Source organism: Sinohyriopsis cumingii, chromosome 16 (assembly GCF_028554795.1).
Source record: "Sinohyriopsis cumingii isolate HCF-2022 chromosome 16, ASM2855479v2, whole genome shotgun sequence".
NCBI classification, from domain to species: Eukaryota; Metazoa; Mollusca; class Bivalvia; order Unionida; family Unionidae; genus Sinohyriopsis; species Sinohyriopsis cumingii.
The window spans coordinates 89,111,197-89,255,375 of NC_142976.1; the positions used below are offsets into that span (position 1 = coordinate 89,111,197).

At 36.9% G+C, this 144,179-nt stretch overlaps 1 protein-coding gene across 3 annotated transcripts; it reads right to left on the bottom strand.

Moving 5' to 3' along the window:
* Positions 1–24,398: 24,398 nt before the first annotated feature.
* LOC149780967 (serine/threonine-protein kinase OSR1-like) lies at positions 24,399–104,106 on the bottom strand. 3 transcript variants are annotated; one of them, XM_089938078.1, is made up of 19 exons: positions 103,980–104,106; positions 98,316–98,428; positions 90,604–90,712; positions 85,184–85,325; positions 82,486–82,541; positions 79,487–79,596; positions 78,516–78,617; positions 69,850–69,983; positions 68,731–68,779; positions 59,610–59,630; positions 55,147–55,206; positions 53,788–53,904; positions 48,822–48,845; positions 46,833–47,000; positions 46,511–46,575; positions 44,855–44,907; positions 40,849–40,917; positions 39,590–39,651; positions 24,399–34,446 (listed from the first exon to the last, which is right to left on the bottom strand). In XM_089938078.1, the coding sequence occupies exons 1-19, from the start codon at positions 104,053–104,055 to the stop codon at positions 34,369–34,371; spliced, it is 1,608 nt and encodes a 535-aa protein (XP_089794204.1). In that variant the 5' UTR covers positions 104,056–104,106; the 3' UTR covers positions 24,399–34,368. The 3 variants fall into 3 exon arrangements, with proteins under 3 accessions (XP_089794204.1, XP_089794203.1, XP_089794205.1); XM_089938077.1 differs by having other exon boundaries at positions 53,782–53,904; XM_089938079.1 differs by lacking the exon at positions 59,610–59,630 and having other exon boundaries at positions 53,782–53,904.
* Positions 104,107–144,179: the final 40,073 nt, after the last annotated feature.

The window sequence follows — 144,179 nt, forward strand, 5'->3', positions numbered from 1 at the left end:
TGGTACCTATCGATTGGCATCACCAGAAGACGTAGCCTGAAGAAAAATGTGTGGCACGCAGAAAGTATTGTAACCTTTTCATGGGAAACATTATCGGAGCCCATTATCAGAATTCGTATTGAGCAGCAGGGAGGGTGATCAGACCACTTAAGGGAGTGGTCACCCTTATGTTTGGACCCCAAAAAATAGTGACCCCTCATAGAGGTCAATACCACATCTACGATTATTGTTTGTCCCAAACAGAATTGTAGACGCCCCCCCCCCCCCCCCCCCGCTGCTCAATAATCCTGGGAATCTTCATCTGAATCCTGGGAATCTTCATCTGAATCCTGGGAATTTGTTCTATGTTTCAAGTAATATTCAAGTTCTGATGGTGGTTTTTCTATTTTTGGATTTATGTTCTTTCTTTTTCTGTAATATATCATTAAACTTCTGTATCGATCTCCACCGCAATTTTTGCAAATCTGATATAATCCTCTAACGCCGTTGTTACAACCAACACAACTACGTGGACCAGCATGAGGGTTTTTCTTTATAAGATAATTATGTTTTTTACAATATTCTCCACGACATTTTTTATCACATTTGTTAGTGGTTCCTTGACGCAACCACGCACAGTTGTTCATTATATTAATGATATCTATTTAATTCAATTTAATTTTATCATCACCCCTCTCTACTGCTCATCAGAAACGTTAAAAGATTTTATCAAGATCCGCACGATATCTTGTTCTTGGATCATGTAAATTTATTGTTATAAACCCATGCGGAGTAGCTTGCGCTCGTGAGAAGAAATTTCTGAATTTAATTATATCCATGTCACCACCACACCAAGTTTGCTGAATATTTCGCAGCGTGTGTGTGTCTACACCATTAAACACAACTAAAATATTACAGTTGTCCCTGATTACTTTTGGTATTTGTGTATATCGTTGAGTAACATAGATCACATCTGTATTTTTATGTCTACCGCGAGAAAATATTCTGGCTGGATTTGATTGTTTATCTAGCATCACATCATCATACACAACTAAATTATTAATAAATCCGTCCAAAACATCAACTGACGGTGCTTCATCAATATCGGTTATAAACTCTATAACATCATTACCTTCATCCAGTAATCGCGCGTTTTCACTGAAATCTTTAAGTACATCATAACATCGTTGATCATCAGCGGATGGTGCTACTAAATATAATTTATCCCATTTCAACCATCGCATTATCAAATTAAGTAATAATTGCGTCTTACCCGATCCAGATGGTCCCATGATAATCATTCTGATGGAGTTGAGTAGCGCAGGATGATGCTTAACAGGTTCTCGTTTTCTTGTCGCTGAGAAATCAATTATATCCATATATATTATATCATGAGTTTATATTGTTTACGTTGTAGATTTAAAACTCCAACTGTTGATTTAGCTACGGTTACAACAAAAAATAAAAATATAGCGTATGGTGGAAAATGTTCTGTGTGCGGTAGGAAGAAATTTTCGTTTTTACCTAATAAGCGCGGTGGTGATATTGCTAATTTGATGTCAAAGTTTCCAGGTACTCCATGGGCTAAATACAGCGGAGAAAAACATCTACCAGGATATAATTATTGCGGTCCTGGTACCAGACTTGATATCAGGCTCGATAATCAAGATCAACCAAAACCAGGCGAGGAACCAGTAAACGCTATTGATCGAGCTTGTCATGTTCATGATGTTGCGTATAAGAGTAAAAATCTACAAGACAGGCATATTGCAGATGTGAAATTAATTCATGCATTAAATTCTATAAAAAATAAAAATATGAGAGAATCATTAGCTAATTGGTTAGTAAGATCCGCGATGAAAAGTAAATTAGCGTTTGGGTCTGGTAGTATATAATGGAATCAATTTATTATTCACCAAGAGGATATTGGAGAGGCAAAGCAGCAATTGGTAAACTTGCTGATGCAGCAGCGGTTAAACATTCTACTGCTAAAGCGTGGTTATCCAAACAGGCAATATGGCAAATTTATCTACCACCACCGAAACAAATTCAGTACGCGTATTTCGATGTTAGTGTTCCTAATGAAGTTCATCAAGCTGATATTCTGTTTTTACCACATGATACTGTGCGTGGAAAAACGTACAAGTACGCGTTAACCGTAGTTGATGTTGCAAGTAGATATAAAGAAGCAGAACCGTCATCGACGAAAACATAATCTGAAGTAGCCGATGCGTTTGAACGAATTTATCAACGAGGTGGTGGACCACGAGGTGGTCTGCGATGGCCACAGCTGCTACAGGTTGATCCTGGTAAGGAATTTCTTGGTCCAGTATCATCGTTGATGAAACGACATAATACCAAAATACGACGAGGGCATACTGCAATTCATCGTGATCAGGCAATTGTTGAGCGATTTAATCGAACACTTGCTGAGCGGTTATTTGGATATCAATACGCGAGGGAATTTATTCAGGATAAAAGATCTCGCGAATGGGTTGCAAGATTACCAAGCGTGATAGCTGCATTAAATAATGAGATTACACGAACAACCAACATGAAACCCATTAATGCAGTCACAAAAAAAAATATACCAACACAACGAAAAGATGTTGAAAAACAGAAAATATTGGGTGATGTCACAGTCAGATATTTATACGAGCCTGGTGAACTTGAAGGTGTAAAAAAAAAGAGCGACCGATCCTATTTGGAGTGTTACCACACACAAAATATCCACCGTGACAAGATCCTCAGGTAGACCTGCAATCTACAGGTTGGATTCAACTGCTCCTCAACGTGGATTCACGAGTGAACAATTACAAGTAATTCCCGAGGATACACAATTACCACCCCGATCACTTAACTAGCGCCGCGACGTCGATTACACTCAAGACAGGTCAACATCGTATTTTCGCGTGTATGACCGCGACTGTTATCTTTTCTATCTACGGTAAATTGTCTTGAATTTTTATTCGAATACTACCATAGCATTATACAATTGCAACTTGTGCAATGATTATTCTGCTGCTGTTTTAACTCAATAATAAATTCAACATCAAGATCAAAGTCGCGTTTATTTTTTTAAATCAGATTGTTTATATCCGATTAATTTGTTTCTTATTATATCATCATCGATGATGTTAAATTTATCAACGATTTCAGGAATTATAATTCTACGTAATTGAGATATCTTTCTCACCCTCGATACCGCTAAATAGACTAAATTTGACCACTCGATGTGATCGTCTACAATCCAGACTCGTGTGTCAGAAATAGTTAATCCCTGAGACGAGTGGATCGTCATAGCGTATCCCAACACCCATGGAGATTTGTCAGCGCGTAATGCATCTTCGACCACACTGATATCAACGGCGACAATATCATTTAATACGAGATTCTGTTTCTCAGTCTGCCCTGGAATATCAACATTAATATTCTGTTTTCGTGTATCTGATGGTCTATAACACAACGGTACGGGTAATTCTGAATATTTTTCTTTATGTAGTTGAAATAACTGCTGTTGTAAATCGTCTCTGATTATTTTTCTGCTTGCTACGATCAAATCGTTGGGTCTCCATAAATTCAAAAAATCACCCACTGAGGTCTCTGAGATTACTCGGCGTAATATTTCACACTGAATTTTGTTTGATTGTAATCTGATTAATTTTTTAAACTCCTTCAAATTTGCATCGAGAGCTCTATGATCATCATCTATTTCTTCGTAATAATCAACGAAATTTTTTAACCAATCATGTGGAGATGGTCCAACAAAAGGCGGCGGTTGACCATGATCGCCACATATTATTATAGCGGTATTTTTCGTCAACAACCAATCAAGAAACGTTTTTAATGTATCCAATGACACCGTACATATCTCATCCCAAATAATTATTTTAGGTATATATTTTTCTCCCATTCGTTCAGGAGTCCATGTATCCCCGCGCCACCGAAAGAAACTATGATACGTGTACGATTGTACTTACCGTTGTTTCATCTCGCGTGCAAGTCTATGTGTGGGTGTCAGCACGATCATATCTGAATTTCTAAAAACATTAATCGCTCGAGTCGTTTTGCCGCATCCACCAGGTCCATTGAGATATACTGTCTTATATCTGGTTATTGGATCACTCACCGGCGGCGCTTTCGACATTTCTGATATTTTATTACCCTCACGATAAAAATCTCTCATTGGAACATCTGCTGATTCTGTGTAATTGTGTAATATTTCTTTTTTTATTCTCCACGAACCCCATCGTTCATCATTACTTGTAAATTTCATAACAGATTCTAAATATTTACTCGAAATATAAAACGAATATGTTGCGACTCTGACTGCGGTCTTGGGAAATCTATTAATCATCGATAATAAATTTATAGAAACATAAGCCAACATGGAAGATCTTAGATGAGTATACTGTGGGGAGACGTCATTTATGTAACTAACGATCGTGCCCAATTTTGTTCAGTCGGATAAATAAACATTTTCTCGATTTACAAATATATTTCTCGCTGTTGTATCAGCGATTATAAAATCGTACTCGGCATCATCTAATTTTAATCGTGTGTGATGTCTTTTATGATCATATGCACCACCTTGAGTAAATTTACCTATAATTCTTCTACCGAGATCTTTTGCCGTTTTAAGTTTAATCTCGAGAATTTTAGGATCTTCTTTGATAATATCATCTTCGGAAACATCAGGACATTTTTCCTTAAACTCTCTAATAACTTCATCGAGATTGATATAATCTGGCATGGGCAACCAAACTTCGGTCTGCGCGTGATATGATATAATTGCCTCACTGACAACCAACGATGTCAGTATCGCACAATCTAGCATATATCGTAACAAAACTATAGGTGCCCAACGTTTTTCACAAAAATGTCTGCCAAACTAAACATAACAAATCTTGTGAAAATTTTCGTTAAACTCGAATGATTCAATACAAGCAAATCCAGTCAGATCAAAATCAGGTAATGGCCCATTAATTGCCACTCGCGTCATCTCGTTTGTAGGGTGACCGAATCTTTTAAAGTATACAGAACAATCTCCGTATCCTAGAAAACTTCCTGGATAACATGCAACCATATCAACCGAAATAACATCATCGTAATTATATTTGGTATTCCACAATCCGCCGTGTCCGTATTCGACGCAACTTGCGCGTACGTCCTCGAGTAAATCAAATCGTGTTGGTTTCCATGAATTTCGTTCTCTGGCGAAATGCGCCGCAACAGATGGAACGGTAAAACAATTAGTTAGTAATTTGTCAGTATTTTCCGCGAAAAACCTATCCGCAAGATTTTTCATCTCGTCATGGAGAGATTCTGTTCGATATATTTCACCATTTGGTCTAACAAACTGATCAAATTCACCTTCCTCATTACTTTTAAATAACCATACCGATACAGGATCGTTTTTATTTATTTCGTTGATAAAATCAAACATGCTATCTGGGGGGTACAATCTAACAGTTCGATCACGTGGAAATATTGTTACTGCGCTGGTCCATGCATGCGCGTTGTGATCAATAATATTTATTGAAGCTCCTTTCGATTTATATTTCGATTCGTACAGTACCTCCCCCGTTATTGTCGCTACAGTTATTGGAAATTTTAATATTTTTCCTAGTTCAGCAACATCTTTTATTGTAGCACCGGTATCCTTAACTGAATCAGCCCACGAGTTTATTTTTTTACGTCTTAAATCAGTTAATCCATTTCCACGCATCGCGTTTGTGAAGTGTTCTATTACTCGTTCGGCTACACAATTTAACCTTGAAAATTTCATTGGTGCCAGTTTATCAACGTTGGGTTTTTTATTTATCTCATAGATTCCATAAATAACCGCTGTTACAGGATACGCTCGCTCATAATACGGTTTATCAATACCCGTCAGTAGACCCGGTCTGGAATTTTTACTTAATATGACAGTTTTATTATTACCAAGGACAGGATCATATTTGTCACGGATAATCCAACTACCTGTTTCTGTTAATACAATAAATTTTACTTTGAGGAAATATTTTTGATTGCCCTCGTATTCAGTGATGTAGTTAATGATAGTAGCCGCTCGCTTGTCATTCATTGTGGCGTCCTTGACAGTATTGCGAATAATCTTGAACGTTGACCATGTGTGAGATGCACCATCTGTGTAAAATTCCTTCTTGGCGTCGTGAATTTTCGAGATCAGACTTTTATTTTTCGGATCAACCAGATCTCATACTGGTAAGTCAGAAGATAATCTGTCGAGGTTGAATTTATACTTAACAGGCCTAGCTTGGGATAATTTCTCAAACTCGTTCATATAATTAAAACAAATATTTAAATAAAAAATATTATATATACAATGTCTCAATGCAGATGGTTGATGATAGGTTCAGTAAATCGATGCAATAAATCCTGTAGAGGCGAATTTTGTTGGATGCACTTACAAAGTATACGACGAGGAAGTCTAGGACCAATACCGTGTCTGCGGTGTGGTGTTGGAGTACGAGGCAAAACAAAATTATGTGGAAAGTGCGGGGGAAAACGGTTCAGAGAGCTTAAAAGATATTATGACAAAAAAAATAATAATAGTGAAAACGCTATAAAATCCGTGGAGGATTATATATCAAGATTTCAGACAAACAATGATTTAAACAAATAATATTATTATAATGGAGCAAAATATATTTGTCCCACATCCTGTCGTAACAAATTACGAATCAGATCGTAATGGTGTCATCAGAAATTGCAGGTTGAAGAGACCAGTTGGTCATATTAATAATCATGGTTATCTCATGTTCACATACGATGGAGGAAAGAAACATTATCTATATCATAGATTTACGTACGAGTGTTTCTTCGGAGTGATCAATGACGGTCTTGTGATCGATCACATTGACGGGAACACTCAAAACAATAATTTATCCAATTTACAAGCTATCTCACAGAGCGAGAATAATACACGTGGTAATACTGGAAGATGTAAGACAGTTTCTAGAAGGGTGGTAAATTCCACAAACACAGAAACTGGCAAAGTAATTATATTTCGTTCGATGTGTGCTGCTGCGAAATATTATGATATTCACTCACATTCAGTACAAAAAGTAGCAGAAAATATATATAAAACCGCTTTCTCAAAGAAATATAAGCAGAAAATCATCTTTCAGTATCAATAATTATCATCACCACATTATTAACTATCATCACCACATTGAATTAATTTTTTTAATTTATGTCACAGTATGTCCTCCATACGCTACTGAATTTTTGATTATATAAGGGGGAGATTACTTTGTAATATATAGTTTTCTTCGTAGATTTTTGATTTTTTATGATCGTAATTAGTCAGTTTAACTAATTACGTCGTAATTAATTACTCGTAGAAGCATATTTATGGTTTTTAAATATTTCCCATCATACAACATTACGAGAAATCAGGGCAATTTTACAACCGCTGTTATTGATCCGCAGGTAGCTGTATACAATCAGCTTAGAAACCGTTGTTATGGTGTATAGGTGTATTTCACAATCCGTTATTGATTTCGCAGGTATTTGCAGTCTGCATAATACAGATATATTCAGAAACCGCTGTTATAATTCAGAAACCGTTATTTGAATGCAGGAGTAGTTATTTAAATGTAGAAATTATTATTATTCAGAAACCGCTATTTTAGTGTAAATATATTTGAAATTATTTCCTTAGTAATATATTAACTTTCGAAACATATGTTTCTAACAAGATTTGATAGCTCAATCAGTATCGTATTGGACTGTGACGCTCGCGGTCCAGGATCGAATCCCATGACTGACAATTGGTCGGGTGGTTACGCATATTAGCGATTTTTATAATTAATTGGGGCACCGCCAGCCCCTCTCCGCTGTCAGAACACCATCCTATCATGTCAAACGTGGTAGATACATGTTTTTGTATTTCCCACGGGTGATTATTTGGTGGGTGGGTGTTCTGTTCAGCGGAGAAAATGGCATCATTTCATTCATTGCATCTCATTTCATTCATTCGTTACATCTCATTACATCTCATTATATATATTTCATTTCATTACATCTCATTACATACTTAATGAACCTGCTAAAAGACTCGAATAGAGGTTCCATTTCATAATATATGTTTGTGTCGTCATTCATTGCATACTTAAACCTGCTAAAAGACTCGAATAGAGGTTCCATTTCATAATATATGTGCCGTCCATGCATAATCTGAGCTCGCTAAAGACTCGATAGGGGCTCTTCATTCATTAAATGTTCTGTGTGCCTGGTGAACTTGGTAGAATGCGATGGCAATCTGCGAGTTCTTGGCTGTACTGTCCATGCATAATTTGAGCTCGCTAAAGACTCGATAGGGGCTCTTCATTCATTAAATGTTCTGTGTGCCTGGTGAACTTGGTAGAATGCGATGGCAATCTGCGAGTTCTTGGCTGTACTGTCCTTGAAACATCCCGACGAACTCGCTAAAGACTCGATAGGGGTTCTGTAGGGAAAATTTTTTTTTATTTTAAAGATTTATATATTATATAATGAACCATGAAAATATCGAAGACATTATTTCTGCTATCAAAAAACTAGAAGAAAACAAAATTAATATATCTGATGAACTAAATCCTGAAAAAAATAATATCTGATTTTGAAACGTTAGAAGAGCTTAAGAACGAAAATAAGTACGTTCTATCATCTCAATATAAGTTCATAAAACGGATTCAGGCAGCTATGTTTCAGTCACTGGCTATGATGAGCGATGATCAAGTAAATAAATTTGTTCCTCTTTCTATCGCAGTAGAAAAGGTCAGATCGGGATTATCCAGCGAGTATCAAACGAAAAAGACAATCAGTACCCGCATAAGATACTTAACAAAAATTATGTCAGCGGGTAACGACCAAAGCACCCCTGTCTGAATTATTATTTATTTATTCTGAAATATTTTATTTATTTCTGAAATATTTTATTTATTTCTGAATTATTATTTATTTATTCTGAATTATTATTTATTTATTCTGAGATTATATTTATTCTGAGATTATATTTATTCTGAAATATTATATTTATTCTGAGATTATATTCTGAAATATTATCTTTATTCTGAAATATTTTATTTTTTTTCTGAAATTGATGGGTTAGTTGGTATTCAGATTTATGTAAAATGATCAAATTTGCAATTTTGATGGGTTAGTTGGTACTCAGATTTATGTAAAATGATCAAATTTGCAATTTTGATGGGTTAGTTGGTACTCACATTTATTATATTTATTCTGAGATTATATTTATTCTGAAATATTATATATTTATTCTGAGATTGATGGGTTAGTTGGTACTCAGATTTATGTAAAATGATCAATTTCGTAATTTTGATGGGTTAGTTGGTACTCAGATTTATGTAAAATGATCAATTTCGTAATTTTGATGAGTTAGTTGGTACTCAGATTTATTATTTATTTTATTTTCTGAATTATCCATCAGATCGTAGGGGTAAGTTGCTTGATTCTCTAATTGATTTCAATTGAATAAAATACCAAAACCAACAAAAATTAGAAAAAATCAGTAAAATTAGCTCAAATATCAGTAAAATTATCTAAAAAAATATGTAATTTTTTACTGATTTACTGGCTTTTACTGGTTTTGATATTTTATTCAATTGAAATCAATTAGAGAATCAAGCAACTTACCCCAACGATCTAATGGATAAAATCACCCAAAATGGGTAAAATACCCATCAAAAACACGCAATTTGTTGATTTTTCACTGAAATTCAGAAGAAAAATATTTCTGATAAAATAAAATATTTCTGATAAAATAAAATAAAGTAAAATATTTCTTAATCCGCTCCTTATTTTATTCATTCTGGAATATTATTTTTTTAAGTTGATCGGCTTTAATACAGGAGTGTGCATAATTTAGAATCTGATCTCTGCTACAAATGATCTCGATAATACGTTTTGGACGGAGCTCATCTAACTGTTCTTGTGTTAATAAGAAATCCTCACTTCCGTATTCATCAATAACTAAATTAACGTTAAATTGTTCCATGTTTTGTGAAAACGCTGTTCTGATGGCGTTTTCAAGTACTTCTTTGTCGTTTATAAAAACCCTCACGTGCTGGTACATTATATAATATTTACTTGATTAATTAAGATTTCACATACAGATTTATCACAAGTTCTTCTCCACGTATGTCAATTAAGCGATTGAGGTGGTCTGTGAGCTTAAAATTTATTCGTGTTAACATATTATTGTGACACCGCAGATAAACAGGATTAGTTGGTTCTTGCACGATTAAACTTCCAGGGGAAACTTGTGGTGTAAATGTATATAAAATATATCCTTGTTGAGCCTGATTTGATTTTCCGAGATCTATTTGATAACTACCATCGACTACGTCACAAAACAGATTGACCACGATCGTGCTGGTTATATTAACGATTCCCGGAGATATATGTCTGCCGCCGCCATGTGGATCATTATTATATCTGAGAACAGTTGGAGGTGGTATTAGTTTTTTCCACGCATCGAGTATTTTAGGAAAGTTTTCGTCGATAAGATCGTTTAATAATTTTACTAGTTCTCCAGCATCAATCCCCGGTATTACAAATGTTGGTAATTGTTGTTCAGTTATTTTGTAATGATTGAGAAACCATGGTTTAGCTTTATAATTATCAATATTTTCATCACCGTATTTAACCATGTTCACAATGATAGTTTTATTAGCGTATCTAATATCTGATATGACCTGATTTAGATGTTTTATCGTCTCAATGATTTTTTGTTTTACGTCATCGCTGTAGCTATCAGAAAAGAAATTTCGTAGTTTGTTGATTGATTGTTTAAATTCAAAATTAACAGGATCAGAATATGATTTAATAAATTCTTCATCAACGAGTGGAGACACCCTAGCACCTGAATAAATATTACGTACATTTTCTATTCTTTTAGGAAGGTTTTCACCATCAGGAGCCCTTATGAAAAAGGAAATACCACCGGCCCTCCGGCTCCACGGATATTTACCTCTATATTCAGGAGTTGTTATAAATTTTGCTTCGTCCGTGAGAAAATCAGCCCGTGTTGGTTCAGGTGGTATCGATGTTATCGGTGGTGATATTTCAGGCCAACCTAGTACGGATCTTATCGTGGATTGATAAATATCAACGACGTATTCGGGAGAATGTATCTCAACCGTCGAAGATAGCGTCGGTTCATGAACGTTAATTGATATTTTTGCTTCTTTTCCGGTTATTGATTTTATTCTACGCTGAAATTCCTCATTGATATCTTCAATCTCATAACTACCAGTGGGTATTCCAACATCTATCCAGTCAGGAGTACCATCTGGTTTGTTCTTGTTAGCAAATACGAGCGAATTATTTGCTGGTGTACCATGAAATGATTTTGATCTGATATTTGGCCAGCTGTAATATACCCGTAATTGAGCTAACGCTATTTCTTTTACTGGAATTGCAGTAGGAAAATTAATACTAAATTCAGGATTAGATGAACTTACCGAGATCATCGTTATCTTTGGCGGAGTTGTGTTAGTCACGATCTGCTGCAGTAATTCTGTCATTATTAATATTTGTATCTTTAATACCGATACCTTCGTCGTATATTTTAGTCACCATTGAAAACTCGAAATCGGATATAATTCCATCACTGAGACTCGCTGATAACAACGAGGATAATTTCGAGTATGCTACCGTCGCTGTGTGTAATTTTATTATGTAATCGGATAATCTTTCGTTCGTGCAAGTACATATTTTTTTGCGATGATATTGAGCACACCTGCAATCGTTGTTGCCGCTGAAATACAAATAGTTACAGCTACTGGTGCCATCATTGTCACCGCTGATAATATGACACCGGTTCCAGCAACAACAGCGGAAACTGAATAAACAATCACATCAACGATAACTAATCGTCGTCGATATGTTTTTACTTTTACTGTATATTGTTCGACTTGATCTTTTAGCGCCGCCTGCCATTCACGCGCTTGATTGTACCTGTATTGTGCACCATCCATATATTTTTATGCAGTAACCAATTGAGGTGTTTCAGCTACAAATTCCAAACACCACCAGTAAGATGTTGCGGTTAATTTCTTATCAGCTGCTTCCAGAATAAATATTTCTTCGGTTCCGCTATTTAATATAACAGATACAACCCCGGAAAACCTGTCGGTGGAATGACGCCATGGAAACGTTGTAAATATCTCAAATCGCGCAGCACTGAACACGAACAACCTGTACACGCCAGTGACTGTTGCAGTATAGCTAATAGTTTTATTTTGCTGCGACCATGTTGCAAATCCCGATGATACCGTGCACACGATGTTTGTGATATGTCCGTGAGTTATTCCGGTTGGAATTTTAATCAGACCGGTTTTGTTAACGATCTCAGGAATCGCCGCTACAATGTTTTGCTGTGTTTGTTTGATCGTGTCTAGGTTAGTTTTGATATCAACGAGTTTCATGTCAATGGCGTGCGGAGTGCCGAAGAATTTATCTATAGATTCGTCGGTTTTTTGAAAATTTCTTCGAAATCTTCCAAAAGCGCCTACGTGAACATCATACTCGGCCCGCAGCGTGGATAATTTATTATCTACGGTACCATAGCTAATGTCAACATACTTTTTTGTTGCTGCGTCTTCGCCGGATGTTGGATCTCTTAAAACCACTATTTTATTTCCGTTCATACTGAGTTCACCCGTCATTGTGTCGCCGGTGTTTCTCACACGATTAGCAACGCTTCTTGTCATTTCATCTCTGATGGTTGCAAACGATATACTTGAATCCCTGATTCTGCCGCCGTCAGTAAACACAGGAATATTATCTGTAACTTCACCGAGTATTCGTCGAACTATATCATTCCATCTGATATTGCTCGTTTTTAGTTTACCATATCGATCTTGAAAAATAACAACCTCATCTGGGTCAACTCCAGCCAGGTTCATAATATCAGCGAGGTCATCCTTAGTCGCGTACTTCGACAGATCAACATCGCCGGATGTTCTCTTAACACGTGAAGAAGATCTTCCGTAAATATCAACCATTATAATAAGACCTGTTGTTTAAAACGCTTTACGCGAAACGAATCGGTTACTTGTATAATCATGCACGACTTTATGTGGTGGTTTGGATGATTTTGATATAGCGTCGAGTACATTAATTACTTCACGGCCACATATTGGCGGATCTGTCATTGTTTGTGTGGGTAGCGTTGAATACCAAACTTTGGAACCTCTGGTTCTTGCGTGGAGTGGTGCGACATACTTGATAAATTCAACGGGTGGAGCTAACCCGTACGAATCAAAATAAACGATTCCACGTGGATCAACCGCGTATGATACCCAATGAGTACGGGGTCCAGAACGTTCGTCTAGATTAATAATACCCGTTTCAAGTTTATTCGGTTGTTTTGGTAATTGATCTCGCATAAAAACACCTCTAAAGGCTTTTATTTTTTAATTTTTTAGCAGCATCAAGTAAATCAAAATTTGATGCTGAAGTATCTAACGTGGAAGCCTCAGACCTCTTCCCCAGCGAGATCCGGGTAATCTTAGACCGCGTCCCTTTTTTTGTATCCACTTCCAGTTGCTTTCTTTAGAGCCATTCCAGCAGCTGTTCCAACAGCACCTAGCGCGGCTGCTTTTGCTACGGCTGGAGCAGCAGCAGCTATTAATGCTGGTATAGCCGCAAGAAGTGGAAATATACCACCCGTTTTAACCATGTCTTTGATGGCGCTCGGGGAAAGATGAAATTGAACTCCAGTTTTTGATTCCAGGGCTTTATTGAAATGTTTAATCTGATTATTTGTCAACGATAATTTGTTTGGACCACCACTAATCTGATCTCGTTTTAGTGATATTTTAGTTCCGCATTTGTTGGCGGTTTTTGATTGAAGCTTTTTTGCCTGACCAGGAGTCAGAGTAACATTAACATGACCATACGACATTTTTATATAAAATATATTTTTCTAAATAACATGATTAAATATTTTCCACTGGTGCATCAACGACTCTCATTCGACCACTACCGCCTTCAAGTAACATGGCTTTATCGCTAAGTATGACCGCGATTGCTCTGTAGAAGGCACCAGCACCTGGTGGGTTAGTAACACGAGCTCGAAAGTGTATATCAACGACAGATTGTTTGGATAAATCAAGATGTTCTAGTGAAAAATAATAAATCGGATATAGACCTGTAAAATCTAATTGTAATATTTGCAAACCAGTATCTATATTTTGATCACGTCCCATGAATGACATTAAACGATGATATGCACGCGCTACATGATTTTGATCAAAATTTAACAATATATCTTCATCTGGTTCTTGATGTCCATTTATCCGTAAGAAAACTTCATTAACTCCAAGATTGTCAAATATCATATGTGAATGTTCTTCATTATTCGTCCGATCATTATTTTGCAGCGCAATAAAAATATGTCGTGATGAAGAAACACCCTGTTGTGATGCTATATGCCATGTAAATAAACCATTAACATTGCTTTGAATAGCATCTGTGGTTACTGTTAACCATGATAACAATGATTTACCGCCTTGATCCATAAAAGAGAGTAATTTTTGTTCCTCAGTAATTGATGGTGTCATTACTGGCATCCACAATGAAAGTTTTGATATATTTACTTTACCATCAGCAACACCAGCACCTCGCCAGATTACATCATTATCATCACCTTTTCTTACGAGCACAATTGTGTGTTTAGCTCCAAAGATGACCTTTCTAACATTTCTGCAAAATCCAAAGATGTGAGATAATGGAATTGCACATGAAAAATTTCTACTATCTCCCGACAGCGCTGCTCGGCGCGTTGCAAATCCTAGGTTGTAAGTCGCATTAACATTTTTTATAATATCAAAAGCAGCACCTGGTCTGTCTGCGTGTTCAAAATCAGCTGGTTGTGGATCAGATGCAGTATCTCGAGGTGTCAGTAATTTAGTATACTGAACATGATCAGCGTTGTTGGTAATATCCTTAGCAAACATCATTGTTGGACTGGCCGATCTTGTGAAGTCGTCAGAATATCTCGCTAGACTAATTATTGTTGTGGCAACATCAACATCTTTCTGAATTGATTCAATATTTTTTCCATCAATCGTGTATGTGGCGCTATCAAACAACGCCATAATCCCGTTGTTGACAAAACCAACACGCAAGTTGATACCATATGGCGTATTAGCTACAACATTCGTTACAAGTCTACCTTCTACCTCAATAAACGCCTCAGCGGGCAAGAAATATCTACTTGTATCATGAACCTGTAATTCGATTCTCCCCCGCTGATTTGGTTGTCTTGCGTCATAAGAATAAAACTGATAATCACGTATAGATTCGTACTTAAGGACAGGTGCCTCCATATCAAATGCTGGGTCTGATTCGTGCTTGAACATTTTTATTATAATTACCATTTTTCAAATGATGATCATCGTCGACGAAGACCGCTTCCTGCTATTAAATTTGCTGTTATATTTTTTTTCTGCTTCTTCAGATATCGCCGCTAGTTTTTGATTTGCAGCCTGATTTATTATTTTACTTACGTCTGCGGACATCACCTCAGTACTTGCCAGTTTCACCGGTGGTTGTTGTTTTCGTCGCAATAATCGTGCTAGTCTTTCTTTGATTGCCGAGAATGCCTTACCAGCAACATTGACAATTGCTCCAGGAGCTTTATCACGAACAATATCAATAGCTTTCATCGATAATTGTTTTGCAACAGGTATTGCTTTTGGAGCTATCCTTGTAAATAATCCCTGAATAACATCACCAAGTCCATCTCCGTAAGTAGCTCTGTAGATTGGTAATCGTGAGTTTACCGCTCTGACCTGCATGGGTTTACGATGATTATCATGTATGATCATCTTATTTTTATTTACCATTTATTTAACAACTAGTCATCAGCAAGTTCATCGATATGTTCTCGGTAAACGCCGATTTCCATGATACCACCTTGAAATAATCGCCGACAAATATCAGATGCTTCATTAATTATTTCTGGTGAATTATTTCCGGCACGTTTTCCTCCTATGAGAACCTCTAACCGTGACACATCATTAATGATATTATCAGGACAAATAAAATTATTTCCCAGACCACTGCCAGTAGCTCCTTCGTCTGATTTTTTAGGTGATGTCGCTCCAAACATTTCTTTAATTTTCGACATCATCGGCGAATAAGAAGATTGTTTTTGTTCTATTTGTCGCATAGGTGGAGAAAGTTGATACTGGGAGAGTTCTCCTTGTTCCTCTCTCTCTCTATAAAGTCTTTTTACTTCTTTATAAAGAGCTTTATATTTCAAATCATCCCCTCTAGCTTGTCCTTTATTTGCATGCATGGGATATATCCATTTAATAAAATTATCATCTTTTGTTTTTTCATAAGGGGGGTTTAAAACAGCAGATTTGTCAGATATATAATCTAATATTTTTTCGGGTAATTTTTCTCTTTTAGTATTTATAACATCTTCGACAAACCCTTCCTTAAAATTTGTAATTAATTTTATATTTTCCTTTATTGGCCAGGGTTCAGGTGTATGTTCTTCCTTCGCGCCGGTGACTTCAGTATAAAGTTTTCCGATACTTTCAAGTACTTCTTCGCCGACAGGTGGAGGTTGAGCCGCAGCTATTTCCCTGGCTATGCCAGGTGGAAGATCTCGTAAAATCTTCTTTGTTTGTTTAGTTCTTCTTGCTATTTTTTCGGTTTGTTCTGCTGTTTGTTTTCATACCGGAAGAAGATCCTCCTTGATGACTGTTGCAACTTTCTCAGTAGCTGCAGTGACGGGCTTAAACAGTTTTTTAGTGTCTTCTTCGTACTCAACTTGTGCTTCTTGTTGCGCTTGTAGATTTTTTCTAAATGAATCTCGCACGGGAAGAAATTTTTAATTGCTTCTAATCGTTCTCGTGCTATTCTTGCAGTATGAGATTCTGGATGTACCATTATTTTTAATATAACAATATTTTAATTAATATAGCAGCAGAGAGGGATGACGATAAAATTAAATTGAATTAAATAGATATCATTAATATAATGAACAACTGTGCGTGGTTGCGTCAAGGAACCACTAACAAATGTGATAAAAAATGTCGTGGAGAATATTGTAAAAAACATAATTATCTTATAAAGAAAAACCCTCATGCTGGTCCACGAAGTTGTGTTGGTTGTAACAACGGCGTTAGAGGATTATATCAGATTTGCAAAAATTGCGGTGGAGATCGATACAGAAGTTTAATGATATATTACAGAAAAAGAAAGAACATAAATCCAAAAATAGAAAAACCACCATCAGAACTTGAATATTACTTGAAACATAGAACAAATTCCCAGGATTCAGATGAAGATTCCCAGGATTCAGATGAAGATTCCCAGGATTATTGAGCAGCGGGGGGGGGGGGGGCGTCTACAATTCTGTTTGGGACAAACAATAATCGTAGATGTGGTATTGACCTCTATGAGGGGTCACTATTTTTTTGGGTCCAAACATAAGGGTGACCACTCCCTTAAGTGGTCTGATCACCCTCCCTGCTGCTTATTGAGATCAACATGGACGAGAAAGTGTAGGCTTCAGTTATAGTCCTGATGGCTACATAGTAGACAACAGTAACATGCTGCTTCCGGAATTTAAATGTCCCTTTTGTCAGGGATGTCAGCATGCTTCCTGATTACTATTTGTCGCAAGTATTATCTGGCTTAGCGGTATCAGTGATTGCATCATTCACAATTTCTCACAAGCGCTCGCTAGGCCAACTTGGGTTTTATTCCGAGTACGAGAAATTATTTCATAACAGATACTACGGTCAATATGAGAAAGATACGATCGTGATAAGTATCAAATCTTCCTTTGGTGACTGTTATGATTGTATTGACATTAGGGACTCGTTTAAAGCTGAGTTATCATTATGTCTGAAGAAATATCTGCAGGGAGAATACGGCTATGTTATCACAAGCGTCCAAGATCACCAGATTGTATTGCCACTGTGATCGATGACATCACTAAGTACCATCCTAAATGAAAGCTAGTTGTTGTATTGCCTTGAACGATATTTATGATCAAATACAATTACATTTCTCGAGTGTCAGGCTATGACAAAAATAGTCAAGAGCGCCATATCAAAATTGCGACGGATTCTGCTTGAATTAGAGACAAGAAAGGCACGGCAACATAATGTATGACTTTGGCTTAATCATAATAATGGCAGCATACGAGCACGAGTGCAATGCCAAAGTAATGTTTCCCATGACCTGGAATGAAGAAGACATCGGCAGGATGATACAAGAAATCAGCTCGTCAAAAATCGCGTACAAAATTGTCAAGGAAGCTATCAAAATAATTCAAAGGAACATCTGGACCACTTGATTTTTACGCAGAAATCGCTAACATACTGGAGAAATCCAGATGCAAGGAGAGTAGTACAATTTACTCGGAGGCAAAAAGTCGTTATATTATTTTGTCAGGACCAGTATCGACCAGGCCAAATTTTAATTCGGAGTCAACATGTACTTTCTCATGATATCATTTTATTTGTATTTCTCACTGAAGTCGACTTTATTATAGTAGCCACTATCAACGGTGCAGATGTCTTCAGTATACACTTTCTCATATTTTCCAGTGCACATGGGACTTAGTTTGACCACGATTGTGTCTACTATTCTAAATTCTTTAACTAAGCCTGCCATGTTAGAAAACAGAGCCACGAAAATAGGTCCGTCCTGATCTATGATTTTTGTATACGTGATGTAGGCGTACTTGTACGTACCCTTCTTACTTTAAGGATAAGGCTTCACCTTTCTAAATGCGGTCTGTGCTACGATTCCAAGGTCAGAAATGATCAGAAGAAATGGGTTTAAGAAAACCTCTGTACTTGCAATACACTCAGCTCCTAATGCCAATGGGATGCTGGCAACAAACATGGCAGGTGCTTGTAATATCGGTAAGATTTCTTGAAGCAGCCTGCTCGTTTGTGATAGCTCAGTAATATGTAATGAATTCTTCGCTTTGTTCTTTCTCCTTATGATATCCTTTATATGATGCAAATAAGTTTTACGAAATAGGTTCTAGTGCGGAAAGCAGCGAGTTACTCCTAAGAAAAGTCTGAATAAGCTGCGGACAAATTCTTTCTCTTCTAATGCTAGCCTGAGCTGTTAGTCTGTTTGCGTTGGATCCTTGAAGAAAACTTTTGATGGCAACTTGGTGAAGTCTTGGTTTAATAAATGATATGTTGCATACTTGATAGCTTCAGTAAATTAATTATTGTCAACACCATACCGCATCAAATATCTTGACACCAGATGATGGATATCACCTAGTTTTTATTTTTCATTCACTCAGTACCTTTGCCGTTTATCCGAAGAAACTTTGTCTGAAATGAATTCTCAAATTAGCATCATATGAGATTATTGGATGTTCGTAAGCATATTGTCTAATAATTTTGTGGCCTATGGTATGCAAGCTTCTTTTCTTTTAGCACTAGCTTCGGGCTAAGTTATGAAGCTACCGTTAGGTGCAACTTAGACCGTGTGAATGAGGAAAACTTTTAATGTTATTTGGCAGTGAGTTAGGAAAGTCGATGCTGAAAAAAAGAATATTTGCGTCGTACTCATGTCTTCTGAGATAATTTAATACGCGATGGTGTGCTGCAGCAGTTTTTTGTAGTTTCTGCTGGCGCCTCATCTTTATGTGGAAGGACGTACGTTCGCTGCTCGGGTTGAGGGGTTTCTGCTTCAGGCCTAGTCTTGGAGAGATTTTCTTTATCCAGTGTTTCCTGTAGTTTTGTATACGAAACTTGCATCTCGTCTGTAATCCTCCGTCAGTGTTAATAGACCGACCAATTTGTGCTGGAGGCCATTTTAAAATTATACAGAGATCCAGATGTGAAAATTCACTTGGATCTCACTTTCAGAATGTCAGCGATGCAACCTGCAATCACGTGGCCAAGTCTACATTTGCTATGACAACAATTTGCTGATGCGTCACAGCGTGGCCTATATCAAGAACAATAGTTTGTTAGTGGCTCTATGAATGGTCAATTGGAGAAACAATCTACCTATTATATATAATGATCACAAACGTGAGCTTCCTTCTGAGAGGGCATGCCTTTAACGGCTACGACAAAATGTTTATCATAAAACCGCTCAAGTTGCTGCCATATGAAATTTTTATCACAACCGTAGATTCTAATATAAGAAATATTTTGTTAGATGAGCCTTTTAGCATATTAGGCGCATATTTGCGATCCTAAATCTTCTACAAGAAAATGTCGGAATATATCCTATGTAGGTACTTATACAAAGTCGTCTGTGTAACAATAAGCTAAGCACGCCTATAAACTTATACCGCGGATCAAGTTGTGGCGAACATTTCATACTCAGCCTCCTAGGAGAAGTTGATTGCATTAATCGTATTCCACCTGAAAAAAAAAAAATAATTTTGTGATGCAGACGATAAAGATATGACCTCTACTCTTAGCTGGATTTGTGAGCAGCCGGTTTTGGTGAAAACCCAATTTCGATATGACCATGCATTCGGGAAGTGAAATGATGACAAGATTCTCGTGTCGGCCATATTAGATGTGAGATTGGCACAATTTGTATTAAGGGACAGACAATTTTATTTTCTGGACATGTTGGTGGTAGTGGTTATTCGTAGAAGGGGGGGGGGGCGATTTCATTGAAATCAAATGTTCGGCTCCCAGATTTATCTCTCTCATCCATAGATAAAGAAAGTATTACGGCTACCATATTTAGCTGAAACAAATAACTATCTTGAATTAAAAGAAAGGCATAATCAAGTTAAGAAATAAAAAACCACCCCACCCGACTAACCCATGAGAATTAAATAGTATGTCACTTAAGAGCAACTGGATATAATAGTAAGTCTTTTCTTGAAAACCTCATGTCTATATGGCGATAGCATCGCTAAGCAAGATTTTCAAGATGGCCGCCATAATTGCCATATTGGAGGTCAGATCGACATTAGTTTCATTTACGAGCAACATTACATCCTTATAAATCTTTCCTTGACCCCCCCCCCCATCTATATGACCATCCATACAGGAGGAGCACCGATAACATTTTCAAGCTGAAAACCACACCGGACGTATTGAATGTCAAATGGGCAACATTTTCATTTAGGACAAAAATTGGCGTCATAAGAAGTCTTCTGGTGAATGTTTCATGCTGATCTGACTTTGCAGTTAGGAGGAATGGCGGTGAAAATTTTCAAACTGGTGGCCATATATATATATATATATATATATATATATATATATATATATATATATATATATATATATATTATTTTTGTTTATGACCAATGTACACCATGACCGCTCCTGTGGCCTTACTGGTTAGAGCGTCCACCTCAGATGCGGGAGGTCGCCAGTTCCAATCCCGGCCAAGTCATCCCAAAGACTTTTAAAAATGGTACTGCCTCGCGTGACGGTCGAGGTTAAGAGGTTAGTTTTGGGACTAGTCGGCCTGCCATCCGAATAATATGATTCGGTGGGACATGATACTACATGTCAGTGGCATGATTGCCCCTGTACTAGACATCACTATAAAATGCCCTACAGCAGACATCGTAGCGATATGACTGGAAAATGGCTAAAACTAAGTTAATAATACAAATCACACACACACACACACACACATACACACCCACCCCATGTGATGTATTATAGTGAAAACACCATGTCGAAATGACAATCCATTCAGGAGGACGAGTAATAATAAAATTCCCACCGTGGGGTCAATACTGGATCTAAGATCATCACAACTATACATCATAAGAAATCGTTTAGTAAAAACTCGACCATCCATTCAGGAGTTGCTATAAAAAGATTTGGTGACCATATTGGATATCCAAACAGACACCGTTTTCTTGTTTGAACAGTATTTATTCAAGAAAACATTTTCATGTATCATATTTAATACATGAGGAGTTGCGATAAAAGACCATATTGGAGATCCAAAACAGACACCGTTTTCTTGTTTGAACAGTATTTATTCAAGAAAACATTTTCATGTAGGCCTATCTTATTTAACAGCATAAACTACACAGGGATACGGGGATTCAGTAAAAAGCTGGAAGTTTCTTGAAAATTGTCTCGCCTATTACAGAGTAAATTGACAAATCAATAATTGTCTACCGATTTCAAATAGATAAATCATATATAAATATTAAAGTAAGCTTGAACATTCTAGTACGTGTAATTGTTTCAAAGATCATTTAATGGTTTTAAAAAAAAGATGCAATACACTTGTGTGGTTGTGAGCTGTGTGTTAAATTAAAATCGTTTTGATAATTTTATGAAGGCTTGCACTGCCATAAATATTTGCTTATTAATTTCATCGGTATACATCGAATTTCCGGATAATAATGTCTTAATTGTAAGTCAGGTCGGTAATGTGAGGAGAACATGATGTCTCAGAGTTGTATATTTTTTTTCTCACTCTAACAGAAAGTGTTCAAATGTTTCTATTTGTGCGCATGTGCAGTACCTATTACTAGAAGAAGAAAAAAAGATTTAGGAATAAATCATTATTTAAGCTACTGCATTTGTTCCCAATCGCGGATACTGAACTTGATACATCCGAATTTTATGTTTGTCCTGATTCTGGTAAGTTTCGAAATTTTGAATGGATGGGTTACTAATTATTTCAATCGGCGACGTGTTCCACAATTGAACTGTGGAAGGCAGAAATAATGCTTGATAAAATGTCATTCCGCACAAGTGAGTTCGATGATCTAGTGGTGTACGTGTCGTTATTAACTTCAAGATGCCTAATTATATCTTGCAAGTAATTTGAAGCCAACCAAGATACATTTTGAACAAATGAATTAATTTATACTTATAGCGTCGATGCTTCTAGCTATTCCACCCGGTTTCATCATATAATAATGTCCGAACCACACACTTGCGGTCTTGGTAGCACCTGTTACTATTTTCAGAGTCTCCAAATTTATTTTTTCCAGTGATTCTTTTTCTTGCATAATAGAATTATACCAGATACAATCAGCATAGTCAAACATTGGAAGCATAAAAGATGTTTCAAGGGCAAGCGATCCGATCTATATTTCAGATTTTTAAAAACTGCTTCCCTATCTCCCATGCCTATTATGACAATAATGCTGGACATGAGCTTGAGTAGACCTGGGGTGTGTGTGTGTGAAAGATGTGTGTGTTTGAAAGATTTCTTGCCATCGTAAATTTGAATTTATTTTTATTAAGTCCTTCAAAAGTCATTATACTTAGCAGAAACGAAATTCAGAATGCTAGGGCTAATTTCCAAGTAAAATGTTCAAGGCAAATGTTGCAAAGAACAGGTCTTGGTTTGGATATTATGCTACAGATCCAATTTGGTTGTGGGCCCTTAAAAAGACTGTGTACGTAGTTTTAAGTGTTTTTTTTATATAGAAAAACTGAAAAAAGTTTTATTCAAATCGAATCAGAAATAGACTCCACAGCAGTAAGAAGCAATTGTTGACAGACGGACACACAAAACAATGATTCATAACAGACGACACAAGATGGAGGGCCATACCAAAATGTGTGTGATTTCGGTATGTTATTTAGATTTTTAACGTAGCTTTAACACATTTTCAGTCATATCGTTACGATGTCTACAGTGTGGCATTTTATTGTGAAGTCCACCACTGGGGCATGATGCCGCAGACATGTCGTATCATGTCCCACCCAGTCACATTATCCTGACACCAGGCAGACCAGTCATAACACTAACCTCTTAATGCTGAGCGCAAAACGAGGCAGCTGTCAGTACCATTTTTATAAGTCTTTGGTATGACTCGGCCGGGATTCGAATCCGCGAAGCGGACGCTGTAACCATTTAGGTCACCGGAGCGGTCTGGACCATACCAAAAGCTTAAATAAAACATATTTAGTCTTAGGGTCATGTGAGCTGAATTTAGGGTTTTCACGACGGACCAAACTGACATCACCGCTTTCCTGCACTGGTGGCAAAAGATATGTGAAAACTTACGAGCAATGATAAATAAAGCTCAAAATTTTAAAATGTCGCAAAATTTCACACTTTTTTAAAAAATCAAACTGCCAAATAAGGATATTCTGATCTTGTTTCAACCCATTAAATAATTAGGAAATATTAATTCTGCTACATTTTAACAAATATCTCCCGTCCATACTAAGGCTCTGTATTTCTGCCCCCACCCCCATCGTGACCAGTTCGTTACCATTTTATATTTATTGGAATATGGCCAATTTACCCCTCAAGGGCTCGTTACAAATAAAATTCAAGAGTATCAGTCAATGGATAGTTCCAAGTCCTTAACATCACACATGGACGATGAATGACCGACCAGAATCATAGGAACTTTGGCTAGCATGCACAATCGGGGATAAATAAGATTTAATCCAAAAAAAGACACAAAACAAGAAAAAGATGTTTCTTACTTTATTTGAAATGAACATGTCGTCTTCAGTTTGTTAGAACAGTTTTATTCAATAACTTTAATTTCCTGAATCTTCTTCCAAGACGCTAATACAAATAAACTGCAAAAATGAGTAAAGGAAAAAAACTATGAAGAAGTAAAATAAATTAAATATATGCCTTCCTTTGCTAATTTTTCTGACACTGCAACCAACTACGTAAAAATCAAAGTAATATGTGGCAACTTATTTACAGTTTTCGACAATTTTCCTCAAAGTGGTATATTTTTATGTTTATCTTCGATTTACAAGCAATCAAATCATACACTGGAAGATTTCAATGTACACTTTAATCATACATACAATTACTTATTTTCAAAATGAGGTATTCTTTCTACTCAGTCTTGAATGAATTCTCTGCCACACATTTAACTTGTATAACAAAATGTGTATATCTCAAACAGTTATCCAAAGCTCACATCTCTAGAAAAATGCTCTTTAAAGACTTCTGATGTAATTATAAATTCACAATGAAAAGTAAGGAAGGAAGGGAATGACTCAGTACAACATGCCCTATTAAGCTAACATACAGCAGTTCTCATTATAAGGCGGGTATGCTCATGGATTCTATTTCATTATTCAATAGTAGACTTATTATGCATATATACTTCATTATCAGGCAGTCTCATTATAAGGTGTTAAACACTACTGCTCCAATGGACAGTGTTATAATGATAGAGTACTGTACATAAAATTCATTACAAGACACCCATTATAAGGTGGTATAATCCATGGCTTAAATGGACAGTGTTATAATGATAGAGTACTGTACATAAAATTCATTACAAGACACCCATTATAAGGTGGTATAATCCATGGCTTAAATGGACAGTGTTATTATAGAGTACTGTACATAAAATTCATTATAAGACAGTCTCATTATCAGGTGGTATACTCCACGGCTCCAATGAACAGTGTTATTATAATGATAGATTACTGTACATAAAATTCATTATAAGATAGTCTCATCAGGTGGTACACTCCATGGCTCCAATGAACAGTGTTATGAGAGAGTACATCTGGCTGAGTACCTGTACATATTTCCTTTTTCTTTTTCTCTTCTTTTTTTTGAAACTGGAATAAAGCATCATAAATAAAAGGGATGGACTTACAAATAATTGTCTTGATATTTCTATAGTTCTCTTCTACACCTGAGTATTACTGACATGAATGACCTTGCATATTTGATTAACTTAGTTTGTGATAAAAACATACCACTATAAAAAATACTCTCTTAATTTCTCTAAACCAGCTACACTATGAACCTAACTTTGTATAAAACATGAAAGTCAACACTCCGAAACATCCCCAACTCAAAAACGTTATTTGCTATCCAAGCTTAATTACCTCATAATCTTGGATTAATATTCATGAAAATGTTTAAAACTGTCTAATGACAATAATGATTATACAAAGTTGGTAAATGCACTGAGGGTACATGTCCTTAAAGGTTTCTGGCACTTAAACTACCTCATAGTGCGCTTTTGTAAATCATGGAAATATGAAAATAAATGCAGTCAATATTTTTTATCTCAATCAATAGGTCATCATTTTAAAGGCTGATATGAATCAATCATCCTTACTGAAGACCAAGTTGAATTAATTCAGGTACTGAGATGGTCGAAAATGAATGAACTAAAGCCTAGTTTAACATAATATTTTGTGTAACAAAATAGGCAAGACCAAATACAGCTTCAATAATTATTTATCTTCTTACGACTAAATTTTAAAATGTACTAAAAAATTAAAAAGTACAGAGAAAAACAAAGGTAAACTATAAAACTGTATTATTAGCTCTAAGCTTAAAAAACATTTTTTTCACAAATATAAATGTTACTGTCAAATAATGCTTATGTTTTAGTCATATCTGCAATGTACTTAATAAAAGTGCAATGTTTACAAGAGCCTTACACATTTACATTGAGCTCAATAACTGAAATTAATAAATTTAATTGACACCAACCCGATTTCCCTCTCTGTACCTTAAAAATGTAATTGACACCAACCCGATTTCCCTCTCTGTACCTTAAAAATGTAATTGAGACCAACCCGATTTCACTCTCTGTACCTTAAAAATGTAATTGAGACCAACCCCATTTCACTCTCTGTACCTTAAAAATGTAACTGAGACCAACCCGATTTCCCTGTCTGTACCTTAAAAATGTAATTGAGACCAACCCGATTTCACTCTCTGTACCTTCAATTCTCTCAGTTAACAGCTAAATGTAGGTCAATGGCAGTGTGCAAAATTCAGTTGGGAAGACATATTCATCTTTAAAAAGCCTAAATGTAGGTCAATGGCAACGTGCTAAATTCAGATGGTAAGAGACATTTGTCTTTAAACTGCTGAGACATAGGTCATCAATAATGCAGTTCAGTTGGCAAGACTCAGTTAACAGCTAAATGCATGTCAATGGAAGACACATCTGGCTTAAATAAACCTAAATGTAGGTCAATGGCAATGTGCAAAATTCAGATGGTAAGACACATTTGTCTTTAAACTGCCTAAATGTGGGTCATCATCAATATGAAGTTTAGGTGGCAAGACTCAGTTAACAGCTAAATGTAGATCAATGGCAATGAAGAGTTCAATTGGCAGTACAAATTTGATTAATACAGGACAAACAACTTTAGCTTCATCAAAATATTGTCCCACATTGCTACCAGTTTCTATGAATCGCATCTGCTGATACATCACTGCTACCGTATCTATCAACAGTATGTGATCATACAACATCACACTGCTGCTGTCTGTTTCAATAGTATCTGATGACGCAACATCACACTGGTACCCTATGTTTCAATAGTATCTGAAGATACACTCTGCAAGTTTCAAATAGTATCTGATGATACATCGCACAGTTATTGTTCGTATGAACTGTATCTGATAATACAACAACACATTGCTGGTGTATGTTTCAATGGTATTTGATGATACAACATGACATGGGTACTCCGTCTGAATAGTGTCTGATGATACAACATCACATTGCTGCTGTCTGTTTCAATAGTATCTGATGATACATCACATTGCTACTGTATGTCTGAATAGTATCCAATGATACAACATCACATTGCTACTGTATGTCTGAATAGTATCTGATGATACAACATCACATTGCTGTTGTATCTTTCAATAGTATCTGATGATACAACATCACATTGCTACTGTATGTCTAAATAGTATCTGATGATACAACATCACATTGCTACTGGATGTCTGAATAGTATATGATGATACATCACACTGGTACTGTGTCTTAATAGTATCTGATATACAACCTCACAGTGCTGTTGTATCTTTCAAAAGCATCAATGATACATCACATTGCTACTATATGTCTGACTAGTATCTGATGATAGAACATCACACTGCTATTGTATGTCTGAATAGTGTCTGATGATACAAGATCACATTGCTGCTGTATCATTCAACAGTATCTGACAATACGTCACATTGCTGTTGTATCTTTCAATAGTATCTGATGATACAAAAGTTCTTATGTCATGGCTGCAACTTAGGTTTACACAGTTACCAATGTCAATTTTCAAGCTGATGCGCATGTAGCAAACAAGATCAGGAACATATCAAAAGTTCCATTCTGTTCACATTCATATTTGTAATTTTTGCACCAATTTATCTCCATTAAGGACAAAGATGTTACTCAATAGACATCATTTCAATGTCACCTTTGTACTTTCTTATACAAAACGTCAAAACCTCTCTCCATGTTTATGAAAATAAGTCTCTTTCGTTCTAGATTTTGGCTTCAAGTGTAATTGAAAATATCAAGTTCAAAATTGGTTGGTAACCAGAAGGCACCAAAAGTTCCATGCAAATTAAGACTGACTGAGGAAGTATATTTGAATTAATTAATTACCCAACCATATCACAACAACTTGTAAATGAAAAAACACAGCTTTATCTCATCATGGACTGAAAATTAGGCTAATTAGCCTTCCTCTACAACCAATTAACAGTAATAGGTGGTCATTAAGGTGTTAAGTTTCACCTGTCAGTCTCTATGTTAAGTGGTTTCAAGTGACTAACAGAGATTCTGACCACATGAACAGGCAAATTCAGATTAAAGGAATGGGGTGTGGCATGTATAAAATATCCTTAAAATGACCAAGGTTATGTAATCAGAAAATTTATGAAAGTGCTTAATATTGTAAGATTGGTTATATATAATCAGGAGTATGCCATTTTTCCCCATATCTTAGGTGCTATAGTCTGTAATAACTTATTTAATTACATCTATTGTCTTTTTGAGCAAATCTTTGTATTGTCAACATAAAACTTACAAACTAGAAAGAGCAACATGCCCCTGAAAAATAGAATCTCTGGTTTATGTTCAAATCTGTGCTTTTTGCACACTGAATACAGCAGAGATAAAAAGTATAAGTACTGATGCATGACAACTTTTATCATGGTTTGGATCATTAACAGAATAACAACTACGATTATAAACAAAAGAACAAAAGAAACAAAATACATTATTTCACACAAGTGGTATGACAGTTTACATGCACATATATTTTAAAACAATATATAGGGTAGGAGACAGTACATGGTGAAAATCTGAAAAAATGCAATCTGTGCTATAAATACCAACTGTAAGACAAGTGTGCATTTGAGCCATTTTCACAAAACAAAATGTATATTATTCTTCAGATTAAAGTGATCAATGTACTCACTGACCCTTTTTAAGTACCAAGTTTTCAGTAAAGCTGATTCAAAGTATTGTCTCAGATGCATTATCTAAACAAAAAAAGAACAGAAAAGAAATTGATTCAAATGACAATCACATGATAATAACAGCAGCTCATTTGTGCCGACAGCTTTGTTTGGACTATGGGTTCTTATTCTGTAGTGCAGTTCTACACTTTTTCCACTCCATGTTTATAATTGTGCTACAACATAAATAAATGCTCAAATTAAAATCAAAAAGTTTATAAGTATATGGATTGCAATAAAAGTCAATATTTCTAATTTTGCTGTACACTGTCCAAACATGGAATCAGTTTCAACTATTCTACCTTTGAGAAAAAGTTTGTTCTCAAACACAAAAGTTGCATTCTAACCCATTCATTTCAAAAGCAAAGGTACTGAAATTCAATTTGAAGATTACTCTTCATTTTATTGATCAAAGTTCAAAGGAAATGGACCATCTGACTGAGTATCAAAATGTCTACTTAACCCCCCCCACCCCCACCCCGAGAAAGAGTTTGTGCCCAACACGATCTACAATCTTGTCCCAACAATGTTTACTCCATGTTATTCACAAAATGAATCTACATTTCTGTTTTGATAACATATAAATAACAAAAGGTTAATTGTTTTGATATATACATAAAAAAGATGTCAACATTCCATTAATATTACACTATGTTTTTCAGTGATGATATTGAAAATAAAGAAAACCAAGACAAAAAACCTACTAGTGATGTGTGCATCATAAAGGGCCCCAACGTCTACAATTTGCTGGCTTGTGTTTTAAACTAAAGAAATTTTATTCTTTTGGAAAACTGAAGTGTTTTGGAGATCGGCATTCAGGGGCCACAACTCTTGGAAATGACACGAGATGCTGAAAATCAACTCTTCTAAAGATTTCATCAATACAAAGGTTCATGACAACAGTGGCTGAAATTGCAATATTCCTTAGTCTAACTGTACTGTGAAAAGCAAAGTTAGAAGGACTAGCAATCAGGGGAAACAACTATTCTAAATGTTTATGCAGAACACTTAAAATTAAACTCATTCAAGTCTTTGTCAGTATAATGCAGCACTTCAAATCTGACTGCAAAGGAATAAAGCTTATTATGCTTATAAGCTGGAAACTGATTAAGATAAAAGGGTATTAAAAAAAGGTCCAAGCTCCTGCGAATGACATCATGGAATGCTGGAAATGAAACTCACTCAAATCAGATTTGAAATCAAATGAATTCTGATGAAGTTATCTTGAAGAAACCAAAGTAGGGAGGAAAGGCAATCAGGGGCCACAACTCCGAGGAACAAAACAAGACTAAATTCTTAAAGATGTATGCAAGTCTATGAGTCAATCCTCAAAACAAATTGCATCAAAATATTTTCCCTTGTTTGTGAGCTATGCCAGTTATGAGCAACATCTTATGTAAAGTTATAAGGTAAACTGTCATGGGCCATAACTCTAGTCCAGGAGTCAAAACTAATAAAACATACATTTAGGTCTTAACACAATGTACACATCAAAATGAATCCAAATATGCTGACTGCTTCCTAGACTATGCCAGTTACAAGGAATGGTTATGGTAGATATGTAACATGGATGAAGAATGGCAATTACTTCATCAAAATTGACCCTGAAAAATGGAACCTTAAAAAAAAACGTCCAATGTAATAGGCAACTCACCTACTGAATGGTTTCCAATTATGTGCATGTGGTTCAGAGTTATGCTGGTCACTAGCAACATCCTATGTGGAGATGTCAAGTTAACTGTCAAGGGTCATAACTCATTTCAAAACACAGCTGTTGAGACAAATTCCACAAATGCACATTCAGCGCAACAAAACAATTTGATTACCAAACTGCTCAACGGTTTCAGTCATGGAGATGCAATACTAATGAAAAATGGTCAATAATTCCATTCAAATGGGACCTTAAAAGACAAAACCACAAGAAGTGTGAATGGATCAAGTTATGGACTGACAAACATGTAAACAGAAAAGATTACTACAGTAATCCTGCATCTTAACATGGGGCCCTAATTATACAATAATTCTGTGCATAGGTAAGCAAAATTTAAATAACAGCAAGAACCAACAAAAAGGAGCAATACTAGAAACAAGCATACATAAGCTGTTTGGATTAAAATATGGCAACAGTTTGTACTACAGTAATTATGTTGAGTACATAAAAACCATTAACATGACTGCCACTCCTAAATCATACACCACTAACAATGCAAACAAGATGTAAAATGCTTACAATTTGCCAGACATATTACCAAATTCAAATAATTAACTGATTAAAAGCATCTTAAAGGGGTAGTTCATGCAGGCCCTTGACTATAACTCCCAACACTGGTGCTAAAAACAGTAAGCAATTTTTTTTTGTGAATACACCAGTGCTAAAAACAGTAAGCAATTTTTCTTTGTGAATATTTTTTATAACGTTATGCCTGAAGTGATGTTACAATTAAGACGAAGGAACTAATGCATACTATTTCTGTGTTCTCAGGTCTCAGCACCAAAGAGCAAGTCATACTGATGGAAGGCTCTTCTATTGCCATGCAAGTATGACAGTAATGCTGTGGTTCACATGTTCAACCTGGTTCAAATGGTCTTTATTAAAAATTACTTCACCTGAAAGCTACTTTTATTGAGGCAAACATCTATTTTGAGTAACTGCATTGTAAATTTGTTCTTCAAACATTTTTGGATGACAAAACATCACAAATCTTTAATACTGTAGTATGAGGTAGATGTAATCAATTTTTTCTTTGGAACTTCATATGAGTAAGGAAGATAAGACAATCTTTTATCGATGGATTATTTCAGGTAAGAACTTGATATTTATGCACAAATACAGATTACAGGCTGATATATGGTGGACTAATTCACTCATTACTGAAATCAATGAAAATATTTCCTGTACACCTTGAACCAAAATAACAACACATTAATTCTTAATACATTACTGAAATCAATACAAATATTTCCTACATATCTTGAACCAAAGTAGTGAGATATATATAGCCACCCTGCCTGAAAACCTACAATTTGCAACTTAAAGTGTTTATTTCTGGCTGTAATGATGTACAACATTGCCGCTGTCTTGAATAAGACCCCTTGTGAGAGTGACAATCCTGTAACAATGATGTATATCATAGCAGTTGTCTCTCCTTGCAAGTGAAAATTCTGTAAGACAAGCTCTTATTGTAGAATTACAGTCGATGCATGTCTAGTAGGTCAACTCTGTATGAAAGCCGATACATATATCCATAAAATCACTGGTGCATCATACATCATCACTGTATTTCTTCCACAGAGGTTATCCGTGTGCACTACACCATTTGTAGATTATCCTTCTTAATACTGGAGAATCATTTTTCTCAATCACCTGAATGGTCAAGTATGCAGAATCATAAAATTACCTAAATGGATCTCATGCAGAAATTTGGGGTAGCATGAAAGGCTTTTATGCCAAAATCTGGGATGACCTGAATGGAGCTCATTCAGAAATTTTGAGACAGCCTAAATGGATCTTTTGCAGAAATTTAGGTTAGTCTAAGTGGATTTCATATGGAAATTTTGGACAGCCATACTGGATCTCATGCAGAAATTTGGGACAGCCTAAATGGATTTCAAGCAGAAATTTGGGACATTTAAATGGATCTTACTCACATTATTAGTCTCCATACATTTGTCTTCAATGCACCTTTTGTTTCAGGTGTTGCAAAAATGTTGCTCATAAAGAAAGCAGGGAACAAGTCTAGAAATTCCACTGTACATTCATGCCATCTAGTGACAAACAAGTCTAGAAATTCCATTGTACATTCATGCCATCTAGTAACAAACAAGTCTAGAAATTCCATTGTACATTCATGCCGTCTAGTGACAAACAAGACCGACAACTGAGTTCCATTACCCGACCTCCTCACAAATAAAAATGTTTGGATATTCAGGCTAACAGGAACTGGGTCAAAGGTTAATGGAGAATCAAGGTAGCTGAAAAAATGTGCCACTCATTCAGACAAGCTTGTCCAATATACGAGAGTTTTGGATTATAAGGAATGTGATGATGTTTCAAAATGTAATAAAACTACTGGAATTGGAATCTGTTTTACTTTGCTCATTCTGCACATTTCTCCTGGACCATTAATTGTATCTTGAAAAGACAGAATTCCTGTTATGAGTGCATTAGTACAGCAGCTATCTCTATTCCTCTGAAATCATGTGTATTTTGGCATACAACTTCCTTTATTTTGGACCTTGTTCATCTTGATTATCATTATTTATAAAAAAGGCTTTCACGTTTCCCAAACATGCAATTGTACAAGTCAAATTTATCCAAGAAATTTTTTATTTTGTATCTTCCTTGATACATTAAGGGTTTTTATTGCAACAAGTGCTTTATTTAAAGAAAAAGATGCACTATTAGGCCCCTGTTTCAATAAAAATAAATTTTCTACCTCCAATTCAGATCAATTAAAATTTATCTTTTAAGTTTGCTGCAATAAAGAAAAGTCTGACACTTTACATTCTGAATTTTCTTCTGAAAAGTCTTGTAATATTACGAGGAAACTTGAGTATTTTCTAAATACTTTGTTTTTTTAAAAGTCAAAAGACAATTATATACCATTCCATGATATTAAGATATGTATAGATTCTGTTCACTGTCTCTACCTCAGAACAGATCCTATTTGTGTCTTGAAAGGTGTGAAAAATATGCAGAAGAAAATGTATCTCCCTTTTAACTCTGAGGTGAAAAGTTCTTGAAATTTTTTTAAAAGGGGCTGGGTAACATTCTGTTGTTTTAAGACAATCCAAAACTATTGATAAATGCCATGAAGATTATTACTGACAATAAATTCACACAACTTACAGAAGTACCAGTTCCATATCTACATTAATAGTAGTTTAATTATCCCTTGAAACATAAGGAACCAGTCTACTGTGCATCTATCATCTGATTCTCTGTACATCAATTTTGTTTCCCTTTAAACTGGCAAGATCTGAACAGATGAACACTCCCACATTCTGGAAAAGGCATTAATCGATAACTTCAAATTCTATCAAACAGTAGAGGGAAAACGGCACATGAGTGCAATGAATCTGTTTCTGGTAAAAGACACATTCTCTGTTGAAACTATCCTCAACAAATTTATCACAGCAATATGGCATCATTGTTCTCATGTAACTGATGATGTCTCCCAAAAATCATTCATTCATGGTGAGCTGAGCAAAACCTATCAAAGACTTGTCGCAAGGAACTTCATTCACTCCACAACCAGAATTCTGAAATTTAAAGGAATAGTTTTTAAAAAATGTGACTGCATGCATACATACATGCATACATACATACATACATACATACATGTGTGATTTGGATTTTTAATGTGGCTTTAACAATTTGCCAGTCATGTTGCTATAATGTCTACAGTGTGAAAGTTTATAGTGATGTCTAGCAGTGGAGCATCATGCCGCCTGCAGACATGTAGCATTATATCCCACCCAGTCACATCCTGACACCAGGCCGACCAGTCCTAGCACTAACCTCTACTCTAAATGCTGAGTGCCAAGTGAGGCAGCTGCTAGTACCATTTTTATAAGTCTTTGGTATGACTCAGTCGGGGATCGAACCCACAACCTCCCACATCCAAAGCAGATGCTCTAACCACAAGGACAACGCAATGGTCTACACACACACAAACACATTATTATACAAAAGAATTCAAAGGAATGCTATCTTGCCTGCTCAACAGTGGTATAATCCAAAACTTTTGAAATTCAGTCATCCATGAAAAATAGGTCACTCTGGCTTGTGATGGGTAGTAATGCCCAAGATGAACAAAGACCTCAAGTTTCATAACTATACATGTGTCAGAAAATCTATGTCAGAAAATATGAGCTAAATGCAAAAATGTAATGCAATCTCTGGAGCATGCAAAATTGGTCATTGTGACCTATGTTTGCACATATGTAGTACTCTTCAATATGAGCAAATTAAGTTTCACAACTCTACACAGAAGTGTCAAAGAAAATGAACTAAATGTAAAAAAGTTAACATAATCACTGGAACATGTCACAGTGACCTGCTTCGACCCATGGTGAGCACCAACCTCCAGGTTGAATAAACCTATAAAGTTTTAATGACTGTACATAAAACAAGTCAAGACTGGTTTGGTGCTTTTATAGCTCAGTAACACATGTAGGTTATTTAGTGCTGAGGCAATTGGAGTATAATGCCTCGACCAATGACACACGATGGTAGCTGACCCAGGCTGTTCCCGATGGTAGGATTTGAACCTGCACCCTTTAAGTTATGTGTTTGGCACAACAACCACTAAGCCGCCGTGGCTCCCACAACAAAGTAAAACAATCTTAATTAAATGCAGAAACTTTGCAAAATAGTTGGAGTATGAAAGACTCACTTTTGCTCGCTGTGACTATTATCCTCTAAGTTTCATTACATTACATACAATTTAACATAATAGCTGGAATATGAAAAACAGGTCATCATGACCTACTTTTGCTTGTTGTGAGAGTATCATGTAAGTTTCATGACATTACATACAATGGTGTCAAAGAAAATGAACTAAACGCAAGAACTTAACATAAATGCTGAAAAATGAAAAGCTGGTCACAATGACCAACATATGCCCAGTGGTAAGAAGTAATAGCATTCTCATTAAGTTCCATGACTGTACATAAAACAGAGGTAAAAATTTAACATAATAACTGGAATAAGAAAAACAGGTCATTGTGAACTACTTTTGCCTGTTGTAGGTTTTACCCTAGATGATTCAGCCATCAAGTTTCAAGACTGCATATACAATGGTGTCTTACAAAAAGTGACTACTAACATATACTACAGCACCACCACCACCACAGGAAATGTGATCATTATGTCTCACCTATTTTTTGCAGATTCAACAAAAGTGAAGACTGAAGATAGTGTGTTGCATTCCTATACTATTACAAGACACAATTTCAATCACAATATAACAAAATTGTCAACAATATCAAATAATCCAAACCCTATGGTAATTTATATGGAAATAAAATTATTATAAAATCATCATTTCCTGATTGTTCAATTTGACAAAACATTTTCTGCATAATCAGATAGGTTTCAGATAGGTTCCATTTCCTTTTGAGACATGACAGTTTGTGATGTAAGCCATTTATTAATATCAGAATTTTACACAGCAGAAATTTTTAAATTTGTTTATGCCATTGTTTAAAACATTTTAAATTGTGATTCATCAGTTTTTGTATGTATAATAATTGACTGTGTATGGATAATAATTATACCCATATTTAAACATCTGCTTGAACAAATGGGTAAGAAACTAGACCCTGATGTTTGACTCATGGTTCAAAATCTTCCCTCAAACCCTGAAAGATTTCTATGTTTAACAGAATTCAAATTAAGTGTGACCTTATAGTACAAGTCACATGGGTCATATAAGTGCATTTACTGATATAAGTTCAAAAAATAATTTTATTTTTAAAACTTAATGGAAATATAGTTAAAACAAGTTTGCTCAATTGTGATTTTTGAGTGATCTACACATTAATTGTCATAAAAAAACTTCCAGATGAATATTATCAAACGCTATGGACTTTTACAATGGCAGTTTGGCATTATACTGGGTATAGAAAGTTGATATTGGATTGAACCATTACTAGTGCAGGGGGAATCAAGTATATGATCATGTGAACAAGCATTCACGTGCATCTTTTCAATCATCCTGTATGTTAAACTATGAATGGGATAGCGGAGTTTTATTCTTAGCATGTGCATATGACATTTCTTGAAAATGATAATATAGCATGATGAAAAATTTAACTAAAATAAATCGGAATTGACAGTTGTCTTTATAGTCTTTTAAGTGTATGAAAGCACATACCTGAATGGGAAAAATGGGTATTATGTACGAGTTGAAATAAAAGATATACCATACAGAAGATATAAACGAAGTTACATAATTGCCTGCAATTTACTGGACTTGTGTGCCCGTTTTTTTTCTGCCAGTGTTTCCCCAGGCTTTGTTATAAATGACATTGTCGCGTCTCTGTTTGTTTGCTGTACAACATTTTCCCGATGGCAGGCGTTTTCCCTTTTACATCATAGCGCACAATGAAAACGTTTTAAACAAGATCACCCCGCTTGTTTGACTATGCCTAAAAAATGTCAAAGTATGTTATCACTGAATTTGCTGTTAAGCATTTTTCGAAGAATTTAAATAATAACATTAAATGGAATTTGAATGGACAAGGCGCGAAATAAAGTGAATAAATGCCATTTAAAGGCATGTATAATCAATTCTCCAAAATGACACCTGTAGCTGCAAAAAGTGTCTTAGACCGCATACATGAGCTATGTGACTTGGACTATACAGCTCTTCACTGGGACAACAACCTGCACATTTTGCTACCTTGACTGAAACCCAGAACTGTTGGACATTCTAGGAAGAGATGCTATCTCTAATCAAAACAAGAGAGTTTCATCTTGTCACCAAAATAAGAAGATAGTAGAAAAGTAAGGAGGGGGAGAGAGGAAATGGCAATAGTTCAATATTTACCTAACACTTCAATATCCATCTCTCTCTCTTCCTGCTCCACTTTTCCAGGGCTTTATTTTAATCAAAATCTTTAAAAGATGTTTTCTCTAGTTGTATAAGCATTAATATGTTCACCATTTCTCAGCCTAATCTGTTCTTTATTGTTCTGATCTGAATACCCTCCTTTCACAGTTTGATGTCTGAAGGGGCATATACTTAACTAGCTTAGCCAGCTTGAAGAAGTTGGGAAACTTCTTTATGACTGTTATGTATAATTTTCCACTGGTCATAGGTAATGTTTTAGATACTTCTCTTCCAAAATAAGATTTTTCACCAGCATAAGCTCTACCAAAGTTTCTCTTTCTTGAATCACTGTTTTACTGGCTACTATGTCATTTTTTAGCTGTTTCATAATGCTGTATTAGGGTTGCAAGTCCATCAAAGCCAGAGTCTGTTTGTTCAGAAAGAGGTATTTTGATGAAATAAATTCCTTTATTTCTTAATTTCATATTTTTTTATATTTTTTACAGTTTGTCAGTCCACTTCTAAACATTCTGTATTTTAATCAGGCTTGGTATTTTGCCTTTTCAACATTTAATTTTGAAATACTGTCCTTTTCTACATTTATTTTTTAAAAACTGCTGATGGGAGGTGGCAGATGACCGACACACCATCTATTTTTGTCTATCCAGCATGTACATTGGACTCATATTTAATGCTATATTCAGGTTCAAAATCACTCATCTCCACTACCACTTTCCCAGCTCCAAAAAATGATATCCGACATCCTTCATAACTTTAAAAATCATTTTCATCATCATTATCATCAATAAAACTGACAAAATTTTAGAAAACTTCTACTGGGTACTCGTTGACCCTAATGATCAATTATCTGGTTAAACAATCAAATAGAAGTTTACTTAAATGTGTACAAACCTTAAGCTGAGTCTGCATTATTTTAAATTCAAAGTATATGATATATATCATTACCTTACGTCAACTGCTACAAAGTTCAAGAATTCATCCTCATTGTCTGATAAAGTTCTGAAATCCTCCATCATTGTCTAGTGAATCATGTGGTCTAGTCACTATAAATATTGTCTGATTCCCTTTCCTTTGTCTTACTATCATAGGCAGATACTTATTTCGAGATTGAGCTTTGTAAGTAACACTTTGATCATACAGTTTGTGAAATGTATTAAAGGATGCAACTGAACACGTGTCAGTTGTGCAGCATGACCAAATTACCACCCTCCGTTATTTGCCACTTAACCACACTCGCACTGCAATCAAAGGGTTATCAAGTGGGAAAACAAGCTATGGGAGGTCAATTATTTACTGGAAGAGTCAAACCTGCATAGCACTGAGAAAGTACATGTATTTGACACTTAGTCAAAAGGATTGTCAACTTGAAAACAAAGTGAGTGCCGTCTTGTTATCTAAAGATGAAACATGCTATGAATCAGCCATTTTAGTTTTTTTTAGATGGACCATATTTAAAACATACATTTGTAAAACTTACTTAAGGCTTGGCTCATGTGGGTATATGAAAAAGCTTGCCAGTAGCTTCGTGTAGGTCTGTGGTTCTTACCAGGATTTTCCCGGGTTCTTCCTGCACCAGTTATACTGGACACCAAGCATAACCTATCATGCGCTGAAAAATGGCATCAAACCCAAACGGTCAGCTACAATATGGTATACCAATCTACCAATACACTTTCCATCATAATGCCTAGTTTTAATTTTAACAATATCACCATTATAAACATCTTCTTGCAATAAATGAAAAAAATGTGTCTTAAAAAAAAACAGTTCACTGAAAATGTTTTAATAGTAAATACTCAACACAAGAAAGCATTCAGTGTACTTACCAGGGCAAATGTCAAGCTTTTAAGATCTTTGTTATCAAGAATTTTTTGTAGATTGGCAGCAACTATTAAAAGAAGGAAAAATTATACGAGATTCTATATTTATTCAAGTTATAAAATGTAACATGTTAACATAAAGACCTGTAAGATTAGGTATTAAAATAGCTTTCATTTCCACCATATTGCAATCTGTGGACAGAAATAATGTTGCCAAAACCAAACAAACTCTGAAATAATTACATCAGATATATGGACCAAGTAGACGTGTGATTTTTGTGCGTGTGTGTGTGATTTGGATTTTTTAAGGTAGCTTGAACAATTTTTCAGTCATATCGCTACAATGTCTGCAGGTGGCAGTTTCTACTGATGTCTAGCACTGGGGCATTATGCTGCAGACACATTATCCTGACACCAGGCCAACCAGTTCTAACACTAACCTCTTAATGCTGAGTGTCAAGCGAGGCAGCTGTTAGTATCATTTTTGTAAGTCTTTGGTATGACTCAGCCGAGGATCAAACCAATGACTTCCCGCATCCGAGGCGGATGCTCTAACCAAAAGGCCACCGGAGCAGTCTCCAATTAGATGTACTGTATATATAAACAACTACGGATGACTTGTGTACCTTAATAATAGTGAACATTGTATTTTAAATTACACCATCAAAGTAATAAAATTCCTGAAGTGATATTAATTTACAAAAGATCAGATGAAGAGCACAACTCCAGTGAGACTAATATTCATGGTCATTTTTTAAAAACAAATTTCTTACAAATACTGCTCTAAATAATTATTACACTGTTCTTTTCTTTACTTGAGAATTTATATTTAAAACATTATTTAATAAATTACTGTCAGTTCCTTTTCGAAAAAGGATTTCAACTATTGTTTAAATTACTACCAGCAGAGGAAAAATATCAAAGGGAAATAACAATTACTTAAATTTGAGTTGCCTCCCTTTACATATAAATTGGCATGGCAAGGCCAGTTGATATACACTTTATTACTAATGCTCGTATGTCTTACAAATTTATTACTGCCAACAGCAATACAAACTATATTTGATAATGGAGAATGGACACTGCCATTAGTCACAGAGGGACTGGCATTTCTCCAAGCCATTAAATTTCTGAGTCTGTATACAATGGTTTATTATAGCATTACAATTTTAAAAACATCTTTTTTCTTTTGTCACAGGATTACTGTTTTTATAATTTCTAAAGATGCAAAGGATGTGAAGAAACTCTGGTGCATAAATACTTACCAACTATCAAATCTTTACCATCCACAAGACCTGCCTCAACAAGCTCCCTTGACACACTGTCAGATGTATCTGAAATGCAAAATATATAAGCATACATTTATCCTGCAATAAATTGTCCCTCTTGTTAACATGGGCTGCAACTGTTCAATATTTTCTTGTACTGGAATATCAGTAACAAACTGCTGCAGACTAACTTATGGGTTGCCACAGAAAACACCACAAGCAAAGCTACATGTGTATGGCTACATTAATTCAACTCAAAGACATTCCTGCTGCATGTACTTGCATCAATGCTTTCAATCAGTTTGTCACATTCTTCTATATGCTGATAAAACTCATACTTCAATTCCCTCAAAATCTTTTTGTTTTCTTATTAATTGGTATTCCTGGTACAACAGTTACCTCCCATGCTCACCTTAAATCATCCATCTATGAACACAAACAAGGGTAACAAATCTGAAATAATTAAAATATTTTTTTTCTTCAAAATAAAATAAATTCAAACAAAATGTAGTTTTTGGGAGTAAATAATTTTAATCAGATAATACCTACCTGCTATTATTACATTGCTATCTCTTATTATGCTAATCCCCAATCTAAGGTGAGAAATTTTCTCCTCCAATTAGTAATTGAGGGTCTAGAAAAATGCAGAAAACAAAACACACAGACCCTACCAGATGCCCAAGTCACTTCCGATCAATTAAAATATCATCCTTCTTTGACTTGGACCAAGACTACAGGTAAAATAAAACTATTTTATTAGGTTTTTTTTAAACGGTTAGCAGATTGCTCATCTCAAATTTGAAGACAACATGGCTTAACAGAAGGTGCTGTGGATTTGGAATACGACTCAATTTCATTAAAATAAACCTTAAATTACATCTACACTTAGAAACTTGATTGGTCAATATTAAGTCAGACTTCAATTTCAGAAATTAAGATGGCTGAATTTTCAACTTAAATTTAAGTCTTGACTAAAGTTCTGTTTCTGATATTGAGGTCAACAGGTTCTGATACAAGTCTCATCACAGCCAATGCCATCAGCCTTTGAACTTGTCTGAATCAACCACACTGTAAAAGTGTAGCATCTGCTGAATCGTTAAGCTGTGAAGGAATCATATCCCATTAAAGGAAAGTTGAGTAAACACAGTGACAGATAAGATTGGGCCCTATGCAAAATACGAAACTGTAGAGAAGAACCTTAATCCAAGCTTCAAGAAACTCAAGCTCAAACTTTTAAAATCTTCACATTCAGCAACTTTGTTTCAACTAAAGTTAGAATCACCTGCCACACAAAAATTCCAGTTAAATAAATATCATCTTGATATTCCTGCTTAAAACTTGATATAAATTTAATTAAAATAAAGCTATGAGCCAGAGAGTTTGCGAGATTCTCATCCAATGGATTAGCCCAGATATAATATAGAGGAGTGTTCTTTAGCAAGTCATTTTATTTGCCTTGGCACATAAAAGTACAGATGTGTCTTGCCAGCCAAAACAACCACCAAAAATCAAACAAAATCATTCTATAGTACCTCGGCTTCTAAAAACAAACCTCCAAAAAACTAAACCAAGCCTAACTTTAGTACTCCTGCTTCTAAAAACAAACCTCCAAAAAACTAAACCAAGCCTAACTTTAGTACCCCTGCTTCTAAAAACAAACCTACAAAAACTAAACCAAGCCTAACTTTAGTAACTGTGCTTCCATGCAAATTTGAATCATACAGCTGTATTTGGAGTGCAGTATTAAATCTTATTTGCAGTTTTTAGTTTGGGTTTGGGTTTCCTGTACAACAATGACTTTAAACATTATCATATTCATATGGTTCTGCATTTCCATTATCATCTGCATTTTCATCATCATCTGAAATGGTGAAACCTAAAATCCTAATGGAAAGTTGAAAAGAAAAAGAAAGGATATATTATTGTTGCTGTTGTTGTTGGGTTTAATGCCATTTTTCAGCACACGATAGGCTATACATGGCAGCCGATATTAATGGTGGAGGAAGAACCCGGGAAAACCCCGGAAAGAACCACTGACCCACGAGAAGCTACTGCAAGCTTTCTCACATATCCACATTGGCCGAATCCAAGATTCGAACCCACGCAGACAGAGGTGAGATGGCAGTGATCCATAACGGAAAGCGCTTTAGACCACTCGGCCACTCAGGGCCCCTGATATATTAATGTAAAAGCATTTATAAAAAGTACCTTATATATGAGCTTGTAGTCAAATGCAAACTGCACAGACCCATATCTGTCCTTGCATTATGTGCCAGCAGATCTGGCTCTATGCAAGTTTGTAAGGAGTAATCAAGAGAACATACAGCATAGACCCCAATCTGCTGGCATATTATGCGATGGCATATCAAGGACTTTGTTGTTTGCAGCTGGACTGGACTAAATTATTATAAATAGTATAACAGAGTAAACCTCTTGAACAAAAACAATTACAAATGACAATTTTATTTCTCATTATCATGTACTGTATATGTTTGTTCTTGATCGTTTAGAGTCCAAAAGTGTTCTTCCCAAATTTGAAGGAATCTAATGAAACATCAGGACAAAAAAACCTCTTCAATTTTATCATAGATTAAAGTCAGACTTTTTAATAGTAATTAAAAAATATTTACCAAGCTGTATTCATTACCAAAGAGTGTTATTACGAGGGTAATTCAAACAATTTTTCAAGCTCTTTATTTCAGATAAGATCCTGCTATATGTATCCAAAGTTAAATCTGAGAATCCCTTTATTCAAATTAGGCAAAAACATATTACTCATTTTTGCAGTATTCTAAAACAGTTCAACATCATCATGTAGCTCTATTATTCTAATTTCAACCAAATGGTTTGTTTTGATTTGGTGTTATACAACACAGCAACACAAGCAGGTTATATAGGGAGAAGTCAAATGGAGTCAAGTCCCTTGCTGAAGAACACACCAAGATATCCAACCTGGACAAATCCAATGTAAGAATAAAAACCTTCTGCATGGATTCCAGCATGTTAACCACTGAACTTCCATGGCTCCTGCCTCCATCAGTCACCTCTTACAAAGAGCACTTGGCCCACTCTACATTCCCACATCTGCAGGGGTCAATTTTAACTGATGGAGAGACACTTTGAGTCAAATAATAGTGACCTCCATTAAAATTGTTTTAAATGGTTAAAACTACATAGCAGACATTTAAACTGCAAATGTTCAAAAACAAATGTCTAACAAGTGGACAGAAATGCTCCAATTAAAGTACTCACTCCCACCCCCACCAAAACATTAGTTTGCACCTTCCTGCAGAATTTAAAAATGAAAATCCTGAAGGATTAAAAACTGCTATAAACATGGTTATTTATAATTTCTAACCAAATTGTCGCCAGAGGGTCACTAACACTATCATCTTGTTCATGTTTCAAACCAAAAGAGTTTTTAAAAAACTAAAATGGCAACCATATTTGCATAGGTGAGTCAATTCTTCGGACCACAGGTGTAATGTAGTTCAATGCCTTTGATAAATTCTGAATAATTCCATACATATTTGTAACTCTTGGAGTTACATACTTTGAACCTATGCACATAACAATTACAATGCTTGCTCATTTTATTTTGTTTAATTTCTTAAGAAATATTAAAACTAGACATTGTCAATACAGTATACAGTTTGACACAGTTTTTACCTTTTATTCATGGTTAGTCCAAGTATCTCATCCCTTTAATGAAAATGGACTTTTCTGGGAACTGGAAAAGGACAGTGAATGGCTCGTTGTTTACAATGACAACTCCAGTTATGTTTGATACTCAAACAAGATGACAGTGTTTGGGATGCCTTGTCAATCAGGTTTGACATTATGAATTTATCAATGAAATAGTGCTTTTATATCCTCGATGCTCTCCACTGTTGAAATTGCAAGTGGGGTACAAACTGCACAGAGGACTGGCAACTAATTTAGCCAATAAATTCTGCTATTGGCCTTCTCTTAAGGAAAAACAAAAGTGATTAAGAAATAATACCTTGACCAGGTGTAAAATCAAATTTGATATCATTCAACTCCCTCTTCTCATTTCTGAAACAAAAAGTAAAATATTTAGAAAAAAATTTGCTGCAAATAAAAAAATGAAAAAAGAATACAAAATGAAAATATATAGAAGAAAATGGGTATTTCCATTGAAATTACTATTGTAATGGATTAAAGAGTCCTTAAAACCATAAATTATCTCAACAGAAATATTCTTGGGAAGTTTGAATGTTTTTAAATAAAGCAAACTTTGTAAATTCAGACATTATGGCAAATGAAAAAAAGGTTCTTTGTTTTGGGTACCTGACTTACACAGTATCAACTATATTCATAATTATAAGCTTGATCCATAACTCAAGATCAATTTAGTTCCATGTGAGTAAAGACAGTACAATCAACTAGGACTTAACATTGCCTACAACCAACAGTTACTCACTGATGTGGAAGTGTTCTACATAACTCTCGTACTCTAGATGGTACCATTTTTCATTTAGGACCAAGAAAACATCATCCGAAGTCTTTTAGTGAAAACCCATCTTGATAAGACCATCCTTTCAGAAGGTGTAGTAATAGCAAGATTTTCAAGATGGCTACTGTGGTGACCATCTTGGATGTCAAAGCAGCACCATTTTCATTATTGGCCAATAGACCTTGGGATGAATGTGTATGTAAAGTTTCATGGCAATCCTCATACGTAATTTATGTGAAGTAGCAAACTTGTGACAATCCAGTAAGCTCTTCTGATTGATAACCAGTAATGCTAAAAACAAACAATGTCCAGGGCCTGCAAGTCAAGGCCACTATCCCAACACTGTTGAAAAATTTGAACTGAATGGAAAATTTGTTGCATTACAGGATGTGTTTGGAGTAAAAAAGAAAAGTTATAGCAGATAGTGTGCGTGTGTGTGTGTGATTTGGATTTTTAATGTAGCTTTAACAATTGTTCAGTCATACTGCTACAATGTCTGCAGTGTGACAGTTTATACTGATGTCTAGCACTGGGGCTTCATGCCATATACATATAGCATCATGTCCCACCCAGTCACATTTTCCTGACACCAGGCCGACCAGTCCTAACACTAACCTCTTAATGCTGATGGCCTAGCGAGGCAGCTGTAAATACCATTTTTTTAAAACAAGTCTTTGGTATGACTTGGCCAAGGTTCGAACCCATGACCTTCAGCATCCGAGGCAGATGGTCTAACCACTTAGGCCGCCTCCTCTTCATTAAATGTCTGATATATTTTATAATTTATACAGTTGCCCAGACATTCAATCCTTAAGACTGTAATTTTAATCCAAGAGTTGACTGACCAACGTAATTCCACTTAAGATCTGATTCAAACATTTCAAGTAATGACCTGCCAAGTGTTCAAGGTAGGACATGGTGATAAAAGAAGCACAACAAAAGCAGGGCCTCATCAATGCTCACTTGGCCTTGCAGCATGATTTACCAAACATTGTAATCTGTCTTGGAACACAAATAATTCAAACAGAGAGAATTTAATTACTTTTTAAATGTCTGATAAATATCATTACAACTACACTAGACTATATCTACAATAAAAATGGCATTGTCTTTCTTTACAGCCGTGACCATAATTTTTTTAATACAAATTCCTTTGGTCTTATCTTTTTTTTAAAAACTCACCTTAATCTCAAAACTAAGTTGATGGGAGTATTGTCTTCTACTTCAGTGCGAGATTTCGGAGGTTCCTGCAACAGTAATTTGAAAATTAATCTAAATCAACACCTATGTTTATCCTGAACTAAAATAAATACCAAAAACATGAGATTTAAATATTTTCAACCATAAAATACAATGACAGGCTGGGAGAAAAGAAGGAAGGAAGTTTCGCAAAGATTTTCTTTGGTGGCTTTAATGCACAAATGTGATATGTGAATCCAGAATTACATATTACTTTAGAAAATTCTGTTTCAACAAATTCTATTTCACTCAGGTAATAATGGACCTTTGCAGACTCTGCCTCCATGGATGGGGTGGGCTGGAAAATCTCCTCCTCCTCCTCCTCTTCCTCTTCCTCCTGTTGTGGTATCAGAGTAGCTTCAGAGGGAGTCAACTCAGACAACTTCTCATCACTTTGTGAAGTTTCAGGGATACCTCCTTCTCCATCCTCATCCTGGTATGCAAGAGATTAATGATTAGTATTAATACAAATTTCACTAAATTACAAACCATTTACATGCAGATGAATCTAAAAAACACATTACCATCTCACTAATAATAAAGATATTGAACTGTATCTATCAGTCCCAGATGTTAGGTATAATCCCTTAAGACTCATCTCACTGGCTCCTACCAAAATATATCTATCAGTCTATTGTAAGATTGTTGTTGTTGTTGTGTTTAATGCCATTTTTTAGCATGTTAGGCTATACATGGCGGCCAGTATAAATGGTGGAGGAAGAACCTGGGAAAACCCTGGAAAGAACCACCAACCCACAAGAAGCTACTGGCAAGCTTTCTCACATACCCACATTGGCCAAGCCTGAGACTCGAACCCAAGCAGATAGAGGTGAGATGGCAATGATCTGTAATAGTGAGTGCTTTAGACCACTCGGGGCCCCTATTACTGTTAGATAAAATTCCCCAAGACTCTGCACCAGCTCATACCAAAATGTATCTGTCAGTCTCTTTTGTTAGGTATAATTCCCTAAGACTTGTATCACTGACTCAAACCAAAATGTATCTATCAGTCTCTTGAGCTACTGACTTTGAAGTTAGGAGAACTGCAGAGGCAGTACAGAAGTGCAAAAAGTGTAAATGTCAGAACTTAAAAGTCCCAAAGCAGCATCTCCTGTCCAATGCTACAGACACTTTACAGGACAAACTGGCCTGAACATGTCCCTAAGTAGCATCTCCTGTCCAATGCTACAGACACTTTACAGGACAAATTGGCCTGAACATGTCCCTGTGCAGCATCTCTTGTCCAATGCTACAGACACTTTACAGGACAAACTGGCCTGAACATGTCCCTAAGCAGCATCTACTTTACAGGACAAATTGGCCTGAACATGTCCCAAAGCAGCATCTCCTGTCCAATGCTAGACACTTTACAGGACAAAAAATTGCCTGATCAGCCACTCACACTCACAAAAACCAAACTAGCTAGTGATGTCATAGTCATCTTCAAACTCGAAATATATATATATATATATATATATATATATATATATATATATATATATATATATATATATATATATATATATATATATATATATATATTTGTATTCATTGTAATGGTATTCATATACTGTTGCATCTAATTATAAATTCAGCACTGCAACAATAATTAAATAACTAAATGACAATGGCCACCAGTACAACAGTATAGGTATTTTTGAGCCTTTGGCACATCCTATTACTGAATTAATACCTTCAACAATAGTTTTAATGAAAATACACAGAAGAATAGACAGAATCACTTTGATTTTAGAATCAGAGTATATTGTATATGCTGACTTGTAAGTCAAGACAAACTGCAAAAAAACACAGCTCCTGATTTGCCATAGCATAATGTCTCTGCAGATCAGGGTCTATGTTATTTGTTCTACTGACTACTCCCAACAAACTGCACAGACTCAGATCTGTTGGTGCATTAGGCGATGGCAGATCAAGATCTGTGCAGTTTGCAGTTTGGTTAGACTTGTATGCAAGTACATATGGTTGTATTTGTTTAAATTCCTAATTAGCAAGTTGCATGAGCTGTTCCTGCCCAAATTACATTGAACTAAATTCTTGAACTCTATGACTAGATATTGGACAAAAACTAATGTCACAAGAAGCTTCCCAATAAAGAACTGAAATAAGATACATCTTTGCCCAACATTCTCTTCTTTAAACTGTGGACTGATAATGGAATTGCTAGTAACACTTAGAAAACGTATTCTGCATGATTAAAGACGAAAAGAAAATGAAATAAAATTAGAATAATTACCGATTCTGATTTGATCCTTGGTGACTGAAATAAATGGAAATAAATGGTAACAGTAAATACCAATTAATACATCATTATATTAAAAGATTCTACTGCCTATATTAAGCATGACCATGTCTACTGAGGATAGTTTTTCTTGGAAAAATATAAGTTATGTTTACAAAAAAAACCTGACATTGTGTTTAAATTTACAAAGTTTAGGCAGATTTCTAAATAAGCAATTTATTTTCAAATTTTATGAACACAAAATGCCCAAAAGTGCATAATGAAATTTGTATGTTTTAAAATGATGCCAAAACAATGTAATTTTAAGCATTTGGTTCTCAGGTGCAAGGTATTTTGATCCGGCAAGCAAACTCTATTGTTTTTAAAGATAAAGCATTCCATCAATAATAATAGTGAAAACTGTGTTATTTGGACATGTTCTCAATGTTTTGTATAAATCTAAAACGATAGTACTTAATCACTGTGAAAGCATGAGCTCAAACAGTGTCAACAATCAAGGGCACCCTGAATTAGTCTTGGTCACTAAGCCACTCAACACATTCCAAAAGGCATTATTCACATCCTGATGATCAAGACTCAGTGCAGGATTGTTAAGTTTGGATTTTGCATTCTTCACAAAATAAACCATCAAATTAAAACCAGAGTACCATCACTGGCAATTCTGACATATGTCCAATGTTTAACAGTCCTCTTGGCAAACATATTAAATATTTTTGCTCCAAGTGAAACCCTTCCATGCGGTTTAGCCTGTGATGTAGAAATGATGTTATTGTGCAGAAACCATATTTGTTCTTTCAATCGACGTAAGACTTTGGGGGATCAGGGGGTTGGAGGGAAACATGCATATTATCAAATTTATCAAAAGAGCATCTAATGCTCGGGCTTCTCAATCTGGGACTGGAGAGACAAAGGACGGGTTGATTTTCATTCCATCTGGTCACAAACTGATAGTGACTGTTCCCAGCAACATCATACTATAGGTGAACAGACCATTTGATTTGAATTAACTGATTCAGTCAGGACAGCAAATGCACTTGCATAGCGAGTCTGCCCATGATCTGGTGGATTTAAATGTGGATTTGCTGAGGATTACAAGTTCTGTGAAAATCCCAAACTTGAAGACAGAGGTCCTGAGATTTGGTTCCAACCTGCCTTCTGATGTAACTGACAACAGTGGAAATGTCAGGATGAGAATGTCCTTTCCCGACAGTGTCTACTGTCATCACTGAAATGCATTCAATATGGCCTTCACATCTGGAAAACTGATGCATAATGAATCTTGATAAAGCCACACCATGCAGAGTTCTAGAACTGAGGGCAGATGGCAGGCACCAATGCCTGCTATCCTGGAATCTGTGCAGATCATAATTCACAGAGGCTGATTCTCAAAGGGATTATGCACCATAAGCCAGATGAGGTTCTCCCATTTGTTGAGATGGGCGCTAATGTTTCCTGAAACTGGGATCAAAGACTCAGATGCCATCAGTGGCATTTTCTTTATTTAAACAACTGGATGTTGAGAATGTTAAAATCAATGATGTGGTGCAGACTGCGGATGTGGACCGATGAAACGATACAACAAAACAAAATGGAAAAAAATGGCTTAAAAATTAATTTTAAAAAGTTAGTAAATAAATGCAACCTCAAATTGTATCTTCAGATCAATGACCGTATGACCATACGGATGGGCTTTATTCCATACAAGTAAGTTAAATTACATTTGGGTAAACAGGTCTGTTGTTTGCAACGAAACGTCAGTCAAGGCGACACTACAGAGTCTAAATCTGAAAGAAGTAATGTACCTTGGCGGCAAATAGTCAGATGCCATTACACCCAGCTGTGTTGAGAAATGCTGGGAGAAAGGACTTGGGGCAGTATTTACTTTCACTCAGGATAACAGCGGCAAAATCAGCGATGATGACGATAGTTTATTTGATGGGTTTTCAGAGAATGATGTGTTTGAGGCTGGGAGGGCATTTTGGAAGCCGATAGTCATGCAACAGTGTTAATGAATGGCTCACTTCTGATAATGACTGCCAGTTGCAGACGTTTCAGATGCAGAAATTATTCAAAATATTACGTTCAATAACACCAATTGTGATGCTGATGATGGTGATGCTTCTGATGATGACAGTGAGGACACCACCATCAGCAACAGAAGCAGTCAAAAGTTTAGCGTGTACTTTAAGATGGATAGAGATGCAAAATATCAACTGTGTTCAAATTCTTCAGTTGAGAAATATGATTGACTCTGCCAAGAGTAAACCTGACAGTAACAGAAAGCAGCTGAAAATCACTGAGTTTTTCAACAACAAAGTAATACGATTCACAGATGAGAAAATTTAGCAGTATGAAATTTATAAAGACACCATTTATTAACCTTTGGATTTACTATTTCAAAAAATTTACCGAGTTCTGGGAACATTTCAAGTCATGTTTCAACAAATTCTAGGACAAGGACAAATTCAAGGGCTTTCCAAGGATAAAACCAACTTTTTCAAAATTCAATGATTTTTCAAAATTGTACAAACTACAATGATGCATACACATACTAAGTTTTATCCCTTAATCTCAAAGTGTCTTGTAAGTAAGGAGGAAAGTAAAGTGATGGAAAAGGCAAAATTAGTGACCAATAGCCTTGATGTTGAAGAAAACACACCCAATGTGGTGAGTGACACACTTTTAAATGATGATGAATAAATAAGCCAAATTTAATTCCTTCGTCTCGAATGGTTTTAAAGTTTTGGAGCTGAAGGGAAAGTGTGATGGACAAACAGAAGGACACTGGATACAATGTCCCTTGCTTTTATTCAAAATGGTGGAGGACAAAAGTTATTGATATCAAATGAGAACAATCTTTTAAAATGTTTTAGTTAAGAAGGACTCATTGGAATAAGGTACACTGCCCAAGAACAGTTATAAAATGATGTAATTTTCTGTTTTATGCTGGCTTTGCCCATGAACAGTTATATAATGATGTAACTTTCTGTTTTATGCTGGCTTGGCCCAAGAACAGTTATATAATGATGTAACTTTCTGTTTCATGCTGGCTTGGCCCATGAACAGTATACAATGATGTAACTTTCTGTTTTATGCTGGCTTTGCCCAAGAACAGTTATATAATGATGTAACTTTCTGTTTCATGCTGGCTTGGCCCATCAACAGTTATATAATGATGTAACTTTCTGTTTCATGCTGGCTTGGCCCATCAACAGTTATATAATGATGTAACTTTCTGTTTTATGCTGGCTTTGCCCAAGAACAGTTATATAATGATGTAACTTTCTGTTTCATGCTGGCTTGGCCCATCAACAGTTATATAATGATGTAACTTTCTGTTTCATGCTGGCTTGGCCCATCAACAGTTATATAATGATGTAACTTTCTGTTTCATGCTGGCTTGGCCCATCAACAGTTATATAATGATGTAACTTTCTGTTTCATGCTGGCTTGGCCCATCAACAGTTATATAATGATGTAATTTTCTGTTTTATGCTGGCTTTGCCCATGAACAGTTATATAATGATGTAACTTTCTGTTTTATGCTGGCTTGGCCCATCAACAGTTATATAATGATGTAACTTTCTGTTTCATGCTGGCTTGGCCCATGAACAGTATACAATGATGTAACTTTCTGTTTTATGCTGGCTTTGCCCAAGAACAGTCATATAATGATGTAACTTTCTGTTTCATGCTGGCTTGGCCCATCAACAGTTATATAATGATGTAACTTTCTGTTTTATGCTGGCTTGGCCCATCAACAGTTATATAATGATGTAACTTTCTGTTTTATGCTGGCTTGGCCCATCAACAGTTATATAATGATGTAACTTTCTGTTTCATGCTGGCTTTGCCCATGAACAGTTATACAATGATGTAACTTTCTGTTTTATGCTGGCCTTGTCCATGAACAATTACATAATGATGTAACTTTCTGTTTTATGCTGGCTTTGCCCAAGAATAGTTATATAATGATGTAACTTTCTGTTTTATGCTGGCTTGGCCCATCAACATTTACAAAATGAGGTAGCTTTTTGTTTTATGCTGGCCTTGTCCATGAACAATTACATAATGATGTAGCTTTCTGTTTTATCCTGGCAACTCATAAAATTCCATCCACAAGCATGACAATAAGTTACCAATAAATTGTTATTTCATCTTAACTGACTCAGCAAGTAGGAGTGCCATAAAATGTCTCACCATTCTGTGATTCAGCCATGGCATAGTCTTTACATTCACTATAGAGCAATCAAATCATAGTGCCATATAACATCTCATCATTCTGTCATTTAGCCATGGCATTGTCTTTACATTCACTGTACAAGAATCAAATCTGAGTGATATATAACATCTCAGCATTCTGTCATTTAACCATGGCATGGTCTTTTTATTCACTATAAAGCAATCAAGTCATAGTGCCATACAACATCTCAGCATTCTGTCATTTAGCCATGGCATGGTTTTTACATTCACTGTACAAGAATCAAGTCTGAGTGTCATACAACATCTCAGCATTCTGTCATTTAGCCATGGCATGGTCTTTACATTCACTGTACAAGAATCAAATCTGAGTGATATATAACATCTCAGCATTCTGTCATTTAACCATGGCATGGTCTTTTTATTCACTATAAAGCAATCAAGTCATAGTGCCATACAACATCTCAGCATTCTGTCATTTAGCCATGGCATGGTTTTTACATTCACTGTACAAAAATCAAGTCAGAGTGCCATACAACATCTCAGCATTCTGTCATTTAGCCATGGCATGGTTTTTACATTCACTGTACAAGAATCAAGTCTGAGTGTCATATACCATCTCAGCATTTAACCATGGCATGTTCTTGACATTCAGCATAAAAGAATCAAGTCTAAGTGTCATATACCATCTCAGCATTTAGCCATGGCATGGTCTTGACATTCACTGTAAAAGAATCAAGTCTTAGGATCTTACTCTTACTTCCCCAGCAGATACCATTGCTTCTTCAGAGTTTTCATCCATCTCATCATCTGACCATTCCCAGCCTCCATCTTCTGTCTTGTGCAGTCGACCACTGGAACCTGGCACTCGCTTCACCTACAAGAAAGAAAATACCGATTCATTATTGACATCGCTTATCTCTTGAGCACAAACCATGAATCTGATGTAAAATCTATATGTACCACAAAAACCATTAGTTCCACTGACCTTTAACCTCAACATGGTATGTCAAATACTTTATTGCGACATGTCAGCAAACTGATGTTTCATATATTCATATTTTTAAACTGCATACATGCTAAATACCATCACACATAATATCACATCAACAACATCCAAATCATTTTGACAGAGCAGATTTAACTGGTCAACACTGAAATCAACAGTGCCATACCAGCATGACAGAAGTTGACAATGATACATGCTAAAGATATCGTCGAACACTTAACATAAGTGTATAGCCCTCTCCCTACAACTTAGTCCTACAATGCAAGACATCTACCCTGATATTCATGTTTGGGTTGGCATCTTACTGCTAAATAAACATTATTGTGTAGCATGTTGTTCACTCGAATGATAGGAATGAGAGGCCAAATTTTCAGGAATATCTCACACCTAGTCACCCATATTAATATTTTTCCACAAATTGAAGTCTAATTGCTTAGTAAGGCTATGCTTTCTCTGATAATATGTCTTTTTCCTAATGAATTCGAATTCTGACAAGCAAATGGATGTGTTTTCAAGTTTCATTACAAACATTTCAGTTGGTTGAAATGTGTTGTGAGTTGAGGAATGCCCAAGTTGGTCAAAGTTGAAATGTTTCTTAAACGAAATGAATAAAACATACTAAAATCGAAGTAAGCAATTAGAAAGCTTCATGTCATTAAATATACTTATCAATCCAACTGAAATGTAGGTCAATACAACCTGAAAAAGCATTCATTTGCTTGTGTCAGAATCTGAATCCAGGAAAAAGATATCAAAGTAATTATACTCTGACTAAAGCAATCAGACTTTAATTTCTGGAAAAGTGTCAATATGGGCTGCCAAGTGTGCGATATTTCTGAAAATTCAGCCTTAAGTTCCCATTAGTTGACTGGGGTACGTGCTATACAGTGCCATTTATTTAGGCAGGAAGACGTTGACCCAAACAGCATAAATATCAGGGTAGACATCTTTGTAGGACTATCTATGGACTATGCTTTTGTTTGGTGTCCAAGTTTAAATGGTTAACTGCCATGACACTGCCTTGACACTACAAAGATGCAGCCACATGATGCTTGCTAAGCAATTATACCTGCTCTTACCAAATGGAAGAATGTCATTGTGTGAACTCACCTTTTGAGGTTTGACAGTTGGTCCTTCAGACAACAAAGTCTTCACCAAGTATGCCTTGTCCTGAAAGTGAGAAATCCTTCATGTAATCCAAACTTCCTAAACATAACAAATTTCAGTTCTTCCTCTCATATAGTTTGGAGGATGAATAGACGATATTTTTTTTATAAGTAATCTGAAATTGAGCCAAGCACCATGCTCTTTATAAATATTTATTGCAAACTGCAATATCTACCAAAGCTCAAGTATTTATTCACTTAAGTGTGCACCAGTTACAAAATCTCCTGCATGTGTGAATCAGTAAGCTGTCAAAATCTGAGTCTAATGTTTGCACGAAGTCAAGAGTTGTGTGAATACAGGCTCTGGTGTGCTCTGAAGTTATTGCAATTTATTATACTGTCATTGGTATGGCAGTCTAATGAACTTCATAGTTTTGGTACATTCAGTACCATCTTTACTCGTTTATAAGACAAGACCAGCTGCAAACTGCACAGACCCAGATCTGCTATCACATAATGCATCAGCAGATCTAGGTCTGTGCAGTTTGTGAGGGGTAATAAGTAGAACAAACAGCAAAGACCCTGTTCTGCAGGCATATTATGCTATGGCAGATCAAGATCTTTGTTGTTTGCAGTTTCACCTGTCTTATAAGTGAGTACATATGGTACATAAAGGGTAGTGATCATTTTCCACTTGTGTCTGTGCAACTGCCCCTGATTTACACCCCACTACACTGTGTAATATTCAGGTGTTACAGGTGGACTGAGGTCCAAGTAATATGTGCTAATATGTGCTAAGACTTTGATGTTATGACAAGCTGCAAATCCTATAAAGACATAGCTCAATAATAACAAAGTATGCCAATAACTGGCCAGGTATCCCAAGCTAAGTCATCATATAAATGAATTACACTCAACTACACCCTATGTTAACACAACAGTAACATTGTCAATCCACTTTGTGTACTGTTTACAGAGAAATATCACATCACAACATATATCATAATATGCAAAGGTACATGGTTAGAATCATAAATATAAACTCCATTTCAACATGGTCATAAAGGTATATCCATTCTGTTTTCTGAAACCAGAGTGTAATCAACAATTACACAGCCCACCACTATAATGTTTTTGTAGTCACTAGTAACTGCTGTACACAAGGAAAATAAGTTTAGCACAATGTGGTCTTGGCAATTAAGTTTTGGAACATTTTTAATTAAAGGTTTCCTGAAATGTTATGGCTTTGCGTTTTAACTTTTGATTTTTTTTAATGTGCACTGCATACCTACCAAGTGAATGTGATTTTTCAGCTATATCGCTACAATGTCTGCATTGTGGCAGTTTATACTGATGTCATGCAGTAGGGCATCATGCTGCAGACATGTAGCATGATGTCCCACCCAGTTACATTATCCCCTACACCAGGCCAACCAGTCCTAACACTAACCTCTAATTGCTGAATACCTACAGAATAAAATTATGGGTTTCTTCTACCTACTTTAAAGATGAGGATATAGTACAATGCATATTCTTACCAAATTTCATGAACTGATGTCTAACAGTATTATACAAGAAGTAAAAAAATGTGGTCATGAGCAAAATGCAAAAACTAAAGCGAGTAAAATGTGAAATGTATGCCTTTTGCTGAAACAGTACTACAGACAATCATCAAGTTTAAGGATTCTAGCCTGAATATAGCTTAAAAAGAAACTTACAAAATTTAATCAAAGTCACCAAACTGAAATATATGTCACAGTGATCTACTTTTAAAGAGGGTGTAGTACTCATGAAGATGCATCCTTTCAGCAAGTTTCATTAAATTGGGTTGAACACTAAATGTACAGGATGCAAAGAAAAACTAGCTGATCATGAGCTAAAAGCAAAAAGTTTAACCTAAAACAGTAAAACATGAAATGTAGGTCATGCAGACCTTCTTTTGTTGCAAGGATGTGGTATTAAAAGAAATGCAGACAATGTTTTAGTTTGCGGATTCTAGGATGAACAGAGCTTGTGAAATAACATTAAAATGCAAAATGCAATCAGTGAAGTTTAAAATATTATCAATATCATTTGCTGTATTCGACTGAACTTTGATTTAAATATTAGTCAGAGTACAGTCAAATACAGCAATTGATATAGATAATACTTATGACCTGACAAAATTTCAACATATCCTCATCCATGTCAACAACAGAAAAGTGATACTGTCAGATATGATACTAAAAAAAAAATGTTTTGCCATGTGCTAAACAGTTATACATTTCTCTTCATGTTAAATGAAATACATGTTATATGCTCAAAATGTCTAAATCCTTGGCATGCAATGATGTGCAGAGAGAGAATGTACAGTACTCTGTCATTATATCATTGTCGATGGTGACAATACTGTTACCAATTTGACAAGAATGCGTGATATATCGCACATAAGGAAGTTGTGGAAAGCAATTGATATAACGGAAAAGGATTATATTGAAGGATTATCTTCAATATTAATAATAATTTTGTACTAATCAACACTCCAAAGTAAAATGTAAAATCACTGAAATCTGCACTAGAGGGTCAATACGTATCTCATTGTAAGCAAACGTTTAAGACAGTGTGTAATTTAGCATCCTACAAATACACAATTATATAAACAGACATTACAAATTTCATACAGTTTGAATACAGCAGTGTTAGACAAGCTTCAACAAACAATTAGCGGTTTAAAGATGGGTGCACAGCAACAAACCATGTATGCTACAATTTGCTTTGGAAGCTTCTAGATAGGATATATACAAAAAGCGTATCCAAATATAATGGGACATAAATGAAAAGAAAATTAAAATGTTAGCAATTAAATTCATGCAAGAGCTCAGTAATATAAAGTTGCACAAGACATTTGTTTGAAATCCAATAATAGTGTGCACTGTGACTGTAATAAACTAAAATCTGGAACAAAAGGGCCCATACTCCATGAATTAACCATATTGTATTTAGGTCATAATTATTAATTTCATGAGAAACTGATGGCTCAAAATAAAACATCCAATATCTCATCAATATAAAACTGTACATTAAACTGAACTGATGTACAACAGGTAAAATAATGCTGTGGAAACCAGTCTAGACGAGGGATGGGAAATATGGGGCCATCTCTCCTCTACAAACCAGTCTAGACGAGGGATGGGAAATAAGGGGCCATCACTCCTCTACAAACCTGTCAAGACGAGGGATGGGAAATAAGGGGCCATCACTCCTCTACAAACCAGTCTAGACGAGGGATGGGAAATAAAGGGCCATCACTCCTCTATAAACCAGTCTAGACGAGGGATGGGAAATAAGGGGCCATCACTCCTCTACATCATGACATGGAAAGCAAGAAATTAAACTCATTTGAGATCTAATTAGTATAAAATGAATACCATATATAGTTGAAATTGAATGATACTTATGTTCTATTGCAGAAATAAAAGCTTTGGAAGATGGATAATCAGGGGCCATAACTTCTTTAAATGATGCAACTGAAATAAAACTCATTCAAGACCTCAGTAAAAACTGCATGATAAATTTATTTGAAATCCTACACTTCATAATAAAGTTATGAGGTGGAAACCAACATCATAACAGGCAAATAGGGACCATAACTCCAGTACATGATGTTCAATGCTGAAAAACAAACTTGCTGAAGGTCTCATCAATATAAAACTGCATGCTAAATTTGATTAAAATTCAAATAATACTGCTCTGATTACATGACTGTTAAGCATTGGTCACCAAATAATACTGCCTACGGCCCTGATTATATGACTGTTGAGCACTGGTCACCAAATAATACTGCCTATGGCTCTGATTACATGACTGTTAAGCATTGGTCACCAAATAATACTGCCTACGGCCCTGATTATATGACTGTTGAGCACTGGTCACCAAATAATACTGCCTATGGCTCTGATTACATGACTGTTAAGCATTGGTCACCAAATAATACTGCCTACGGCCCTGATTATATGACTGTTGAGCACTGGTCACCAAATAATACTGCCTACGGCCCTGATTACATGACTGTTGAGCATTGGTCACCAAATAATACTGCCTATGGCCCTGATTATATGACTGTTGAGCATTGGTCAACAAATTAAAATTACTCTGATTACATGACTGTTAAGTATTGATCACTAACTAATGCTGCTCTAATTTCTTGACTGTTGAGCACTGGTCACTTTCAGTGAAGTAACCAATTAATCGATTACAATTTCTGTGATTGTACCAAAATTCAATTCTGCATCATTCCAGCTGAAAACTATTTGTGAAGAAAGATTGATAGATTATAAACTAATCACAGGTTAGTTAGAAGAAAATATGACCAACACAACATTTTATCCGATTATATAATCATTCATAAAGATGCCAATACCAAAATTAGAAGCACGGCAATCAGAGTTAAAAATTTGCACATGATGGGCATTCAGGGACAAAAAATACCTGTAAATGATGAGTGTGATGCTGGAAATACAAATCATTTTAAGGTCTTATCAATAAACTGGAAATACAAGTCATTTTAAGGTCTAATCAATACTAAGCTGAAAATGTAAGTCATTTTAAGGTCTTATCAATAAACTGGAAATACAAGTCATTTTAAGGTCTTATCAATAACCTGGAAATACAAGTCATTTTAAGGTCTTATCAATACTAAACTGGAAATGTAAGTCATTTTAAGGTCTTATCAATAAACTGGAAATACAAGTCATTTTAAGGTCTTATCAATAAACTGGAAATACAAGTCATTTTAAGGTCTTATCAATAAACTGGAAATACAAGTCATTTTAGGGTCTTAACAATACTAATTTGGAAATATAAGTCATTTTAAGGTCTTATCAATACTAAACTGGAAATACAAGTCATTTTAGGGTCTTATCAATACTAATTTGGAAATATAAGTCATTTTAAGGTCTTATCAATACTAAACTGGAAATACAAGTCATTTTAGGGTCTTATCAATACTAATTTGGAAATATAAGTCATTTTAAGGTCTTAGCAATACTAAACTGGAAATACAAGTCATTTTAAGGTCTTATCAATACTAAACTCGAAATACAAGTCATTTTAAGGTCTTATCAATAAACTGGAAATGAAAGTCATTTTAAGGTCTTATCAATACTAAACTGGAAATACAAGTCATTTTAAGGTCTTATCAATACTAATTTGGAAATATAAGTCATTTTAAGGTCTTAGCAATACTAAACTGGAAATACAAGTCATTTTAAGGTCTTATCAATACTAAACTTGAAGGGGCCCCGAGTGGCCGAGTGGTCTAAAGCGCTCTCCGTTACAGATCACTGCCATCTCACCTCTGTCTGCGTGGGTTCGAGTCTCGGATTCAGCCTATGTGGGTATGTGAGAAAGCTTGCCAGTAGCTTCTCGTGGGTCGGTGGTTCTTTCTGGGGTTTTCCCGGGTTCTTCCTCCACCATTAATACTGGCCGCCATGTATAGCCTATCGTGTGCTGAAAAATGGCGTTAAACCCTAAAATAACAACAATAACTAAACTTGAAATACAAGTCATTTTAAGGTCTTATCAATACTAAGCTGGAAATGTAAGTCATTTTAAGGTCTTAGCAATACTAAGCTGCATGCAAAATATGGCTTAAGTCTATGATTCTTTGTTACAGAAAACGAAGCCATGAAGCAAAGGCCATAAACCCTCCTGATGATAAAACAGAATGCTGAAAATAAGCCTTGCCCAAGTTATCATCATCAGCATAAAACTGCATGCCAAATCTGGTTAAAATCCAAATGTTCCCTGTAAAGTTACCCTGTGGAAACAAATTTTCCAGTGATGTATCTTGGGTGAGGTGTCTAGGATATATTTTATAAACCTCTATCAAATATCATCAAGATATGGGATTTGTATTAGCTTTAGGTGGACACTGGCAGTTTAGGGTGAGAAGACGTCTCAGATCTTGTTCAATGTGCAATAATAATTTTGTAAAGTAAAATGTAAATTATGTTTCTTCAATAATCTTACATGATCCGTTCAAAGTGTATTTACCAAATCACAAATTCAGTCCTCCAAGCTAAAAGCTCTCTTTCTGCTTGTTTTGGAAAAGAGGCTGTAAAAGGTCAACTTCTTTGCCTTGACACATCATACAAGACTGGTCTCCCCTAAGCAGGACTGGTGCCAAATCTTATTAATTAACAAATACTATTGGAGTGGATGTGCATGCTCTTCCAGGAATTAACCACAGCATGGCATGCGAGTGTGTGCCCATATTAGGTGTTACAGAAGAAACATATCTGACTCATTTTCAAATACATTAGCTGACCATAAGATCATTAGGAGAATAGGTAGAAGGTGGAGGAAGTCACACACCCTACTCCTGAGTTGGTCCAGCCCCCAGTCTCCTAACGCACGTGAAGCAATTTCAAGTCTTATGTGAGATGTGTGCTGGTTAGCACATGGTCTTGTGTCAGGAAGCATTTTTTAGACACAAAATTTTCTTTCACAGATGAATCATTAGAAAGCTGATGAATGACCTTGAAGGTAGCCTATTGTGCTGCTGATATACGTCCCATCAGGCTGAATTTAGCATTCTGGGATGAGAGATCTTGAAGACAAAGTTTAAGAATATGGTATCAGTCGTGCATCCCATGGCTTGAAGATGCAACTTAGATATCACTTATTTTCCAATGCTATGCATGTGGTAACTATCATAACCCTTTGGGCCAATTTTGAAAAATACATCTGGTCTTTGGTTAGTTCTTGTTTTGCAAAGCAGATAACCCATCATATCCCTGGGATGAAAGGTTGAAAGAAGACAGAAGTTTCAAAACAAATAACTAATTCCCCATAATTGGGAAACTGTTCATAGCAAAGGAGAACTTGGGCCACCATGAGAAAAATCAAACCATGTTTGCAAAACTGCAGATTTTTTTGGTCAATGTTAAGGCCTTTATCTCACTGAATGTTTCTGCTGTAGCTAAAGTGACTAGGATACTGGTTATGTATTTCAGTCAAATCATGGAAACTTTACACAGAGGTTCAAAGGATGTCTTGTTCAGCCACATCAGATCTCAAGGAAGATTACATTTTGGATGAATGGCCAAGACCACTGGGTTGAGATAGGTCAAAATCTTCAAGAAGGCTGGAGAGGTCTTTGTTTTGGCCTATATTCTCTCTTTCATGATGGCAAAACAGATCTGAGATCATGGAACAGTAACCCTTTATTGTGACAGGAACTAACTTCTCCTTGAAGACCCCATAGGAGACAGTTCGCCATGTGTAGCAATAAGGTTTTAAAGGAAAGGAGTGGTTCTGCTTGCACACCTCTGGTAAAAACAATTAATTTCCCTACATAAACATACAGAGTGATGGACCTAGTTGCTTCAGCAATTCTTTCTACCACTTATTCAGAGAACTGTTTCCTTCTCAGGGCTTGTGGATATGTGCCAGGCTTGCAGGTTCAACAGCTCTGGGACTGGATTGAAAACCTGCTGAAACATGGTATTCCACACCTTGGCACCTGAATTATGTGCTTTTCTATTGCCATTCCAAGACCAGACATGTCTCTGTCTCTGTCTCAACAGCTAAGACCCGAGTTAAAAAGACTGGCATGTATCCTTTGTAAAAAAAACCAACACCAAATCAGGTTAAAGTCTGATGCAAAAAGGAAATCCTTTGCTTGGGTCTTGAAGTTCCTTTTTGAAGCAGCAATGTCATTAACTCAACAAGACTGTAGATGCTGTTTTAAAGAAGGCGGTTTGTTTTTATCTTTTTATAAGATTGACAAATGCAGAATTCTGTACGAGGCCACTGACGGAGTAGGAAGTGGTAGTAACCAAAAGACTACTCAAATGCTGAATCTTCTCTGGAAAACGTCATCTTCAGGAAGGAAGCTGGTGGCTGAGAATGTGTTTCTTCAAACCAGTTTAAGTAGCATGGTGGCATGGAAATGTCCTGCAAAGGTAGCAATCACTAATTTAAGTAGCATGGTGGCATGGAAGTGTCCTGCAAAGGTAGCAATCACCAATCTAATAAAGTAGGTGTACCAGACAAATATGCTGCAAATCCATCCAAGATGAAACACTCTGATCTACAGACTTTCATTAAAGGACTAAAACGAGTTCCAGATGTCTGGAAATGGAGTCCACATAGCTGTTACTGGGCTGCAATGTAGTTGGGACAACTGACAGACCTGTCCAGTGTTTTAGTCCACGATACATCCATAAGTCTAGTACTGGATAGTGTGGGAGAATGGTTCACCAAGTCTGATGCTGGTTATGCTAGTCATACAAGACAAAATCTAGTAAGACTGGGTGACATATGCTGCATTTTGGGATTGGGGGTACTGGAACAGGATATACCGATAGGGCAAATCACCCCATCTCCGTGATATAAGCAAAATTTTGAGGCTGTGACAGAGTTAAAGACATAGTCCAGGACTGGCTGACTTCTTGTGGCAGACTAGTATCAGCTATGACAGTAATGATGACAATTGTCAGTACAAAGGTCTATATCAGATAATGGAATGTCCAGGACTTGTTCAGGCGGGCTCATAAATCATTCAACTAATGAAAACACACAAAGCACATCGGTATTTGCAAGGCTTCGTAAAGTGCATACTGGCCAGGCACATGAAGTAATTTATGACTGAATGGATTTGGTGTCAATCCCTCTACCTAAGGGAAGACCACTGTAACCTGATTTGCACCTAGGCTAGCAGATGACCTTTTCTTTTGGTGCTAAACAAGCCCCACAAACGTTCTGAACGTGTTTTAGCTCAGGACGAGTGGATCTGCAAGGTACCTCAAAGTTATTATGATAGGTGACATACTTGAAGAATAAACCAAAAGACCTAATTGTTTGCAGACAGACTCTCAAACATGATTACTACAGGACTCAGACTTTGTGGAATGAGGCCAAAATTAGAAAATGCACAAGCAAGTTTAGGTACTTTGACATAATAATATAAATCTCCTGAAAAGTCAGAGAGAATCTTTAAGGTTTGCTGTAATGGAATAGAGGATGAACTGCATTTTCTATCAATTTGTCCATCATACTACTAGGCAAAAATCACTATGACAAATGACATGCTTTATATAACCTAGATTGATGCATGGTCCAGATTAATACTTGCCATGTTAGGGCATGTCACTGGGCAGCATACAATTTTAAACCAAAAAAAACATCCCACAAGGCTGTTCTTCAAAATATATAAAAAAACTCCCCAAAATGCATAAAGGAAGGGAGTATTTATTTGTTGTCTTCTTCAAATAAATATTCTAATTATAGCTTATTAATGCCTTCAGCATGGTATATACATGGAACACACAGGTTTTATTGCACAAATGAATCAAAAGAAGACACCAAAATAGCTATGAGGAGAATTATGAATGAAAAATGCAATGAAAGTAACTAGGGGATTATGGTCACGATAAGTTTCTAACTCCGACCCAGAAAATCACAGAAAAAAATAATAAAAAAAGAATTATTGTATGAAAATATTAATTTCTGCATACAATTTTGGGCATTTGTCATTGAACGTGAAATAAAAGCTTAACTGACTTAACTGAAAAAGAAGCAGAAGTTAGAGTCACATTCGTGAAAATTTTGCAGGCTAACACAGCAGGTCTGTTACGACAATTTTGACGCTTCTAAGGCCAAAGTTTAATTTTGGTATTTTAATCAATAATCAATACCAGATTTAACATTTCTGCAAAATATGGAGGCTATCAGATCCAACTGACTACATTTACAAGAAACTTTTATTGAATAAAATAATTTCACTGACTTAGGCAATGACCCCATACCCGACTCCGAACTAAAAAATGTGAAAGTGAAAAACTCCTGATCACTATCTAGAATTTCGGCAGGTATGACTTAGACACTGCATTTTTGGAATTTACACATAGGATTATATGCGACAGATGGCAATAATCATTAGAGCACTTGTCACAGATTAACTGTCCTTGGAATTATTTTAAAAAATTGTATAGCATAGCTGGTATACAGTTTGCATATTCTAGGATGGTACATTGTTCTTGTTGTTTTGGGTTTAACACCATTTTCAGTACATGATAGGCTATACATTGCAGACAATATTTCTAGCGAGGAGAAAACCAGGAAACCCTGAAAAAAAAACCATCAACCCATGGGAAGCTACTGACCATCTTCCTCACATACCCACATTGGCCAAGCCAGAGACTCAAACTCACATGGACAGAAGTGTATGGTACAGATTGGTAAAGGTGAATGCCTTAGATCACTTGGACACCTGGGGCCCTCTGGTATGGTACATCTCAGTAAACTATCTCCGCTGGTCAAAACAGTGCATCATTTTCACACAACATACCTCAAAGACCACTAAGCTTTTTCCATAAAGTCTGTGAGGATTGTGTGATATGATCCATGCTGTCAGTCTTCGATGCAATCCACAATGTCAGTCTTCGATGTGATCCACACTGTCAGTCTTCGATGCAATCCACACTGTCATGATGATGTTCATGGTCTAAATCCTTTCCTATGCTAAGAATGAGAGGGTCCCTGGGTGACCCTGTGTGGCTACATGGTCTAAAGTGCACATCTACACAGATCAATGACGTCTCACCTCTGTCCACATGGGTTTCAATCTTGGGCTTGGCCAATGTGGGTATGTGAGAAAGCCTGCCTGCAGCTTTCTGTGAGTCAGTGGTTTTTCCCAGGGTCTTGATGTTTTGAAACATGGTGTTTAACTCACATAACCACAAACCTCTAAGGAAAATCAGGGACCTAAGTAAACATGTATTTTAACAGTATGAAGGGTTTAACACATAATTTTACATTAAGTTTAAATCTTTGTCAATCAGGTGCCATTCTTAAAGGGTTATTATTGTATATATAGGGGCAAAGTTAATTTGACTTGATTTGCTAATATTTATAGATTCTAAGTATTACTGGGTAGATAATAATCCTGCCCCCCCCCCCCCATTCCAAGCAGCATGCACAGATCTGATCTTATACTTTTTCCCCTCCAGAGCCTCTCTGTGAGAATAGCAGGTCTTATACTTTTTCCCTTCAGAGTCTCTCTGTGAGAATAGCAGATCTGCTCTTATACTTTTCCCCCTCCAGAGCCTCTCTGTGAGAATAGCAGATCTGCTCTATTACTTTTTCCCTCCAGAGCCTCTATATACTAATTATCCTCAGGATATTTCCAATGATCACTTACATGAGAATGTATCTCGTATGCATACATGGAAGCAAACCACAAACTGTATTGATTTTAGAATGCTATATCCTGGACAATAAATATTTTTTTCAAACATCTTGGATAGAGCCAATAATCAAATCTCAAGGTATTTTCCAAATGCAGCAATTTGATGCTATTTTTGTTAATATCTTGTTGCCCTGCTCTATTTAATTCAATTACCATTAAATCACAAAAAGACCCTAATGATTCAGTTCACATGCGGACTCTGCCTTACAAAGTCATAGGCATTCAAACCATGTTACTTAATAATAAAGAAGCCATGTGCAATTTAAGCTGCTGTTGTTGTGGTGGTTTTAACATCATTTTTCAGCAATTTAGTGGAGAAAGAGCCAGTAAAACCCTGGTAAGAACCACCAACCTATGGGGGAGCTATTGGCAAGTTTTCTTACATACCTTAGACAAGCCAAGGCTCAAACAAGTCCAGATAACATGAAAATATAGCACTGAATATCAAAGGTCTAAATGGAGGACCCAAAGTCAGAAACAATTATTTATGCAATCACTACAGATGTATTTAGTTGACAAAGTTATGTTCATTTTAATAACATCATAAGCAAAATACTAATGTCCAAATCTTAATTGACTTTAATTTAAATTATCTTCAAAAATGTGCTATTTTAGAATGTTTATATGAATGACGCTGTCAACATTTCAATACAAGTTTGTGCATGCACTCCCTCACAGTGCAAATGCACAACACTATATTTGGGAGTATTGTGGTCTGAAAACCAAATCTGTTGTAAACAATGACGTAAAATGTGTCAATCATCATATACTGTGTATAATTCAACATGAAGTCTTTCAGACATCTTGAAACTAATATTAAATTCTCCCTTAGAAACTTAGGTGAACTATATCAGAATACAGACTTAATTTTTCAGACCAGAGTCAAGGCACCAATTTGACAACACAACCTACTTAGTCGGATAAAGAATGTAATAAGGCAAAACATAATAAAAACTACCATTTACGACGCTTTTGATTCTCAAATACTGCATCCGATCTTAAGCTACACAGAGAGTATAAATCAATTAATGCACTCAAGATAAATATCGAAAGTACAAGATTACTTAAAATAATTTGGAAAAAAACAACCTGGATATGATATGATATAACTTTTTTATCAGTGCATGACTGAAATCATCTTACCATTCATTAATGTTCTTTATAACAAAACTCTGAATCTGGATAATTTTCCACACACACATAGAAAGAACTTTGCAAACATGTACATAAACGCTGTTCTACTATGTTTACTCCAAAAATTTTAAGTAGAGAGTTACAGGATATATTTAGTATATACACGTGCATAGTCATATTTTGAAACATAAGACAGCTGAAAGCAGTTTTTGTGCACGAATTACTAACTGTAGTAAATGAATAATGTATCCGTTGTAAAAGGATAGAAAACATCGCTAGTTTTTTAAGCAGACCTAATCGTGTACTTTTTTCTCAGAACTGTACCTAAGTGAGCTTAAAGCAAGTCCGTACAGTTGCAAGATTCTGTATTCACTGTGAATTCATTTATTTTCATGGGCATCCATTTCCAATGATTTTGTGAAAAACTATATTCTTGTTGGTATTTAAATTCTGGGTCATACTGTTTCCAAAGAAGGATCATTCTTCACTGGGTTGCTAAATTTGCATTTTACATGTCATAATGAATTTAGGAATGACAGAAACTGAAGACGTATGCATGTGTAACATGTACAAAAAATAGAAGAGTGCCTTACAGAGACCATTCTCAGTGTTCAATTTACTAAAAAAAATTTCAACGATTTTGGCTGCTCATTATGAAAGGATAATTATGAAGGTAAACTGGCCACTGTGGAAATACAAAGGTGCTCTTTACGTGGGATATCTAATTATATGGGATCCCATTAAAAAGAGGTAAAAATATTATCAATTAATGAGCAATGTGCCAGGGAATAAAAACATGCTCGTAAGACATGATTTCTTGATATATCAACTCTTGCTATATGTCAAGTGTACCATATTCCATCCCTCCAGCTCTAACAGCTTAAGAGCCCAAAAAGAATAAAAACAAGAAAAAATAAATATACACAATGATAAGCCAAGAACAAGACCTTAACATTAAACTTAAAATATGGTATGCAACACTTTCTAGTAGCTATTTGCAATTACACCAACATTCGTCCATTTATTGCAATCTGAAGTTAAAAGCCCAAGCAAAAGTCATTTTAATGGAATTAACTGCTAACACTATTTAACATGCTTTTCACAAGAAGACAGCTGATAACGATGAAGAGCTTGGTGGGACTGAAATTTGCATTCAATTTTCTGTATAGAAAATCCTACATCTATAAATGAAATTATACACAAAATTAATAACCAACTTACTTTGGCTTTCTTGAAAAATTCATGCTTCAGTAACTGTTTTGCGGTAGGCCTGAAATGAGTACAAAGAAAAGAAAATAAAAACTTTACAATTTCCATGACAGGAAACTTCCTAAAGTTACTTTGTCATGAGCCAACACAAACTGACAGCAGGATCTTAAACATCACAACCTTTAAGACAGAAATTTTTCAATGCTTACAAATAAACCACCTACAGTCTGTTATTCATAATCCACAAGTTTTCAACAGGGAATGTGTGTGATTTGGGTTTTTAAAGTAGCTTTAACAGTTTTTCAGTCATATCACTACGTCTGCAGCGTGGCAGTTTATAACGATGTCAACAGAACATTATTATGTGTACTGTATAGTGTAGTATCAAACCAAGTCATTTGACTGAAGAAAATATTGCATATGTATCTGTGTGTGTCTCTGTGTGTACAGAAACAAAACTACATATGTTGGTAATGCAGTTACCAAATCAATGCATACTAAACAAGAAATACTTGCAGGATTAGTGTTTAATTATAATTGTAAATCTCTCCACCCATACAACTCAAAAAAAAATTCTGTTTCAGTCCTTAGTTGACAACAGTACATGTAACTTTAACATTACATTGGCAAGTGGATAGTGCATATTGGAGTGATTTGAAGCTGTTGTCGGCATTTCCGACTACTAAATTCAAAGAATTAAGATGACAAGGGGAGTATGTGGCAATGACCTAAACTAGGACAAAGAATATGACTGATAAACTTGCATCAACAGGGGATATAACAGCCGACTGAGAAGGCACTAGTGGTCTATTGTTTTCCCTTAAATAGGCAGGTAAATTATTTGATTTATAAAAAGCTATTGCACTGTATGGTACTTGCATGTGTACGCCATATCTGTTGGCAAATAATTGGCATGGGATTGAATAACGATTGTAAACAGGATGCCCTGAAGACAAACACAAATTTTCAGTGCTAAAATTGGTTACAATGTTGCCACTACCAGTGGAAATTTAGTAATTTTCTCTCAGCAGTTGATAAATACAGACTTGACAATAAATGCCAAAATAACTTCCCAATTATTTATTTTCCTTACTTCTTTTTCTACCACAAGAATATGTCTGATGTCATTACCTTTTTTCTGGGTCCTTCTTAAGACACTCAGAAATAAATTTTCGGAAGACTTTACCATAGGACTTGAACTGGTCCTTGTCTTCAGCCCCCGACTCAAGAGTCGGCGGTTCATTCTGTAATGTCAGCATCAGCACCTGCATAAAATCGAAGAAAAATGAATGAACAAATTTAAACTTTACTCTGTAAAAATTGAACAACAATCTGAATCAACTTATCTGAAATATTTTCAAAAGCCCAGATGCTGGCTAAAAGTAGTCATTGAGGTCAAGGAAACCATACAGTATGCAGACTAACACTCATCTTGTTTGGGCCAACACCAACCCTTTATCATACTAACTGATCAAATCAACCTTGGTTTGCTGAGGTGCAATGAATGCATGCTACCGTCACACTCTCATCATCTTTAAATATGATATACATGTGACTTTTTTGTCTTAAATTAAAAACTCCTGACATGATAATTTCATAAACATTCTTATTAGATGAACTCTTAAGGAATTCAATGAATGGGTCCGAATTCAAACTTACATTTAAAAATTATCAAGATACAGAGTTGCATTTGATTATGAAATTAAATGCCTTTTGTGTTCTTATTCAAGATCTTTGTTGGCACATAGGATATTTTGTTTAAAAAAGAGATGAAAAAACTGGCTATGCCAAGTTACACTGTTGAGCAGTGTTCTGTTGTCATAAAATAATATTAAAAAACCATGATTGTTATATTCAGTGAAACAATGCTCAATAGAAACAACAATATAAAAGTTAATGTTTAATGACACATCAGCACATTAAACACTAGTCACATCTTCCAAATCATAATAGTTCTTAGTGGTGAAAGTGTCATATTTTGTTTATATAAATATGATTATTCATATATATATATATATATATATATATATATATATATATATATATATATATATATATATATATATACACACATATATTTATTTTACAAATTTCTCTTATTATTTTTATTTAAAAAATTTCCATTCTATGTTTGTTTTGCATTCTTAATCCATACCCTACAAAACAATATCATGTAAATGACACATGGTTCCCATGCTTTTCTAAAGATAAATTTCCAGGTCATTTCCAGGATGAAATTAATTTTTTCAAGATTCTCATATGACCATTACTGAATGGAAATAAAGAACATTTTAGATTATAAAACATGCATTTTCTAAATCTAAAGATGGTTCCCTTTCAAGACTCTCCAAAACATCTAAGCCAGAAAAGATGATCATGTAGAAAACCACAAAATGTATCACACAAAACAAATTTGATTATAATCCTTTAAAAACTTTATTTTGCTGACCTACATTATGTTGCTAAGTGGGAACAACATAATGAACATACAATACTTTTATTTCCTTTCAAGCCTTTAATTCTAAAGAATTCTATAGCATTTTATAGAAAGTAAACATTTCCTATCACAGTTTAAAAAAACAATAATCGCAAATAATTAGAATACTGTCTTGTAACAAAGAGAGTTTAACCCTGAATTTATCTGTGCCAATAAAATACCAAGCAAGAGTTTTCAAACAAACCTAATCTCCTTAAGAAGATCTGGTTAAAAATCCATCTTTTAAAAAACATTTTCAAAAGGGTTGATTTAAATTTTGACAAAAAACCTTCAAAATTATATACTGTTGGATAAACAAGGACTGAATTTTCTGTAAAATCAGCTTGTCTTCTTGTAATTTGTTAAACCAGTCCCCAAACCTGCATTGATACTGGGGCTCAAATCATTTTTTAACATATAATACAAAGGATGACAATTTCTAATTTCAGCTCTGAGATTCAACAATTTGGACTACAAATTTGGATTAAAATGAATAGCAGTCCATTGTCTAATCTGGGTTTCCTACGAATGTTCCCACCCCATTTTTCATATTTGGACATTTAGGTTGGGGTGTGGGGTCATTGCAAATTGAAAATTAGGAACTTGCTGCCACCGTGCAGTAGTTGCAATGGAAATCAGGACTACCAGGTTACATTTCATCAACTCTGATTTTAATACTCACAACTTCTGAGAAAATAAGTAATTTTCATATCCATTTCATACGTGTATCACTCGATCTAACAATGTTTTAACTCTGCTAGGCCATCCGGTAAGCGGCTATACTTTGCAAACACGATGTTTGCCTCTTGTGATGCTAGAGGGGTTTTCAAAGCTTCCACATAAGGAAAGATATGGATATCTAGCTGACTTTGCAAATAAAAGTCTACAGGATGAATCTAATCCACTGAGCGTTTGGATTGACTCAGCATATATGTTTATTGCAAGCACCCAAATGATACATACCGTACCCTCTGATTATTCTGGTTAGAACTCGATAAATTTAACTCACGATCAGTTTAGTTACGACTCAGTTATGTGATTGTTTTGGGCGTCAAGTGGTGGTGGTAAAATGTACGGGGTTTTCTGGACTTTTATAAATATTTGCGAAATTCCAGGACTTTTCACAGTTGGGAATTTTTTTAATCATTTCTCCAGACTTTTTTCCAATAGCATGGGAACCCTGATGGCATCATGTAGGCCATTACATAACCGGCAAAATACAACATTTATGCTTGGGTCTGGAGAATAAGTTCCTTGCTGACAGATGTACACTGGTCTTCCCAGGATTCAAACCCATAACCTACTCTTAATAAGTTCAACATGCTAACCAGTGAGGATTCTGATGGACACAGGGGAGTGCTTAGGTCATTTACAAGTCCAATTTCCTGTTTTATGATACTTTCTAACTTCTTTATAAAGTATTTTGCACAGAAACTGAACAGTTTCTTTGGACCTCAAGTGAACTTTAAAACAAGGTTTCACTATAAATGGTTTAATTTTTAACAGCTTGACTCAATCAAATGAATAATGGCATCATATTAAACAACTATCTTAATATATGAAAGTCAGATCTATGAATCTGAGCTGGATCTTTGCATTTAGTGCACGTGTCCAGAATTCAAAATTTATGTTGAAAATTGTCCTAAATTAATCTAGTGAAACTTTTCTATTAAAGGCACTCACTGGATTTCTTGCAGGCAGGTGTTCTTAATGTACAGGCTGAACTTAAAAGTAAAAGGAAAGAAATCAGAATATGATGTCCTATGTAAGCAGATGTTTTCTCTGGGGAGTGTCCACTTAGACAAGTTTATTTAAACATTTTTGAAAAGTTGCCAGGGCATGGAAAGTAAGTCCCTAGGACCTACTTTGCCTTTGGTGAGTAGTACTCTCCAAAATGAATACACCTATCAAGCTTCATGGCTGTAATTATAACAGTCTGAGAAACACTGAGCTAAACAGAAAAACTTAACACAATGACTAGTGCATGAAAAGTATGTCACTGTAACCTGCTTATGACCTTGGAGTGTGGTACCCATTCAAGATGAACAAACCCATCAAGTTCCATAGATGTACATAAAATGGTGTAATAGAAACTAAGCTAAATGCAAACACAATGATAATGTCTTTGACAGTGATGACACTGTTAGAAAGCAAATTTTTAGTAAATTGTGTTTTTCCCAGAATACTTACCCGATCACATCAACGTTAGGTATATAAGCCCGCTACCCCTCGAATCCAGCCCTACTAAAAGATGAAAATTCGTCTTTTCGGTCTATCTCATATAGACCAAAGGGCAATAACTCTTGCCCCTTACCTCCCCTTGCCACCGCAAGGTGTCACTAGTTTTTTAAGCTGAGCGATATATATTATACGAGGATGCTCGCATAGCGGGGTGGTTGGGAGGGTTTTTAAGTGATGTGAGCGGGTAAGTATTCTTGGAAAAACACAATTTACTAAAAATTTGCTTTCTCCTTCAAATACGTTCCCCGATCACATTAACGTTAGGAGAATAAGTAATAGGAGGAGGGAATGCTGAGCATCCTACCTCTACCCCCGGTACCTTCTAGGGAATGATGGCTCCTAATTTCATCAGCAACACAGCCTAGGGTCACGTGATATATGACCCCTATATACGGTTAAGAAGATTGTTATTGAAATCTTCTTACCTACGAAATTTCACTGGCGAATCCAGCGAAGCTGATAGGCCGTGCTGATTGTTTTAAATGGGTCTGGTGGTCATCTGGGCTGCCGACACCGGACCTACCAGATTCAAGGTTTGCCTCTGAGAAGCCAAATCTCTGAGATAAAAACTGGAGAAGGTTGACTCTGCATGCCAGCCAACAGCTTCTATTATATCTCGGATCGAAACATTGCGTTTGAATGCCAGGCTCGCCGAGATTGCTCTAATCTCATGAGCCATAATCTTCATGAGGCGACTCTGATCTTGTGAGACCTCAGAGTACGTTGAGCGTATAACCCACTTCAGCCATGAAGCAAGGGCTTGAGGGGTGATATCCCGTTTACCAGCTTTGACCGGAAGAAAGAGGCGCTTACGTGTGTCCCGACATGCCTCTGTGCGTTTTAAATAGTGCTTGAGTGCACGAACAGTATCTTGCATGGCTGCTGCTCCTGACTTATCTATGGAAGAGAGCGAGCAAATGACGATTCTTTGATTGCCAATGGATGGTAACCTATTTTTTGGCTACAAAGCCTGGTTGCGTCAGGAGGACCACCGAACCATCTGATCTGAACTGAAGAAAGTTCGGGTCACTGGAAAGGGCATGTAACTCAGTCACCCTGCATGCTGAAGCTAAGGCTATCAAGAAACATGTTTTGTATGATAGTAGCTTTAATGAAGTGTGGGCTAAAGATTCAAATTTGTCTGAATTGAGCCATGTTAAAACCCAGGGCAGATTCCATTTTGGAAACAGGGTGAGGGATTTTGGTCGATTGAAATCAAAATTGGATAAAAGATCTGATAGATCTTTGTTATGCCCAATATCACATCTACCATGATGGCGGAATGTGTCTGATATCATGGAGCAGTAGCCTTTGATAGTAATTGGGGCCAACTGTTTCTCCTCGAAAAGCCAGAGAAAAAAAGTCGGCCAGTTGAGGGATTGAGACACTCAAAGGGACGATGTTATTGATATGGCACCAGTCCCTGAAAACACGCCACTTTCCCTCGTAAGCCTTCAGAGTGGAGGGCCTTCTTGCTCTTGAGATTCTCTCCACAATCGAAGGTTTAAACTGTTTGTCTCGCAAGGCTGCCCAGACAAGGGCCAAGCATGAAGAAGAAGACAGTCTGGGCAGGGGTGGAACACCTGTGACCGCGGTTGTTTGAGAAGATTTGGGCTGGTTGGAATCTTCCTGGGTAGATCTATCGCTAGATTGAGTAGATCGGTGACCCAGGACTTGTTCCATCTGAGAGGGGCAATCAGAATCATCCGACAGTTCTGACCCATTAACCTCTGGATTATTTTCGGTACCAAAACCGTGGGAGGGTAGGCGAATGCCCACAACCCCTCCCAGCTGATTGACAGAGTGTTCATGGCCCAAGCCTCTGGGTCTGGAACCGGAGAGACGAAGGTGGGCAACTTGTGATTCCACCTTGTCACAGAAAGATCGATCATCGGACACCCCCAAAGTGTGCAAATCCAAAGGGTAGGACCTGGAACTGATAAATTATGTCGCGGTAAGTGAATCGGAGAAATTTCCGTGGCGCGGGGTGGATAGGAACGTGAAAATACGCGTCGGTCATATCTAGACTGACGGCATACTCGTCCCGCCGGATGGAAAGACAGATTGATCTCGCCGTTTCCATCTTGAATTTCGGTGGTAAAATGTATTGGTTGAGGCGACTCAGGTCGATGATCGGCCTCAACTTGCTGTTTGCCTTCTGGATAAGAAACAGCCTGGAATAAAACCCTGGCAATTGCAGTTTTTTCACAATCTCCACCGCCCGTTTTTCTATGAGCGACTGTATCTCCTGTTGTAGAAAGGTATCCTTCTCCCGATCTGTCGGTACGTCCGTGAAGAGGGGAGAGGAGGACAGGGGAGGGGTTGGATAAATGAAATCCGAAGTCCCTCTGAAATGACCTGGATCACCCAATTGTTCTGAGGAAAAAAAGTGGTCCAGTGGTCCTGAAATTGCAGGAGGCGGCCGCCCACAGGTAGGCTCTCCGTGGGTGGTGGAGAGGGTATGTCAATTTTTAGAGTTAGGAGGCTTGAAGACGGAGAAACTTTGTTTCTTACCACCTCTGTTTGGTTGCCTCCTAGCTTGACTAGACTGTTGTCTTTTGGCATTGGGTTGGGATCTATACTGCATATTTGATTGTAAGGCTCCCTTGTCCCTGGTTCGCCAATCATCCCTCCGCTGTGGCAGGGGCTGATTTTTTCTAAATGCCTGCGAGGGTTGGGCGCGAGTTGGAGGAGCAGTTCCTGAGCTGCCTGCTTCCGAACTTCTTCAATTTTTCCTCCAAAGAGTAAAGGCGACCCAAACTGAGTCATCTGTAAAGCCAGAGTATGATGGGGCTTCAGTGACATGAACCGCAGACATGCATCCCGTCGTACCAGGTCTAAGTTGGCAGAAGCAGTCAACGCATTAGCCATGGAATGGTGAGCTGCCCTGTTAATAACTCTAGCAATCCGGTACGTCGCTTCCCAAGCGTGGTCATTGTTGGATTTTTCTGCGAGTCGGAAAATGGCTAATGAAGCCAAGTCTAACATTGAAGACGTAGCGACTACGTTCCGGACTAGCTTTGACGTGGCATGGAACACACTTTTGTCCACTTTGTAAAACAGTGGAGCGGACATGTGAACTGCTGCCATATTTTTGTCCAGGGCCGGAAGATCCGTACTGAAGGCGTCTGAATGAGTTTTGTACCAGTGACACGAGAACGTCGCTGGTACTTGGCTTTCTGAAAAGAACGCCTTAGCATTCCCCAGATCACCTATTCGTCCTGATAGACGATCACTGATCTCCTTAATTTTTGCCAACTGGGGAAGGAGCCGGAAGGACGGCGTCTCTTCCTCCCCATCAAGATCTACAGATGCCTTAACTTTGTAGTCTTGAGTGGCGGTAGGAGGTGGAGGGCGTTCTGAAGTTGCCAACACCCTATAAATTTCTTCCACTGCCACCTTGAAGCCAAACTCAGTCCGTTCCATGGTTGGATCTGTGTACGGCTGATTTGCAGGAGTTTCGTCACCCTCACTTTGTGCCGAGTCGTGTTCTGTAATAGCTTGCATTTCTGGATAGAGCATACCAGGTGGCATAGATGACGCGATTCCGTCATCATTAACACTGTCACTAACTCTCCCTTGTGGATAAGCCATGAACATATGGACGGCCGGCCCTGCCGGCTGGTTTGTCTGGCTTGTGGTCGGTCTGAATGCTGGCGACGGTCCTGCTATCACCGGTACCGGCTGCTCCAATGGCCTGGCTGGACGGACAGATTTCTCACTAAAATCTCCGCCATAGTAATGGTATGTTGCCAGCGGTACAGCTTGATGGACGGATTTATCACTAAAATCCCCATAAGTCATGTTTGGTCGGACCGTTTTAGCAATAGGGTCCCCATGCTGGGACAGTTGGACGGCCGGTGACGTAGAGGTTGTATAAAGATATGGATCCGATGGATCTGGAAAAAAAAACATGCGTCCTGACTTACAGGCCCAAAGGCCATGCTCGGACATGCGGGGGGACTTACGCCCACTGGGCAGCCTAAAATTGGGGGAACATTCCCCCAAAGAGTCAGAAAAAGCTGTGGAAGCGAGCGAGGGAAATAAGGGTAATATCTGGCCTGATGTCAATAGCTGCGTCGTTGTTTCCTGGACCAAATGACGCATCTATTCAAAGTTGGACTGTTGTACCCTGTCAACATTATTTTCCTCCATTGCCGCTGATGTTACTGTGGCTGAAGGTTGCAAACGACGAACTTTAGGTGAAGGGGGGACCCCAACGTCCCCCACAAGGCTCGCAATAGAGGCTGTTTTCGGATGTATACTGAGGACATCAATGCTATCTTTCTTCATCTTATTCCGTCTATCCCTTCCTTTTGCTGCCTTCTGGACTACATCAGCCCATGTTTGCTCTGTCCAAGTATTACACACGCTGCATGGTACAGATGATGTACACTTGGCACATACAATACAAGAGTCATGGTTGTCTTCTTTTGCTTTGAACTTTTTGCATTTCATGCATTTGGTTGACATTTCTACTGAAACAACACAAGAAAAGAAAACAAAGCACAAATTAGCAATTCTGCATGTTATTACTTCGCTAATACCACAACCGTTACTAACGGAGTAAGCGAAATTAGTCAGTGTTGTGTTAACTCTTAACTGACAAAACGAGTTCCGCGATAGCGTGTGTAACATGGTCTTCAATAAACGAAATCCGTAAGGGTGACAAAGTCACTCAATTTTGAAAAAAATTGTTAAAATAATGTATACAACCTGTAGAAGAATGATTGTCCAATGCAATAAATCCAAATTTAACTTCGGATGGTCCAATTTAACGCTAAGATGGCTTGGATTGTTTGCAGGTATAATGTATGTGTTATCCGTACAAGCGAAGCTTAAAAACTAGTGACACCTGGCGGTGGCAAGGGGAGGTAAGGGGCAAGAGTTATTGCCCTTTGGTCAATATGAGATAGACCGAAAAGACGAATTTTCGTCTTTTAGTAGGGCTGGATTCGAGAGGTAGCAGGCTTATATCCCTAACATTAATGTGATCGGGGAATGTATTTGAAGGAGAAAAGTGATCCCTGTGTCTTTTCTGTGCTTCATAGGCGAGAGAAAATTATGTAACATATCTCACCTTCATAGGTGGATACTTGTGGTATGGAGCAGTCCCAGTGGCAAGTTCTATGGCAGTTATTCCCAGGCTCCAGATATCAGCCTTGTAGTCATATCCTGTCACCTTGGAAAGAAAAACAAAACAATGAGAAATTAACAAGTGTTCTATGGAACTCAGACTTTCACATGCAACCATATGCTAAACTTGCAAACACTTTAACACTAAACTTTAATTCAGATGCAGTCTGAAAAGTGGTACTTATGTCTCAATGAAATTAAAATCAAGATCTACTTTTGATACATAGATATAACAGGTACCAATCTGAGGTCCTGTTCCATTCACCTTTTGACTGATGAATACAACAATTACAACTTTCACACTGCTGACAGGGAAAAATGTCATTTGGAACATCATGTTGCTAAAGAAAAATATCATTTATAACATACTGTTGCAACAGGAAAAATAACATTTGGAACATCCTGTTGCTTGAGAGAAAATGTCATTTGGAACATACTATTGCTGAAGGAAAAATGTCATTTGGAACATCCTGTTTCTAAAAGAAAAATGACATTTGGACCATCCTGTTTCTAAAGGAAAAGTGTCATTTGGAACATACTGTTGCTAAGGATAACTCTCCTGAACATGAAACCAATGCTTTATGATATGCTAATAAAAAGAAATGGAGCAAAAATGCCAAAGGTCACCAGAACATTAACTTCGAATTCCTGCCTGTCAGATCTTCATTATTTCTGATATCTTGATTTTAATTGGACTGCCTAAGTCTTAAAATGCATATTCAGATGTTACTTAAAGCTTGTTAGAAAATGTTCAACTAATGTATATAAGGATTTATCACTCACTTCATGAATTTTCTTGCTTCTTAAAAAAAAAAAATCGATGATCATATACTCCTATAATTTGTGCAAGTATTAATGAAAAGAGGCCAAAGTTGACCTACAAAATGATGCAGTGGAAAAATTAACATAACCCACTTGTTCCATAACTTCTGGGGCCATCCAGCAGGGCGTTCCTACAAATGTATGTCTGACAGACTCTCGAGTATTGTCCTTTCCTGTGGCCAGCCAAGCACTGACACCAAAATCTATAGGCAAAGTGAACATATAAATATTTAATATCAGCCAGCCAAATGGATGCCATAATATTGTTTAAAATGTGGTTTTCTAATAGCTGTCATCAGTTTTTAATGCTGATCTTTGAAAAACTACATTGGCATTTTTAAAACACCTGCACACCCACAAAATGTTTTTAAAAAAATTAAGAAACCTTGCACACAAAAAATATCATCTGTAACATTCTATCAATATATTGGGATAGCTAGTCATCTATAATATAATAACATAAAGGACTATCAAACTATCTCAGCAACTTCTAAGTAATTTCATTTGCATGTGTCTAATGATTTTCATATAACAGGCTAACACCTGAGCCAGGACAAACACAGGTGGGAACAAAAGTCAAGAACCACCCATGAGTGCACAGATATACACCCCCAAATTAAAATATGTTCATGAAAGCAATGTTACCAATATATTAACTACTCTCTTTTGACTCAAAAAGCCACAAATGTAGAAAACTCAGTTCTGATGAATGTACTGTTCAAACATTCCTCTGAAATTAGCAAGGATCCGCTCTATTAAACAAAACACTTGCATTTAACATGTCCATTATAAAACATTATCATATAATGCCCAGCACATTTTGTGCCCAGGGGCTACCAGAATGTTTAACTAGGCTAATATATATTAAATCCTGGTAGACAGCAGTGTTACGAGTCTAGGCTCTTACAGTAAGTAACAAAAACAAAGTGAAGAAAACAAAGTTTTGTCAAATTTAACAAATAATTTTTTTCCCAAGAAAAAAAAGGGTAAAAATGAGAAAAAGAACATACGGTTTTACAAATCAAATCCAAAATTAATCTAAGAATTAAAAAATAGAAGTCCTATTATTAAAATGTCCTAAATGAAACTGACTTCGAATCCCAATGAAATCCAAAATGGAAGACAATGACAACTGTTGTAATCTGTGAAATGCTCCAGTGTCAACAGTCTCTTGTTGACTCACAGAAAATATTATTCCAGTTTTTGAATCCTGTTTAAATTTCATAAAAAGTCTTTGTCCAAGAATTAATTTAGAGCACTAGTATTTCCAGGGAAAAGAATCACTTTTCTTTAAAATTATTTGAAGAAAATAAAATAATTAGCCCAAACTGGACACAGCATAAAACAAACGTGACTTCTCAAGTGTTAAGGCACTACTGACAATTCCTTCTCAAAACATTAGTAAAACTTCTAACTACAACGCAAAACAAATTCCTGGATGGAGGTCAAGAGTTCATCCTTCTGGGAAAACCAAAAGTTTGTAACAATAAATGCATGTTATTTGTCACATACTCCATATATGGTCTTGATTCCACTTTATGAATCTTAATGTGAGAAAGAATAAAAACAAAAAAAAGTTCTTAACTAAAACCTTTACTGGTTTTGAATCAATGTCAGGAATTGGTCAGCATTAGATACAAAGTTTCTATTATTAGTTGTTTACTTTGAAAAATAAAAAAAAAGGTTAGAACTGAACTCTAATGCAGTAAATCAAGTTACATTACAATAGCATGTAATGGAATTAAAAAAATTAAAACTAACAAACAACACAATTATATTCATTCCGATACAAATTAAATAAAATATACTTAACAGCAGACAATTATATATCATGATTCATTCTACATATTTTCTTCAAAATGTCCTATAATAAAACAATTTACTGAGGTGACTAATTATACATGATTAATAAAAAAAAGGAAAAGGGAAAGGATTACTGATTCAAGAAAACAGATTTTACATTATAAAGCCTGTTCTTGGCTACTAAATTAAAGCTGGGCTAACTGGTTCCTTTCACATAAAGCCTGTTCTAGGCTTTGAATTTAAACTGGGCTTAGCCTAACAGATTCATTTCATAGTAGTCTGCTGGGCTACCTTCTAATATTTAACATGTTGGACCCTGACCCTGAATATTCCCAAACTACTCAACACTGAAAGATTCAAACCTACTGAAAAAGCCACATATAACAGTGTCAAGAAAAAACTGAATGCCTTTTATGTTAGTAATCATACTTTAAGGTATATCAAATTAAAATAGAGTTCTTGTCAAAAAAAACTTACAGATGTAATGGGTACATGAAATTAAACACAAGTTAGCAAGAGAATACAATAATCCTAAAGCTGTTTGACCTTCGATATGTGTGGAAACTAATGTGAATGACTGCATTATCACCTGAAACTTATCAAACACATATACACATATTAGCACAATTAATTTTGGAGGAATTGGCATCAATCCTGCAATCACGTATCTTAAGTAAGACCCTTCATTTTACTCATATAAATAATACCTCAACCTGGTCCTTCTACCTTTGTAACAGCTGATGATAAAAATTCATTTTTGAATGACTTCTTGATGTACAAACTCAAACCTGTGTAAAACCTCATCTTATATATTTATGATAAATGATCTTTGTTAAGAGGACTATGAATAACTGGGGCTACTTCTATGTAGCATTTTTATACATGTACAGAGTATATACAAATGCCCATTACTGAAGGTTTAATATTATAAAAAAAGTAATAAGTTCATAGGAGATAACTACATGAATGGTTCCATTTTCTTTTTTAAAACTGGATATCCCACCATATCAATGGATTACAAACTTTGGCATACAGTACAAGCATAATATAGCAAATCATGTCAAAGATACATGACTTTCAAGATACATGACTTTCAAGAAAACTGAACACTTAATCTTAAGATTGCAGAATCTTTAAAATTATTGATGATGTAAACAAAATAAATGCCCTATACTTATGTCTTGCAATTCAAGGATGCAACAATAAAAACCTTTTGAAATTCACCTTTGGGACAAATATACATTACAGTCAGGTAATTATAGAGTTTTGAGATATCTGTTAAGCTATACCTGCAATATACACTGACCCATCTTCTCCCAGAAGAATATTTCCAGCCTTGATATCTCTGTAAAAGAATGTAAGCAGAGAAATGAAGTATTCATGGGAGAAATATCTTACAACTCACTATATAATATTTGACCTAAAATCACTTATGTCTTGCAATTCAAGGATGCAACAATAAAAACCTTTTGAAACCTTTTGAAACCTTATGTCTTGCAACTCTCGATGTACTATCTGACCTCAAATTGACTGCACAGATAAGGTCTTGTGTATGAGTCTATTATGCAGGTTTTAACTGAATGAGCTGATAAATACATGTAACAACTGGAGTCCTCATTCAGTATGAGCTGATAAATACATGAACCCAGTCAACAGAACTCAAGTCCTCTTTCAGTATAAGTCAATAAATACATAAACACAGTAACAACTTAAGTCCTCTTTCAGTAGGAGCTGATAAATACCCAGTCAGTAACAACTTAAGTCCTCTTTCTGTACAAGTCAAAAAATACCTGCGCACCATCAATAACAACTCAAGTCCTCTTTCAGTAGGAGCTAATAAATATATGTACAAAGTAACAACTTAAGTCCTCTTTCAGTAAAAGCCTATAAAATGCTTGTACACAGTAATAATCGAAGTCCTCTTTTAGTATGAAACTATAAATACCTTTACAAAATCAATAACAACTTGAGTCCTCTTTCAGTATGAGCTGATAAATACCCAGTCAGTAACAACTTAAGTCCTCTTTCTGTATAAGCCAATAAATACCTGTGCACCATCAATAACAACTCAAGTCCTCTTTCAGCAGGAGCTAATAAATACATTGTACAAAGTAACAACTCAAGTCTTCTTTCAGTAGAAGCCTATAAAATGCTTGTACACAGTAATAATCAAAGTCCTCTTTTCAGTATGTAACCAAAAAAAACTTTTACAAAATTAATAACAACGTTGGTCCTCTTTCTGTATGAGTAAAAAAATACTTGTACACAATCAGTAACAACTTAAATTCTCTTTCTGTACAAGCCAATAATATATGTACACAGTAAAAACTTAAGTCCTCTGTCAGTATAAGCCTATAAATACACAAAATCCTTGAAATTTTATGGAATGAGGAATTTTTACTACGCATATTAAAAATTCCACAGAATCTGGAATCGTTGTCATCTCTACTAATTAGCTGAAAAAGACAGTACACATGCTTATGCATAACATGTACAGGTCTGCAAACAGTGAAATTCACATAATCCACTGGCAGATCATGGGTCTAAACTCTTCTTTCTACATATTATTTCAAGTGCACCACATACACCCTAATCAACTGGCACAACGTGACTGTATTGAACCTGGTTTACATGCACCATGTCACAATCAACTGGAACAATGTGACTGCATAGAACCTCGTCCACATGCACTATATGTCACAATCAACTGGCACAATGTGACTGCATACAACCTAGGCTACATGAACCATTATGTCACAACACAGACCCTGATCCATTGGCAACAAAAGTCACAGCATAGACCCTTACTTATTGTCACATTATATCAATGCACAGACCCTGATCCACTTGCAAAATATGTCACAGCACAGAACTTGTTCAACTGGCACATTCTATCCCAGGTGATCTAGACATTTGGGTAAACATTATAAATGAGTGAATATGATACTACTCTAAACAGGAATTGTATGCATATGGTGCAATCTGTGTGTGTGTGTGTGTGTGTGTGTGTGTGTGTGTGATTTGGATTTTTTTACATAGCTTTAACAATTTTTCAGTCATACTGCTATGATGTCTGAAGTGTGCAGTTTATAGTGATGTCTAGCACTGGGGCATCATGCAGCAGACATTTAGCATCATGTCCCAGCCAGCCACATTATCCTGACACCAAGCCGACCTGTCAGAATACTAACCTCTTAATGCTGAGCACCTTGCAAGGCAGCTGTGAGTACTATTTTTATATTTTTAAAAGTCTTTGGTATGACTCGGCCGGGGTTTGAACCAGCGATCTCCTGCATCTGAAGCGATCCTCTAACCACTAGACCACCAGAGTGGTCAGCGAAATCTCATCCTTGTAGGTTTTGACTGACTAAAAGTAACTGTGACACAGCATTTTTCATGCTTCTTTATTTTATTTCTGCTTCATGACGAAGTAAATCATGTAAATATCAACTTTAAACTTACAAATTCCCAAGTTAAGCAAGACATCTATCACCTGTAGGTTGTGCCTATGGTTAAATATATTATACAAAAACTGTTGGCATCCGCCACATAGCTGTTGCAGCTGCCAACATCAGAAAAGTAACCATTATGTCTTGCTTGTTCCACAAACATAAGCTCAATACAAATTCATGTTGCCATCCCCAATGACGTTCCAATCACTATGACCCTGACCCTTGACCTTCTGACAAAAGAAAGCCCTTGCTATTTTTAGGCTCAATGGAACAAATAAATCCTCATTCTGGTATGAATCCAATCATCAAACAGGCCAATCTAGGAACAACTAAACGAAAAGTTGGCATCAGCCTGGAAAATGTACAGACACTGCTATCAACGTTCACCTTTCTGCAAAACTCTGTTTGGGCTGTAAAAAAATTCCCCATAGAAAGCACTACTGAATTTTTAACTTAATCACTTGAGTTTGTAAAGTGAATTGAAAATCTTCCAGACTACAGGAATGTTGACAGGACAGAGTACTAAAAATCTTACCTGTGTATTTGCCCATTATTATGGAAATATTCCAGTCCTTTCAAAACTTCTTTCAAAACTGTTGCTATGGTAACTTCATCTAATACACCATGTCTGCATCCTCCACCCCTCATTTTGTTCTTGATAATATCCAGCATTGACCCTGTTGAAAATGACATTTAAAGATACCAAATATATAATAATGTGAAATCATTAGTTTAGTTAGAATCAATTTTCATTGCTTGGAAAAAAATTACATATATTAATTAGTTCTTATATTAGTGGATTGTGGAAGGGGTCCCTATCCCAATTAAGGGGTCCTATTGTTTCCACAGAAGGGATACTGTTTCTACAGATCAATCCTTATTTTCTGGTTTCTTAAATTCTTGGTTTCTAACAACCATCAAAATCAACAAAGTTTGTATCCCATTACAAATAATTAATTTAGTATTCAGTAAGATCAAAATTATAGAGCAGGGGTCTCAAACATGTGGCCCGTGTGGCATCACAAGGTGTCATGAGAGATAACAAAGGTGGTGCGGCCCTTGGGCCATTGAAAAAATGCCCTCATGTGGCCCTATGGGTGTTTTGAGTTTGAGACCCTTGTTAAAGAGGATACAGAATATCGAGGTTGACAAGGACAGTATACAACCAGCATCATTTTTCAAAAAATTAAATTTCTTGAGTTAAAGAAACATTGGTAGGCTGCACCGATGTGATGACCAACCAACTGAAACATACATACTGATCTCTTAAAAGTTGAGCTAGTTAGCATGTGGGCACAAGAAAAAACTACTCCCCAAAACAGCCAATGACTTCATTTAAGTCATAAGTGGAATCCACAACATAAAGTGAAATGGCAGTGATGTATTGAAAACTATCTATAATGTTTTCTTGACCTCCAGCCACTCAGTAAAGTTCAAGGGAGGAGGCTGGTTGTTTCGTAGCTGTGTTTTATAGTGACCACTGATTGAGTGTTAACTTTTGAGATGATCCATATGCTTCAAACAGTGGACCAAACTAATATGTGATAATTTACACATTTCTGAATTATGTCTGTGAAGTAAAATTGTTGTGGACTTAATTATTTCTTTTAATTAAATTGTGTCGTCATGGAATTCATATATTTACCTTTGGTCTAGATCAATAAACTGATGTTTAAGGACATTTATGTATCACAACAAATTCAATTAGGCTGGATATGGAATGGTAATCTTGACAAAGTTAATGTGATTTATGGAATCATTAAAGCGGTGAGTCACTCAGCATTCAATAATATAGCTCATCCTGCTGAATTTTCCATATGCATTTAATGTTCATTATTCTGTCAAAATTCAAAGAAACTTAGGTTAACTGGTAAGTCTTAAAATGAAGTAATGTGAATTATTATGGAAAATTACTTCTTTTGAGCCTTAATTAAGAACCCTTTACTTTAAACAAAAACAACTCAAATTTGCCACAAATCGCCAGTTCTGTCTGTCAGTGGCACTGACCTTTGGAATTTTGACCCTTTGATCCCCCAAAATAATATATTTCTTCCTTACCCTATTAGTAAGTCACTGACAAAATCTGGTAACTGTATATTGCGGAAAAGCAAGTGCAGAAATAAAAATGATAATATTGCGATTGGCAACATCATAACATAATACACTCCGCCTTATATAAAAACTTAATATTAACAACATCAAGGATAATGCCTTCAGAAAAGTGATGCATATGTCCATACCTGTCAACCAGCTGAAATTAAAACCTGTATGCCAGACCAATAAAAATCTTACAAAGACAAAATAAACTTGTACAAACAAAGTATTCATATATAAGATCAACAGTTTTAAAACAATAAATGCTATAGACAAACTAATTTTACACACATTTACATAATTATTTACATCTCTGAAACTTTATTTTATTTTATTCATTTGATTTTCAGTGTGTTGTAACACACACGTTATTGCAACACATGCACCCTTTGCACTTTTCAAAATGTAAACAAGGGTTTAAAGTCGATGCAGCGGTGTCAATGTTTATTTTACACTGTAAAAATAATGTTAGTATGTCTGCATTCAGGGACTTCCTACAATCTGTATGCATTTTTTCATCATAGAAAAGATCTCTCACACTCTGCATTTTTGTGAGTAGTCCCTGAATAACTAATTTCAGATTTGGGAGGCGGATGCCACCAGCACTAATTGTCTGGCTGATAATATTCAGCCAGTAGCTACAAAAGCTCCTTTTCTGGAGATCGTATGTTAATACAGACGCACACTCATCAGGCAACATGCAATAATCCTCAAACTCATCTTTAAGCTCTTCATCATAAGTTCATGATCCAGGTGTGGATCAACTCAAAAACAAAAGTGTCGCTTCTAGTAAAAAAATAATATGTGCAAGGTACTTTGAAAAGGTGTAATATTAACTTTTTGGGATTTATCATGGTTTCATTATTACATGTTTATATTTTTCCCCCATAAACCCTTAGTCCTATAAAGTAAGACCTTGACCTGATATTTTATTTGTGGTCGTCAAGATCTTACTGCCTAATGATGGCGCCATGTAGTGTGTTCCGAAGTCGATTAACTTCAGAGCGATAAGTCAATTTTCAGGAATATCTCACACACTTGGCATCCGATATCAGCACTTTTTTCTACAAATTAAAGCTATAATGTTTGAGACAGACTTTACTTACACTGATGTCTTTTTCCTAATAAAATTTAAATTCCCACACAAGTACATGGGCATGTTTTCAAGTTCCGTTGGCCCACATTTCAGTTGGCTGGAATGTGATGGCAGTTGGCAGTATTGAAATCGGTTAAAAGGATCATAAGAATCTTGAATGCAACAAAGCCATCTAAACACTTTCTTCAATATTAATATATTTTTATTTGTTTCATTAAAGAAGGATACTTCAACTTAACCCGATTTCGGCATTCCCGGCTTCCATCGATTTCCAAAGCATATTAGAATTATCCCCACATTGCTTGCACATAGCTAAAAAGATATTCTGGATTGCGCTCGACTTTTTAAAATAAATTATGTCCAGACCCTGGGATTAACAACAACAAAAAAAAAAGGTTTAAAAAAACGTGATTTTTTTTAATAAGAAAAATGTACAAAATGGTTGTACAGCCATACACTGACAAAAATGGAAAAAATGTACAAATTATGAGTAAACCGTACAAGTTGACAGGTATGTATGTCTTGCCTAAGCAGGTAATAGTGACCTACTTTTGCCATCCAAGGCGCAGTGTTGTCCCTAGCCTGTTTTATGCGAGAACTGCACCTTGCTCTCACAAGCTAGTGATGCACCCTGCTCACCTTTGAGGCACTGCTCAACAGGTTTATTTTGTGCATCACGTTTGCAATAATGTCTGTTTTCACTTGCAGTGTAAATATTATCTTAAATGCACATGTGAGGTGTATAAAAATGCACTCTCTCATTGAGAAAACATCCTACAGCAGACTTACATTGCCCTGACCAGCAACAAGTATTCTGCCCTGACAGTGTGGTTTGCTGACAATACTGAGGTGAATTTAAATTTAATAAATGTACATACAAGAGAGTCAAAGAAACTAAGCTAAATGCAAAAAGTGTTGCTTGATAGCTACAACAACAATGATAACAACAGCTAAGTCATGGGGAAAAGTGATACTTGCCAATGCTCTGCAGGAAAAGTCAATATATACTCACTGCTTTGCTTCTCAAATAAAAATGCTCAGATGTAAACTGAACATGACATAACCACGCAACTACAACAACTGAAAATCAAAACATTTCATAAAGGATTCAACTATTCCAGTTTAACAGAACTGACAAAAAAGTTAAAAAAGTTAAAACCCAAGGTGATACCTGAAATGACATAGTTGTGCAGATTTTCATGGATGGTAGATTATGGTACTAGATTCAACAATGGGAGACTTTTCGCTTCCTGTGGAAGTCATTACAGTTGGGTACCACGAAAAATTTTGCATCACAATATTTCCGAGTACACCACAATACATACCATGGTATAATGCAATTATTTTGGTACCTACAGTTTAATGATCTGGTGCAGGGGCCTGATACTTAAAAAAAAATCTCTCAGTAGCTGGAAAAAATATCTAGCTCTGATTTATTGCAAAATAATATCCCATTATATCCATTATTTGAAAAGAACTGAATGATCTTAAGACAAAAAAAAAATAAAATATTTCAGCTCAAAAGCGTATGTTAGCTGTTGTATAATCTGTAATCTAAAAACTAACAAAAGTGAGATGATTAAGCTTACACTATAGCTGACACCTTGAGAAAGACATTGTTTTGACATTAGAGAGCCTGTTGATAAAATAGGAAGTGTTGAGTTGACATTGAAACCTATAATTTACTAACTACAATATCAATATAGTAGGCTGGGAAACTGGGATTCCATCACCCAGGCAATATATTTATCAGAGAGGCACAGTAAACATAAAACACACTCAAAAAACAAGAAAATCTTTGGATTATTCGCTGTCTTACAAAGGTATTGCCGTACTTAACACTTCAAAACATGCTGTTAAATAACTAAAAAAGGATATATTTTTTAATTCAAAATTTTTCCAAAAGCTGGATTGGACCCAAATATCTTTCACAGCATCCCATTTGGCTACTGAGTTGGCATACATGGCACGTGTCAAACATGGGATTAAAGGACCATTATTTATTTGTAATATTCAAAATGAATTTGTGATAAATACAACTATTTTGTAAAAAATATTAAAAATTTGTTGAATAATTTTGCCCTGAAAAAAATTAAAGCATGTTTTTAATATCAATAAATTCAGAACAAAATTATTCTTTAATTTCCAAACATTCCTTACTGATGGAAACTACCAAATTACTGGGACAGTGAAAAGCATTGTGTTATGTACCACTGGGGAAAAAACCCTCAGCAAACCAGTATACTAACAATATTGCAAAACTTTAGAAACTGCATTTTCCAATAAACTTAAGTTTCCTTGTAGACTGAAGTGAAATGGATGAAAAACAGCCAAGTAATGTCTGTTTTGTTCAATAATAAACTTATATGCAACTACTTACCTGCATGATTTGAGGGGTAGCCTGATACCATATATCTGTTTGGTTACTTGGGCTTGAATTTTATTTTTGATGGTTTGTTTTGGATACTTAATTAAATATTTTTATATGTTTCTATACTGCAAAGAAATTCAGCAAAAATTAAATTATCCTTCGCCATCTAAATCTAAATATAAATACACTAAAAAGTTACAAGTTGCTCCCCAGGACTTGTCAAGTGAGGAACACCGTAACTGATCACTTTAAGATAACAATCAATGATGGCTGCACTAAGTTTTAAATCAGGACAGATTCTGAACTGTAAACATCTTCAAGGTCAAAATTTCCCTTCCAGCAAACCATGTGTTCATTCCAAAGTTCAAGAAAGAAAGGTTTCCAAAAGTCTCACCTCCATTACATAACCTCATGACTACCCAGAGTTCCTCTTTCACCACAAAGGAAGTGTAGTAGGCCATCACATTCTCATGTTTACACTGGCTCATTGCTTGAATCTCTTTCTGAAATAGAAAAAGGAGCAAAAATACAAATGGAAACCATATGCAAAACTGTAAAACTTATGAAACTGTGACATTTGACCCTCACTTCACTCCAATCCCTCCCTGAGGCTGCATTTAGGATCTAAAACCTTTGTTGTAATGAATGAATATTAGAGAAATATGATACCAAATGTCAGCATCTTGTTCATTTTGTAATGATGAACTTCATGCTACCATCCTCCACTCACACTCAGACATGATTTTGGTCTTCCATAAAAAAAGCTGAAAAATTTTTAAGAGGGGTTTGCGGGTCCTCCCCCAATAGGGTCTTGAGGGGCAGCGCCCCTGATCTGGGGATCCAGGAGGCTGAAGGCTCCAGGCCAAAAGCGCATTTTACACTCATAAAAAACTGCTACTGGTGCAACTTATGATCATAAAATAAACCAAAATAATCATTTGAAAAACTAATAAACTTACCAAAAATGTTCAACTTTACTTGAATAATTTCACAATATTTATAGTCACATGAATTTGTTCTCCAATACTATTGATGCTGAAGTTATTTCATGTGCATGTCAGTGTTCACATCATAATTACTTCACAATAATTTGTCAATTGCCGCAAATATATTATACTTCTCTCTTTTCATAACACATCTGTAAAATAAACACCCAAGTACATCAACTATATACAAATAATCCCATACATTCACTGGTCTTTTTCTCCAATGGACACAACCTGTTGATATGCCAGTCAAGCTCTTTTTGCGGCTTTGGCAAAGATTTCTTTAGTCTTCCTTTTTGTCACCACTGACTTTTTTGGCTCAATGTGCAATTGTTTCTTTTCCTTCTCAATGAGAGCCTTTTTTCTCTCAAGCTGGTGCTTGTATTGGCAACATGCAGTGCGCATATTCTGACAGAGGGCTACATCTGTTCTCTCATGCAAGAAATCTTTCTTCTTATAGTAATTAACTGCACTTTTTCCAGACGCCTTCTGAGCTTCAATTTTTCTGTGTGCAGCTTCTTTTGTAGGTGCTATTCCAAACTCTTCCAACCACGATTACCGTAATTCAGATCTTTCTTGCAGAGGTCACAACATGCCAGTCCTCTAGCATTCAGTTTTCTTATAAACTGACCAACTAAATTTCTGTCAACTTTTCGCTCCAGCCATTCCCATTTCCATAAGGTTTTTAAACCGTTATCTAAACTTTCATGTCATACTCTCTCTCTCTCTCTCTCTCTCTCTCAACAACTTGGATGTCATGTTTTACAAGCATGCTTCTTCTTTCCATTGCCATCAGTTTCCGTTACATGAAGATTCATTGGGTGAATTAAAACCTTTGACCAATCAGAATACTCTTTATGAGTTTAGTGTGCTAACTAATATATGGAATGAATAATTTACAAGGGTCGTTGCAGAATGGGACTGGAAAGAATGTTTATGAAAAACTGGATTGGAGATGATATAAAAAATGGACTATATCAAGAACAATCTGATTTGTCAGGAGAAAAGTGGAATTCCGCTTTAAAATGGAGAAAAATCATGCCTGCACACTGGAGGGCTGCATCCTGGATATCAAGCTTTCACTGTCTTTTAAAGATTAAAATATGGTACCAAATGTATCACCTGTCTCAAAAGGTGTGAATGGACTTCTGGATAAGATTATAACCTCCTCCACCAACATCTGAGGGATGCATGCTGGAAATGAACCATTTGCTCTCTAAACATTAAAACATGGTGCCAAACATAATCTCTCTCCAACAGGTCTCAAATGAATTCCTGGTTACAACGAAAACCAAGTTACAGGCTAGGCGACAGACACAGTGATGGATAGGCAAGACAAATCACAACATACATGCATGAGCATGAAAAATTTCATAACTCCTGTATGTTATAAAATTCTGCTGATATGATGCACTCCCCTCAGAAAATCCTTTAATTTTGATCATAGTGGACCAATTGGGAACTGTTTTCAATCAATGAAAAGGAGTAAAAGTCAATGAAATTTCCCAAAGATTCTCTCACCTTAATATATCGTTGATTTTGCCATACATATTTCTCACAGCATGTAAATAATGACCTTCCAAAAAATATGGGTGTATGAGGATCCAAATAAAATGAATAATTGCCATTTAAAGGTACGTGTAATCAAATTTAAAAATGACACCCAGTACAGATATAGTCAGTTCTGAACAGCTACATGGCATGTATGACTTTTACTTTAATTAAGTGCTTACTCAGTGGCTGAACTGGCTTTATTTTTAGAATCAAATATTACTTTTGACACAATGATTAATTAACAGACTAGTTTGCCTCCAGCAGATTACAGTATATGAAAGGTTGTGACATCACAGTAACACCCAAGTGTAAGTATGTAATCTGATCAGAGAACCATTTCTATTAAATAATTTGATCAGGTACCTATCAAGTTTTCTTATTAAAATCACACACAGTAGACAAATCTTTAGCATTTCAAGTTTTTCTGATTCAGTTAATCTGCGAATTGTTCTTTAAACTTTGCAGTGATGCATTCTAAAATAATCCTCCAGTAATACAAAATGTACATATTTCTGATTTTGTCTTTTCTCTTTTTGATGCATATTTTTAAAATTGTTTTAATTGTTTGTATTTGTACAAACACCATGGACTTGTACTCAATCACCTCTATTTACTAACAACAAACAAGTAGCGACATTTAAAATTACTATCTTGAGGAATTAACTAGTGTAACTGTATTAATGTATTTCAATCCTGCAGTTTATGAGCTACAAGGTTTTAGTTTATTTGTGTTACACATGGTTTAATACTTAGAGAGAGAGAAGCAGCTCTGAATGATGCACAAATCTGTGGGTATTGCATGTCCACTGGATTTATATTAAAAGTCGTCAATGCATTACCTTTTTTTGATTATTTGATTAATACATATTTTAATATTTGTTTAAGGAGATTATAATTTTCCCATATGAAATAAAGGCCAGTACTGACCAGTCCCCACCCCACAATTGTCAATGTTAACCAAAATATGTTTCCCTCATTATGCCATATTTAATGTTTATGGACTCCATTGCTTGCAAGTTATTGAGGAAGACTGCATTCAATATCAGTTACTCCAAGCATTTAAATACAGTACATATGTACTTTTAGCCAGGACTGGCTAAATGGGTATAAATGTGATTTTTACAATCTGCTATGATATGCCTAAAACAATAACATGTAAGATTCAGTTATTCCATTACCAGTGTTCGAACAAGGCTGACGCAGTAACTGTGACCTTTGGTGAGCACTATTTTCTTTACTGGTATCGTAAACCAATAAAAAGGCATACTGACTGGCTCTAGTGGCCGAGATAAGTTACACTTCAGAAAACAGTATTTAGAACAATGGAGGAACCCTGGCTATATTTTGTTTTTGATTCGCAAAAGAATGCAGAGATGCTCTCAGGATTTTACCATAAGGGGGAGTTTCCCCTTGTCACAAAAAAAGATAGAAGTAGAACAAAAATGAGGAGAAGGAAAAAAGTCATAGTTCAATATTTACATAACACTTCAATATCCATCTCTCCATCTTCATGCTCCACTTTAAGACTCCAACTGAAATCAAAATCTTTAACAGAGTTGGCCTCTAGCTGTATAAGAATTAATCTGTTGATTGTTTCTGAGCCTAATTTGTTTCTTATCTGTGTACTGGCCAGTACTGACCAGTCCCCACGCCACAACCGTCAATGATAACCAAAATCTGTTTCCCTCATTATGCCATGTTCAATGTTTACAGACTCCATTGCTTGCAAGTTATTGAGGAAGACTGCATTCAGTATCAGCAACTCTGATTACATGTTTAGGGTCTTACAGAAAGTAACAAGAAAAAAGTGAAGACATGTAAAATTTAACAAATAATTTATTTCCCTAGAAAAACAAGGTAAAAGCAAGAAAAAGAACTTATGGTTTTACGAATCAAATCCAAAATTAACCCAAGAATTAAAAATAGAAATCCTATTATTAAAAAGTCTTAAATGAAACTGAGTTTGAATCCTAATGAAATCCAAAATGGAAGATGACGTCTGTCGTAAGCTGTGAAGTGCTGCAGTGTCAACAGTCTCTTGTTGAATCAGAGAAAATATTATTCCAGTTTTTGAATCCTGTATAAATTATGATAAATGTCCTTGTCCAAGAATTAATTTAGAGCTCTAGTATTTCCAGGGAAAAGAATCACTTTTCTTTAAAATAATTTGAAGAAAATAAAATAATTATCCCAAAACTGGTCACAACTTAAAACAACTTGACTTTTCAAGTGTTATGGCACTACTGACAATTCCTTCTCAAATCATTAGTAATATGTCTAACTACAATGCAAAACAAATTCCCAGGTGATGGTGAAGTGTTTATCCTTCTGGGAAAACCAAAAGTTTGTAACAATAAACACGTTATCTGTCACATACTCCAAGTATGGCCTTGATTCCACTTTACGAATCTTACTCTGAGAAAGAATAAAATAAAAACAGTTGTTTACCAAAAGCTATCACTGGTTCTGAATCAAGGTCAGAAACTAAGTCAGCATAGATACAATTGTCTCCATAAAGTTGTTCATGTCAAAAATAATATAAAAATCAGTCAGAACTTAACTCTATTCCAGTTAATATAGTTACATTACAATAACATGTAATGGAATAAAAAAAATTAAAACTAAAAACCAAACAATTCAATTAAATTAAATATACATAACACTCCCCCCATAAAAGAAAAAGAAAGATTTATATAGTAAAGCTTTCTTTTTAACACAGATTAATTATATATAAGGTTTAAACAAAATAACATAAAAAACTCTTATCAATTATACAAAGTGTACATGAAATAATATTTCTAAACATGGGAAAGTGCATCTGCTATTAAATTATCTTTTCCCTTGATGTGCCTGATGTCAATATTATATTCCTGTAACAGCAAACTGAACCTTAGTAGTCCTTAATTTTTGTTCATTATGTAACTGCATTTGTATCTGTTTCTCCTCTTTCTGTAACTGCATTTGTATATATTTCTCCTATTTCTGTAATAACATTTGTTCTTTCTCTTTCTCCAATTGCAACTGCATTTGTTTTTCATCTTTATCTTTCTGAAGTTCCACCTTTCTTAACTCTAATTCCATCTTGTATTTTAATTTAAATTACTTTTATGTCAGAATCTGATACTGATTGAAATCAAAATACTTTCGTCCAAAACAAATGAGAATCAGCCATTTTCTGTCGTCTAGACAGCTCATATTATTATAAATGTACATATTATTATAAATATAAATATTATTATAAATGTACATAATATTATAAATGTACATTTGGAAAACATCCTTGATGCAAGGTTCAATCTACAACAAAATGCTTGTTACTGGGCCCATTGTGCCAATCAAATTTAGTTTAACAACTATTCATGTCAAGCCGAAGAAACCAGATGTGTAAACAGTTGTGAAAAATACACATTGAAACAAGTACTACAGTATTTCTAATGGCTTGACTTACGTTGCAACAAGCACTTTAAGGGTGAATGGCTGAATAAAACTGTCTACTACAAAGAATACAATTTCATATACACAACCTGAAACTAACTTTTTGTGGGAGTTCTTCCGCATCACCACATTCCAAGTGTGCCATTTGTACAAATTTTGTGTCAATCACATGATCACATGCCCTGGAAGCATATCTGAGAATTACATTAATGTCAGTTTGTAAAACCTAACAATGTACTTTTTTCTCTCATAATATGATCATTTGTTTCTTTGGTCTTTAAATTGTCAAGTTTCATGAAACAATGAAATTGACAAAAATGAGTACCTTCTAAATATTTTTACCAGGGATCGTCCTGGGCTTCGCCAATGTCGCAAATTGCGATTTTTTTTCCTTATTGGCGACAAAAATATCCCATCTGGCGATTTTTTTGGCGACAGACTTTTTGGTTATTTAATTTGTACATACAATCATAGATTTGGACTGGATAAATTAAAAGGGAGAACGAAAGGAAGCCACAAACTTGACTAAGCAATGCATTGGAATCAATCTGTTACACAAACAATCCTTTGTTCGTATTGACAACCCCATCTTTACAGTGCATTGTTACATCATAATCTGCTTATGCTGACATCTGGGCTGAGTACTGTATGCTGCGATACAGTCAATCATGCTACCGCACTATACCTACAACTGACCGACTTCTGAAGACGTGAATAGAACAGATACAATTAATTGAATGGCTAAATCTTCTGTTGGTTTTTTTTTTTTTTTTTTACATATACCAGTACAATAGTTTTGCTGAACCTTCATAGAAAACAGATAACCTTTGAAGTACCGACTACTGTGTATAAATACAAAGCAAATGGAAAAATCTCAATCACAATTATGTCTGTCGCCAGTGCAGCATTTTACTCATTGTTCTTTTCCTTTGGCCATCAATCAGTGTTACGGCTGCTGAGACTTAAACTCCGAAACAAGAAATAGCACAAAAAAAACAACCAGTTTTGCATAATTAATAATAATTATTTATTTCTCAAAATACAAGAGTGAAAGAATCTCTAAATTGGGTGTGAATTTATGCTTATATATACGGTCCAATATTGCCAGGTGTTGACTCGTGTAAGTTTCATTCGTGGGAATGGAGATCATATTTTGTTTGTCGAGAAAATTTATACAGCATTCAGTGATCATTCTTGGGATTTAGGAAGCAATTCACTACAAGCTTTGTGAAGCTAGCCATGGTGGGGGGGGGGCTGCTGATAGACTACTGGTGTCACCTGTCAGTGCTGTGGACTGTGAACGTAGATTCAGTAAGATGAACCTCATAAAAACTGACATCAGAAATAAACTCTGCATCTCGTCTCTCGAGAATTTCATGAGAATCAGCACGTACAGATGTGAAAAATTAGACTTTGAAACTGCATTCAACAAGTGGGCAGCCCTAAAATTGCGACGGATCTTCATGTAACACTTTGTAACATTTTGTTAATGCTTGTTGTAATTAAAGAATTAAGTAACCCATCTTTTGTAATTTTCATTGCCTGTTACATTAATAGACTAAATTAACCCTTGGAAAAATGTACACTACTTGTTCTGGCGACACTTTTTGAAAATTGGCGACAAAATATTGAGGTTGGCGATTTTTTTGGCGACAGCTTTTTAAAAGCCAGGACCATCCCTGTTTACTTTTCTTTTATCAGAGGTTCTAAAAAGAGAATGGCCTTATTGTTCAGTTATCTCTGAGCTCCATACCACCACAAAAAGCTAGACCTTATCGCTCAGATTATCTCTAATCCTATTGTAGTTTTACAGTGTAATAGATGGAGAGTTTTACAGTGTAATATATGGGGAGTTTTACAGCGTAATAGATGGGGAGTTTTACAGTGTAACAGATGGAGAGTTTTACAGTGTAATATATGGGGAGTTTTACAGTGTAATATATGGGGAGTTTTACAGTGTAATATATGGGGAGTTTTACAGTGTAATAGATGGGGAGTTTTGCAGTGTAATATATGGGGAGTTTTACAGTGTAATAGATGGGGAGTTTTACAGTGTAATATATGGGGAGTTTTACAGTGTAATAGATGGGGAATTTCACAATAATGTCTGCTACGTTGTGTGGATAGTTACCAGAAGTTCCTCCATAGTGGTGTTGCATTTCTCCAGGTTGATCCTTTTGATCGCACATGGCTCATTACGAGGTTTATAGATTGCCCTCTGTACGACTGCAGTTGCTCCTGCACCTGAAACATATTAACCAAATACTTTTGTACATGTTATGTATTTTATTTCTACAGATGTCCCCTCCACTTTTCTGAATCTAGGTTTTGACTCTAATCTGGCAATCCTTTATCAATGACTCGATCTTTAGTTCTGTAAAAAAATTTACAGAAATAAGGGCACTACTTAAGTACTTAAGATCATAAAAAAAATGTATCCTGCTGGGAGTTATGATCAAACCTTAAATTCACAGAAAAGGACACATGATTGGAGTTTTCATATTGGGGAAATGTAATAAGCTTTATTGTCTTTAAAATCTACTCCTGTAGTATCTAAAATAACAAGTAATTTGTAACAGTAATAATTCCCAAAAGCATAATAACATTTAAGCAAAAAACATCTGCTGCAATCACCTACTTCTGCAACAAAAATCAGAGTTACTTCTACAGCTTACCATGGTAAATTCCCTCTTTTTTATATACAAATCCAGGGGCAGAAATATGTATTAAAATCCAAGGCTGTCCCTGGGCATCTAGCTTTTATAAACTGGATTTTATAGCAGACATTTGGGTTGCTCAGTAAATTCAATGTTTGTCACATATATAGTTATTAACACGTAGTCAGTTAGACCTAACTGCAATAATACATGTACATTATTGCACCTCAAGCCTGGTATTGCAGCTTTCTCACAATTTTTTGCCTACATTCACTGAATGTTGACCATGGGGGCATTTTATCATCAGGACAAATTTTTTGTCACACACTGTTGCAACTGCTACACTTTCAATATGAAACAACAAAAAAATCAAGTTAAATTGATTTGTGTGTTTATTTGGATTTCAGAACATTTCAAGTTAAGCAATATTTTTCCTCCAGGTCCAGATATCTGCCATTGTCTAATTGCTCTAACAATGTCCTTCTGACTCATTAGATCAATAGTGTTTATGTTCTTTAGTATCTGAAGCATGTCTTGATTTATAATTGCTATTTACAATAATATGATGGTGTTCATTAGTTTAGTGTTTCCTTACGCCAGTTTAAGTGTGTCCAAAGGACAGACGTATTATTAAACTTTAACTTTAAACATTCATCCGCATTTTTCTCAGGCAAATTATATCTTTTATAACATGCCCAACAACCGAATCACTTAGAATACTGGAGGATCCCAATCTGAAATTAAAAGGTCCACGGGCATAGGGCAATCAGATTTTTGAGCACTGATTATATATTTGGACAATAATAAAAATAATCATTTTAATAGAGTCTTTACATGAAATATGTGCTGTGTGCATGTGGTTGGTGGTGGAGTTTAGACAAATAGACCACCAGTCTGAAATGGCACTGCCTTGAATTCATGTGTTGTTATGGTACATATCCCCAAACCAAAGATGCATCAAATCATGGAGATTTTTCAATTCTGCAAACCAAAAATTAACTGGTCTTATCCTAACATACCATTTACCTACTTTTAGTGAAAATAAGTATTTATATACTCATGTCTTTGGCAATCCTACATAAAGGTCTCACTCTCAAAAAAATTCTGGATTTGGTAACCATCATCTTCAGCCGACGTTTTGCTGAAAATGAAACTGAGTTTTAGTAGTTTTTTTCATGATCTTAAAATAATGCGTACACAATTGTTTAGCCCACAAATTTAATCCCCTCATTATCTACTTGTTCTCTTCTTTTCTGTTATTCCTGAGGTTTCAAGTTACCTTTCTACCCAATCATGGTTAACTTCATATACTGCCATGCACATTTAGATACAATGCTGTGTCTTACAGCATATTTTTCTTTAACTTCTTAAAACTTACTCCATCTCCCCTTGTTTTTAAAAATAGATGATCCATATAAATATATTAATATACATATAGATACAACTGTCTTCACAAACAACAGAACTTTAATGCTGATGTATCTGCTCCTCATACAAACATGGTATAGTTTAGGGGTGAGAATATATATATACACTGATCCCTCAATAATAATTTGCAAACCCACTTATAATGTTGGAGGTAGGCACTGGTCCCATTTTGTCTCCTTGAAAATGTCAAAAGAACTGATCCTTATTTGTTGAACGTGAAGAAAATTGTGATCAAAATTATATGGGTGCCATTACATCGCTCAAGAATCCCTCAGCTAATGTTAATAGATTAAACCAGTCTGCTGATAAAAGTCCTTAGTACAAGTACAAAAGCTTCAAGTTAGCTTTCTCTATATTGTTTGTGCAATTGAACAGCTTAAAACATTATCAAATATGAATAATACTACTAAACAGTTAAGTTTTCACCAAAGTGATCAGAATTAATAAATAAAACCCTGATATATTACTCATTTCTCAATCGAAAATGGCAATTGGTTGAATCATGAAATTCTCAACATATAATAAGTCCAATATTTTGTTACATTTTCTTTACAAAATAAATTCCAATACACTATAAATAACAATCCTGAGAAACTTCTGATCAGCAAAAATGTCACTAATGCCCATCAGTAGCAACACTTTAAGAAATAAATAGCAATGAAGGTTGTGTTAATTAAATGCAGACTGTTCTTTGATCTTGCATTTCCAGCTGTATTAAATGTATTGTTATGCACAATTAAAAGCAGACCTGCTTTGTTATTTCACTTTATGTCTTTTGTATTAAATAAAATAAAGGGAATGGAATAGATCATGGTTCATTATGGAGAAGCTAATTCCTTCCCGATTTGTAACAGAAATTTGCTCAAGGATGAGACAAAATCACAGCATCAATAAAACAATCTGAAGATGATAGAAGCTCTGCTACCCATGTTTCAGCACAGACCAATAAGTAGGTCTCCGCTTTTTTCCCTGAAAGCAGAGACCAATGTTGTGGTCCATACCGAAGTTTTACGCGGTGTTAACCTCCCATCAGTTCTGATGTATCAGACGCTCACTAGCAATTAACAAATTTATTTCAACTGACCTTGGTATGCAGACGGAAACTAAAATCCATTTTCTTTTGGCCTATGGTGTCAAATCCTTCTGAACACTCACGTATTAGTAATAAACCCTGTCAGAACACTTATGTATACATCTATTAATGACCTTATTTTTCCAACTGCTGACGCATTCATGAAAAGCGGCATCACACCATGGCAAGAACAACAACTGGACACCTTCTAGCAAGAAGTATATCACACAGAACTGACCAATGATTGGGACAGAACTGCGGTTAGGTCTGGTCGTCATGGCAGAATTTTGGGAGACAGAGACAGACATTGCGGAAATTGAAGATCTTGAGAAGGATAAATAAATTTAAAAACAAATCAAAACTGTAATGCTATTAATAACAAATAGTATGTATGTATGTATTTATGCATGTATGTATGTATGTTTTATCATTATTATTATTTAGCATATCTTTACTCAGAGATCTCGGAAACGCTTGATTACGCGTATTTGGATGCCAATTTTTAATATGGGATGCAGAAAATCACTGAGGCTGGAGTCCTCCGTACGCATGTACACCAGTCCTGCTTCAGCCACCTGCTTTGCAGGGAAAATGTGTTGATCAAATAGCTGTGCTGATATTTACAATGACAGAATTCAGTGACTGAAAGATCACTTGATGCATACATGTTGCCAGTTTATAAGAGTACATAAAAAAGAACATGATGCAATAGCTGGGCAGCAACTAAACAATGTTTTGACTGGCGGCCAGGTGGGAAAATGTACTGATATTTACAGTGATTGAATTCAGAGGCAGAAAGACCCAGAGATGTACATGTGGTCATTTATAAAAGTACATCAAACAAACAACTTTAGCTTTCATTATTGTGTTCATTTCCAAATGTAGCGGAATAAGCAGTGCACGTGACCTCAGAATCAAGACATGTTGAGACTTAGACAAAATGCTATTCATAAGTGGGTGACAAGTTGCCTAAAAATGAAAGCTTCGCCTTCTTCAGTTTGGAAAGCGAAAACAACTTCACCCTGCGATTATATAAGAGGTACATTGACTGACCATACCATATTTTTGTATAATGCCCCTCGCCTTAGCCCGGCTATTTCTAGTGTTGTAGCGAAATGTATTCATCAAGGCATCAGTAGCTAGGCCTAGTTTTTATATCAATTACGTTGACAAACAAACTCTTGCCCATTCACAAGCATTATGTTTTGATAGCTGATTGACCATTAACCCTTTTCCCAGTAAGGTAGCAACTATCAATTTCCTGCATGCTATCCTTTCATGATAAAACATACACACTTGTGTTTTAAGATCAAAATTGGTGATCTGGATATATATTAACTGCCTCTTGTACACTATTTTGTCACAAAATTAGTTTGAAACTGTAAATGAACCAGTGGGCCTAACGGGTAGTAATGGCGGATTTCGCTAAGTCTGGGATGTACCAGTTTATTAGATTGTCTGTTTTCTTAAATCATCGGGCAAATATATTCAGAAAAAAATATGCATATCATTGAAACCAAAGCCTAGGCATTATTTTATTAAAGATTTAACTTTAGAATGCAAATTATGTAGGTCAGAAATGTATGGGACAATGCTATGTTGTGGAATTCACGAGGTGTGCTTTAAGATCTAAGCTGTTTTCTGACTTGACACGTATTTGCAAAAATACGGGAAAAAACAGCAAATCAGATACTATTTATTTGCCTAAAATTACTACAAGCATGTATACAAATAAATAAACCATAAATTTGCGATCCCGTCAATGGACTGTTGTAATGAAGCTATATTATAGTAAGTGATTACATTACGAAAACCTCTCCATTTAAAAGCAGATGCACTCACATCTGTGTTGATTCTGTTGGAAAGAAGGGACTGCAACTTTTGATGGTGGGACTCCTATTTTTACCAAAATGGGAGTCCTGGACTCCTAGTTTTAAAATCCTAGTGAGACCTCTGTTACTGCTCATTATAGTTTCTATTTTTAAATTATTTATTGTTCTCTAGATCTTGGTCCAGTTTTAGCTGTGATATTCAACTGGTATTCAATTTATGCAACGATGCTTATGCAATATCTTCAAACATTCTGACAATATGCTGAAAAAAAGCCGGATCTGACTCACCTGGCTGCTTCATTGCTATATATAGGAACGATTTAGTACCAACTCCACGAAGTAGGGGTAATACTATTAGTACCAGTGACTACAATGTACACCAATGTGTTGCCAAAACGTTTGTCTTCATCTGCATGATTTAATGAATTGTTGAAATCAGCCACAAAAATCGTCCATCTGCATGGTGGGTGGGGGTTTTATGGTCAGTCTGAGCCATCGTACGTTAAGTATTTCGTTTCACTACGTAAATTAATTTTCCTTTCCACGTTCTAGATGATCTACTAATTACATTACTATCTCACTGGTAGGTGTTATTCAAACAAAAGAAAGATAATTCATCAAGTATAGGTGTGTTCCATACCATAATCACTAGAACTTAATAAATTGGGAGGAAACATCGTGCCTCGAAAACATGTAACATAAAAAGCATATAACAATTTGTTCTACACTGAGCAAGTAAATCCCTCATTTTTAGCAGATATATTCAGGAATATTATCTCTCACAAAACAATATGTATGATGCTAACCAATTACTTCCTTAAGTTCATAGTCATCCTTTTGATTTGACCAATGGTCTACATCCTCTTGGGTTGTGTCAGCCATTTTCGTCCTTGATCACACACTTAGGAAATCAGCGAGGCCCTTGAACTGAAAGCGTACAGGTCGTAGGAAAAAGGATATAAATCAGTTGGATGATTTAGACTAGTTCGTGGGCTGTGTTTGATTTTGAAATACAATGGGAACAAAAGACATGTTATCACTTGACAAGTGTTAGTCACCTGTAATTGTAGCAAATACATAAATATATGTAAACATAGGGATTGTTCCAACATATGTATTGTTCTTTATTTCTAAAGCCATCTTGATTATATATATCGTTCTAGGCTATTCTCAATTAAATAGTGAATATCTTTTTACTTAGATTTGCAACTCGAGTGTTGCGTGTTAGGTGTTCAATTAAAACTATTAGTGCATGCCATTCAGATCAATCCAACACATCCTATAACATAGGTGTCACACAACTAATTTGACCCAAATATGTTATATCATCTAACTTTTTTTCTCTCTCACTCCCACTGAGAGCTACAGTGCTATTTACTATGAGGCGATGTTGGCTAATTTAATTAATGTAGTTCAAACAAAAGAAAGATAATTCATTAAGTAATGGTGTGTTCCATGCCATAATCACTAGAACTTAATAAATCAGGAAGAAACGTCGTGCCTCGAAAACATGAAAACATTTAACGTAGCAGAAAGGGATGGCGAGCAACAAAAACCAAAGTCACAAGTAAAAACTCTTCCACCACCAACTCCATTTCCCATGCCAAAAATAATTTATCCATAAACCTCACCAAGAGTTACGGCGAAAAAATGCAACCAACTCCAATATTGGGGCAACCACCACCCAAAAAATGGACCACGTTATCAATTCCAACCCTATTTCCTGGGCCCAAAAATTTACTCCACTCAAATACAGTACCAAAACCCGAACAAAATAGGAAAATCTGGGTTGAAAATTGTAATGTTATTTGTTACTGAAGAATAACTGCAAGTAGTTAAGTGGGATACCCTAGCCTCAATGGGAATTAGCATTACAGAGACCCCTGGGACACTCTAGCCTCAATGGAAATTTAACATGGAGAAAAATCGTGGGACACTCTAGCCTCAAGGGGAATTTAACATGGGAAAAAGTCTTGGGTCACTCTAGCCTCAAGGGGAATTGAACATGGGATTTTTTTTTTTTTTAAAGTTTTTTAAATTTAAATTTAAATTTAAATTTAAAAAAGGGGTAGGCAATTGAAAGGCTATCTCTTTTCGAGAAATATGGGGGACCTGAAAAGGGTCTTTGGGTTTTTTCTTCTTCTTTTAACTTCTTAACTTTTTCCACCATCCCCTTATTTTGTCCATCATTCCTTTCTTCTTTTTCTTTTCTGTTTCTGGTATCCAGTCCGGGTGACCCATGGCTCGGAACTTGGCCTGTATTTTCATCCAGTTGTTATTCAGTTGGTCGAATTCTAATTTCTTCTTCTTATTCTGTTCTTCCTTTCTTTCTTTTGTCCACCTTTCCTTTATGTTCTCTACTTCTTGGTCAGCACTCGTTTCATAAGTACCTCGGCTTTTATAAGTTGGTCAACACCCCATTTCACAAAAGACCACTCACTCCAAACTAAGATATCTTGTAGGAAGCATCTTACTAATGTTGTATTATCCAGAGCTTCCTTCAAGCTACCTACTCTTACATAGGGAGGGTTAATGAATCCTCTTATTTTCTTCACTTCTTCTTCTAACATACCGTCAAGGAGATCCATAGCTAGTTTCAGACTCCTCACTTGTCTGGTCACAAAATCCCTTGTAACTGGATATTTCCATTCCTTTTCTACTCTTTCTACAACATATACTCCATCTACTATCCAAAAATAACAGTGTCTCAAGTTGTTGAACAGGTCAGATACAGCTGCCATTTTCTTTCCGTAGAATCGTGCGAACGACGAACACTGTGGGTTCTTATAGTGAAAGCGCGGACGTGATGGAAAACATCCCCCTAAAACATAAAATTGATCTTACCTAGATCATGACCGAACAACGCGCGGACGTGAAGGAAAACATCCCCCACTTTTCTCATTTCACATAATAAAACCCCAAACTATACTCTCCACATACGCAAAGAAACAATAAAAAACCCATAATCTACTATTCACACAAACTTACGCAAGCCCTTACAAACACAAACACACAAACACATACACTCACACTATTAATAAAGAGTTAGTGTTTATATTCACACTACTCTACCTACACACATTGGCAAATTAATCGTTATTTCTTTTCTAGAGTATTGGGTAGCCCTGAAAAGGGCTGTTGGTTTTTTTGAACTCCAGATGCACCTATCTAATGATGGCACCTTCCTGGCCTGGCGCCACACACGCATCTTCTACTCCAGTCTTTCCAGTCGACTCGTTTGGCTGGGAGCGCAGAGGGAGGATGATTAGCTTCATCACCCCAATCCTCTGTCTCTGGTATCTTGTAAGCCATCCTCTCTCCTATTTTCTTTTCCTCCTCTTCCCTCTGTCTTCTCTCCTCCTCTTCCTTCTTTATTCTTTCCTCTTCTACTATAGCCTCCGCAGCCAGTTCATTTACCAGGCGCCTGACATATTCCAGATGTATCTGGAGTTCAAGAAGTTTGCTTATTCTGGTATTCATTCTGGTGTTGATCAATCAACAAGGGTAGCTAGACTGCCCAGCGAGTTTCAATTTATAGTAAAAGCGCGGACGTGAAGGAAAACATCCCCCTAAAAACATAAAATTGATCTTACCTACAACGCGCGGACCTAAAAGAAACACTCACTCACTTTTTATGCTACCCATCACTATTTTAAAATTTTTTCATAAATCACTTCAATAGACTATCCACATATGCAAAGCAATCCAATCTAACTCCAAATATACACCTCAAACACCAAAAAAAGACATCATTTTAATCTACTATCCATACCAACTTACTTAAGCACTTACAAACACAAACACACAAACACATACCCTCACATTTTTTAAAAAAAGAGTTAGTGTTTATTTTCACACTACTCTACCTACACACATTGGCAAATCGATCGTTATTTCTTTTCTAGAGTATTGGGGTAGCCCTGAAAAGGGCTGGGTTTTTTTTGTTTGCTATGGTATTCTTTTTTAGTTTCTAAGAATGCGATGTCCTCTGAGGATAGACTTTCTGGCGATAGGTCTGCTTCTTCGGAAAGAGAAGAAGAACTCTTTGGTGTCGATACGACAATCGACAAAGCCTCTGTCAGCTTCAGGTTGCTGCTGTTGTTGTTGTTGCTGCTGTTGCTGCTGTCTCTGAAGTCTGTACTTCTCTGTCCATTCTTCTTTTTCCCTGTTCATTTCTTCTCTGAAGAGCTCTTCTATCAGGTCTTCAGTGATTTTTAACATTCTCACATTCTCTATTTCTTCTGGCTTCGGTATCAGTCTGTGTCTGACCCTATGCAAATTCACGTAGGCTTCGTTGAGCTTAGCTAGTTTGGAGCACATCTTCGTAGGAGGATGAGTCGACAATGGATGGTTAGACTGGAAACAACCCCGGTTCTTAAAGTCAAAGCGCGGACGTGAAGGAAAACATCCCCCACACGGTTTTCGAGCCGCAACGTTCAGTGAGTGTCATGAGAGGGATAGTAAGAAATGAAAGAGCATCAATCCAACATTCTTATAACTAAACAAACCACAAAGGCATTTTTTTCAAAACACAACATTTTTTATTCAAAAATCACTTAACACTAAACAACAACTCTAACATTTTTAACAATAATCCAACACTATAACATCAAACAATTTTTTCAAATCACAAACATTTTTTTTCTCAATTGACAATCTACTTTAAACAGGGCTGACAACGTTGTGAATGAAATTGTGATTTCCACTTTTGGAAATCCTTAGGCCATTGATGGACACTACGTTTCCTAGCTTGAGACAAAAGATAAGCATAATGGTTCACAAAACCATCGATCTACTTTCACATCGTTTCTAGAAGAAGAACGAGGATCAAAATGAGTCACTAAATGTTCTAAGGAATAGTCCAGGCTGCGATGATGCAGAAAATACACACAATATTGTCCACACACCAAGGAATCTGTGCCTTGTAATTTCACGTTATTGAATCGGGTAGTCTGAGCATTTCTTCTCATAAAGTCGATGATATCGTCTTCCAAAGGGGGCAATCCGTACGAATCGAAATATTCCACACATCCTTCTTGAGGAAAGTAGACGGCTACCCAGTGGGTTCCTGGGAGATGACTCTCGTCCGTGTTGATCACGTAAGCTTGATGGTCTTGAGGTTTGCGATGAGGAAGTTCATCTTTAGCACAGACGACAGGATTCCAAGAAGCCGTATACGAACTGTGGTTCAAAAGGTAATAAAGTTCCCAGGTATCCATGTTTTTTTTCTTCTTCACAGGTAATAATAAGTCGTCAATTCGATCCTGACTTTTTGCTTGAAAATGTCTGACGAATAAACGGTTATTCGTTCTGTTTCCTCACTCTGATTCAGGAGAGCTTCGATACGATGGATCTCTTGAGTGGTTAATGGTGGACAAGAATGTTTACGCAAGTCTTTATACCACTAATGCAACAGGTCTTTGTCCGAGATGAGACTCCAAGCCTCCTCCAGATATTCGTCTAATTTTTCTTCTTGACTTAACATCAGGCATTTATCGTGTTGAATTTGACTGGGATGAGCGTTTTGACATCCATAACAATTTTTCTTGATCAATTCCGTCATTTTGTCGACCAAGTGTTTGGCAAAACAGGAGACTAAATGGGCTTCTTGTTCTGGCCATCTTGATTTCATCACGATCACTTCTTCTTCTTTTTCCACAGTCTCCTCACATTCCATCTTTAAAGTTTCTCCACTAGGTAAAGAGGGATAACAGTCTTCCATGGTTTCTAGTAATCTAGGATGACTTCTCTCAAACTGTTGATTTCTATGGTATTATCGAATTCTGCATACAGGATGACGTTCACCGTTTCATCAGGGTCTCGGTCTTTAAACTCAATTTCCACACGAATCTGGCCGGATTTTATAGGGTGGAAATGTCCCTCGTCGCTGCCTTGGTCTGGAGTGAAATCAAAAGCCCACAAAGCGTAGCCTCCTGCATAATCCTCGTACGTAATACCGTGACTGGTATTGGTTCCTAACTGTCCGGTGGCTTCGTACAGGGACAAGTACGATCTCAAGTAATTCTTCTTGGTAAAGTCAGGTTCGAAAGGTCGGGTACACAAGGTCTTGCCATCGCGACTGACTTCGATTTTGGACACGCCAAAGTGTTGAAAGTAGAAAGGATTTTTTTCGGCAGCTCCGTTGAAGGCTGTATTCTCGACGATACCAACGATCAAACGTTTGGGTAACTGTCCTTGGAACAGATGATCTTCGATCATGGATCGCTGTCCCTTGGGAATGGTGAAGGTTTTCACTTCCACGCGTCGTATGGGATACTTGGCGGTCGTTCTGCTCAACGTCTGACTGATGTCGTTTCCCAATTTAGGTAACACTTCCACACGGCGTACGTAGAGTCTGGCTTCTTGGATTTTGGTTTTGTAACCGTCACTATCAGCCAATAAATGGAAAGCGGTACTGCTACGATTCAGTCTCAGGCGGACATCCACCCCGTTCAGCAAATACTTTTCTTGCAACCACATGTCCAAATGCAAACGATCCATCAGTTCTAAACTTGTGTCGACTCCCGTGATTCTCTTTCTTCGTTCTAGAAATCCATCATTGTTGTCTTTCTTTTCATCAGTTTCCAATATTTCAAACTTGGTAGGTTCGTCAGCTTCCCATACCACACAGGCATTGAGATGAGTGTTCTTGGCATCTATTCCGTACGTCAAGAGATTTTCCAGGTAGGCACGATAAGGGTAAGTATCCATGCTGCTACTGACCAGTTTGTTATTCAAGTACAAGTCCACTCCACTGAACAAGGAATGCATGAAATTGTTGACGGGAGCTACTGCTTCATCGTCTATAGCACCTCCAGTCTTATCTAGAATTTTGACTTTCAGGTACAAGTAACTGCTATTCAGATCGATGTAATCTTCGGGCTGTCCTTTGATTTCAAACTCGATGGGAGTGGAATCCGTCAGTGAGGAGACGGGGTGAAATTCCACCCACTGAGATTCTTGCATGGTCATCATGGTAGGGGGCATGGCAAACAGATCCAGTTCCGACTTGGAACAAGCGCAAGACTCTCGGTGCATCATTTTTTTTGTTCTTTCTCAATAATCGAAAACGTCTAAGTCTCGAACGGTTCTTCTTTTCTTGGCCTTTCTAGCTTGAAGTCTGGTGAAAGGGTGTTTTCTTCGTCGTCTCTTGCTGCCTTGTCCTTGCTGAATGCCTGACTCGGTAGCGTGCAGGGCATTTATAGGTGTGTCTCGTCGGCCTAAAATGTCTTTGCCCGTTTGCAGCAAGACATTTTTGCCTGCCCTCATGAAGGCTTCTTTAGGGTTTTGTTTGTCGATGATGACATTTTGGAGAAATTCTTTGCCTTGCGTCAGTGCCGCATCTTTCAAGGCGTGCAATCCGCGTGTCACCATCGGTTTCAACACTGGGGCCACCGAACGAAAGGCCGATTTTAACATGTCTCCTAAACCGTGTCCTCGCTGTCGAGCAACCCCTCGGTACACTGGATACATGACTTACTTACGAGTCGTGAGAGAACCGTTTTCGAAAATGGAGTTTCACCGTGACTTTTCCTTTGGTGAATGGAATATTTTGTCCCAAATCTCCTTTTATAGCAATGTTAACCGTGTCCAAATACGACTTGCTGACCGGCAAATAGTGAGGATGGACAAATTCGCGGTGGACGTGGTAAGTGTTTCCATCTTCCTCGTCAGTGTTCGTGGCAGAATCCACTTTGAAAGGAATGACACGCAGTAACGGTACGGAGGTGTGTCCCACCACGTTGTACTCCACCACATCGGAATAAACAAACATCAAATTCAGTCCTTGGTTCAGTTCTACCGGGGCACGAAATAACTTGCTAAAAGACTCGTTGTCGTAAACGATGGGTAATTCGTTTTTCTTGATCATGGCCTTTCTCATGTCCATGTCTCCGCCCAACATGTCAAACAATTCAGGACAAAATAAAATGGACATGATTTTACTCCGTTCCAATTTCATCAAGAAGCGACGAGCTGCTTTGTGGTACTCCATGGTGACATTTTTGTTGACATGCTCCAAAGCTTTCAGAAACACGACATTAAACCTAGAGGCTATGGTGCGGACCAAATGTTGACCACTAAAATAATAGCCTGGGGGAATGAACAAGTGATAGGTGGTGTACTTTTGATTTTGTGTACGGGTTTTCTTGTCATATTTGACATTGCTATCCATCCACTGTTGCATTTGCTCGTCATGAACTTCCACATCACAAAAATTTTGATTGGGAAGGACATTGAGGACTTGGGTCGGGTGAATCATTTCTACTAAAGCCACTTCCTAATGGGCTTCGTGATCTAACTGGATGGCTTGAGGTAATTTGGCCGTGTAACAGCACAACGTGTTCTTGGGAAACACCTCCATGGAACTGTCACTGGGTAAGGTTAAGTAAAATTGGTTTTGGTGACTCATAATTCCAGAGTTCTGTGGCTGTCCGAGGGGTTAGTGGACGTCAGAGGCGTGTCTCCGCCCAAAATGGGGTTCTAGTTGTGGTTGGAGTGGTGACTGGCACTGGCACTGGACACAAGGTTCCCGTGGTTCCCGTTCGAGGTGAATTTCAGGGAGGGATTAGGAAGCAGGTAACCGATGCAACTGCTCAATAAAATGGTCCACAATTGTTTGTCTCCTTGTTGCAAACTCAAATTGGCGATGGCTGCCCCGATGACACAATACACCACGAAGATTTGGCAGAAAAAGACGATTTGCGTTTTAGGCACACGTTCTCCACACCACACCCACAAGGGTTGTTTTTGTAAATCTTGCACAGAAGAACTGGGTGAAGGAGGAGTGGTCGACGTAGCTGCGTCTGATGTGTGAAAGGGCATGATGGTCACTTCTTTTTATAGTCGATGACTTGCGAAGCGTCGATCCAAGAATCGAAACTGGGCGGATATCATTTCCAACGTACTTTCACTTCTTTGACACGTCGTTTGCCCACTTTACGGGTTCTGCGTTCGAGAATGCTTTCGATGTCGTACACGTCGTCTTCTTTTTTGGTCACACGTTGTAACTCGGGCAAATAAAACGTTCCTTTGAGCACTTCTCCGTTCATGTCTTCCAATTTATAGACGGCAGGATGACGGCCATGCACTTGTCCAGTGACGCGAAACAGTTCGGTCGTCCAGTTAGGTAAGTAACCTTTGTCAAAAGTGCGTTTGGTTTTGCCAATGCGCACCCAATCTCCTACGGCCAACTCTCCACTTTTCTTGGGGACAGCCCTCGTCGGGGACGTACCAAACAGACGCTCGAACACCAGCACTTCGTTCTCGGGAGTCACGTCTTGCAGGGCACGTCCGATGCTTCGATGGTAAGATTGGTTGTATGCTTGCACCAGGTGCGGTAAGATGTCGATGTACTTCAGAGTGTGGTGATGCGTAAAATATTTCCACATGCGTTCTTTCAAAGTGCGTTGAAAACGTTCCACGATGCTGGCTTTGGTTTCAGGATTCTCGGTGGTAAAAAAATGAATGTCACGTTTCTTTAATTCTTTTTGGAAAGCTTGGTTCAGAAATTCGGTGCCTTTGTCCGTTTGCCATCGAAGAGGGTGACGACCGCTTTGTTTCAACACTCGTTGCAGGGCTCGCACTAACTCGCTGCTGGATTTGGAAGTCAAGGGCACGACCCAGGCAAATTTGGAAAAGACGTCGATGACACAAAACAAATATTTGTAGCCACGATTGTAGCTGGCCAAATGAGAGACATCGGCTAAATCGGCTTGCCATTGATGATCGATGCCTTCCGCTCGGGTGCGACTTCTGGCAAACTTGCGTCGAATGGGTTTGTGTAAAGTGTAGGTAGCTTGTTCTTGTAACCATCGTTGCACTTGAGGTAAACGGAGACTTTTCAGTCGCGTTTTGGCAGCACGATACAATTTTTTAACTCCTGCGTAACCTGCAGGATGCGAGGGATCGTAGTAAATGCTGGCTAAGACTTTTTCCATTTTTTTTTTTGTTGATTGGTGTGTTAATAAGGCACCCACTCTTGGAAGAGGCTACTCTTTTTCTCTTGGGGTATTTTTTTGGATTGCAATGCTTTGCGTGTGCGACCGGCAATAGGTGTTGAAGAGGAGGATGTCTGAGCGGGGAATATCGGTTCTTGTTTCACTTCTGTCTTCACTTCTGTCTTCACTTTCTTTTTCTCTTGTGATGAAGAAGGGGTGGCCATCATCTTTTTAATCCATCCAATTCTGGAGGTAGGTGGTGTTGTTAACTTGCGTACTTTTTCGAGTGGAGTTTGAAACCTTTCTTCTTCTTCTTTTTCTGTCTTGGTCACGGGTACTGGTGGTACTGGTACTGGTGATGGTGCTGGACTTTTCATCAAGCTCTTAAAATCTTTCAGAGTGGGTAGAGCTGTTTCGTCTAAAGCTTTCTGGTGAAAGAGTTGCAGTCGTTGCAAGAGTTGACCGTACTTTTGCGATTTTTCTGTTTCGGACAAATCTTGGCGATCCATTAAGGACTGCAATTCGTGTTGTAACTGGGACATCTCGCTCAAATGGGGATTGGGAGGTAAATGCGGGGTGCGTTGTTCTTGCCACCGATGGTATTCCATCCATCGTTTGTAAGGCACTAAAGCTAGTCTTCGTCCTTCCATGGTGTTGTCAGGGGTCGATTCTGAGATCTTGGGACTTCCGAAGGCCTTTTTATCTTGCTCCCACCAGTCCTCCCAACATGGTTCCCAAGACTCCTTTCAGTAAGGGGCCTAACAAGAGAGGCAAAATGCCTCCACGTTGGACCAACATCTTCTTCTTTTGACGAATGGGAATTTTCTTTTGAACCATTTGGCGAAGAACGTGACGATGTTTGCCTAAGCATTGTTTCTGGTGTTTGGACAAAGGGATCGTGCCTTTCAAAACGTTCAAACAACATTCGCACACGGTATCGATGACCTCTTTGGAGGCCGTTTGAATGAGTTTTTTTTCGTAGGGGTGGAGAAGCTTTGGACAGGACAGATAACATGTCCCCATGTTTGACTAAACGAGGAGGCAGTCCTTTCCTTTTCTTTCCTTGGGGTTTTCTGGAGGGTGACATCTTCAGGAGCACCAAAACACTGATACCCCGACTTGGTCACAGGCCTTTTTTATCCTGGAACGCGTCGCCACTGATTGTCTTTACGTCGTATCAACTTCATGACAGGCATGACACGTCGTGCAGGGGTACGCAACGGACTAAATCGAGCCAGTTCTTGCTTGGACAAATCCAGTAAACTTTGTAACATGCCCGATCTTTCTTGGACTTTGATTTTGGGAGAAGGTACTTTGTGAGCAGCAGCCACTGCCACTAAATTGGAGGGTCCTGCCACTGGGGAAGTTCTTTTGGGGGTCATCAACGGAGATGTTCTTGGTGTAATCAACGTCTCCAAGTACTCTTCAGTTCTGGGTGTCATTAACGGAGAAGTGGATGAACGTGAGGATGCCGGAGACGCAGTCACTGCCGTGGCAGATCGTGGTTTGCGAGTGTAAGGTTGCGTCCTGGCCGAAGTGCCTCTCTTGCGACTAGTTTTCTTCTGTGGACTTTTCTTTTTCTGGGGACTTTTTCTCTGTTTCTTTTTCTGGGGGCTTCTTTTCTTTTTCCGGGGTGGTGATGTCTGGTCAGAGGAGGGTCCTGCCACTGGAGAAGTTCTTCTCTTTGGGGACCTGGTCTTTTTCTTCTTCTTGGGACTTCGTTGGATAACTTTGGGGGCATTAGGATCCCATCTTAAAAGTGAGCGAATGATGACCCCTCCTAGAGTACCGCTCCCTCCAGGTTTCAAAATGATTTGTTTTTTGGTTTGAGTGTCGATGCGGGGATCGGCCAGTTGGACCAAAGCGACATTGTTTCGATCGAAAAGGCGTTTGGTTTGATGAGGAATCTGAATGATTCCTTGGAGTAATTGACGTGCCGTCACCGTGAACCATCGAAAGACTTCTTTGAGACTAGCCTCTAAGACACGAGCTCGTGTTTGTGGATTTTTTTCTCGACTGATGCCATACAAGGTACGAATCAATTTGACGGGAAGATGCGACTGAAGGGACGTCATGTTCACACTGTGTGAGACAGACGAAAAAGGGTCTGAGGTTTTTATAGATTTTTTTATGGGGAGTGAAATGAAGTCGAGGACGGAGACGTGTACAGGACAGGTCCTCCGTCTTGGCACCAGTGGTGAAACAAGTGGGTACAAAATCGCAAATCCTCGGGGTTCGTAGGTTTCAAATCGACGAGTAAATAGGCGTGTGGCGTTTGAGTGGCATCGTCGTACGCCTGAGTCAGCCAAGGCGTTCCTAACTGTTTGGCTAAGACTTGCACTTGCGATTTATCTCGAGGGCTTTTAAACAAGACTACGTAATGCGCATTGAGACTGATGGTGCGATGGGCTTTACTTTGTTGAAACAAATTTTGGGTGATGTAAACGACACTGGCATTACGGTGATGCCCTTTGCGCGTGAACCACAGTTTAATTTCTTCTTCGTCTTCTCCTAACATGTCGTCGAAAATGACCAAATGGGTTTGACGGGAGTCAGAGACGATGCCGTCGTCTTCTTTAGGAATGCCTTCCACAAACACGATGGAATCGCCTTGACTTTCTCGCAAGAGGCTGTACGCCGATTGCCACTCTTTGTAACACCACACGATCCGTTGAGGTGGCCGATCGATCAAATGATGTTTATGTTCGATCAAACGTTTGACGAATTCGGTTTTGCCTGAACCGCTAGGTCCTGCAATGAGCATGTTAAAGGGATGGCGAAGATACAAAGCCTCCCAACTGGCACGATCTAAGTGTTCGTCGATGACTTTGACAGTAGAGGAAGACGGAGCAGAGACAGCAGAGGTAGCCATTGTGTGAGAAATGTCACTTGTGACACGAAAAATAAAGAAGACAAGAGTTTATATACTTTTTCAGAACACGTTTATTGAATGTTTTTTTTCAAACATGAATACGAAAGACAAAAATACATAAAAGCCAAAGGCTTAAGTACAAGAATAAAAGGCACATGATAACCATGAACGTGGAATAAACACAAGTGTCTGTACAACATGTTTTGGGTAAAGTTCTAACCAGTTCTATAGTAGGGGGAAAGGTCACACAAGTGTCCTCCCGAAAGGGTCTTTCAGGCCTGTCCACGATAGTCCCGTCCTGGGTGACGGGTTCTTCTGGCACCGTCACTAACACGGGTTGAAAAGTAACTTTTTTCCTTGAATAACTCTCGTGCATACTGGGCCACCTCTTGGGTCCAAGCCAAACCAATCTGGTTTCTTCTTCGTCAACGACATGGTAAGTTACTTCAATGAACAATGAACTATCGATCTTGCCTAGGGTTCCTTTTTATATACAGACCAATACCGACGTGACCGTACGGCAACGTAATGTGATTGGGAAGTCGCACTCCTTCTGGTATACAATTTGATAGACTTTTTCCAAGGGTCGACTGACGATGTGGTGAGTGGGTAAACGTACAATCTTGTTCGGTTGATAGGTGGTCACTTTAAAGGTTCCATCCTCTCCCGATTGCAAGGCTTCTTTCAATACCCCAAAGTTGACCACTCGACTGGTACGATGATACAGAGTCAGTCCTTTCACTTTGCACGTCGTGTGCACTTCTCCTTGTTTGTCCCGGTATTCGTAGCCGTAATTTTTGGGGCCGCCACTGACGAAACTTAGAATCTTGTCGTCGGGATGCTCGTCTGTCCAGGCTCCTAAACGGTCTCCTTCGATGTCAGGGTGATGTTGAATCGGGTGATGGATGTAAATGCAACTGTCCGTGTCAAAGTACAGGACGCGTTCCCCTAACAGTTCTAAAGCTTTGTACAATTTTAAGCGAGCATGGGCTGTCACGTAAGCCGCAATGATGACATTTCCAAAAGGGTCGTCTTGTACAAAGTCCAGATCTTCTTCGTAATTGACCAAGATCAAATCCTCTCGAACGACGTCCACGTGTTTCATGTATTTGGTTTTGTCGTGAATCATCTGGAAGTAGCCGGAAGGTTCTGTCAAATATTCCGTCTTGGGTAAACACGGTCGTTGTGCCATTTTACCCCACAAGCAATTTAACATCACTTTGGCAAACGATCGCCTGCCTTCATTTTTCTCGATGTGGTCTAAAGAGATGCCTTCTTGTTCATAGTATTTCTCTTTGAATTGTATTTGGTCTTCGGGAGTGTGACACCAGGAAGGATAGCCGCTGGCTTCTTGCTTCAGTTTCAAAAAGGCATCCACGTAGTCAGCGAAAATGCCTTTCTGAGTAGGGTCACCCTTGTGGTACTGTTGTGTCTTGGGAAAGTGGCAAATTTCGTACACTTCTAACAGTTGGTATCCCATGTCCAGAGCTTTGAACAATTCTACGCTGACCCAGGTTCCCGTCAAGGCCCGTTCTTCCTGGCTGTGATGACAAGGCTGATCTTGGTTGCACGTTTCGGCACAAGTACGGCACAAGGGAAACATCAGTTTGCCTTGACAATGGTGAGGTAAGACGGGATGGTATAGGTTCGTGGGAGGCAAAACTTTGCACTTGATCAATCCTTCATATTGTCGAATGTTTTTCAGGTCGATGTGTTCTGTCAGCAATTGCGGGTGCCCTACAGGAAAGCGACAATATTTGCACACGTAGGGATACAGCGAACACACGTCCAAGTATTTGATTTCTTCTCCTTTCTCTTCGTCGGCTTGGTACAGCAAACAGGTGGCATTGGTCCTTCCTCCGTACAAACTATCCCTCGGGTTCAGCGGGTCCATGAACTGGTAACTTTCCACGAGGCGTTTAAACTCGGAATCGGTTTTCATACGGTGATCGTATTCGTGTTCCCACATTTCCACCACTTGGTACCCTTGCTGTTCTAACTTTAGGCGCCGCTGACAAGTGTCCTGGTACAAGTCTTCCATGGTCCGTTGTAAAAACTGATTTTTAGTGTCACGGTCAGGGTAGCAGACGGGACATCCGTGAAATAAGCAACCGTTAAACTCGTACACGATCTTGGGGTTTTCTAAGTCCCAGCCATCGACCGAATACGTTCCGATGGTCTTTTCGCCTCCTCCGTTGCGGGCATGCTGAATCCACTTGTCTTCCTTGTCGCACAAGTAATGTAACCAACGTAGGGCTTTGACCGAGTATTGACGCTTGACATAGTTGGTCGTTTGAGGACTGATGACAGCCACGGTGTTTTCAGGCATAAATCGTTGGCGGTACACTAAGGAACACGCTTTGGCAATGGTGCAAGCTTCTTTCAAAGGATCGACCCCTCCGTGTTCCATGAACAGTTCTCGAAATTTTCCACAGCAGCGTCGTAAAATGTCCACGTCGGAACGACAATACTTTAACATTTCTTCCTGAAAGTCGAAGGGGTCAGAGGCATGAGCCTGGTACCAAGCGTAGAAAGCTTCTCGTTGTTCGGTACGCATGTTGTCGGGATCGTAATAGTGAGCCTCAGGCAAATGGGGTAGAACGGCGTGTTGATTGGCTTCTGTATTGAAAAAGTGAGGAAAGTACCCTTTAGCCATTTCTGTCATTCCAAACGTTTTAGGCATTCGACTCAAAGGCATGGCCAAGTAACTCATCGAATCTTTAAACTGCACTTGTCCCACTTGCATGAAAATGATTTTGGCTACGTTCAAAATCACTTTAGGACGTTCGGTGCCTTGTTCCGTATAGTACCTCAAAAGAAACTGTCCATCGTATCCGGAGAAATTGTGAGCCATCACCGTGGCATGACGATGACAATCTCCGTAACGTTCGATGTCCTCTTGGCTCCACGTCTTGTCGATGGGGTCTAAGACCCATTGGGCAAAATCGGCTAACGTGTTTGGTCCCCGAAAGATTTTTTCACGCCCTCCGGGAATCTTGCTGCAATGAGGGCAATGACTGAAGATAGGTTCTTGAATGCACTTCTCGCACGCTCGATGAGCCACGCAGAAATTAGGAATGTGAATGCCGGTCTCTTGCATGCAATCGAAATCGAAAAAGATGAAATTGCCTTTCTTCTTGTGACCGTCCTCTTTCTCTGGTGGGGGTTGGTATTTTTGCACGTAGCATTGGTGTTCCAAGTCCACGATGCGGTGACAAATGTGACATTTTTTCTTTCCTCGACATACGTGTGCCTTGGCATTATTGGTAAGTATGCCTTGTCCACAGGTAGGGCACAATCTCAGGAGTTGACAAGCACATTTCTTCTGTGAACCTTGCGTCTTCAAATGTTGTTGGTAACAGGTAGGGCTGACAAACGTGCGCAAACAAGTTGAACAAGGCACTGGTTCTTCGCTCAGACAGGGTTGAGAGGCCAAACATCCTGGGCATTTCCATCCACAATGCTTGTGTTGCTCTCGATTGTTATAACCATAATCACATTTCTCACAATAATAACCGTATCGCAGGAATGCAGTGATACTGGTAATGGTATCGAAATGGTCATCGTGATGATAAAGGTGAATGTATTTTCCGTCCTTAAAATCTTGGCCTCGAAACAACAGAGACCCACGCATTTCTTGAGGGTGCACTTTCAAAGTGTAGCGTGGAGCTAGGGCATCTTGCAATTTCTGCATCTCAGGAATGCCACAGGGTGTGTCTTTGGACAGACCAGCTTGTTGTAACAGGAGTTCTGCTTCGTTTCGTTGTTTGGCTCGGTCCGATTGTCGAATAGTTTTCCAGGCTCTTTTCCATTCTGTCGTGTCGTTCTTGTTGGCATAGGTTCGTCCCACCACGATGGCTCGGGCTAAACACATCTGGTCATGAGGGTTGTTAATTCGGACAAGACTTGTTTTGGTGTTGCGAAGGTCGTCCACCAATAACATCTTTTTGCGTCCAGTCCCTTGAGGAAGAGAGACGTGAGCCATTTTCAGTGTGGCTTTACCATCGGTGATGTCAAACTGGTCATTAGATTGTTGTACGTGTTGAATCTTGTCCATGACTTTGGAAGGGGTTAGTTCTGCGGGTCTGCTAAACTCGATCCAAACAGGGGATTTCAAACCGTCGTGATCTATGGATAGTGTCAAGCGATCGTCTTCTTTGGGTTGACATTGTCGCTTGAGTGCGGTGAGCAAAGAATCCCACACCCCAGTGATGAACCCTTCTGCTTTCTCCAATGGTACGTCGGCCTTGAAATCTTTAAACTTCACCGTGTAGGTGTAAGCCGTGGTTCTAAATTTTCTAGAGGCGCGCTTTTCCGTCTCTCGAATGGAATAGTATTTTTCAGGGTTGACTAAGGGTGACGAACTTGGTTTAGAGGTTTCAAATTCTGGTTCACTCATGTCCTCTTCAAAATCACTGGCATGAATTTGTGCCAAGATTTCAGCTCTGGTACGAGGCGATAGATCACGTTTCTGCCTCTTACTTTCTTCTTCTTTCTTCTCGAATGAATGGGATCGTTTTATCTTGAGTGCAAAACGTCAAATGACTCAAGTGTAAACACCATAGACTAATTTATAGTCATGGCAGACCAGCGTATATAAAAGGGTGTGTGTCTTGTCCTTTCACTATTCATTTCACTCTCAAGCCGAGCACAACGATGGAAGAGACTACCCAGATGGAACGTTTCGTCAGAGCTTTGCGAGGGGTCATTAGAAAATTCTCTTCAGACCAGCCGACGGACTACTCTCCTTCCTTTCGAGGTAAAAGTCAAGATACTTGCTATATCTGTTAGAAGAAAGGGCATTGGTCTTCAGAGTGTCCAGACCGTCAAAAAAGAAAAAAAAACAGGGGCTAGAAAAGACAAAAGCCAGGATACCTGTTATTATTGTAAAGAAAAAGGACATTGGTCTCCAGATTGCCCAAAAAAGAAAGAAGAGGAGTCAGAAGAAAAGAAGGATTCTTCAGAAGAAGAGAGGGATTCTTCGGAAGAAGAGAGGGATTCTTCGAAAGAAGAGAGTGATTCTACAGAGGAAGAAGAGGAAGAAAGAAGACAATTCTATTTAAAAGAAGCAAAGAAACAGGAGAAGAAAAGAAGAAGGGAAGAAAATGAGGAAAAAACGGTGAAGAAATTCAAAAAACAGAGAGACTAAACAAGGAGAAAGAAGAAGTCAATGAACTTTTAATTAAAGTGTTCTGTGGTGAATTGTGAATTGGATTGTAAAAAATGGATAAAAGAATACATGAATGATATAAGGTAAGTGTCTTTGAGTTTTGATTTTAAAATAAGAAGCTACACTCACGCACTCATACACAGACATGTACTATAAGGGTAAAATGGTTTGGTTTTTTTTTGTTGATTTTTGAGTTATTGGCAAATTGAAAGGCTATCTCTTTTCGAGAGAAGTGGGTGGCCCTGAAAAGGGCCTTTTTATTTTGGTGTAGGGGTGAGTTTAACCAATCAACTTTAACTGCCTTAAGCCTTTGCCACGGCCAAGGCCTACTTCTGATGATTGGGTTGAAATCACTAAGGGTGGTACGATAGGCTTAGTCACAGGGTTGGCGTGTTTAGCTCGGGAAGGTCGTATTCTCTTCGGTCGTGATAAAGAAGTCTGATACATTTGTTTCAGACTTCTTAACTCCGCTAAAATGTCCAACAGTACCGTAGCCGTTTGATTTTCACCCTCTTGTTTCTTTGCTGCTACTTCTTCTTCTTGTTGTTTTTTTCTTACCTCTTCTTGTTGCTGTTGCTGTTGCTGTAGGAGAAAAGCTTGTTCCGCTTCCTTTTGTCGTTGCATAAATTTCTCCAATTCTTCTTTCTGTCTCTGTCTAAAATTCTCCACTTGCGGTAATGAAGAAGGTAACGAAGGTTCCGGAACAAATTCTTGCGAGGTAAGAAAATCCACAAAATCCCAATGTACCTCTTCTGAAAGTAAGTCCGGGTTCCCTTGGGCAGTCTCCCCTGCTGGTGCACCCCAATGGATCGTTTTCTGAGTTTCCGTCATGTTGAATCACTGTCGCATAGATAGACTGCACACAAGCGCTAACGAATCTATATAGACCACGTGACGTCACAGACTGTTCTCTTCGGATTGGATGCGAGCTGACTGAATTTTGTAACGCGTGTTCGGATTGGTGAATGAATTCAATCCGTTTCAATCCTTCCTGTACCTATAAATAAGCGCAGTTCACTGCATTGATTCACCTATTCTCGTCGCTTCAAGATGTGGACCACAGTTGAGTCATCCACCCTTGTGTCTTCCATGATGTTTAGGACGGACATGCTCATGTATGTCAGGTCCAAGTGGACTGTTGTTGATAGGACAGATACTAGTCAATGGATGAGGAGAGTTTACATAGAAAGACAAGGATGTCTCAAGAGGGTACTTGTGTATGGACCGGCAGTTAGAAGGAGTTTAAGAAGAACAAGAAGAAGATGTGACAGATGCCATCTATGTTAATATTAACATAAACCCAAAGGCCCTTTTCAGGGCCAGCCATATTTCTCGAAAAGAGATAGCCTTTCAATTGCCTACCCCTTTTTTAAAAAAATTTAAAAAAAAAAAAATCCCATGTTCAATTCCCCTAGAGGCTAGAGTGACCCAAGACTTTTTCCCATGTTAAATTCCCCTTGAGGCTAGAGTGTCCCACGATTTTTCTCCATGTTAAATTTCCATTGAGGCTAGAGTGTCCCAGGGGTCTCTGTAATGCTAATTCCCATTGAGGCTAGGGTATCCCACTTAACTACTACTGCAGAAGGCGTTCTGTACTATTTATTAAATAAAAGATATCAATACAACTAAGAAGGGAAGTAAAGACTGCCCTGAAAATATATTTCCCATGGAACATAAACCCTAGTGAATGTATAACATAAACCAGCTGTTGGTGTGTGTCAGTTCTAATCCAGTGTGGAATATCTGATTACCTTTACTGTCAAGTGATATTACAAAGCTAATTAGATTAAAGCTTACACTACGAACATGGGGACCTCCCCGGTGGCCTAGTGGTTAGAGCGTCCGCTTCAGATGCGGGAGTTCGTGCGTTCGATCTCCGGCCGAGTCATACGCCAGACTTACAAATATGGTGCATACAGCTGCCTCGTTTGGCACTCAGCATTAAGAGGTTAGTGTTAGGACTGGTCGGCCTGATTTCAGGATAATGTGACTCGGTGGGACATCATGCTACATGTCTGCGGCATGATGCCCCAATGCTAGACATCACTGTAAACTGCCACACTGCAGACATCGTAGCGATATGACTGAAAAATTGTTAAAGCTACGTTAAAAATCCAATCACACACACACACACACACACACACACAAACATGGGGACAGTGTTATGGGCTCAATATTTTATAGCGCTATACGTGGTTATGGCGTCAAACAGGTATGATAATGTTAAAATGTATATCTACCATCCAAACACACCACATATACTATACAGCACCCGCTTTTGATTAACACACACACACGTGAGAAAAAAAATCACCCCCATCCCTAATATGTGTTTATATCACCTGTTCATTAAAATGTGCAATTTTGCTGCATGCAAAATTTTTTCGGAACAAACTTGTGTATACTTTAGACCAATACTGGTAGTTAGTGACAGCCATATCTTCAAAATGGCCACGGGACTGAGGGTTGTGCTATTCCACGTGCATTTACAAGTCGCCAAACACAGAATTAGCCCCGGAAATATAATGTACATGTTACCAAATGAACCATTCAGAAGACAGTAGCTCTGCACCCGCGAGAAATACGGGTAAGTGTATAAATGTACACTGATGTATGCAGCCATAATTTGTCTGCAGATTGTTGCATGTTTTAATGAATAGGTGATATCAGCCCTGAACCACCAATCAATATCATCGCAGGCGAGGGGTTGATTATCGGCCTTTCAAAACACCAGCCGAAAGAAGATAGAAAAGGTCGTCGTCTTGCAACCATATTTACTGAGAATACATTTGAACTATTTCTGTATTTATATCTATACTGTGTGCTTAAATTTGGCCGTCATTGACGGTAACGCCTACCTAAATTGTATCATAATTCTAAGGAGTAAACAAAAAGATCTGTGTTTTCCCAAGGAAATTCTACTGTGCTTTAAGTCATGTGAAATTAGTATACTTTATAATGAGAAAACACATGAACAGTAGTCTTCCTTTCGTTAAAGTTTATGTTTTGATTTTAAATGCTAGCAGGGTTTGTAGCACCATCTAGCGGCTTAATTTTAAGTCACGTGGTTCCGCCTGTTGAGTATATATAAAAGCCAACTGTATTTGCAATGGTGTTGTAATGTGATGCGTTGTAGTGTGAAGACGTCCCAGCAATATAAATACCTAGCCGGAGCAAGTACATTTGGCCGTAGTTAGCCGAACAGGAAAGGGCCAGACCAAAGAATCTCAGGAGGACGGGGACTAGGTCTTTCGTCGACCAAAACAGTGGTGCTACAATGCTCGTTCAAGAAGCACGAAATTCTTGTTATCACGGCCTTGCAAAAATACAGAGTAAATGAATATCTCTCTTTCTCATCAATTCGTCTCTCCGTCGATCTTGAGTGAGTGACGACCCGCGCCAACGACTCAGTCGACGATTTAGACTACGACTCAGTGGGCGACCCACAACACGACCCAGTCGATGCCTTAGCATGGGATCCAGAACACAGACAAGCCTACGATCTAGTTGACGACCAGGTGGCAACAAGAAGCCAGGAAAGCGACGGTATCCAGCTGTGATAGAAATCTGTCACACTCTGGAGCGCTGATCTTCGGATAGAAGTGGTGAACTTTGGCTTAACTACTGATAGATACCGCGGGGTATCACTCCAACATAAACACCTATCCTAAAGAACCCGAAATAGCGAGACTCGGGGTATTGTAGCCAAGTGAATCAGTCGCTTGGAATCTTTGATCCGACTTTGTAGTTTTGTTTATCTATCATACTAGAGGGAATATTTAAACCATTCATTGGAATTACTAAAGTAATCATTGATTGGATTAACACATTATTTGGGGATTTTTGTGAATAATTCAAAGGCAGTCTGGATGGCACCTTTGGTATATCAGTACATTCAAGATTAATGGCACATTATGACATTCAAGACTCTTGGTACATCTGGATATTCAAAATTCTTAGTACATCATGACATTCAACATTCTTGGAATTCATTCGGAACATATGTACTCGTGTTGGAACATTTAGGATTTTTGAGATTGCATTCATAATAATCCGTCTTTCAAATGTTCACTTTATAACTTAGATATATTAATTGCTTGTTGAACTTTACTTAAATTGTTGGTTTTAGTTCCTTTCTGTTACTTATGTTTAAGACTAGTCATAGCAAACCTCATACAGTTATTAAGGTATGGGGCAATTCTGTGGGTTCATTTTCAATATTTGCCATCTTTTTTCACTAGCCCTGATAGCCTGGTCTTAGGGCCACCTTATAGTCTTTAATTTAACACGGGTGAGAGGTCGTGGATCATTTACGAGGGTTTACAACTTCTTTTGTTACATATATTTGTTGTGACTCATGGATCTCAGCACCAGAAAGTAGTGGTTCTAAGAAAGCACACGTTTTTTGTTGTTATTGTTGTGGTTACTATGAGAGTTATGTTTAATGCCATTGATTATATAGATATCATCACCGCATAAAGTACATGTAAATACTCTTTTTTATTTTCTATCAATAAAAAACAACAATATTTCTTCCAAAAATCAGCATATTATTTAATAATAATAATAATAATAATAATAATAATAATAATAATAAAATAATAATAATAGGAAGAAGAAGAAGAAGCACCTGTAACTCAAAACAGTAATACCAACCAACAAACAATAACAAACATGAACATATTTACAGTGTTAAGATACGTCAAGAGATAGCCATAATGTTCCCAAAATGATCTATTATATGATAATTTCAAGAGCTCTCAAGATCAAAACAAGTCACTAAATGTTCTAAAGGAAATCCAAGACTGCGTTGATGTAGAAAATACACACTATATTATCCACACACCACGGAATCTGATCACTGTAATCTCATATTATTGAATCGAGTCGATACAGCATTTCTTCTTATAATGCCAATTACGTCATCTTGCAGAGGAGATAGTCCATATGAATCAAAATTACTCCACATAGTGATCGTTGGGAAAGCATATAGCAATCCAGCTTGGTTCCTGGTCGATGACTATCATTGTGTTGATGACATAGGTGTAACCCTCTTTACGTTGAGAAAATTCATCTTCAGCACACGCCACAGGATTCCAAGAAGATGTATACGAACTGTGAGCCAGAAGGTTACGAAGTCCCCTGGTATCCATTATGTTTCATTTTGTGTTTTCACCGGATCGGAACTCGGAGCCAATGGTGAAGGCTTTCACTCCCACTCGTTGTATCGGATACTTGGCTGTCGTTCTGCTCAAAGTTCGACTGATGTCATTAACCCACTTTAGGTAAGACTTCCAAACGGCGCATGGGAAGTCTGGCTTCTTCGATGATGTTTTTGTATTCGATAGCATTGACCATCAAAATGAACAAGGCACTACTTCGATTCAGTCTCAGGCGTACGTCCACTCCTTTCAACAGATACTCGTCTTCAGGGGCGGATTAAGACTCTGGGCGGGACCCGGGAAAGTAAGATATAGATTTTCAAATACACCTTGAAAGCTTCCCATGAACTTCATTTTTATATTACTTTTACACGCACACGGATATTTACTTGACCGAGCGGTTGTCAAACCTTGGCGCGATTCTCACTAGGAGTCATAAGTTTACCCCGACTTTCCAAAGACTTAGCAGCAGAGAGGGCGAACAGACCATATGATTCCGACAAACAGATAAAACAAACAAAAAATAAAATCTCATAGAAAGGTCCAGATTTTCACAAATAAACGTTTCCTTGAGATGATTTTATTTTTTGTTGAAACCAACCCCATCAATAAAACCTTAGTTCGAAAAGATAGCTGAAAAATAAAGTACTCTACGTATTTATTTATTTTTTTTTGTTTAATTACTGGACGACCAACGTTGGTAGGCGCCCTCTCTGCTGCTATATTAATTAAAAAATTGTTATGTTAAAAAATAATGGTACATCCAGAATCTCATACTGCAAGAATAGCACGAGAACGATTAGAAGCAATTAAAAAATTTCTTCCCGTGCGAGATTCATTTAGAAAAAATCTACAAGCGCAACAAGAAGCACAAGTTACTACGAAGAAGACACTAAAAAACTGTTTAAGCCCGTCACTGCAGCTACTGAACAAGTTACAACAGTCATCAAGGAGGATCTTCTTCCGGTATCAAAACAAACAGCAGAACAAACCGAAAAAATAGCAAGAAGAACTAAACAAAGAAGATTTTACGAGATCTTCCACCTGGCATAGCCATGGAAATAGCTGCGGCTCAACCTCCACCTCTTGGTGAGGAAATACTTGAAGAAATTGGAAAACTTCGTGCTGAAGTCGCCGACGTGCAAAAAGAGCATGCACGTAAACCCGAACTAGTAGAAAAAAACGCAGATTTGATTGCAAAATTTAGGGAAGGATTTGCTGAAGAAATTAGAAATACTAAAGAAGAACAATTACCCGAGGTAATATTAAATAGCATATTTAATAAATCTAGTATTTTAAACCCCCATCATGAAAAAATGAATGATGATAAACTTATTAAATATATATATCGCGTATATTACAACAAAAAACAAGCTAAAGGTCAAAAATATGAAATTATTAAAGAAGAAGTAGAAAAACTTAGAGGGGGACTGAAACAACAAGAACAACTCTCCCAGCTTCAGCTTCCTCCACCTATGCGACAAATAGAACAAAAACAATCTTCTCATTCGCCGATGATTCGAAAATTAAAGAAATTTTTGGAGTAACACCATCTAAGAAATCAGACGAAGGAGCTACTGGCAGTGGTCTGGGAAATAATTTTTTTTGTCCTGATAATATCATTAATGATGTGTCACGGTTAGAGGTTCTCATAGGAGGAAAACGTACCGGAAATAATTCACCAGAAATAATTAATGAAGCATCTGATATTTGTCGGCGATTATTTCAAGGTGGTATCATGGATATCGGCGTTTACCGAGAACATATCGATGAACTTGCTGATGACTAGTTGTTAGATAAATGGTAAATAAAAATAAGATGATCATACATGATAATCATCGTAAACCCATGCAGGTCAGAGCGGTAAACTCACGATTACCAATCTACAGAGCTACTTACGGAGATGGACTTGGTGATGTTATTCAGGGATTATTTACAAGGATAGCTCCAAAAGCAATACCTGTTGCAAAACAATTATCGATGAAGGCTATCGATGTTGTTCGTGATAAAGCTCCTGGAGCAATTCTCCATGTTGCTGGTAAGGCGTTCTCGGCAATCAAAGAAAGACTAGCACGATTATTGCGACGAAAACAACAACCACCGGTGAAACTGGCAAGAACTGAGTTGATGCCCGCAGACGTAAGTAAAATAATAAATCAGGCTGCAAATCAAAAACTAGCGGCGATATCTGAAGAAGCAGAAAAAAATATAACAGCAAATTTAATAGCAGGAAGCGGTCTTCGTCGACGATGATCATCATTTGAAAAATGGTAACTATAATAAAAATGTTCAAGCGCGAATCAGACCCAGCATTTGATATGGAGGCACCTGTCCTTAAGTACGAATCTATACGTGATTATCAGTTTTATTCTTATGACGCAAGACAACCAAATCAGCGGGGGAGAATCGAATTACAGGTTCATGATACAAGTAGATATTTCTTGCCCGCTGAGGCGTTTATTGAAGTAGAAGGTAGACTTGTAACGAATGTTGTAGCTAATACGCCATATGGTATCAATTTGCGTGTTGGTTTTGTCAACAACGGCATTATGGCGTTGTTTGATAGCGCCACATACATGATTGATGGAAAAAATATTGAATCAATTCAGAAAGATGTTGATGTTGCCACAACAATAATTGGTCTAGCGAGATATTCTGACGACTTCACAAGATCGGCCGGTCCAACAATGATGTTTGCTAAGGATATTACCAACAACGCTGATCATGTTCAGTATACTAAATTACTGACACCACAAAATACTGCAGTTAATCCACAACCAGTTGATTTTGAACACGCAGACAGACCAGGTGCTGATTTTGATATTGTAAAAAATGTTAATGCGACTTACAACCTAGGATTTGCAACGCGCCGAACAGCGCTGTCGGGAGATAGTAGAAATTTTTCATGTGCAATTCCACTGTCTCACATCTTTGGATTTTGCAGAAATGTTAGAAAGGTCATCTTTGGAGCTAAACACGCAATTGTGCTCGTAAGAAAAGGTGATGATAATGATGCAATCTGGCGAGGTGCTGGTGTTGCTGATGGTAAAGTAAATATATCAAAACTTTCATTGTGGATGCCAGTAATGACTCCATCTATTACTGAAGAACAAAAATTACTCTCTTTTATGGATCAAGGCGGTAAATCTTTGCTATCATGGTTAACAGTAACCACAGATGCTATTCAAAGTTCTGTTGTTGGTTTATTTACATGGCATATAGCATCACAGCAAGGTGTTTCTGCACCACGACATATTTTTATTGCGCTGCAAGATAATGCTAGGATAAATAATCAAGAACGTTCACATATGATATTTGACAATCTTGACGTTAATGAAGTTTCCTTACGGATAAATGGACATCAAGAACCAGCTGAAGATATATTGTAAAATTTTGATCAAAATCACGTAGCGCGTGCATATCATCGTTTAATGTCATTCATGGGACGTGATCAAAATATAGATACTGGTTTGCAAATATCACAACTAGATTTTACAGGTTTATATCCGATTTATTACTTTTCGTTGGAACATATTGATTTATCCAAGCAATCTGTCGTTGATATACACTTTCGAGCTCGTGTTAATGGCCTGCCACAAATCGCGGTTGGTCCACCGGTTGTACATGGTTATTATAGAGCAATCGCGGTCATACTTAGCAATAAAGCCATGTTACTTGAAGGTGGTAGTGGTCGAATGAGGGTCGTTGATGCACCGGTGGAAAATATTTAATCATGTTATTTAGAAAAATATATTTTATATAAAAATGTCGTATGGTCATGTTAATGTTACTCTGACTCCTGGTCAGGTAAAAAAGCTTCAATCAAAAACCGCCAACAAATGCGGAACTAAAATATCACTAAAACGAGATCAGATTGGTGGTGGTCCAAACAAATTATCGCTGACAAATAATCAGATTAAACATTTCAATAAAGCCCTGGAATCAAAAACTGGAGTTCAAATACATCTTTCTCCGAGCGCTATAAAAGATATGATTAAAATAGATGGATTTTTCCCACTATTAGCTGCAATACCAGCACTACTTGCAGCAAAAGCTGCTGCGTTACCTGCGATAGCCGCAGCTGCTGCACCGGTGTTAGCAAAAGCTGCTGCGTTAGGTGTTGCTGGAGCGGCGGGTAAAAAAGTTTTCGAAAAAATTACTGGTGGACGATATAACAAAAAAAGGACGTGGTCTAAGATTACCCGGATCTCGCTGGGGAAGAGGTCTGAGGCTTCCACGTTAGATACTCCAGCACCAAATTTTGATTTACTTGATGCCGCTAAAAAATTAAAAATAAAAGCCTTTAGAGGTGTTTTTATGCGAGATCAATTACCAAAACAACCAAACAAACTCGAAACAGGTATTATTAATCTCGATGAACGTTCTGGACCCGGTACTCACTGTGTATCATACGCGGTTGATCCACGTGGAATTGTTTATTTTGATTCGTACGGGTTAGCTCCACCCGCTGAATTTATCAAGTATGTCGCACCACTCCACGCTAGAACCTCTGGTTGTAAAGTTTGGTATTCAACGCTACCCACACAAACAATGACAGATCCGCCAATATGCGGCCGTGAAGTAATTAATGTACTCGACGCTATATCAAAATCATCCAAACCACCACATAAAGTCGTGCATGATTATACAAGTAACCGATTCGTTTCGCGTAAAGCGTTTTAAACAACAGGTCTTATTATAATGGTTGATATTTACGGAAGAAGATTCTCGCGTGTTAGGAGAACATCCGGCGATGTTGATCTGTCGAAGTATGCGACTAAGGATGACCTCGCTGATATCATGAACCTGGCTGGAGTTGACCCAGATGAGGTTGTTATTTTTCAAGATCGATATGGTAAACTAAAAACGAGCAATATTAAATGGAATGATATAGTTCGACGAGTACTCGGTGCAGTTACAGATACTATTCCTGTGTTCACTGACGGCGGCAGAATCAGAGATTCAAGTGTATCATTTACAACCATCAGAGATGAAATTGCAAGAAGCGTTGCTAATCGTGTGAGAAGCACCGGCAACACAATGACGGGTGAACTCAGCATGAACGGAAATAAAATAGTAGTTTTAAGAGATCCAACATCTGGTGAAGATGCTGCAACGAAAAAGTATGTTGACATTAGCAATGGTACCGTAGATAATAAATTATCCACGTTACGGGCTGAGTATGATGTTCACGTGGGCGCTTTTGCAAGATTTCGCAGAAACCATCAAAAAACCGCTGAAGAATTTTTTGGTTCTCCGCACTCCGTTGACATAAAACTCGCTGATGTCAAAACCAACATTGACACGATCAAACAAACACAGCAAGATATCAAGACCAACACTGACACGATTAAACAAACACAGCAAAACATCGTAGCGGGGATTCCTGAGATCGTTAACAAAACCGGTCTGATTAAAATTCCAACCGGAATAACTCCCGGATATATCACAAACATCGTATACACAGTATCATCGGGATTTGCAACATAGTCGCAGCAAAATAATACAATCAAATATACCGCAACAGTCACTGGCGTGTACAGGTTGTCAGTGTTCAGTGCTGCGCGATTTGAGATCTTCACAACGTATCCATGGCGTCATTCCACCGACAGGTTTTCCGGGGTTGTATCTGTTATATTAAATAACGGAACTGAAGAAATATTTATTCTGGAAGCAGCTGATAAGAAATTAACCGCAACATCTTACTGGTGGTGTTTGGAATTTGTAGCTGAAACACCTCAATTGGTTACTGCATAAAAATATATGGACGGTGCACAATACAGGTACAATCAAGCGCGTGAATGGGAGGCGGCGCTAAAAGATCAAGTCGAACAATATACAGTAAAAGTAAAATAATATCGACGACGATTAGTTATCGTCGACGTGATTGTTTATTCAGTACCCGCTGCTGTTGCTGGAACGGGAGTTATATTATCAGCGGTGACAATGATGGCACCAGTAGCTGTAACTATTTGTATTTCAGCAGCAACAACTATTGCAGGTGTGCTCAATATCATCGCAAAAAAAATATGTACTTGCACGAACGAAAAATTATCCGATTACATAATAAAATTACACACAGCGACGGTAGCATTCTCGAAATTATCCTCGTTGTTATCAGCGAGTCTCAGTGATGGAATTATATCTGATTTCGAGTTTTCAATGATGACTAAAATATACGACGAAGGTATCGGTATTAAAGATACAAATATTAATAATGACAGAATTACTGCAGCAGATCCAGACTAACACAACTCCGCCAAAGATAACGACGATCTCGGTAAGTTCATCTGATCCTGAATTTAGTATTAATTTTCCTACTGCAATTCCAGTAAAAGAAATAGCGTTAGCTCAATTACGGGTATATTACAGCTGGCCAAATATCAGATTAAAATCATTTCATGGTACACCAGCAAATAATTCGCTCGTATTTGCTAACAAGAACAAGCCAGATGATACTCCTGACTGGATAGATGTTGGAATACCCACTGGTAGTTACGAGATTGAAGATATCAATGAGGAATTTCAACGTAGAATAAAATCAATAACCGGAAAAGTCGCAAAAATATCAATTAACGTTCATGAACCGACGCTATCTTCGACGGTTGAGATACATTCTCCCAAATACGTCGTTGATATTTATCAATCCACGATAAGATCCGTACTAGGTTGGCCTGAAATTGCCCCGGTGTATGAAGGACCACCAGAACCAAAAAAATCTGATTATGTCACAGATGGACAATCATATCACGAAATTGATATAGTGTATAAAAAAACGCTAATCGATGTAAAAAAAACAAGGGCTGGTGATGATGTGGTTTTTTATTTACCTAATGGAGATATATTTTCTTGGACATTTTACTCTGAAAAAACACAATCCAGAATAGTTGCCTTAATTGGTATTAGCACAATTGAACTTACTAAAATATTTACAGAAATTAATAAACATCATAAACAACAACTAGAGCAACTACAACAGTACTTTCAAGAACATTTTTTTGATATAACAAGCTCACTCAAAGAAATCATTACGCGTATAGAAATATTAAATCAACTTGTTTCCGACATGGAATATTTCAACCAGCGATTAATTAATGCAGCAATTAATGCTGAAGCAGACCACCATGGCAAAAAGCTTTTTTTAGATAAGTATAAAATAAAAGAAGCTGATCTACCAAATTTTAAATTCTCCGGATATAATGCGAATGAACTAAAAAAATCTGTCAATGATGTCATTGATGAATATTTTCCTAAAATACTCGATGCGTGGAAAAAACTAGCACCACCTCCAACTGTTTTAAGATATAATAATGATCCACATGGCGGCGGCAGCCACGTTTCTCCAGGAATCGTTAATATAACCAGCACGATCGTGGTTAATCTAGTTTGTGACGTAGTCGATGGCAGCTATCAAATAGATCTCGGAAGATCAAATCAGGCTCAACAAGGATATATTTTATATACATTTACACCACAAGTTTCCCCCGGAAGTTTAATCGTGCAAGAACCAACTAATCCTGTTTATCTGCGGTGTCACAATAATATGTTAACACGAATAAATTTTAAGCTCACAGACCACCTCAATCGCTTAATTGACATACGTGGAGAAGAACTTGTGAGAAATCTGTATGTGAAATCTTAATTAATCAAGTAAATATTATATAATGTATCAGCACGTGAGGGTTTTTATACACGACAAAGAAGTACTTGAAAACTCCATCAGATCAACGTTTTCACAAAACATGGAGCAATTTAACGTTAATTTAGTTATTGATGAATACGGAAGTGAGGATTTCTTATTAACACAAGAACAGTTAGATGAGCTCCGTCAAAAACATATTATCGAGATCATTTGTAGCAGAGATCAGATTCTAAATTATGTACATTCCTGCATTAAAGTCGATCAACTTAAAAAAATAATATTCCAGAATGAATAAAATAAGGAGCGGATTAAGAAATGTTTTATTTTATTTCATCAGAAATATTTTATTTTATTTTATTTTATTTTATTTTATTTTATTTTATCAGAAATATTTTATTTTATCAGAAATATTTTTTTTTCAGAATTTCAGTGAAAAATCAACAAATTTCGTGTTTTTGATGGGTATTTTAGTCGATTTGTCAGGGAAAATTCGTCAAATTACAGTTTTTCGTCAGGTCAAACCTCAAGCGGTTCTCTAATTGATTTATCGATAAATCGTCAAAAACCCTCATTTTTTTCGAAAACTACCAGAAAAATTAACAAAAATCGTATGAAAAATCTCATTTTTTGAGCTAATTTTACTGATTTTTGACGATTTATCGATAAATCAATTAGAGAACCGCTTGAGGTTTGACCCGAATGATAATGGAAAATTCATCAATTTTCACTGACAAATGTTGAAATATTTTATTTTTTTCTGAAAATTTGATCATTTTACATAAATCTGAGTACCAACTAACCCATCAAAATTACAAATTTGATCATTTTACATACATCTGAGTACCAACTAACCCATCAATTTCAGAAAAAAAAAATATTTCAGAATAAATATAATCTCAGAATAAATATAATAAATCTGAGTACCAACCAGCCCATCAAAATTACAAATTTGATCATTTTACATAAATCTGAGTACCAACTAACCCATCAATTTCAGAAATAAATAATAATTCAGAATAAATAATAATAATTCAGAAAAAATAAATAATAATTCAGAATAAATAAAATAATTCAGAAAAAATATAATAAATCTGAGTACCAACTAACCCATCAAAATTGCAAATTTGATCATTTTACATAAATCTGACTACCAACTAACCCATAAAATTACGAAATTGATCATTTTACATAAATCCGAGTACCAACTAACCCATCAAAATTACAAAATTGATTGGTTTGCATGATTCTGAGTACCAACCAGCCCATCAAAATTACAAATTTGATCATTTTACATAAATCTGAGTACCAACTAACCCATCAATTTCAGAAATAAATAATAATTCAGAATAAATAATAATAATTCAGAAAAAATAAATAATAATTCAGAATAAATAAAATAATTCAGAAAAAATATAATAAATCTGAGTACCAACTAACCCATCAAAATTGCAAATTTGATCATTTTACATAAATCTGACTACCAACTAACCCATAAAATTACGAAATTGATCATTTTACATAAATCCGAGTACCAACTAACCCATCAAAATTACAAAATTGATTGGTTTGCATGATTCTGAGTACCAACCAGCCCATCAAAATTACAAATTTGATCATTTTACATAAATCTGAGTACCAACTAACCCATCAATTTCAGAAATAAATAATAATTCAGAATAAATAATAATAATTCAGAAAAAATAAATAATAATTCAGAATAAATAAAATAATTCAGAAAAAATAAAATAAATAATAAATCTGACTACCAACTAACCCATCAAAATTACGAAATTGATCATTTTACATAAATCCGAGTACCAACTAACCCATCAAAATTACAAAATTGATTGGTTTGCATGATTCTGAGTACCAACTAACCCATCAATTTCAGAAAAAAAATAAAATATTTCAGAATAAAGATAATATTTCAGAATATAATCTCAGAATAAATATAATATTTCAGAATAAATATAATATTTCAGAATATAATCTCAGAATAAATATAATATTTCAGAATAAATATAATCTCAGAATAAATATAATCTCAGAATAAATAAATAATAATTCAGAATAAATAAATAATAATTCAGAAATAAATAAAATATTTCAGAAATAAATAAAATATTTCAGAATAAATAAATAATAATTCAGACAGGGGTGCTTTGGTCGTTACCCGCTGACATAATTTTTGTTAAGTATCTTATGCGGGTACTGATTGTCTTTTTCGTTTGATACTCGCTGGATAATCCCGATCTGACCTTTTCTACTGCGATAGAAAGAGGAACAAATTTATTTACTTGATCATCGCTCATCATAGCCAGTGACTGAAACATAGCTGCCTGAATCCGTTTTATGAACTTATATTGAGATGATAGAACGTACTTATTTTCGTTCTTAAGCTCTTCTAACGTTTCAAAATCAGATATTATTTTTTTCAGGATTTAGTTCATCAGATATATTAATTTTGTTTTCTTCTAGTTTTTTGATAGCAGAAATAATGTCTTCGATATTTTCATGGTTCATTATATAATATATAAATCTTTAAAATAAAAAAAAAATTTCCCTACAGAACCCCTATCGAGTCTTTAGCGAGTTCGTCGGGATGTTTCAAGGACAGTACAGCCAAGAACTCGCAGATTGCCATCGCATTCTACCAAGTTCACCAGGCACACAGAACATTTAATGAATGAAGAGCCCCTATCGAGTCTTTAGCGAGCTCAAATTATGCATGGACAGTACAGCCAAGAACTCGCAGATTGCCATCGCATTCTACCAAGTTCACCAGGCACACAGAACATTTAATGAATGAAGAGCCCCTATCGAGTCTTTAGCGAGCTCAGATTATGCATGGACGGCACATATATTATGAAATGGAACCTCTATTCGAGTCTTTTAGCAGGTTTAAGTATGCAATGAATGACGACACAAACATATATTATGAAATGGAACCTCTATTCGAGTCTTTTAGCAGGTTCATTAAGTATGTAATGAGATGTAATGAAATGAAATATATATAATGAGATGTAATGAGATGTAACGAATGAATGAAATGAGATGTAATGAATGAAATGATGCCATTTTCTCCGCTGAACAGAACACCCACCCACCAAATAATCACCCGTGGGAAATACAAAAACATGTATCTACCACGTTTGACATGATAGGATGGTGTTCTGACAGCGGAGAGGGGCTGGCGGTGCCCCAATTAATTATAAAAATCGCTAATATGCGTAACCACCCGACCAATTGTCAGTCATGGGATTCGATCCTGGACCGCGAGCGTCACAGTCCAATACGATACCGATTGAGCTATCAAATCTTATTATAAACATATGTTTCGAAAGTTAATATATAACTAAGGAACTAATTTCAAATATATTTACATTGAAATAGCGGTTTCTGAATTCAAGAAATACGTTTATACAATATATTCTCACCAAACAAGTTAGATTTATAAAGCCGAATTGAGGAATTTCCTATTTACTATACCACGCCATCTATTATAGAACATGCGGTCCAGATCATCTAATTGCTAGATTTATCCATCCACGTAATAACTGTTCAATGAAGAAATATATATTACGAGATTTTCCATTCGTAGTCAAAGGGAGTATTACTCGATAAATAAATAATCACACATACGTACACAATCTCGCATTATATTTCTGCACTGAACAAGAAAAATGCAACTAATTTTTAATTCCAAACACTATTATGCACGTATTTCTGTAATCGAGTCAGTATATGCAGGATCCATGTGCTGTACATTAGATCTAAAATTAACCCGCCATGATCGATACAGACTAGACGCTGGATTCTGCACTCAGTAAGCTCGAATATACATGTCGGTTTTCTGTAAGTTAGATAAAATATACATGTATTCTATGTGTTGCGCTGTTCTAAATGTTTCACGAAAAGAACAGAAAAATACACGAACTGTATAGCTTTGAAAGTTAGAAATCATAAACGGGTAGGCATCACAGACCTTGGATGTTGTATATGATTATGACCATAAATTACCTCCCTTTCATGAGTCAAAAAATAAGTAGTATAATAATGATAATTTCTGACCCCCCCAAAAAATCTAATGCGAAGTAGAGATGATATTTATTGATACTGAAAGATGATTTTCTGTTTATATTTCTTTGAGAAAGCAGATCTGTTTATATTTTCTGCTACGTTTTGTATTGAATACGGGTGAATATCAAAGTATTTCGCAGCAGAACATATCGAACGAAATATAATTACTTTGCCAGTTTCTGTGTTTGTGGAATTTACCGCCCTTCTAGAAACTGTTTTACATCTTCCAGTATTACCACATGAAGAGTTCACGCTTTGCGTGACAACACGAAGGTTGGATAAACTATTATTTTGAGGATCTCCGTCAACGTGATCAACAACAAGATCGTCTTTGATCACTCCGAAGAAACACTCGTACGTAAATCTATGACACAGATACCTTTTCTTCCCGGCAGTGAATCTACGATAGCCAGTATTAGAAACAGTACCAACCGGTCTCTTCAACATGCAATTTCTAATCATGCCATTATGATCTGATTCGTAATTTGTTATTGTGGGATGTGGGCAAATATATTTTGCTCCATTATAATAATATTATTTGTTTAAATCATTGTTTGTCTGAAATCTTGATATATATTCCTCTACGGATTTTATAGCGTTTTCACCATTATTATTTTTTTTGTCATAATATCTTTTAAGCTCTCTGAACCGTTTTCCCCCGCACTTTCCACATAATTTTGTTTTCCCTCGCACTTCAACACCACACCGCAGACACGGTATTAGTCCTAGACTTCCTCATCGTATACTTTGTAAGTGCATCCAACAAAATTCGCCTCTACAGGATTTATTGCATCGATTTACTGAACCTATCATCAACCATCTGCATTGAGACATTGTATATATAATATTTTTTGTTTAAATATTTGTTTTAATTATATGAACGAGTTTGAGAAATTATCCCAAGCTAGGCCTGTTAAGTATAAATTCAACCTCGACAGATTATCTTCTGACTTGCCAGTACGAGATCTGGTTGATCCGAAAAATAAAAGTCTGATCTCGAAAATTCACGACGCCAAGAAGGAATTTTACACAGATGGTGCATCTCACACATGGTCAACGTTCAAGATTATTCGCAATACTGTCAAGGACGCCACAATGAATGACAAGCGAGCGGCAACTATCATTAACTACATCACTGAATACGAGGGCAATCAAAAATATTTCTTTAGGGTAAAATTTATTGTACTAACAGAAACAGGTAGTTGGATTATCCATGACAAATATGATCCTGTCCTTGGTAATAATAAAATCGCCATATTAAGTAAAAATTCCAGACCGGGTCTACTGACGGGTATTGACAAACCGTATTATGAGCGACCGTATCCTGTAACAGCGGTTATTTATGGAATTTATGAGATAAATAAAAAACCCAACGTTGATAAACTGGCACCAATGAAATTTTCAAGGTTAAATTGTGTAGCCGAACGAGTAATAGAACACTTTACAAACGCGATGCGTGGAAATGGATTAACTGATTTAAGACGTAAAAAAATAAACTCGTGGGCTGATTCAGTTAAGGATACAGGTGCTACAATAAAAGATGTTGCTGAACTAGGAAAAATATTAAAATTTCCAATAGCAGTATCAACAATAACGGGGGAGGTACTGTACGAATCGAAATATAAATCGAAAGGAGCTTCAATAAATATTATTGATCACAACGCGCATGCATGGACCAGCGCAGTAACAATATTTCCACGTGATCAAACTGTTAGATTTTACCCTTCAGATAGTATGTTTGATTTTATCAACGAAATAAGTAAAAACGATCCTGTATCGGTATGGTTATTTAAAAGTAATGAGGAAGGTGAATTTGATCAGTTTGTTAGACCAAATGGTGAAATATATCGAACAGAATCCCTCCATGACGAGATGAAAAATCTCGCGGATAAGTTTTTAGAGTGCAAGCACTCAGCGGAAAATGCTGACAAATTACTAACTAATTGCTTTACCGTTCCATCTGTTGCGGCTCATTTCGCTAGAGAACGAAATTCATGGAAACCAACATGATTTGATTTACTCGAGGACGTACGCGCAAGTTGCGTCGAATACGGACATGGCGGATTATGGAATACCAAGTATAATTACAATGATGTTATTTCGGTTGATATGGTTGCATGTTATCCAGGAAGTTTTCTAGGATACGGAGATTGTTCTGTATACTTTAAAAGATTCGGTCACCCTACAAACGAGATGACGCGAGTGGCAATTAATGGACCATTACCTGATTTTGATCTGACTGGATTTGCTTGTATTGAATCATTCGAGTTTAACGAAAATCTTCACAAGATTTGTTATGTTTGGTTTGGCAGACATTTTTGTGAAAAACGTTGGGCGCCTATAGTTTTGTTACGATATATGCTAGATTGTGCGATACTGACATCGTTGGTGGTCAGTGAGGCGATTATATCATATCATGCACAGACCGAAGTTTGGTTGCCCATGCCAGATTATATCAATCTCGATGAAGTTATTAGCGAGTTTAAGGAAAAATGTCCTGATGTTTCCGAAGATGATATTATCAAAGAAGCTCCTAAAATTCTCGAGATTAAACTCAAAACCGCAAAAGATCTCGGTAGAAAAGTTATAGGTAAATTTACTCAAGGTGGTGCATATGATCATAAAAGACATCACGCACGATTAATTTTAGATGATGCCGAGTACGATTTTATAATCGCTGATACAACAGCGAGAAATATATTTGTAAATCGAGAAAATGTTTATTTATCCGACGGAACAAAATTGGGCACGATCGTTAGTTACATAAATGACGTCTCCCCACAGTGTACTCATCTAAGATCTTCCATGTTGGCTTATGTTTCTATAAATTTATTATCGATGATTAATAGATTTCCCAAGACCGCAGTCAGAGTCGCAACAGATTCGTTTTATATTTCGAGTAAATATTTAGAATCTGTTATGAAATTTACAAGTAATGATGAACGATGGTGGCGCGGGGATACATGGACTCCTGAACGAATGGGAGAAAAATATATACCTAAAATAATTATTTGGGATGAGATATGTACGGTGTCATTGGATACATTAAAAACGTTTCTTGATTGGTTGTTGACGAAAAATACCGCTGTGGTGGTCTGTGGCGATCATGGTCAACCGTCGCCTTTTGTTGGACCATCTCCACATGATTGGTTAAAAAATTTCGTTGATTATTACGAAGAAATAGATGATGATCATAGAGCTCTCGATGCAAATTTGAAGGAGTTCAAAAAATTAATCAGATTACAATCAAACAAAATTCAGTGTGAAATAATACGCGGAGTAATCTCAGAGACCTCAGTGGGTGATTTTTTTAATTTATGGAGACCCACCGATTTGATAGTAGCAAGCAGAAAAATAATCAGAGACGATTTACAACAGCAGTTATTTCAACTACATAAAGAAAAATATTCAGAATTACCCGTACCGTTGTGTTATAGACCATCAGATACACGAAAACAAAATATTAATGTTCATATTCCAGGACAGACTGAAAAATAGAATCTCGTATTAAATGATATTGTCGCCGTTGATATCAGTGTGGTCGAAGATGCATTACGCGCTGACAAATCTTCATGGGTGTTGGGATACGCTATGACGATCCACTCGTCTCAGGGATTAACTATTTCTGACACACGAGTCTGGATTGTGGATGATCGTATCGAGTGGTCAAATTTAGTCTATTTAGCGGTATCGAGGGTCAGAAAGATATCTCAATTACGTAGAATTATAATTCCTGAAATCGTTGATAAATTTAACATCATCGATGATGATATAATAAGAAAAAAATTAATCGGATATAAACAATCTGATAAAAAAAATAAACGCGACTTTGATCTCGATGTTGAATTTATTATTGAGTTAAAACAGCAGCAGAATAATCATTGCACAAGTTGCAATTGTATAATGCTATGGTAGTATTCGAATAAAAATTCAAGACAATTTACCGTAGATAGAAAAGATAATAGTCGCGGTCATACACGAGAAAATACCATGTTGACCTGTCTTGAGTGTAATCGACGTCGGGGTGCAGGCACCCTTGGCGCTAGTTAAGTGATCGCGGTGGTAGTTGTGTATCCGTGGGGATTATTTGTAATTGTTCACGTGTAAATCCACGTTGAGGAGCAGCCGAATCTAATCTGTAGATTGCAGGTCTACCTGAGGATCTTGTCACGGTGGATATTTTGTGTGTGGTAACACTCCAAATAGGATCAGTCGCTCTTTTTTTTACCACCTTCAAGTTCACCAGGCTCATATAAATATCGTCAGTGACATCACCCAATATTTTCTGTTTTTCAACATCTTTTCGTTGTGTTGGTATATTTTTTTTGTGACCGCGCTACTGGGTTTCATGTTGGTTGTTCGTGTAATCTCATTACTTAATGCAGCTATCACGCTTGGTAATCTTGCAACCCATTCGCGAGATCTTTTATCCTGAATAAATTCCCTCGCGTATTGATATCCAAATAACCGCTCAGCGAGTGTTCGATTAAATCGCTCAACAATTGCCTGATCACGATGAATTGCAGTATGCCCTCGTCTTATTTTGGTATTATGTTGTTTCATCAACAATGATACTGGACCAAGAAATTCCTTACCAGGATCAACCTGTAGTAGCTGTGGCCATCGCAGACCACCTCGTGGTTCACCACCTCGTTGATAAATTCGCTCAAACGCATCGGCTACTTCAGATGATGTTTTCGTCGATAACGGTTCTGCTTCTTTATATCTACTTGCAACATCAACTACGGTTAACGCGTATTTGTATGTTTTTCCACGCACAGTATCATGCGGTAAAAACAGAATATCAGCTTGATGAACTTCATTAGGAACACTGACATCGAAATACGCGTACTGAATTTGTTTCGGTGGTGGTAGATAAATTTGCCATAATTGCTTGTTTAGATAACCACGTTTTAGCAGTAGAATGTTTAACCGCTGCTGCATCAGCAAGTTTACCAACTGCTGCTTTGCCTCTCCAGTATCCTCTTGGTGAATAATAAATCAATTCCATTTATATATTACCAGCCCCAAGCGCTAATTTACTTTTCATCGCGGATCTTACTAACCAAGTAGCTAATTTTTCTTTGATATTTGTATTTTTTATAGAATCTAGCGCGTGAATTAATTTCACATCCGCAATATGTCTATCTTGTAGATTTTTACTTTTATACGCAACATCATGAGCGTGACAAGCTCGATCAATAGCGTTTATTGGTTCCTCGCCTGGTTTTGGTTGATCTTGATTATCGAGCCTGATATCAAGTCTGGTACCAGGACCGCAATAATTATATCCTGGTAGATGTTTTTCTCCGCTGTATTTAGCCCATGGAGCACCTGGAAACTTTGACATCAAATTAGCAATATCACCACCGCGCTTATTAGGTAAAAACGAAAATTTCTTCCTACCGCATACAGAACATTTTCCACCATACGCTATTTTTTTATTTTTTGTTGTAACCGTAGCTAAATCAACAGTTGGAGTTTTAAATCTACAACGTAAACAATATAAATTCATGATATAATATATATGGATATAATTGATTTCTCAGCGACAAGAAAACGAGAGCCAGTTAAACATCATCCTGCGCTACCGAACTCCATCAGAATGATTATCATAGGACCATCTGGATCGGGTAAGACGCAGTTATTACTTAATCTGATAATGAGATGGTTGAAATGGGATAAATTGTATTTAGTAGCACCATCCGCTGATGATCAACGATGTTATGATGTACCTAAAGATTTCAGTGAAAACGCGCGATTACTGGATGAAGGTAATGATGTTATAGAGTTTATAACCGATATTGATGAAGCACCGTCCGTAGATATTTTAGACGGATTTATCAATAATTTAGTTGTATACGACGATGTGATGCTAGATAAACAATCAAATCAAGCCAGAATATTTTCCCGAGGTAGACATAAAAATACAGATGTGATCTATGTTACTCAACGATATACACAAATACCAAAAGTGATCAGAGACAACTGCAACATTTTAGTTGTGTTTAATGGTGTAGACACACACACGTTGCGAAATATTCATCAAACTTGGTGTGGTGGTGACATGGATATAATTAAATTCAAAAATTTCTTCTCACGAGCGCAAGCTACTCCGCATGGATTTATAACAATAAATTTA

Coding starts and splice junctions, on each gene's coding strand:
- LOC149780967 (XM_089938077.1), bottom strand. CDS start 104,055: ATGGCTGACACAACCCAAGAGGATGTAGACCATTGGTCAAATCAAAAG. Junction 79,597..82,485: donor TGGGTCAGTGTATATTGCAG/GTATAGCTTAAC, acceptor CTTTGCCTATAG/ATTTTGGTGTCAGTGCTTGG. Junction 53,905..55,146: donor CAACTGTCAAACCTCAAAAG/GTGAGTTCACAC, acceptor TCTTTCTTGTAG/GTGAAGCGAGTGCCAGGTTC.